The sequence below is a fragment of the Sorex fumeus genome, unplaced genomic scaffold (genome assembly GCF_029834395.1).
Source record: "Sorex fumeus unplaced genomic scaffold, SorFum_2.1 ptg000008l, whole genome shotgun sequence".
Lineage (NCBI taxonomy): Eukaryota > Metazoa > Chordata > Mammalia > Eulipotyphla > Soricidae > Sorex > Sorex fumeus.
In genome coordinates, this window is record NW_026606065.1 from 73,935,444 (window position 1) to 74,057,339 (window position 121,896).

Here is a 121,896-nt window from a genome sequence, read left to right on the forward strand (position 1 = left end):
GGGTAGGACACTTACCTTGCAGCAGCTAGCCCAGATCCTATCTCTGGCAACCTATATGATCCCCAAAACATCATCATGAGTGACACCTGAGCACAGAGCCAGAAGTAAGTCCTGAGCATTGTCAAGTGTGACCCCCCCGAAAAAAATTTTTAATAAAATAAAATAAGACAAATTCCACCCACTTAATCCTGGGGGATCCAGAAAATTCTGTCTGGTTTGATGTTGGTGTTTAAATGAATTCTCATAGCCATGACCATTGAGCTCCCTAGCCCAATGGTGACCCATTGAGAAAAAGTTGGCACCTGGGTCTTCCCAGACCACCTCACCTTTTAACATTTTCAAGAACAATTTGAAGAACTGTACTCTGTCCTTGCTTCAAGAGTTCCACTCTTGAGGCTGGATCGATAGCACATCAGGTAGGGCATTTACCTTGCATGCGGCCAACCTGGGTTTGTCTCCCAGCATCCCATATGGTCCCCTGAGCACCACAAGGAGTAATTTCCGAGATGAAAGCCTGGAGTAACTCCTGTACGTTGCTGGGCGTGACCCAAAAAGCAAAAAAAAAAAAAAGAGTTCCTGCTTTTGACAATTCCAGGCCCTGACCTGGGCCCTCTCTAGGGTGGGTGTGGAGAACATTGTTTTTTGAAGCCACCAACCAATAATTTTAATATTTAATACTTAGAAAATTATTAGAATTTTGTAAATCACCTGTAGATTGAATAAAATAAATGGAAACATTGAGCAAAGTATAGAAATCATTATAAAAATGGATAATACTCAGGGTGAGAAGACAGTGACATGGAGGGAAATGGATGCTACCCAAATGAAGAGACTTGAAAGCCTGAGGCCAGTGAAGCCTTGGTTCAATCCCAGCACAGTCCGGGTGCCCTGTGCCCACAGGCACAATGGCAATCCACAATTGCTCTATTTGAGATCCTGGTTCCATAACAGAGTGTAAGATCTCTAGTGCACACATATCGTGTGTCATCACAGAAACACCAATGGGAAATCAAAGGTGGAAAAACAATTAAATGTGACCGTAACTTCCAGACATTCCACTTGAATATTTCAAGTTAACTAAAACTGTTAAATTTCTGGGGCTGGAATATAGTATAGTAAGGCACTAGTCTTGCATGCAGCCAACCCCGGTTTGAATCCCAGCCCCACGTATGATCCCCTACGTACCACGAGGAATAATCCCTGAGTACAGAGCAAAAAGTAAGCTCTGAGCACTGTGGCTATGACCAAAAAATACTCTAAAAATTGTTGAATTTCTGGTACTGGAGAAATAGTACAGCAAGTAAGGTATTTGTCTTGCACATGGTTGACCGGAATTTAATCGCCAGCACTCCATATGGTCCTTGAGCTCACCAGGAGTGACCCATGAAAACAGAGCGAGGCATCGAGGCATAGCTTTGAGTATGACCAGGTGTCCCCCACCCCCACAAAAAGATTGTTAAACTTCTAAGATATTTTATCGTTTTATAGTATCCATTTCATTTTGAGTGAAATGGAATAAACAGGCCTGCCATTAATCTCCCCATGTTACAAAGAAGGAAATTGTATTAGGTTGAGAGATGAGTCCACAGCGCTGGAGCGACAGCACAGCAGGGAGGGCACTTGCCTTGCACACGGCCAACCCGGGTTTGATTCCCAGCATCCCCTATGGTCCACTGAGTACCACCAGGAGTAATTCCTGAGTGCAAAGCCAGGAGTAACCCCTGTGCATTGCCGGGTGTGACCCAAAAAGAAAAAAAAAGAGTCCACAACCTCACAATGAGTAAGAATAATAACTAAATTAGTATCACACATTACATGACACAAGCACTTTTATAGATATCAATTCCCAAGGAACTCCTAATAGGCCTGGGACTATTAGTAAACTGAGACTCTGAGAGATGAGAAGATGTTAGGCCACAAGACTCACGTCCCAGATTCTAAACCTTACCCTCTTTGGGCTTAAATTAGAATGCAGGTTTACTAATCACAAGTCCACTGTTCTTTTCATGACACCATTTGATAAGAAGCAGATGGAGAAATGAACCATCTTTATCCTTAAGAATTATAGATCCAGATTCTTCCAATGTTGACCCTTGGTACTGGAGCAGGCATTGTGGCAACTGCTTACCCAACAGCTAATTTAAGCAGGTTTAAGAAGATGCCTTAGAGGAAGCAGGAAGATAGTACACCTTCCTCCACTCACAGCACCCATGTGGCCTCCCAAGCATCCCCAGGACCTGAGCATTACAGTGTTCCTCTAGCCCCCAGCACCTCTCAGGTGGCCCTGGTGGTTCCAGGCACCACAGGAACTGAGCAACATTTCAACTTTGGAGACTAGCTCTGAACCACCAACTGGGCTGTCCTCGTATCACTCCCTGGACTTTCCAGGGCACCACTTAGGAGCTCCCTAAAAGAGAATGTCTCAGAGATTGTAGAAGTCTTAACATACCCATGTACAAATTAATATTTATATCCAAACAAAAAGACTTATGTTTTTCACTGAGCCCTGAGTAACATACTGTGCAAACTTGTCAACAAAGTGGCATCAGACATGATATTCAAGTGGCAGTCTGAAAAATATCCAGTGTATTTCAAATACCCCCTGCATAGGACCTTGTACCAGAGTCCAACATAAAAATAAAAGTGATTCGTCTGGGACTGAGGCAATATCTTAAAGGTACAGATGCTACGTGCACAGGGCACCCCGGTTCAATCCCCAACACTACATGGTCCCCTGAGCACTGCCAAGAGTGACCTCAGTCCTCGGCATTGTGTCAGGTGAGATACCCCCAAAGAGAGAACTATTTAGAGAGTACATCTTCTAGCAAAGTCCAAAATTATTAGTCTGAATTTGGAGGTCTGTCACTATTTTTGTTTTTTCATTCCAAGTTAACCTTATTTTGGCATTGATTTCAGTGTCTGATATCATTTCATATCTCAAGCAAAATTTAAAAACTGTCATTTCCACACACTTGCACCCAATGAGAAACAGCTTTGGTGAGACCTTCTTTTATTAAAGTTCTTCATGACCAAACAATAGCGCTTCATTCATCTGAATTGAATGACAAGATTGTCAGAAAATCTGTAGGCTGTTTCCACACAAATTCCCCAGTGCTCTGAATAGTGCCTCTGTCTAACGCCTTTTTACAGAGCTGGCTGCTGCACAAAACTTGGCTCGGTAGGTTTCCTAAAACCAATCTTCAGATGTCATAAATGCCCGGTGGATTTTGTGTTGATTCTGAAAATACCGCAGAACTGCATATTCTCTTTACACACGACCTGCTCTTGAGTTTGGTTTTCACATTCCCTAAATATTAGAAGTTTTTTGCGTGTTCTGGGTGCGCTTTTGAGAAATCACAGTGGCTTATTGCTTTTCCAATGGTGTACAAAATGATAAATACTACATTTCCTTTTCAATGTTTTTAACTTTCCTAAGCAGAGTGAAAGCAGAGGCAAGAACAGGAAAACATAATATTGGATTGCAAATGTGAAAGTTCTCCTGTTTTAGTCAATGCAATTCTTGTGTAACTCTCAAGAGTCTTTGAATTAATACTGAATCACAATGTCACTGGAAATCTCAGTCCCAAGAGAATGACTGAGGAGTTAAAACAGAAAAGTGTTCACTTTATATATAAGACTGCCATGAATCTAAGCAGCCCCCTGATTAGGGAAGCTTCCTTTAGAAATGCAGCCTGCAAGGCTGATCTAGTTGTCACAGAGGGGTGATGACTTAGAGGTGGTAATGCAGGTGCCCATGGTGCTTCTCAGGTGATGCATTTGATTTATTTTTGCAATTAAATTAAAAGCTAGGAACCTCTTGACTGCTCACGTTTGTTTTTGCTGCAGCTGCTCCCAGGAGAAACCGTATTTTTGCCATCTGTAAATTGGCAGTAACTCCCATATTTTCTTTATGTTGCAACATATGTTAGCAACAGTTTTCTGTTTCTCCTACACTTGATATGCTCCTTTATATCCCTAGTTAAAACACTCTTTTTCTGGCCTTCCTTTAAGTTCTTAAGCCCCCAGCTTGCTTCAGTGTGTCACTCCTATGGGACTCCATTTGTCTCCTGGTGTCTCACTCCAGTTTAGCTCAACCCTTACTACATGCTTGTTCATTTCCATACTCTCAATCAGCATCAGTCATAGACCTTGATGATCCCATTTTACACTGAGGTTCAGAGAGATCAAAATAGGACTTGAGGGATAGGACAGGGGGTTGAGGTATACTTCACCTCCACGCAACTGACCCATTTGACTTCCAGCACCACATGGTTCTCCAGTTTCCTCTAAGCACCAAACCAGACTAGCCTTCAAGCACTACAAAGTGTGGCTTTAGCCCCCATCCACCACCCCACCACCCTGCCCCCCAAGGAAACACCCAAAAACCAACAAAGTAACTGGTTCACAATGACAAAATCTGTCAGTGGGAGAGCTGGTATTTGATCCCAAGGCAGGGATCAAATAACAGGCTCGAGGACAGAGCCTGCTCCTGGTTGTCATTGTGTTTACCCACATGATGTGTCACAGCTGCCTGGTCCAGGACAGGGGCTGTGAACAACTAAGACTCTTGACCGTTTGTATAAACAGATATGAACCAGGAGTGAGACTCAGACTGACAAGATCTTTCATGGGACCAGAGTGATAGTAGCAAGAGCAGGACATTTACATTGCATATGTCCAACCCGAGTTAGATCCCTGGCATCTCATATGATCCCCCCAAACCCACCAGGAATGATCCCTGAGCACAGAGTCAAGAATAAGCCTTGAACACTGTCAAGTGTGCCCCCTCGCACTCCTCCCACCCCCCCCAAAAAAAGAGAAAAAGAAAAAAAGAGGTCTTCAAGATCATCAAGTTTAGGGACCAGAGAGTACAGTTATTAGGTCACTTGGTTTACACGCAGCCAACCCTGGTCCAGTCCCCAGCACCACATATGCTCCCCTGAGTATAACTCTGATTCCTAAGTCCTGAGTCAGGAGTCAGGAGTAAGTCCTGAGCAACTGTTGGATGTGCCTGCCACACCTCCCCAAAAAAAGACTTTCATGTTCAAACTTATGTCCCCAGTCAGTAACAGTCCAGATAAGTAGTTTCATATCCAGCCTGTGCTTGAGTTATTTTTAAAATAAAAAATAAATAAGGTGATTGTCTGTGGACAGGATACATTTACACAGAAATATCCATCCAGTGGTTGGGTTTCTGCAGCAACGTACTATTTGGGAACAATTGTGCAAACAGCCGGTCTCGGGTTGGATCGGAGTATTCCCACCTGCAGAGCAGGTCCCCAGGAGAGCCCCAGCAGTGAAGAATAATCAGGAGCCGCAGTCCTTGTTGCTGTTGATAAGCCTTCCTGGGACCGACAATCTTGAAAGTGGTCCCCATAAGGGTTGAACAGCATCCTTTTGAAAATGCACAAACAACATGAAAAATATAGCACGATTCAAGATGAAGAGCAATGCCTTGCAATCATATAAGCCAAACTAATCATCTGTTTTCATTCTTCTTGCTTCCTGCTAGTCCTTACCCACATGTAAACATGATTTTTAGACTTGTAATCAAGTATACGTGTAATTTGCTATTCCGCTTTGCATGCTTAACATTATATCATAAGCATTTATGTTGCTACACAGTCTGCATAATTATAATTTTTAGTGACTGTATAAGTCCATCAAATTGACACAGCGTAATTTAGTTAACTACTCACTCTTAAGTTGTTTCTAGTTTTTCTTTATTACAAGTGACTCCACAATGATCATCTTCATTTTTATTGATTTTCCCTTCCTTTGGATTATTTCCTTGGAGTGAAAAATTTGTATATTCTTTTAAAAAGCATAAAGTCAGCTTTGAGTGTGGTGACATAAGGACCAGGAATATGGCTCAGCAGGAGAGTACTTGCTTTGCCTATGAAAGGCCCCGAGTCACTACCAGGCACTGCAAAAACAGAGAAGAATTTTGCTACATACCAAAGATTCAAGTCCTTGATCTCATTAAATGAATTCAATTAAGACACAACTTCAAGGAATCAATGAAACGAACACTTGGATTTGGATCACAGAACATGGGTTGTCTGAAGGGGAGGTTGTAGGTGGCAGAAAGGAAGGATGGAGTCCAATGGATGCGGGAGGTGGTACTTTAGTGGGGGCTGTGAGTATCAACTTACTTTAGAAGAGGTGTGACAGGGTTAGTACAGAGGGTAGGACGTTTGCCTTGTATGAGACTGACCCGGGTTCTATCCCTGGCACCCCACATGGTCCCCTGAGCCCTCCAGGAGTGATTTTTGAGCACAGAGCCAGGAGTAAGCCCTGAGCACCACTATGTGTGCCACCACCAAAAATTAAAGAGTGAAAAAACACCCCAGAGACATACATAAGATGTAAACAATATTACCTCAATGAAAAAAATGTAAAGATCCAAGTCCTTATATATTCAAGTTACACTTGAATAATAGTAATGGTAAGTGATATGAGTTCTTACATTGTTATATATCAATTATACCTGAAGAAGGATAATTAAGATCCAAGTCCTCCAGAGAGTTCACATCAGATGTGGTATTCTTTCCCATATTACTTAGTCTTGAGGTATCTAACAACTTTGCTTTCATAGAAAAAATCCTGAGTTTTCTCAATAAAGTAAAAATAAAAGTGAAAAAATAAATAAAATAAAAGTCAACACCCCTCCGTCCCATCCCCAACTAAAAAAATGCTTTTATTTTTGTTAACTTTAAGTCTGTGACATTTGCCTCCTTAACTCTTCAAACACAGGAATTGTGTGTGTGTCTGTATCTGTGTGTATGAGTGTCTGTGTGTGTGTGTTTGGGGACAACACTCAGATATGTCCAGGGGCTAGTCCTGGCTCTGTACTCAGAGGAACTTTTAGGGCACCAGAGTGAATCTAGATGGGCCACCTTGCCCAAAGGCAGAATTTTAAGCAGGAGATTGGGACAAGCAGCTCACTTCGCACCATCAGAGGCAATCAGACAGGGTGGATGTTGAAAGAGGCCTGCAGAGTCCCAGGCAGGATCACAGGGGAGGCACTGAGGCATTTGGAACTGGAGCAGGAAACCCACAAGTGGCCAATGCAGGTACTGTCACCTGAATATTAAGGACTCAAAACAGGTATGTGCATCAGACCAATGCCCTTGCTTGCCAGACCTTTGGAGATTTTCAGCAAAATGATATGGCGGCTCCATGTCTAGGTGTAGGAAAGAGAGATGCGGTCAACTCAGAGTCATTTGAGTGAACTGCAAAATCTCTGAGATCACCAGACCAAAGTGCCTCCATTGAAGAGTCATTCAATTCATTTAAGTTGACCTCAGCCCAAAGGCACATAGTGATCTTCTCACAATTGGGAAAGAGAAGGGACCTTATGACAAGAGAGAACATAGGCTCCCCCAGAGTATACAGCCCAGTGTTAAAGTATGAGAGTTTGTGTGCATACATCTCAAGAGGGTGATTCAGGTGACACATGTGCCTAGGAATCACATGTGTTCTGCAGCAACGTATGTGCTCAGGCAACATTTGCAAGAACTTCCTTGTTCCAAACTGGCTTTTAGAAAGTTTTTTCCCAAGTTGCCCCTCATGGGGCTTTCTACCTCGGTAACAATCCATTGTTAGGATGGTTGCCAATGCGTAGAGTTGGGAATAGTTGATGCTCTTCTTTCTTGGCCTTTATTGCTACTGGAGCTTCTTTCCAAGTGGGATCCAGCCTTCTCTGGGTCTTCTCTGGCACCATTTAAAGGTTTTATCAGACCTTAGTTCCTGTGTCCACAAAGTGGTCCTGGTGACCACAGAGTTAGTTGGTTTTATTACTCCCAAGAAGTCATTTCCATGAAGGAGCCCTTTCCCTATCTGTCTGCCTGCCTGCTTCACTTTTTGAAGTCTTTGTCAACTCTCCTGGTGGAGACGAGGATGGTTCCAGAAGACATCCTTTCATCAGATGTTTCTGGTGGTAGAAAGAAGAGTCTGAAAATTTTGAGGCCCATGATTAGTCTCCTTGGGCTGCTACAGTAAAATAACAGGGACTGATGATTTAAACCATAGACAACTATGTCTCATAGTTCTGAAGGCTGAGAAGTCCAAGAAGTGCTGGCAAGGGACAGGGAAATGTCTCAAAGGACTGGAGGATATCTCAAAGGGCTGCATTGAGAATCCTGAATTCAATCCTGGGCCCACACGGTCCCCTGAGCATGAACTTGGACTAGCTCCCAAGCATCACAGAAGAAACAAGTGCTGGAAATTCTCATTCCTAGCAAGGATCCTCTTCCTGCCACATGGCAGCCTCCTTTTTTGCTCTGTTCTCAGATGAGGAAGAAAGAGAAAGAGCACTGATGTCTTTTCTTCTTGTAAAGACACTGATCTCAGCATGGGGTCACTCTTATAACCTCATTCAAATCATGTTACTTCCCAATGGTCCCACCTTCAAATACTATCACATCGGGTGCTGAGGCTCAACATAAAACTGGGGTTGGGGAGAGGGGGAAGAGCTATTGTAAACAGGTAGGGCACTTGCCTCAAACATGGCCAATCTGGATTCAATCCCCAGCATCCCTTATGGTCTCCCAAGCCTGCCAGGAGCTATTCCTGAGCATAGTTTGGTGTGGCCCCAAAACAAAGAAATTGTGAAGGGTTTCTAAGGAAGGTGGTCATGACATCTGGTCCATAACAGAAGTGAGGACAAGACTTAAGCAAGAAAAGATATAGTTTGAAGATGGCTGGGAGCACCTGGATCAAGAACAGGCCTGAGGACAGGGACCAAAGGCACAAATTCAGTTTCTGTCACTTTCCAGAGCTACCCAGCTTAGGATATCTCAATGAAACTAATGGTTCATTCATTCACCAAATATTTTATTAAAAGTCACTGTGTGCCAGGTACTATTCTGAACTGTAGGGAGAAGTTCCTGCCCCCATGAAGCGAGTATCTGTCCAGGAAGGAGACAGCAGTGTCCCGTGGATCACTCTGATGGTATCATCTCCATGGCACAGTGACTGTGGATAGTAAGTTGCTGTGGATTTGTCGACAGCCATGATCATCTGTTTCACTGTTTTTCCTAATGCTGGTCCTCTTAAGATACTATATGGATGGAACAGATGAATAGAAATCAGGAGCATTAACCCAGAGGTCTATTCATACATCACATCTGTTTGTATTTGCTGCTGTGGATGGAACTTCAGGGTCACCCCCACTCTGCTCATTTTGCAGGGAAGCCAAGCTCAGTGCTGTTTAACCATTCTCTGGGCTCCTTCCCCAACGAGTCCATAAGGGCATTGCTTATTTAGGAAATGACATGTTCCGAGTTATTAATACATTCCAAATATTAAAATTTCAGCCGAAGCACTGGGAAAATCATGGCAGGATCATAATTTAGGGAGGCCAGGTGGCTAATGAATGCTTGGTGCCCAGGAATATCTTGATTCCTCTGCCCCTCTCTCCCAATTAACAAAAGCGCTGATGATCTCAGGGCTGTTTTGGGCCAGCTGGGATAAATCAGCCCTCTGGCAGCTGCCCAAATGATGTATTTTAAGGGCACAGGCCATGTGGCTCTCTATTGCAAAGCGATTGGGGTCACTGTGTTTGCATATGGATTAACTTGCTGTGCAGAGATCCTATCCACTTACTTCGCCCACTGTGGGTTGGCGCGCTATAGCTATTCAGCAATGATAAAGAGGAGGCAGACCTAACGACCCTTCAGAATGCCCCCATCTTCATTTTTTTCCCATGCTCAGTTTTATTACTTTCAGCAAAGAGAATTCAACTGGTTAGTCCTGTCTATTTTTATAGTCCCTTGTTCTTCTTCGAAGGAATTTCCCACAACCAGCAGAAAGAACATACCTAAGTACAGATGGAGAAAAACACAAGTAACCAGAAAGATGGGACTGGGAAATTATTAGCTTTGCCCACTCACCTTAGTGATTCTAAGGCAAGGTGTATTACAGTTATATCCTTTTGAATAGACTGTTAATTGGATAAGCTATTCCTGAGGGAAACTTGGGGCAAATCCCAGTGAATGGGCTCAGGTGGTAATTGCTCTGAACAGTGTCTCGAAGTTCCTGAGTATTCTGTCTCCTTTCCCCTGAGCAATCATGTGCAACACAGAGGAGATGACTAACTTAGTCCCTATTCAGTCATTCAATAAACATTTACCAATGACTTACAGTGTTTGGTACTTCAAACTAAAGACAGGAAGGGTTCAAAGAGGTACAAGGTAGTCCTCAGCAAAAAGTTGCTGTCTTATTAAATATATTAGGAAATTAGTGGCTGGAGAAAAAGTACAAGGGCTAAGGTACTTTCCTTGCATGAGGGAAGCCCTGCTTCGATTCCCAGAATGACAAATAGTTCCACAGCACCACCAGGAGTGACTCCTAAGCACAGAGTCAGAAGTAGCCCCTGAACATTGCCAGGAGTCACCCAACAACAACCTCCCCCCAAAAAAGGTATTATGGACACATAAAAGAACTATAGCATAAGGTGATGATAGATGCCAGCTGTGTTTGTGGTCTCCATTATACATACTGGAGTTTCTGGCTAGTTCTAATTATTTCCTACACCATTGTCCCCACACAAGTATCCAGAAAGATGGGACTGGGAAATTATTAGCTTTGCCCACTCGCCTTAGTGATTCTAAGGCAAGGTGTATTACAGTTATAGTCCCCATAAATCACAGAACTCCAATAGTCGGAACCCAAACTCCATTCTTTATTGGATTACCTTTACTATCTGCAAGGAAGGCAAAAATCCTCTGTCAAGTTGTGAGTTCTGCATTGGTTTTTGATTTTTTTGTTGTTGTTCTAGTTTGAGAGTCACACAGTTGTGTTCATTACTTCCTCCTGGATCTGTGCTCAGGGATCACTCCTAGTGGTGCTCAGGGGACCATGTGTGGTGCCAGTGGCTGTAACAGGCTCCACTGCATGCAAGGCAAATGCCTCACTCACTGTACTAACTCTGTGGCCCTGAAACTGAGTTTACTAACAATGATGGTCCCTGAGAAGCTCCTACCACCAGGTGATCTGTTACCCACAGTGACAGTTGCTTAATGAGAATGAGCCTCTTAGGCAAAGTTTCTTGCATTTGAGGAAGTTTTTCAATGGTTCTTGCATAGCTTTTGTTTTTTATTTAGTGATGAATTATGCATCTACTCCCTGGATGACAGGGAATAAGGCACAGCACTGATAGACAGGAACTTACTGGACAATCTGGTACGAAAAGCAAAGAACTAAATAAAGAGGCAGTTGAGGAAGCAGTCAGAGCCTCCTATATACTTTGAAGGAGTTTGACCTGGATTTCTACTGAGTAAGCGTTTGCCTTGACTCTTGACTCTACTGAGAGTCTCTGCAGGGCCCTCTGTAGAGGCGGAAGAGCATGAATTGCACCTTTGTGAAGTTGATCTTGCTACAGTGCAGGATAGGAAAGCAAGGCTGCAGGGATGCAAGCAGAGTTCTAGTGTTCTCCTGTCAACCTAGGAATCCTGCCACATACAGCTCCACAGAGAGGAATTTCCATTCTTAAGAGGGGAAAGGGCTAGCTGAAGTCAGCAACAAATCAAGACATATTCACCTGCAAGGATGGGAAGCGTCATCACACCAATGTTCTCTTTTGCTCTGCTCTTTGTACCTTTCATATAACTGGCATTCGGAGAAAGAAAAGGAGCAGCATGCAGATAGAGAAGGGAACACCAAGTAAAGGGTATTGGGAGGATCCGCCCAAGAATGGGAGATGCATGCTGAAAGTAGACTATAGACCAAACATGATTGCCACTCAGTACCTCTATTGCAACCCACAACACCCAAAAGGAGAGAGAGAACAAAGGGGAATGCCCTGACACAGAGGCGGGGGAGGGGGGCGATGGGGGATGAAGGAGTGGTGGGAGGGATACTGGGATCATTGGTGGTGGAGAATGGGCACTGGTGGAGGGATGGGTACTCGATCATTGTATAATTGAAACCCAAGCACAAAAATTTGTAAGTCTACCAAAACCAAACCTAAAGCAAGGCCTAAAGGGGCTACTATAAGACAAGACAAACCCTACAACCACAACACACCCTACAGAAAATGACACAAAACCTCATAACCATACTCTCTCTCAATGTCAATGGTCTAAATTCACCATTTAAGAGACACAGAGTGGCAAAATGGATACAGAGACAGAACCCAACATTCTGCTGCCTACAAGAAACTCATCTCAACAGCCAGAACAAACACAGACTCAAAGTCAAAGAATGGAAAACAATCCTGCAAGCAAACAGCTCCTTCAAAAAAGCTGGGGTGGCCATACTAGTATCCGACAACATTAATTTCACATTGAAAAAGATTAGAAGGGACAGTGAAGGCTATTTTCTCTACATCAAGGGATACATACAGCAGGAAGAAATCACACTCTTAAATGTATACGCACCTAATGAGGGAACAGCTAAATATCTAAAACAACTGCTAACAGATTTTAAGGAGGACATCTCTACCAACACAATAGTACTTGGAGACTTCAACATCGCCTTATCAACTCTGGATAGATCAACAAGAACAAAACCCAGCAAGGAATTATTGGCTTTGAAAGAAGAAATAGAAGAGAAAGGGCTTATATATAGGGCTTTACACCCCCAAAAGAAAGAATACACATTCTTCTCCAGTGCGTACGGAACATTTTCCAAAATAGACCATGTCCTAGGACACAAAACATACCTCAACAGAATCAGGAAGATAGAAATAGTATCAGCCATCTTTTCAGACCATGATGCACTAAGGATAGAAGTGAATCACACACTGACACGGAGAACAAAATCAAACACCTGGAAATTAAACAACTCGATGCTGAACAATGAGTGGGTCAAGAACGAAGTCAAGGACGAAATCAAAAGATACCTGGAAACAAATGAGAATGAAGACACAAACTACCAGAACTTATGGGATGCAGCGAAAGCTGTATTAAGGGGAAAATTTATAGCTCTGCAAGCATATCTTAGGACTGTAGAAACGATGCACATAAACAACTTGACCTCACAGCTCAAGACCTTAGAAAAGGATCAACAGAAAGAGCCTAAATCAGGCAGAAGGAAAGAGATCATAAAACTTAGAGCAGAAATCAACGACATGAAAAACAAAGAAACAATCCGAAAGATCAATAAAACCAAGAGCTGGTTCTTCGAGAAAATAAATAAGATAGATAAACCACTAGCAACACTCACAAAGAAACAGAGAGAGAGAGCCTTAATAAATCGAATCAGAAATAAGAATGGGGATATCACAACAGAAACTAAAGAAATTCAAGAGATCATCAGAGACTACTTTGAAAGTCTGTATGCCACGAAACAAGAGAACCTAGAAGAAATGGATAAATTACTGGATTCCTATCATCTCCCAAAGCTGAAGCAAGAAGATATAGAGTGCCTGAATAGACCTATTCACATCAAGGAAATTGAAACTGTAATCAAAAGTCTTCCCAAAAACAAAAGCCCAGGTCCAGATGGATTTACTAGCGAATTTTTCCAAACATTTAAAGAGGACCTATTGCCAGTTCTTCTCAAGCTTTTCCAGGAAATTGAAAAAAACGGAAACTCTCCCAAACAGTTTCTATGAAGCCCATATCTCTCTAATACCAAAAGGAAACAAAGACACCACAAGAAAAGAAAACTACAGGCCGATATCCCTGATGAACACGGATGTGAAGATTCTCAACAAAATACTAGCCAATAGAATTCAACAACTCATCAAAAAGATCATACATCATGACCAAGTAGGATTCATCCCAGGGATGCAAGGATGGTTCAACATTCGGAAATCAATCAACATAATCCATCATATCAACAAAAGAAAAGATAAAAATCATATGATCATATCAATAGATGCAGAGAAAGCATTTGACAAGATCCAGCACCCATTCATGATGAAAACCCTTGCCAAAATGGGGATAGAGGGGACTTTCCTCAATATAGTTAAAGCCGTCTACCACAAACCTACAGCAAACATCATCCTCAATGGGGAAAAACTGAGAGCCTTCCCCCTAAGGTCAGGGACGAGACAAGGATGCCCACTCTCTCCACTGCTGCTCAATATAGTACTGGAAGTACTTGCAATAGCGATTAGGCAAGAAAAAGATATTAAGGGCATCCAGATAGGGAAAGAAGAAATTAAGCTCTCACTATTCGCAGATGACATGATACTATACTTAGAGAACCCTAAAACCTCTACCAAGAAACTCCTAGAAACAATAGGCTTGTATAGTAAAGTGGCAGGCTATAAAATCAATACCCAAAAATCCATGGCATTCCTATACGCAAATAGTGAAAGAGAAGCAAGTGACATCAAGAAAACAATCCCATTCACAATTGTGCCCCAGAAAATCAAGTATCTAGGAATCAGCTTAACTAAGGAAGTAAAGGACCTGTACAAAGAAAACTACAAAACGCTACTTCAGGAAATAAAAGAGGACACGAGGAAATGGAAAAATATCCCCTGTTCATGGATGGGGAGAATCAACATCATCAAAATGGCAATACTTCCCAAAGCACTGTACAAATTCAATGCAATCCCTATAAGGATACCCATGACATTCTTCAAAGAAATGGAGCAAACACTCCTGAAATTTATATGGAACAATAAGCCCCCACGAATAGCTAAAGCAATTCTTGGGAAAAAGAAAATGGGAGGAATCAACCTCCCTAACTTCAAACTCTACTACAAGGCAGTAATAATTAAAACAGCATGGTACTGGAACAAAAGCAGAGCTGCAGACCAATGGAACAGAGTTGAATATACTGACATTTCCTCCCAAACATATAGTCATCTAATTTTTGGTAAGGGGGCAAGAAAAGTGAAATGGAGCAGGGAAAGCCTCTTCAACAAACTGTGCTGGCAAAATTGGACAGCTACATGCAAAAAAGTGGGCTCAGATCTCTGCCTAACGCCATGCACAAAAGTAAGATCAAAATGGATTTATGACCTCAACATCAGACCAGAATCCATAATGTTTATTGAAGACAAAGTCGGCAAAACTCTCCGTGATATTGAAGCTAATGGTATCTTCAAAGATGTCACGCCACTGGCCGAGCAAGTGAAAACAGAGATAGACAAATGGCACTATCTTAAACTAAGAAGCTTCTGCACCTCAAAAGAAACATTGACCAAAATACAAAGACAGCCTACAGAATGGGAAAGGATATTCACCAAGTACACATCCGACAAGGGGTTGATATCAAGGATATACAAGGTACTGGTTAAACTCCACAAGAAGAAATCACCCAACCCCATCAAAAAATGGGGTGAGGAAATGAACAGAAACTTTTGCAAAGAAGAAATTCGAATGGCAAAAAGGCACATGAGAAAATGCTCTACATCACTAATCATCAGAGAGATGCAGATCAAAACCACAATGAGATATCATTTCACACCACAGAGACTGGCCCACATCCACAAGAACAAAAGCAACAGGTGCTGGCGCGGATGTGGCGAGAAAGGGACCCTCCTTCACTGCTGGTGGGAATGCCGGCTGGTCCAACCCTTTTGGAAAACAGTATGGACGACTCTCAAAAAATTAGAATTTGATCTGCCGTTTGACCCAGCTATAGCACTCCTGGGAATATATCCCAGAGAGGCAAAAAGGTATAGTCGAAGTGACATCCGCAATTGTTTGTTCATTGCAGCACTCTTTACAATAGCCAGAATCTGGAAAAAACCTGAGTGCCCGAGAACAGATGACTGGTTAAAGAAACTTTGGTACATTTACACAATGGAGTACTATGTAGCTGTTAGAAAAGATGAAGTTATGAAATTTACATACAAGTGGTACTACATGGAAAGTATCATGTTAAGCGAAATGAGTCAGAAAGAGCGGGATAGACACAGAAAGATTGCATTCATCTGGGGAACATAAAGCAACAAAAAGGGAGAGTAACACCCAGGAATGGCTGAGATTAGTACCAGGAATTTTGCTCCATGACTTGAAGGCCAGCCACAGGCTCTAGGTGAAAAGGAAGCTCAGATAGAGAAGAGAGTACCAAATGAAGGGTGTTGTGAGGGTCCTCCCAGGGTGGGAGAAGCATGCTAAAAGTAGTCGATAGACCAAACATGATTGCCACTCAAAGCCTCTCTTGCAAAACACAGTACCCAAAAGAAGAGAGAGAGAACAAGGGGGAATACCCAGCCACAGAGGCAGGATGGGACGGGGGGGGGGGGGGGGATGGGAGGGGGATGCTGGGACCCATGGGGATGGATGACGGGCACCGGTGGAGGGATGGACACTTGATCATTGTATAACTGAAACCCAAGCACAAAATTTGTAAGCCTATAACTGTACCTCATGGTTTTTCACTAATAAAAAAAGAAAAAAGAAAAAAAAAAGAAACTCCTAGAAAGAATAGGCTTGTATAGTAAAGTGGCAGGCTATAAAATCAATACCCAAAAATCCATGGCATTCCTATATGCAAATAGTGAAAGAGAAGAAAGTGACATGAAGAAAACAATTCCATTCACAATTGTGCCCCAGAAAATCAAGAACCTAGGAATCGCCTTAACTAAGGAAGTAAAGGATCTGTATAAAGAAAACTACAAAACGCTACTTCGGGAAATAAAAGAGGACACGAGGAAATGGAAAAATATCCCCTGTTCATGGATGGGGAGAATCAACATTGTCAAAATGGCAATACTTCCCAAGGCACTGTACAAATTCAATGCAATCCCTATAAGGATACCCACGACATTCTTCAAAGAAATGGAGCAAACACTCCTGAAATTTATATGGAACAATAAGCCCCCACGAATACCTAAAGCAATTCTTGGGAAAAAGAAAATGGGAGGAATCAACCTACCTAACTTCAAGCTCTACTACAAAGCAGTAATAATCAAAACAGCATGGTACTGGAACAAAGGCAGAGTTGCAGACCAATGGAACAGAGTTGAATATACTGACATCTCCTCCCAAACATATAATCATCTAATCTTCGATAAGGGGGCAAGAAAAGTGAAATGGAGCAGGGAAAGCCTCTTTAATAAATTGTGCTGGCAAAACTGGACGGCTACATGCAAAAAAGTGGGCTCAGATCTCTGCCTAACGCCGTGCACAAAAGTAAGATCGAAATGGATTTATGACCTCAACATCAGACCGGAATCCATAATGTTTATTGAAGACAAAGTTGGCAAAACTCTCCACGATATTGAAGTTAGTGGTATCTTCAAAGATGTCACGCCACTGGCCGAGCAAGTGAAAACAGAGATAGACAAATGGCACTATCTTAAACTAAAAAGCTTCTGCACCTCAAAAGAAACAGTGACCAAAATATAAAGACAGCCTACAGAATGGGAAAGAATATTCACCAAATACACATCCGACAAGGGGTTGATATCAAGGATATACAAGGTACTGGTTAAACTACACAAGAAGAAATCACCCAACCCCATCAAAAAATGGGGCGAGGAAATGAACAGAAACTTTCGCAAAGAAGAAATCCGAATGGCAAAAAGGCACATGAGAAAATGCTCTACATCACTAATCATCAGAGAGATGCAGATCAAAACCACAATGAGATATCATTTCACACCACAGAGACTGGCCCACATCCACAAGAACAAAAGCAACAGGTGCTGGCGCGGATGTGGCGAGAAAGGGACCCTCCTTCACTGCTGGTGGGAATGCCGGCTGGTCCAACCCTTTTGGAAAACAGTATGGACGACTCTCAAAAAATTAGAATTTGATCTGCCATTTGACCCAGCTATAGCACTCCTGGGAATATATCCCAGAGAGGCAAAAAGGTATAGTCGAAGTGACATCCGCAATTGTTTGTTCATTGCAGCACTCTTTACAATAGCCAGAATCTGGAAAAAACCTGAGTGCCCGAGAACAGATGACTGGTTAAAGAAACTTTGGTACATTTACACAATGGAGTACTATGTAGCTGTTAGAAAAGATGAAGTTATGAAATTTACATACAAGTGGTACTACATGGAAAGTATCATGTTAAGCGAAATGAGTCAGAAAGAGCGGGATAGACACAGAAAGATTGCATTCATCTGGGGAACATAAAGCAACAAAAAGGGAGAGTAACACCCAGGAATGGCTGAGATTAGTACCAGGAATTTTGCTCCATGACTTGAAGGCCAGCCACATGTGCTAGGTGAAAAGTAAGCTCAGATAGAGAAGAGAGCACAAATAAAGGGTGTTGTGAGGGTCCTCCCAGGGTGGGAGAGACATGCTAAAAGTAGTCTATAGACCAAACATGATTGCCACTCAATGCCTCTCTGGCAAAACACAGTACCCAATAGAAGAGAGAGAGAACAAGGGGGAATGCCCTGCCACAGCGACAGGGTGGGACGGGGTGGGGGGGGGGGAATGGGAGGGGAGGGATGCTAGGACCCGTGGTGGGGGAGGATGGGCACTGGTGAAGGGATGGGTACTTTATCACTGTATAACTGAAACCCAAGCACAAAAATTTATAAGTCTATAAATGTACTTCATGGTGTTTCACTAATAAAAAAAATGATTAAATAAAAAAAAAAATTTGTAAGTCTACAACTGTACCTCATGGTGTTTCACTAATAAAAACTAATTAATTCATTTATTAATTAATTTTTAAATAGATAACCAAGTTTGAGAACTATTATTTAAAAAATAAATAAAATCTTTTATAAACAAAAAAAAAGAAAAGAAAAGGAGCAGCGTGTGGGGCTGGAGTGAGAATATACTTGACTTGCACATTGCCAAACCCGGGTTTGATCGCCAGCATCACATGTGGTCCCCTGAGCCACAACAGATGTGAATCCTGAGTACAGAGACAGTAGTAAGCACTGAGCATTGCCTGGTGTACATCCCTCCCCCCCCCCCAAAAAAAAGAAGAAAAGAAAAGAAGGAAAGGCAAAAAGGAAGGAAAGAGAATAAAATTAAATAAAAAAGAAAAGAAAAGGTAGAAAAAAGAAAAGAAAGAAGAAATCTAGGGACAAGAGGCTATAAAACCCAGATCCCAGAAGAGAACAGCACAGAGTCTCCTGCCCCTGCACCTGTCCTCACTGGGGCCCCTTGGAGGAGAGCGGGTCGAGTTTCCCTCCCAGCTCCGACCGAAGACCTCCAGAACCAGCCACCACCATGCTGAGACCACTCTCCACACGCATGAAGGTACCAGCAGAGGAACAAAGGCATGCGGGCCCCGGGGCTGAGATCTCCAAGCCTGCTCGGATTGGGGCTGAGCATCCTCCACCCAGATCCTCCATATTCCAGTAGGCAGGGGTCACACCGACCAACTGGCCCCCTGGTGCCATGTAATCCCATCAACAGCCAAGACCCAGAGACTATAAAACCCAGCTCCCGGAAGCGCGCAGCTGCATTTGTGGCCACGCGACATCTAATTATCTCATTCTTACTTTGGACAAACTGGCAGGCTACTGAATGTAACCTGCCCACACAGCAGTGTCTGGCAAACTCCCTGTGGTGTACCCAATATACAAAATACCAGTAACAATGATGGGTCTCATTCTCCTAACCCTGAAAGAGCCTTGAATATGGCACTTTTTAAAAAAAATCTCAGGGCTAGGATGAAGGAGACATTACTGGGGCCTGCTCAAGGCAATCAATGAACAACAGGATTGTCGTGATTGTTGTGATCATGATTTTAGGGGCTGGAGCAGTAGTATAGCTAGTAGGGCCTTGCACACGGCTGGCCTGGGTTCAATCCCTGGCACCACCTAGGGTACCCTGAGTACCATACATTTAAATTGTCAAAACTGGCTAATCTAAAGAGAACTCCTCATCTGATCATCCACAAAGGCAGAGAATAAACCTATCTCTGGTCTTTAATATTGACATCTAACTTTATTTTTTGGAGTGCATCCTCCATCAATGCAATGTTTTTCATTCAGCTAATAGAAAATTATGCCTCGCCCCACTCCAAACAGGCTGGACAGCAAGAAGTGGGAAAGGAAAAGCAAATCAAACCCATGAGCAGAGACTGAAATAATGCCTTCATTACCTGTGACAGCCTCACAGTGAGGCCCCCTTGTTCCCTGAGGCTGTTGACATCACTGTCGCCTTCAGAAAATTCTAGAGAGGCTTGAGCTGCGTGTGTGTGTGTGTGTGTGTGTGTGTGTGTGTGTGTCTGTAACACTGTGAAATCCCCTCCTTTTCCCCTTTATTCCCTTGTCCTTAAATTGCCTCTTTCTACATGCCAGAGTGTACAGAAAGTAGCGGGGGTAAGAAAGGGGGAGGGGGAAAGAGTAGCTCCACCAGCAGCCCTGATCCTTACAGCTGGTGCTGGCTGCATCTCCTGAAAGAGGGAGACTTGGTACAGAGTCTTCTCCGAGACCAGAAGCTGTTTCTGCTTCCCCTCGGTCTATCCCAGGACTTCGTCTCACCACCTCGAAAGCTTTCCTTTCCTTAAAAGAAAAAAAGGGGGGGAGGGAGTGGAGAGAGCATGACAAGCTAAGCACTTACTTCACGCAGGAGGCCTGGCTTCCCATGGTTCCCTGAGCTCTGCCAGAAGCAACCCTCAAGCACTGAGTCAAAAGCAGCCTCTGAGCTTCAGAGGATGTGGCCAGAAAAACTGATTAAAAAAATTTCTTTGAAGGGAGCCAGAGATAATAATACAGTGGGTATGGCACTTGCCTTGCACGCAGCCCACCCAGGTTTGATTCCTAGCACCCCATATGGTCCCCCGAGCATGCCAGCGGTAATCTCTAAGTACAGAGCTAGGCATAAGCCCTGAGCATCACCGGGCATGGCCCCCAAACCAAATAATAATAAAATTTCTTTTGGGTTCATGGGTCACACCCAGTGATGCTGAGCGCTCGAGCTACTCAATCTTGGCTAGGTGCTTTCGAGGACAATGCTGTTCTGAGAATTGAACTCGTCGTTGTCACATGCAAAGCATGCACTCCAGCCATTTGAGTATCTCCCTGACCCTCTTTTAAGTTTTTTTTTTTACTGAGGGGCCAGAAAGATCATATAGCAGGTAAGGTGCTTACCTGGCACGTACCCAACCAGAGTTTGATCCCTGGCACCCTGTATGGTCCCCAGAGCCCCATCAGGAGTGATCCCTAAGTGAGTGCAAAACCCGAAGTAAGCCTTGAGGACTGCCAAACAATATTGTTTGGTTTTGAAAACCAAACAATAAAAATGAAATGAAACAAAATTACATTTTTTTTTATTGAGGACTAACAATGTAGCTTAGCAGCAATGCAAATGCCTTACATGTGGTGTTCTCAGTTTGATCCCTGTCACTGTAAACAGACAAAAACTATTGAGGCATTTTTGGTTTACAACATTATATAGATGTCTGATGTACTGTGTTATATAGCTCAATCTCTTTATATGCTACACTGAGTTGAGTTTCCTAAAGTTTTCTTTTTTTCAGTGCTAGAAATTGAATTCAGGGCCTTACTCCCTGTATTCAATTCCTATAACTTCCTAGGACTCCAGAAGCTCTCTCCCACTGAGTCACATCCCACCTTTACAAAACACTCTTTTCTGAAGTTCATGCACTCATTCCTACCCCCCTTTTCACTCCATTGCCTCTGCTCAGAGGCTTCTCTAACAATACCCAGGACTGCTTCACATCTTTGCTCCCAGAACCATTGTAACTTCAAAATCCACAGTGATTCTGACACTCTGACCTCAATATCCTCAACTCCTGGAAAGTCATCATCACCAATCGCCTCTGTAATAAGTTCACTCTTTACACTACAGTTCTACAAAGATTCCATCTACCTCTCTGTCCTTAAATCTGATTTCTTTTTCTCTAATTACAACCTCTGGTACCGTTTCCTCTCTCCTGCCCACCAGACCACTGTATCACACGGATCCTCCCCTACTCTACAAATCCGTTCTCACTCCATTTCATTCTTTATACTCAGTTTTCTCTTCTGTTGAATGTCAAACTTTTTTATCACCTCCTGCCCCACAGGCTATTCCTCCACTTTGCCACAGACCTACAAAACCATCCCTACCTGGAAACGCTTGTTTGGGCTGGAGAGAGAGCACCGAGCTAAGGCACAGCTTACCTGCAGCCCAACTCTGGTTCTGTTCCAAGCATCGCACAAATACAGAGCTAGGAATAATCCATCAGCACAGGAATGACCAGAAACCTAAAGAATTTGAACTAATATCACTTCCCTGGGTGCCATCCCTCTCCCCCACATAGTGGAAACTGGATGTTACATTATCTTCAGGTTTCTTGCATTTTTCCCCCTCATCCTGTTTATCAGATGCAGTGACACCATTATTTTGTGATTACCTGCTTTCCCTACCTCTTCCAAGTGCAATTCAAGAGCAGGGACCATGTCTCATTTGCCCATTGCTGTGTCCCCAAGCCTGGCATAGTGCCTGGCCCAAGGACACAGTGACCAAATGACACATGATTTCAAAATGAGTTCTAAGCCCCAGGGAGGGAGCCTTTGGGTTGGGTCCAGCAGGAGGCTGGGTGCAGGGAGCCAGGCTAATGCAGCCACTGGGATCCCCTTTATCATGGGCTTTGCTCTTTGTTGCTGCCTTGGTGACTTTTCGCCAGCCTTGACCATTGTCATGTAACTATATTTGGGAGGGGGCATCTGGGCTACACCAAGCAGGTGTAGGGATGATGTTCAGGGATGATGCCTGGCTCTGCACTCAGGGATAATTCTTGGAAATGCTTGGGGAACCATATGTGGTGCCAGGTATTGAAGGGGGATGGACCATGTGTAAGGCAAGTGATTGAACCCCTGTACTATCTCACTGGTGACTGCTTTTAAATTGATGGGGAGATGCCATATGCAGGAGAATATATGAGAGGGTGCTTTGATTCTGCCCGCCCCTCACTCCAAGCCCTCCTTCCCACAACTGAGGCTCTTTCTGATATTCCTCAAGCATGTGGCTTGCTAACCATATGAATAAGCCTGTCTGTGTTTGTGACTCTCTCTGTCACAGGTACACATATGAATGCACACACACACACACACACACACACACACACACACACACACACACACATACCACTCTCCAAATCTCCCCGGTGTCTCTCTCTTCAGGATCCACACATCCCTAAACACCCCTGTCATAGCTTGCCCCTCCATTCCCTGCCTCCTGCTCAAGAAGAGCCCTGCCTGCTTCGGATCCATCCTCTCCTTCTCTATTATCTACACTGTTTTCCCTTTGGACTGGAGCAATAGCACAGCAGGTAGGGTGTTTGCCTTGCATGAAGCGACCCGGGCTCGATTCCTTCATCCCTCTCGGAGAGCCCAGCAAGCTACTGAGATTATTCTGCCCATATGGCAGAGCCTGGCAAGCTCCCCATGGAGTATTTGATATGCCAAAAACAGTAACAACAAGTCTCACAATGGAGATGTTACTGGTGCCTGCTCGAACAACAGGAAGACAGTGCTACAGTGCACTGTAGTGCTTTCCCTTTGGCTAAAGAACTTCCCTTTAGTTTTTCTTATCCCAGGAGTTTGGGGGTACTTCTCTTCTCTAATTGGGGCCACCCCGATGGAACCATGGGAGCTGACGCCAGGCCCTGCCACGTCTATCCAGTGGTGTGAACCTACAATACAGTGCTTTTTGGGGGCCAGCAGAGTTTCCCCACCTTGTGATGCCTTACCACCACCTGAGCCTTCTCCCTGTTCCTAATCCTTTAACCCTCCTGAACCATTCTCCTAACTCTTTTCCTCCTCTTAAAGTCAATGTTATTTGCTTTTTTTTTTTTTTGAGGGGGAAAGGGTGACATACCCAGCGATGTTCAGGGGTTACTTCTGGCTCTACACTCAGGAATTACTCTTGATAATGCACATTTGGGGAACGGACCAGGGCTGGCTGCACGCAAGACAAATGCCCTACCTGTTTTACTATCACTCCAGCTCCCTGCCGCCAACATTCCTGAAATAGTTTTTCTCCCATTGCAGCATTCACTTCCTCCCCACCTGTTCATTGTTACTGTTTTGTGCACCTGTCTTTTTAATAGTCAATACGTATTCGCAGTACAGTGTTCAAAGCATTCCAAAAAGTACATTATGAGCCATCTTCCTCCTATTGCTGTGCCCAAGCTACACCGGTCTCCTCAGGGGCACGGCCACTACCAGCTTTGTCAGCTAAACCTTTCCAGAAAGCTCTGTGTGCATTTCTTCTCCTTTGTACTTTTTATACAAATGAAGGCACCAATGTATATTTGCTACTTTGGGCTTTTTTTACCTTAAACATCTTGAATGTGGGCTGGAGTTCAATGGGTTGAGCACATGCAAAGCAACATTTACTACGTGGGAGAAGCTAGGTTCATGACTGCATAGTCCCCTGAGCTCTGCCAAGAGTGACCCTTAAGCACCGAGCAAGGAGTAGCTCCTGAGTACTGCTCTGTGTGGCTCCACGCTCCCCCACCCCAAAAGAAAAATCTGAGTGGGGTTGGAGAAATAGTACCACAGGAAGGGCACTTGCCTTACATGCAGATGACCCAGGTTCGATCCCTGGCACCACATACAGTTCTTCAAGCCCTGCTCAGGAAGTCATCCCTGAGTGTGGAGTCAGGAGTCAGCCCTAAGTACCACTGAGTGTAGTCCAAGAAAATTTTCTGTTCTTTAGTTTTCTGCATGAGTATTTTCAAAGCTTTTTCATACCTTTTAATAACTGTCAAGGTCCCTCTGTGAAGATGGACCATGATTTCTGTGTTGTGGACAGTGAAGAGCTTTTGAGTCCTTTGTTCTAACAAACATGTGCATTCAGTATCTTTGCACATAAAGAATTTTCCTTCTTTATGTGCTCATATGTGGGATAAGCCAAGAAACTTTTGCGTGCCGGAATTAAATTGCTCTCCATAAAAGTCGCACTCATTCACCTGGCCCTAGCAACGCATGGGAGGACTTCATTTTCCTCATTCTCCCCCAGAGGCTTTCCCAACAAGCGTTTTTATATTTGTCAGTCGGATAGGTGATACGAGATCATTTCAATTTGCACTTATTTTTATGAATGTGTCAAGCAGTCTCCAACAGTCTCCTGCTGAAGAACCTTTTGGATTTCTGCTTCTGTGAACTGTCCTGTCCTTTGCCCATGTTCCTAGTATATTATTGGTCTTTAAAGATCCCTTAGAACTCTCTATACAAGAAAACTGGTTTTTCGTCTGCGCTGCAAGTCACAATATTTTTAGTTTCTCTCTAACCCTTTGCAATCTGTCTTCTGTGCCCAATAAAGCAAATGGAACTGCTGTCTTATGGTTCCCAGAGCCTCATCATCGCGACATCCAAGACCTCTCTATGCATGTGTGGTTCCACACATTCAACAGGAGAAACCCCTCCTTCTGGAACACTCCCTTTTTCTTACATGCCTGCTTTTTCTTGGGCCATCTCCCTCTTCTCTGTGCAATATTTTTCTCCTCTTTGTTGTTGTTTTGCTTTTTTTTTCCTCCCTTGCTTTTTTTTGCATTGCGCTGAGTCAAACCCAGGACCTTACATATGAGCAGCACTGAGTGCCAGCCCCTCCCTTCATTGTTGTCATTGTTGTGATGGTGTTTTGATGTTATTGTTATTGTTCTTGAAGTGGTTGGGTCACAGGCACCTAATGGTGATGCTCGCGCACTTCGGCTGTGGTGCTTGCTGGGATTGCAGTTCTATTTTGTTTTTCAGTGGTGGTGTCACAGCTGGGATCTAGTGTTCTGCAGGGATGGCACACTTGGTTGTGGCTCTGGGGGATTCCAAACCACCAGGAGCACCCTTGCCTTGGAGGGGGAGGAGTGACCTATTCCAACCCCCAGCCACATGCGTACTACCCAGGCTCTACTGGGGCCACTGCTTAAATCTCTCCCACAGGTACACAGACTTCTGCAGTCTGTGGCTCTCCTGTTCCTCGTGAAACTCCCTTACAGGTGTCTATGGCGTCCTAGGGTGCCCTGGGACCAGCCCTAGCTGCAGTCCTTGAAAGCAGCTCCCCAACTTTCCTTCTCAATCCACAACATCAAACGCCACCCATGGTCAATCAGCGTGGCCACATGGGTGCCATCAAGCTTGCTCCTCTCAGCTTCCCTCTCTCTGCCAGACTCCTCCCTCTCACCCAGTCCTTCCAGGCCTGAACCCCACCACCCCACATCCACAGATGCTGCTCCATAGAACCTAGGTGAGCTGCAAGCCCATAGGAATGTGGGAGTTGTGAAAGCTCTTTAACATGTGTTCTAAAATTAATTTCTTTGCGATTTATTATCAGCAGATGTTTTGCTGTATTTATCTATTTTATATACTTGTATACCCGGGATCACATAAAAATTTCTCCAGTATGGGGGATGGAAGATAGTACAGCAGGTAAGGTGTTTACCTTGAATGTGGCCAACTTGAGTTCATTCCCCAGCATCCTCTATGGTCCCCAAACCCAGTCAGGAAAGATTCCTGAGTATAGGAGTAAGTCCAGAATACTGCTGGGTATAGAAAAAAAAAAGAAAAGAAAAGAAAAGAAAAGAATCTTCAGTGAGAAGTTGGAGAGTACAATAGGTAGGGAGCTTGCCTTGCATCCAGCAAAACCAAGACTCAATCTGCAGCTTCTCACATGGCTCCCTGAGCCCTGCCAGAAGTGATCCCTGAGCTCAGAGCCAGAAGCAAATCCTAGGTACCGTCAAACGTGGCCCCCAAATATCAAAACAACAAAAAATCTTTTTTTCTCTCCAGAAAAAAAAAGGGTTTGGAAGTAGAAAAAAAAAAATGTTTGAAGCCCTTCAGAACATTTCAGCCTTCCTGAAACCTCACCAGCATCAGGCTGTGGGCACACCTCACCATCCAACAACTGCTACACTGCAGCCCTGACCAGCCAACCTCCCTCCACTCAGAACCAGGCTTCCTCTATGCACCCACACACAAACACACCTATCTTCATCAGGGTACTCTGCACAAAGCCAGAAGCCATTGTGAAGGAATGAAGCCTGGATCCCAGCGAGGTGCTGTCTGGCAGATGCTTCTCCTAACGGGAAAAAGTCTCCACATGGAAAGCTAAGCAGAGGAGAGGATTTTATGTTTTGCTTTCACTCAGGGAAATGCCATCTGCCAGGTCGCGGGTGACACACACCTCGCTGGGATCCGGGCTTCATTAACTTTTGCTTTGCTTGGCCAGTCAACCTGCACCTTTTTCAGGTCTCCCCACCCTCTCCCTCTGCTGGATTTAGTGCAGTGGCTTGTGCCTCCCCCTGTCCCCTCTCCATCTTCCCCTCTCTACCTGGAGACACTAGAAACAAAGACAGTGTGATCTATCTAGTCCAGACCCCATCCCGCAAGCCAGATCGGTCACCCCATGCACCAGCCCCAGTTGTACACACACACACACACACACACACACACACACACACACACACACACACACACTCCACAGTGCAGCCAGTAAAATTATACTGCAGGAAACGGGCCTCAGACCCGGGTGAGCGGAGTCCTTAGCCCGGCTCCGAGATCCTAGAACCGTGCAAGGGAGCCTGGCATAGCAGCGCTGCTTGGAGTCGCGGGACTCAGCATTCAGAACCCACCTATACCCGCATCCTCACCACGACACCGTCAGGTTTACCGAGTTGTCTGGGGGACCCCAAGGTGGAGAGGGAGGGGGGAGGGGCGACCGGGATTGCAAGGGAAAGGGAGGGGGGCTCCCGGGGGCTGCTCGGGAGGAAAGGGAGGAGAAAATTGAGGCGCTGGGCGGGGTGGAAGCGGTGGGACTGGCGCGGGCACCACCGACGGGGGTGCGTGCCTCTGTGTGTGTGTGTGTGTGTGTGTGTGTGTGTGTGTACACGCGCGCGTGCGCGCGCTGCGTTGAAAGGTCCTGCACGTCGGGGGGCGGCTGGGACAGAGCCCAGGGCGCGCGCCGAGTCAACCCCGGGTTCCCTCCTGCAGCCGCTGCCATGACCGAGGGCTCCGACAAAGTTCCCATCGCCCTGGTGGGGCCTGAAGACGTCGAGTTTTGCAGCCCCCCGGTGAGTACCTATCGGGGTGCCCCTCCATCTCTGCCAGATTGGTCCCTGGGGGGCTCCGATCCACCGTGCCCGGCACGGTGCGGCCGAGATGGGAGGTGGGTGCCCAGAAGCCCCTACCCCGCGTGTGCATGGGTTCACAGTGAGTGTGAAGGGGTGCGTAGAACCGGGACCAGGAGGGTCGTCGCAGGCACTCGCCGGGCCCCAGGGTCCGGGCCCTCCCAGCGAAGTTTGGCCGCGTGCACTTTCCGGCTCGGGTCCCAGGGATGCCCCTGAGGGAGGGCACATCGCGGAAGGGGGTCCCCCAAGGAGCACAAAGCAACGGTTTCCCAACCCCCCCCCCCCCCCCGCCGGCTCCCCGCGAGTGCAGGCGACGCCGGCCTGACCCGTCCCTCTCCGCTGCCTCCCGCAGGCGTACGCCACGGTGACGGTGAAGCCCTCCAGCCCCACGCGGCTGCTCAAGGTTGGAGCGGTGGTGCTGATTTCTGGGGCGGTGCTGCTGCTTTTTGGGGCCATCGGGGCCTTCTACTTCTGGAAGGGGAGCGACAATCACGTAAGTCCCTAGGACAGCCCGCACGGTGCAGACCCGGGTCGGGATCCTCTGGGCCTGGAGGTGAGCTGGGCAGCGAGGCGCGCTCCGTGTGTCGGGGTCCTCGCTGTCACGCGCTTGTTCCCCGCTAGGCGGAGCCAGAGCTCTGATTTTTTTTTTTTCTTTTCCTCCCCCAAAGGGGGCGGTTTGCAGCCGGTTCCCCGGGTGCTCGGGGGCTCCTTCTCCTGTCTTCCATCCAACCCTGCAGCTTTCTGCTCATAGGCAACATTGTATTTAAAAATTAAAAAGTTCCTAGATTTCCGGGATAATATTAAAGCACAGTGTTGCTGGAAAAGGCGGCGGACGATTCAAGGAAAGCCCTTTCGGTAGACTTCAGCCGAATGCTTCCAGTTTGCAGCACCGCTGTGTTCCTGGGCAAAGCATCTCACTCCTCTGAACTCAGTCACTCATCCCTGGGCGAATGCAGGACTGGTGCGGGCGAGGGTGGAACTCAGTGATGGCTCTCCCAGCTGGGAAAGGCTGCGAATTTAAGAATCTAGGAAAAAAGAGGGAGAATACTTAGATCCAGTAATTGGGGACACATTCGGACTTTCAGAAGTTGTTTCTGGTTTTGTTTTGCGTGTTTCTTCCTCTCAAGAGAGGAGAGGGAAGGTTTTCCTGTCACCTTCTTTAAAGGTAACATGTCTTTTCAAATCAATTCTGGCCTAGTCACCTGTAATTGAACGGTAAATATTTCACTAACGGTTGCCCTACTTTCTTTGTATGCAATTATTTATTCTGAAGCTTCAGAGGCTCTGAAGGAGTGTTAAAAAGTGCTTTTAACTTGACTGGGCAGCATTCCAGATGTTCTCTAAATACTCTAAATTTCGTTCACCTGTGTAAAGGAGGGCGTTTTTATCTTGATGATCGTTGCCAGGCCTGGTATAAACTTATTTCAGCTAATGGAAAAGAATTCCATCTCCAGGCTGCACACAAAGGTCTGTTTCTTAATCACCACCCTCAGAGGATCTGAGCCTGCTATCCTGCACCCCCCACCCCCATGAAATTCAAAGCATGAACAAGTTCCAATACTTAGAGAAAATGGTGCTGAAAGCAATTCAGCCATTTTACACATCACATCTTCTGCAGTCACTGCATAATTTGTGTTTTTAACTCAAATGCCTAATGTAGATAAGCACGCCATTTAGCACGGAGTCTGTTTTAGAGACTATATCACATTTACCAGCACCGATTTGTAAGATCAGAATTGCACAGTATTTTGTGTATATATGAAAAGTGCCTTAATGTATTTGTTTTTTACATGTAGAAGCTGGGCCAGATGCTCATATTTGAAAGTAGCAAGTTTGAACATGAGAATATTTCAATATCTACATCTCCATTAATCTAAGCCAGGCTTAGGTGGTCATCCTATGGGAAATTGTATAATGTTTGAATGTGAATGCAGTCTTTTAGATGACAACACCATCATGGCATAGGTCATTTGGGATTAAAAAAAATAGCTTTGATTTATGGGTGGGGAATAAAGATTTTTAGTCGTGATAGACATTAAAATGTATGTCTTTTGGTATTTAGTTATTCAAGGCAAGCCGCAAACTGGCAGGCATGTAAAAAGAGAGAGTACATGATCATATTGAATTAGCATGACTTTTTAAAAATATTTTTTACTTTGCCACAAGATGGTTGACTGGTTCAAGAAAACAGTATTAAATCCTAAGAATACAGAGAAATACTGAATCACATTTTATTGTCAGCAATCAAAGTTATTGCTATTTCCTATACAGACAGGAGAATGAAGAAAATCATGGCAGCTTTTTTTCCTCCCAAAATATTCTATACTGATCCAAAGTCTGGCAAACAAATTACAAAATACTAAATTGAATACACTTAGCACCCCTTGTGAGTAGCATGTACACATATCTGCCTTCCCTAAATGCAAATCTAAATTGCAGAAACAAAACACAATCACAAAAAGTAAGTCTCAATCAAGAAAAAGATCTGCTCAGGACCAGAGTAATAGTACAATGGGTAGGGCATCTTTTTTGCACACGCCCGACTCAGGTTCTATCTCTGGCATCCCATAGGGTGCCCTGAGCACCGCCAGGAATAGTTTTTGAGTACAGAGTCAGAAGTAACCCCTGAACACTGCTGGGTGTGACCCAAAATAAAAAAAAAAAAGACCTGCTCAGTCAATACACTGGGGCATTATCTGTCCCTCTGCACCTCAGTAGTGGCTTTTAGAGAAGAACCACTGTAATTTAACTCCTATACCTTCAAATGGATCAAACACCCACCGCCCCCCCAACATTCACTCCCAATGGGTCAAACCCCCATCCCCCAACACCCACCCCCATCCCCAAAGAAAGGCTGGACTCTGAAGAAAAAAGAATCCGCATTGCAATCATAGAGAAACAAGTGACCAGGCTCAAATATTGAGGCCATGTTTCACCCACATTATTGTAAATGGAACAAGGCATTGAAATATGGGAACTTCCTACAAATATGAGATGAGTGACAAGTTTCCCCTGTGAGATGAGGAGATGAGAATATTGCTGGGGACCTTTCGTCTCAGGCTAGTTTCATCTGGGCATTGTCCCAAACGTGAATGAGTCTTAGAGAACCCAGGCTTTATTAGAAACTCATTAGCAAATAGCCTTGGCTGTGAACGGCACCATATTGAGCAAAATGCTGGCAAATAATAAACTCCATTGGACCTGGGAAGAATTAGCCTGAGGTGCCAACCGCTCCACGGACTCAGAGAAGATAATGTGATTACTGCTCCGCCAGCCCAGCCTCCTTCTGAGCTCAGGGCCCAGAACTTAGGAAATAACTTTGGCCTGTTTATCCCCCGCCCCCCCCATCACTTCAGGCTGCAGACTGCTCACTGCTGTCCACTGCCAACAGTTTACTGCTTAAGAGAGATTTTTATCAGAAGGTCTGTGGTGAGGGTCTGTGGTATGAAAGAACACATGAATCAGACCTTGAGCCTCTATCCTGGCGTTGTGGTCTTGTCTCTTCAAGACCTGCTAAGAATTTGGACATGGGCTAGAGAGATAGTACAGCAGGAAAGGTGTTTGGCTTGCACGCGGCCAACCCAGGTTTCACCCCTGGCACCATATATGGTCCCCTGAGCCCATCAAGAGTGATCCCAGAGCACAGAGCCAGGAGTAAGTAAGACCTGAGCACTGCTAGGTGTGGCACAAAGAAAGAAAGAAAGAAAGAAAGAAAGAAAGAAAGAAAGAAAGAAAGAAAGAAAGAATTTGGAGACAGTGATTTTTTTTTTTTTTTTGCTTTTTTGGGTCATGCTCAGCAATGTTCAGGGATTATTCCTAGCTTTGCACTCAGGAATTACTCCTGGCAGTGCTTGAGGGACCATATGGGATGCCGGAGATTGAACCCAGGTCGGCCGCATGCAAGGGAAAAGCCCTACTCACTGTACTATCGCTCCAGTCCTGACAGTGACATTTCTGAAGTTTCTCATTGCTTTACTATTAAAAGATGTATATGTAAAGCTTCCAAAAGGAAGGAAAAAAATTCTTCTTGTGATATGAGTGAGGGATGCATGTGCCAGCAGGAACTCGCACGCGTGTCACCACCATGCTGTCTTTTGGCAGTTACACTTACCCATGTGAATGGTGGCAGTTCCAGGAGCACGGGGACAGAAGAAAGCCTGTTTGCTGAGCCTGCAGAAAGCCCCAGCTCAGCCAAAGCAAACAGGTTTCCCAAACTGGGCTGGTGGTCAAGACCACCTGAGGTACAAAGAGAAAACAGATTGGTGGGCTCTGCTCCAACTCGCCTGTACTGGAACCACCCCGAGCAGCCCCTGCGAGCAGGCAAGCCCGGGAACCGGCTGCTGCAGAATGCACACTTGTTGGGGGTGGGGGGTGGGGGGGAAAGAAGCACTGAGAGATGCAACAGGATGATAGGATTCTATGTTCTGCTGAATGAAAGCTGAGGCCAAAGCAGGTGCTGACTAGCAAAGCCATTTCTCTATTTCCGTGGAAAAAAGAAAAGAATGTTTTGTGGTCCTTGTGATCATGAGTGCTTTACAGCAGATACTAGTTCCAATGTTTGCCTGTTCTCCTCAGTGTGGAGAAAACCTAAACCTGAACTCAATCGGAACCCACTGCCCTGATACCAGCTAGCAGGTATCATCAGTTCTTGTTTTTTCCCCCTGAAAGATTTTCAATAGGGCTAGAGATGTGACTCAGTGATAGAACACTTGCCTTGCATGTGTGAAGTCCTGGGTTTGATCCCCAGCATCACTAAATAAATACTGTGTGTGTATGTCTGTGTGTGTGTGTGTGTGTGTGTGTGTGTGTGTGTGTGTGGTGTACACACACCAATCCATCTACCTCTTTTTTTTTTTTTTCAAAATTTGTACTTGTTGGGGCTGGAGTGATAGCACAGCAGGTAGAGCATTTGCCTTGCACGGGGCTGACCCGGGTTTGATTTCCAGCATCCCATATGGTCCCCCAAGCACCGCCAGGAGGAATGCCTGAGTGCATGAGGCAGAAGTAACCCCTGTGCATAGCTGGGTGTGACCCAAAAAGCAAAAAAAAAAAAAAAATTGTACTTGTTTACTTAAGCAACAGTCCAGGATGCTGAAGAACAACACACAAGCAGGTGGGGACTCAAGCACCAGCACCAAGCACACAGCATCCAACCATCCGAGAAGGGAACTGCCTCTCTCTCAGGTGTGCAGAGACTCCCCCAAGTGTGGGGGGCCCTGGCTTGCACCTCTACTTGGGATCAATCAGTTTGTGGCAACACCAAAGTCATTAAAATTTTTTTTTCCGTGTGGCAGCAGCAGCTTTGCTCACCAGCCAGCCAAGGAAGGATCTGGCTTGTTTTTAAGGTTCCAAAAAAGAAGGCAGTTTCTTTGCTTTTCAGGCAGCAAGGCGAGCCGCAGGCCTCTGTGGATCCATGTGGCACAGGACACCTCCCTCTTAAGTAAGAAAGCACTTTAGCACTGTCCTTCTGTTGTTCATTGATTTGCTCGAGTGGGCACTAGTAACATCTCCATCGTGAGACTTGTTGTTACTGTTTTTGGCATATCGAATATGTCACGGGGAGCTTGCCAGGCTTTGCCATGCAGGCAGGATACTCTTGGTAGCTTGCTGGGCTCTCTGAGAGGGATGGAGGAATCGAACCCGGGAAGGCCGTGTGCAAGGCAAATGCCCTAGCCGCTGTGCTATTGCTCCAATCCTAAGTAAGAAAAGGAAAGAGAAAAAGAAACCTCCTACCTTACAACCAGAGAAGGTTCTAGCAGAGCAATGCAACACAGGAACATGGTGTGAATTCTTAAACTAGATGCTAATTGTCTATGCTAAGAGAGTCCTCTGTCCTAGTAGTAAACATTTTAAAACTAATGAAACTTGTGGGTGTTGGTGTGTGTTATTTGAGGGGCATATCTGGCTATGTTCAGGGCTTACTCCTGGCTCTGTGCTCAGGGATCACTCCTGGGAGACTCAGGGACCCATATGTGGTGCTGGGGATCAAACCTGGGTCAACTGCATGCAAGACAAGCTTTGAACCTCTGTACTATCTCGGAGCCACTAATTTGTGACAATTTTCCCCAGCAAAATTTTCCTTAGAAGTCCAGCATAAAAATAGTATGAGGCAGAGCTGCTCCTGTTGAACTAGAGGAGGTTGAGTATTGGGACGACAGGAGCCCCTCAGTCTTAGCTGATCTCCAACCCTGGAGCACAGTTGCGATGCCTTGGGGGCTCTATGGACATCAGTGAGCCCTACATTTTACCCTGGCAGCAATTCCCAAGAGCCAGGGAGAAGCAGTGTGGCCACCTGCTTCTCTGAGCACTGTGCCGAGGCTCGTCAATGCTGCAAGTCTCCCTCCCCCCTCCCCCAGGTCCTGACAAAGTGCCCTACAACACCATATGCCTGTCAAGTCATTAGCATGAGAAGCTTCCAGCCCCAGCACAAACAGATGTGCACGCTGACCTTGCTCTCTGCAAACGCGACTCAACAGGAGGCAAAGCCCAGACCTCTGCAGTCCCGCCCATGCACGGGGCCAAACCATGCCCAACAGATGAGAAACCTTTCAGATCGAGGTGTCACCATAGACTTGTTAAGTCAGCAGCCCCGTTAGCCCGCTGCCTCCTTGATTTCCATTTATTCATTTATTCCATTTCCATTTATTCATCAGTGGATTGCGACCACAGTCTCATCATAGAATTGTCCTTTGGGTTTTTGTTTGTTTGTTTGTTTGTTTTTGGTTATTTTTGCTTTTTGGGTCACACGCAGCAATGCACAGGGATTACTCCTGGCTCATGCACTCAGGAGTTACTCCTGGCAGTGCTTGGGGGACCATACGAGATGCTGAGAATCGAACCCGGGTCAGCCTTGTGCAAGGCAAACGCCCTACCCGCTATACTATCGCTCCAGCCCTGGTTTTTGTTTTGTTTTAATGATCTATGCCCATTCCCACCGGTTTTCCTACTCCAGGCAGGATAGAGTTTCTACCCCGATGCTTCTGCATGCTTTGAGGATTGCAAATCACTGGGCTAATTAAATTAGTGTTAGGGACTTCACCTGTAAGGATTTTTCCAAAAGAAAGCATTGTATTAGGTGACTGGTACATAGGTAAAGTTCCCACCTATAAATTATGGCAGTTGAGGATGTTTCAGTGTGTCTGTGACAAATATGAAAGCTGCTGGTCTAAAGATAAGGCCCGGATTGCTCTAAAGGGAAAGCATCACTAACTCTTCCATTTCCTTCCAGATTTACAATGTCCATTATACCATGAGTATCAACGGGAAATTACAAGATGGGTCAATGGAAATAGATGCCGGAAACAACGTGGAGACCTTTAAAATGGGAAGTGGAGCTGAAGAAGCAGTTGAAGTTAATGATTTCCAGAATGTAAGTATAGTCCATGCATTTAGAGAGTTGAAGCAGGGCAAGCCTGGAAGACTTTTCTAATTCTGGGAGAAGCAACATCTTTTAAACACATCCAAACATGCGGATTTTATGGCCATCCCACGCCACTGAGCTGCATACACTGGTAATAGCATTTTTTTCTCTGGTAATAGCATGTTCCTTATATTTTAAAAATAAAGAAAATAGGGGCCAGAGAGATAATAAAGTAGGCAAGACACTTGCCTTGTATACTACCTACCTGGGTTTGATCCCCGGTACCACATAAAGGGCCCCAGAGCTTCACCAGAAGTGATCTCTGAGCACAGAGCCAGGAGTGATCCCTGAGCACAGGTTGTGCCTCCAAAAAAAAAATGGAAGGAAAGAAAACAAAATTTTACAAAACAAATTGAAAACACCTTGAAAAGAAGAAGATCCTAAAATTATACTACATCTTGGCAACTATAGTTGAAAGAGCTACTTCATTGCCCCTGTGGCTATTGACGGGCCATACACAGCAGTGCTCAGAGACCAGGGCCTACACCTGGCCATGCTCCACAGCATTGTTGCTTTCAAAAGTCCGACTGCAACACAGTGACTAAAATGCTCAGACTATTCTAGAATGTTACAAGGTCTGAAGTTTGAATTTACAGAAGGTAGGGAAGTCTTACTGACATAATGGACAACAGTTGGGATCTTTACATACCTAAGTATTTACATGGGAAAGGTTATATATTTTCCTGGTTTGTATTTCCCGTTTATCCTAGAAAACCAGGCCAGAGAAATTCCCTTATAATAGCATCTGCTTTTTGATCACCCCCTATTAGAGACAGAGCATGGCTGTCTCCTTTGAAAAGGGCAAACATATTTGCTTTCAGAAATCCAACTTACAGGCTATTTTGAAATCTTTAAGCTCAGTACATCTGCAACCCACAATATCACTTCGGGCCTGCCTTCCTGTTGGCCAATATAAATATCTTATTCCCTTTCATATTCCACGATGAGGACGAGGCATGCCTGTTTGTGTTCTTTATATCTGCCGACAGAGTAGGTGAGACTTCATAATGAAAAAAGGCTCTTGAAAGTAATGTCTCTTCTGGTAGTTTATTGGCCTACAAACATCTCATCGACCTGTCTTTCTCTGATGGATGAGAAGATGTTTTTTATTTGAATGAAAGAACTCTTGTTGATAGAGAAACATACTTCGCACATCCCTTTGAATGCCAAGCAGATGCTAACATCCGTGCAGGGGGGTGTTACATTGCTCTGACACGACAAGGCCCAGCTGTGTGCGGTGTGGACCCCAGCCCGGACCTGGTTCTGCCACCTGTGCGTGTCCAGCTGTTCATGATGCAGCCACAACTCTGCAAGGAGTTCTGGTCAGTGCACAGTGATAATGTCTCTGTGCCCGTGAAAGGCTTTTCCCGAAAGTGCCAGGACAAGGTGAAAACATCCCCCCCCCTTGTACAGCTCCATATACAATGAAGAAATGTGACTCCCATATGCACATCATTCAAAGCAGAACAACATGGAATACCATAGTGTCCCACTGTATCGAGACTTGCCAAGGCAGCTACACAGATGACTGATAAAAACGCCCTCTCTCTCACAATGAGTATGCATTAGGACTAGGGGCTTAAAATATTTTAATCCCACACCTATATTTCTATTTTATAATCCTTTGGTTCTAATACTGGTATCGATTGTATTTTGCTCTCATAGGCCAACAGGGCCACAAATATTTTAGAAACTGATCAATTCCCTTTGATAGCTTCCACATTTCTCTAAGTCAGAACTGGTGAATAGAACATTTTTGTGATGGATAGAACCTGTTATGGGTTTAAGCAAGCCTGGACTTTTGAAAATACATCAATCAAATTATTCCGGTACCTGTGCTAGTACTTTCTCCCACATTTTAAACCACCAGTCAAGCCTTGCATGTGGCCAACCTGGGTTTGATCCCTGGTACCCCACATGGCCCCACCAAGCCTAGCCAGGAGTGATTCCCTAAGGATAGCCAGGTGTGGCCCAAAAAGAAAGAAGATAGAAAGAGATTTTTTTTAGGCAGCAAAAAAATAGGAACAGAGCTTTCCAAGCCTGGAAAGAAAACCTGTACACAAACTCACCACGGGCTCTGGAGTTCTCAGTAGTGCACTGTGGTTCACGTGGGCACGGGGATGTGTGGGAACATACGTGAGTCAGATTCGGTAGGGTTCTAGTTTGCACCTCAATAAGAGGCTTCCCTGCCAATGCAGGAGTCCACCAAGAATTTAGTTGAGAAAAAAGAAGTTTTGGGGGGATGGGCCTCACCCTTCCTGGGAGCTTCTGGGTTAAGCCATAGCAACAATGGGGTGCCCTAGAAAGAAAAAAATAGTGTCACTAAAATTAGATTATTAGAGTCGATGAAAGCATGTTATATCTTCGGACTTTTCACTCACTCTCTTTGTGAACAAATTTCCTCATTATCACCAGCTTCTGAGGCCTTGTTTGCTTGCAAAACCAAGTTGCTTGGCTGTTTCATAAGCTTTCATTGCCTCTTTCATCTCTTTAATATATTCTGCTGCTTGATGTGGATCTGGAGCGTACGTACACGCTGCCCACAGGACCATGCCTCTGAGGTCTCACCTCTGTCGGGTGACCGTCAGAACTCACTCAGTCTAGATCCACACCCTGGGCTGTGAAGCCTTCAATCGAATTTGCTTTCTTCTTGTGGAATATGGAAACATTCTGCAGTGGTCATAGCAATGGTGATAGGGTTGGTTCTGTGGTGGTTATCCTGTATCATGCAGAGGATACAGGGATTGAGGCTAAGAGTCTCAATCCACAGAGGGGCAAGCTGATGAGGGAGGACCCCCAGTCTCCTTCCTCTGCCTTGTCTTTTTCCAAACTGCAAGTCCTAGATTTATTGGGAGGAAGAAGTAGGTTAGGCACAGAGTTTCTCTAAGTGCGTTCCTGAGGCCACTGCAGCGGCCTTTCCCAGGAGTTTGTTAAAAGTACAGAGTGGGTATCTCATGGTGATTAAAAAACAATAATAATAATTTTAAAAAATAATAATAGGGCTGGCGCAATAGCACAGCGGGTAGGGCGTTTGCCTTGCACACCGCCGATCCGGGTTCAATTCCCAGCATCCCATATGGTCCCCTGAGCACCGCCAGGAGTAATTCCTGTGTACAGAGCCAGGAGTAACCCCTGTGCATCGCCGGGTGTGACCCAAAAAGAAAATAATAATAATAATAATAATAAATAAAATAGAATTAACATTCTGAATTTAAAAAAAGTAATGTGGTGTTCGGGCTGGAGCGATAGCACAGCGGGTAGGGCATTCGCCTTACAAGCGGCCAACATGGCCGACCCGAGTTCGATTCCTCCGCCCCTCTCGGAGAGCCCGGCAAGCTACCGAGAGTATTTGATATGCCAGACACAGTAACAACAAAGTCTCCAATGGAGACGTTACTGGGCCCGCTCGAGCAAATCGACGATCAACGGGGGGGCCTTTACCTTTACCAATGTGGTGTTCATGCCCATTCAGTCAGCTTAATTGATGGCTGAATAAATAGCAGTATTCCTACATTAAAAAAAAAAAGTAGCAAGTGGTTCTGCACTCCCCACTTGCTGAATCTGGAGCTCTGGGAGTGGGGTGCAACCCTTTGTGCTGTATCTAACAAGTCCCCTGAATGATTCTGAAGAAGGTGTGTGAACTTTGGTCAAAGAGACTTGCCCCAGGGCTGTGCCTCAGGCCTCATCAGTGGCAATAACACATCAGCACAGACTGGATTGACCTAAAGACTTGAGTCTGTGGCTCAGTCTGGGAAATGGAGCTCCAGGCTCAAGGCACTGCTCTCAGTCTGGGAAATGGTGCCCCAGGTCCAAGGCATCTTCCCACTGTGTCCTCACCTAGCAGAAGGGGCAAGGTAAGGCACCGGTTACACCCCTGAGGGGGTCTCAAGGCCTAATCACTTTCCACAGGCTTCAACTGCTCAGATCATCACCTCAGGGGTTATGTTCCAACCCATTAACAGCAGGGAGCACAAAAATAGCCTGTTTCAATTGGAACTTTTTTAAAAATCTCAGGGCTAGGACGAAAACAGACATTACTGGGGCCTGCTCGAGGCAATCGACGAATAACAGGATGGTTGTGATCGTTGACAGGTAAAGAGATAATACAAGGCTTAAGACTTGCCTTCCACGCAGCTGGCCTGGGTTCAGTCCCCAGCACCACTGTGGTCCCCAGAGCTCGGCCAGGAGTGATCCCTGAGCACAGAGCCAGGAGTAAGTCCTGAGCACTGCCAGGTGTGGCCCCCAAACAGCAACAGCAAAGCCCATCTGGCTCTGAGATGCTGATGCAGTCTCTGTGCCTGTGAGCATGCTCAGTATGTCGGACTCTCTTCTTTATTTATGAGGGCTGAATTCTGAGGTGGTACCCTGATGTAATTTTTTTTAAATGACTGAGGTTCTTTAATTTACAACACTCTTTCTTGTTTTGTTTTGGGGCCACACCCAGCCGTGCTTAGGGCTTACCCCTGGCTCTATACTTAGGGATCACTTTCGGTGGGGCTCCAGGAACCACATGGGGTGCCAGGGATCAAACCTGGGTCAATCACAAGCAAGGCAAATGCCCTACCTGCTGAACTATCACTCTAGCCCCATCCTTGGTTTTCTAAATGCTTTCTACCCCTATTTCTTCACATTTCTGCTACAAGTTCTGGATCTTAGAGGAGTAATAAGCAGCAAAATTCTGCAATGTCTCCACTATTATGGCATACCACTTGTGAGCTCTTCAGTGCTGCCTTTTTTTCCCCGTTGGTCACTCACTAGTCCAGAAATTAATCAGCAGGGGAAGTAAGCGCTCTGGGGACGAAGCATGCTGTTAGCCCTGCTGTCCTCAGCGTGGAGAGTTAGTGCTGAGCTGTGAGCCAAGGCTGGTGCCTTGTGGCTGAACCTTCCCTTGAGGTGGGTCCCTTGGCAGATGAGGAGAAACTGTTTACACCTCACAAGGGACAAAACAGAACGTTTGAGTCCTTGGTAAGCTTAGGAGCAAACTTTAGCTGTGACCATTGATTGTATAAAAGCTTGACTCTGGGCTCAGTTGCGTAGGAAAAACTGAACTCATGAAATTAAGTGGATAAAACATCTTTTAAATATCTTTGTGGAGTTTCTCCCCTTCCAAAAAAATTTTTAGGAAGTCAGAGCAATAGTACAGAGGGTCGGGCATTTGTCTTGCGCACAGCTGACCCAGGTTTGAGCTCTGGTATCTCTTATGGTTCCCCAAGCAAAGACAGGAATAATTCCTGAGTGCAGAGCCAGAAGTAACCTTTGAACAACACTGGATGTAACCCGAAAACAAATTATTTTTTTAATTTTGAAATTTAGATGCCAGGGCCATGGAGACAGTACAAGGGCTAAGTCCCTAGCCTTGCATGTGGCCAGCTGGGCTTCAATCCCTAGCACTGCATGGTCTTTTGAATACTCTCAGAAGTAACACGCCCTCCCTCCCAGCTCTCTGAGCTCCCAGCCAGGTGCAGCCTTCCAGGTACAACTGAGTGTGATCCTAATCCCCTGCCCCAAATGTAGATACCAATCTTAGGGAGCTTATAATTGAGAAGGGACTGGTATTCCCACGGAGCTGCCGCACAGGCCCTGTGAAGTATATGCTGGATGAGGAACAAGACAGGAGGGCTTATTGGGAGTGAGCATGAGAAGAACCTGCTTAGCCCTAGGTGGTCAAAGAAAGCTGCAATAAAAACAAGGTATTTCGTTTACATGTGAGTGGTTCAACATGGAGAGTGCCATACTAAGTGAAATGAGAGGGACAGGCATAGAATGACTGCACTCATCTGTGGAAAATAAAGTAACAGAATGGGAGACTAATGTCCAAGGATAATAGAGATAAGGGCCAGGAGGATTGCTCCACACATGGAAGCTGGCCTCATGTGCTGGGGGAAAAGGCAGCTGGGATAGAGAAGGAACCACGAAGCTTGGAGGACTCGCTGGGGATGAGAAATGTGTGCTGAAAGTAGACTATAGGCCAAACATCCACTTACTACCTATATTGCAAACCATAACACCCAAAAGGAGAGAGAGAGTAAAAGGGAATATGCCTGCCACAGAGGTCGGGGGAGGGGGTTGGTGGGAGAGATACTGAGAACATTGGTGGTGGAGAATGGGCTCTGATGGAGGGATGGGAACTCAAACACTGTATGAAATATAAACTGAAATGTAAACATGAAAGTGAACAGTCCCCAGCACTTCAGGGTCCCCTGAACACCTCTAGAAATGACCCCAAGCACAGAGTTGGGAGGAGCCACTGAGCACTGCTAAGTTTATCCATCTGCCCCAATCAAAAAAATACAGCACTTCACCAGGGCTTGTGGGTGTGAAGAAATAGTTTGTGCACTCCATCTGGCTCAGATGCCACCACACCCCAGCCCGTTGGGTCAGAGAGAAAGCTCAGCAGACTGGGGTGCTTGAGTCTGAGTTCGATCCTGGCACCTCATGTTCCTCTGAGCAATCCAGCGGGGACGGCAAGCACCAAACTGGAACGAGGCCCTGAGCATTATTGAGGATGGCCAAGAAAACAAAACCAAAATGGCACCCCTACTTGTCTCTCGTGACCAGGTGGTCTGAAGTACCGACTCCTGACATGCCTTTCCTCTGGTGGTATTGTCATGGTGTTCAGGGGATACTCTTGAATTATTTTCTGGAAATCACTCCCAGCTGTGCTGGGGGCACCCGGCCGGAGTTAGGCAAGGAATTCACGCCTGTCAGAGGCACAGCCTGTGCTCCAACCATTGAGCTCTCTCCAGCCATCCCACTATTTTCTCCTAACACATACCTACCTGCCCTTTCCTTGTTAGTGAAAGAGCTAAAAGTCTCCACTTCTGGGAGTGGAGACTCCAGCTCTTTTGTTCTCCCCCAGACACCAACCCAGAACTGTGCCTACTCAATGTGTTGCATATGTGAATAAGTAAATGAGGAGCTGGATGGATAACATTTTTATTTTCTAGGGCATCACGGGAATCCGTTTTGCTGGCGGAGAGAAGTGCTACATCAAAGCTCAGGTGAAGGCTCGAGTTCCTGAAGTGGGCACCGTGGCCAAACAGAGCATCTCCTCTGAGCTGGTGGGTACCACACGCAGGAGAGGGGTGCAGGCATCGAAGGCTCAGATCTTTCCATCTCTGGCTTCTGTGCAGGCTCACAACCACACATCAGCTCTCTTTCTGCCAAGTGTATTTAGACTCTTTTGATCATACGGGTTGGTTTTCCGTGACCATTCTTACGTGGTGTAGCATACTTAAGGGTTGGGAGGAGACACATTTAAAGTGTGTGCTTTGCATGTAGGAGGTCTGGGTTTGATCCCCATCACTGCATGGTCCCCCAAGTGCAACCAGGAGTGACCTCTGAGTATTGCTGGGTGTGGCCCCCAAACCAAATAAATAAATCATTAAAAAATAATGTGTGTAGCGGGGCTTTAATGTCACTGCTTGATGTCCATAAACTATCTGATTAGTGATGAAGGTGACCTAACTCATTTCCTACGACAGAAGCTTTGTCAAAGGTTCTCTGTAGCCTTCGATCCGAGTTGCTACTTCAGCTGCACTCAGTGTGGGACTCCTGCTAATATCCCCTCCGGAGCCAGGGCTGGTCACCCTCTGTGCGTGTCAGGCTACCTCACAGGGTTGGTTCTACTGCTGCCCAACAACTGAGCTGAGATGACTCCCCCAAGATTTCTTCACTGGTTCAAGGTCAGGCCAATGGCGCTTCCCAGCATATATCCAATTCCCTTTCTCTCTGTCAAACTTGTGAGTAGGATCTTTAAATACCATTCTTCTGTTATTAATAGCTTACCTTTGAACTTGACCTTTTCATTTTATTTTTGGTTTGCGGGCCATTCAGCTGTGTCGGGGCTTACTCCTGGCCTTGCGCCCAGGAATCACCCCTGATGGGGTTCAAGGAACAGAAGCCATGCCGGGGATTCAAACTGGGATCAAGGGTGCGCAAGACAAGTACCTTTGTCCCTGTACTATCTCTCTGGTCCAAGCTTAATTTTCTTAAATTACATTAAGGATTATACAAGTTTCGAAGACAAGTCTGGAAGAAATACTCAGCATTTATTTGATACCGGCTGGTCACATTCATCTTGTTTGAAATGGGGGCAAGTTATGGAGGAAATAAATGGACATTGCAGTCATTTGTGCTGGGCTCAAATCTCAGCCCGGACATTTGCTATGTGTTGAAGTGGCTTTCGAGCGTCAGTTTTGTCATCTACCAACTGAGGGTAGACATCTCATCCCCATGCCCTAGAACCTGCCAGGTGAAAATGAATAAATGGTTGCTGCCACAGTGATTAATTTTATTATGATCACCTTTGAGCCTCTCAAGGTCCCTTGAGAGGCAAGTGAGGCAAATCTCAGCTCCCTCCAGGCCAAAGAGGAAAAATAAGGGTAAGCAAAGGTGCCTAGAAACTGCCCAAGCATCTGCCCTCCCAGGAGCAGCCACTGGAGGTGACTCAAAACAAAAGCTAAAAACAATTTTTTTTTTTTTTTTAGAATCTGGAACTTTTTTTCAAGCTAGCTAGCCAGCCTGCCTGCAGTTTACCTGGCTTGATATGGGCTTGTTTCCTCTTGTCCATTCCCAGTCTCCCCACGCGTCCGTCCAGTCCGAGGTTCTTCCGGAGCCTGTGGCCCCAGTTCTAGTGTTTCTGCCACTTTACATCTTGCAGGACAGATGACCTGGCACAGAGAAGGAGAGTTGACAGGAAACCCCCACCCCACCCCCCACCCCCCCAAAGCCCTGGCCCCAGCCTCTTCTTTTGCAGTGCTGTGTTGCTGTCCAGTCACGGGATTACTTTGTAGTCTGGCAGGACTGGCGACCCTTGGTTTTCCCCTAAGTGAGCCTAGAGTGAGCGAGCCTTCATCTCTCTCTCCAGGCCAGCTTTCTCCAGCCACTGCTGGCCCAGACAGAATTCTCCATTTGTGCTTTTCCTGGTCTGCATTTAAAAAAATTTTTTTTTCTATTTTTGAAAGAAAAGGGTTTTTTTTTTTTTTTGTCATCATAGGAAATTTGAGTGATACATAAAAGAACAGGGAAGAAAATCAACCCTAACTGCATAATCCACAGAGAGCTACTGTTAGGTTGTGGTGAATTTGCTTCCTCTGCAGGGAAGGTGTGTGAGTCTGTCCATAATAGAGATTATACTGTTGCACACTCATTATTTTTTTAACCTTAGGCCTTTTAATACATAGATTAGGAGGGGCTGGAGTAATAGTACAGCAGGTAGGGTGCTTGCCTTGCACATGGACAACCGGGGCTCAATCCCTAGCATCCCATATGGTCCCCTGAGCCCCGCCAAGAATAGTCCATGAGCACTGCCAGGTATGACCCCCATAGCTCCCCCGCAAAAGCATTGATGAGGACCAGAGAGATGGCTCAATGGGCTTCAGCACACACTTTGCAAGCAGGAGACTGGGGTTCATGCCCCAGCTCAATGGGGGCCCCCAAGCACCAGCAGGAGCAAACCCAAACAGAGCCGGGAGTAGCTTCTAGCACTGCCAACAAAAAACAATAAACATAAAATAAGTGTTGATTATTTGGACACATTTTGATTATAATTTTGGGAACCTTTTGTCTTTGAATATTTCACAAAGCTTCCCCATTTCACCATCAAATATCAATCATTAAAAATCATTTCTAGATTCACGATGATGAATAGTGATCTAAATCTTAGTTGTTTGGGGTTTTTGTTTGTTTGGGTGCTTGTTTTGTTTTTTTGTTTGTCTGCCATCCGGTGGTGCTCTGGGGTCCCTCCAGGGTGCTAGCAGAACATGCAGCACTGGAAATCCAGCCCGGCTTCCTGCCCGAGAGCATGCCCTGGTGCCATCTCTGGGCCCCTGTTTAAATCCTTTGCATTAGATTCTTCCTCCATCGAGGTAGATTATTTTTCCTGTGTTTCAGTTGTTTATACTGTGCATGATGGATCCTCTGGTGAACAAAACCAAATTCAGACAATGTTTGTATGAATTAGAAATGTGTTTGCCTGTCAGTAGGAGAAAATGACATTTCAAAATGCCTTAAGCAAACAGGGATGTTTTCCTCTACAGTAAGCAGGGGGTAGGTGGCAGCAGGCCTGAGCTCAGTAACCAGTACCCCAGATTACCGAGGGCAGCAGGGGAGAGGTGAGTAAGTGAGACACAGGCAGGGAGGGGGGGTCTTGCTCCAGCTCCAAACATTAACCATATATTCGAGTAAGGGAAGTCGGGAAAGGTTGAACGGTGCCAACTGTGTCTTCCTTTTCACCAGAAATGCAGGCTTCTCCGCGCCCCCAACTTCAGCACAGATCTCATCAGCTAGGATGGGTGCCTGGCACTTGAGGAAGCTGAGAAAGCAAGTCTGCCTTGTGGGAAGAGCAGCGCGGTTGCCTCAAGCAAAAGCTGCGTTGTATTGCAAGGGAAGGGAGGAAGGAGACTGGGAGGGTGGATGAGGCGCCCCTCCGTAATTCCCTCCCACTCCTCATGGGCAGGAGGCGGGGGAGTGCCCATCCTCCTCTCTCTTACCCCCCCCACCCCCACCCACTCAGTGCTTTAGATGACGATGGGGTCGATTTATGCACCACTTGCTCTCATAAAATTTTCATCAGTTTTGTATAACTTCTAAAAGCTACTATGCCCAGAGAGTATTCATTTCCTGGATGGAGCCATTTAATTTAAGGTAAATAACTGGATTACCTGAATGTTAGCTGCCTCCAATAACTTTTAAGTTGTTTTAATGCAGCCATAAGCCTGGGGGAGAAAGCATAAATGAAATGCTGCTTTTAGCTAAAAATAAGAAGAAAACATTTTAATTTCTCCAACCTATTGCAAACTAATAAATACATGAGAAGAACAACCTGGCAAAATAAATTTGTCTCCTGGGTTATCAAACCATTCTCAGCATCTTGCTGTAGGAGTAAATCCAGGGTTTAGCTTTGAAATCTCAGTGGTGTGCTTGATGCAAGGAACATCTGAAATATGTTTTGTGAGAGCTGGGAAATGTAGAAATGGTTTATGTTAAATAATACTTTGAACTGAAGACATTAAAGAACCAATCACTTGTTTTTCCATTGTTGTTCGGAAGCTGCAGATCAAAACCCCGAAGGATTTTCACTTCAAATGAAAGGTTCCTCCATCCTTTAGAGGAGTCCAGGGTCCATTCAATTGCTTTTCCTCAAAAAACATCTTTGATCAAAAACATCAGATTAACCTAAACTCAAAGTTGGTATCAAGTAATTTTCACTTCTACTCAGGACACTCATATTCACATCGCAGCTATCAAAAGGCAGAACGGGGGCGGGGGGTGGTAGATGGGTGGGTGGGTGGGGACAGGACAGGCTATTTGGAAGGAAGGAGCTACAAAGAAGAGATGAGAAAGTTAGAGTGGGGGTGGGGGCATGTACATGGGCAAAGGCACTAAGGACATATTTCAAGATGTTACTTTAGGCACGGGCTGGAGCGATAGCGCAGTGGGTAGGGCGTTTGCCTTGCATGCGGCTGACCCGGGTTCGGTTCCTACGTCCCTCTGGGAGAGCCCAGCAAGCTACCGAGAGTATATCGCCTGCACGGCAGAGCCTGGCAAGCTAGTGACATATTCAATATGCCAAAAACAATAGCAACAAGTCTCACAGTTTGTTGTGAGACGTTACTGGTGCCCGCTCGAGCACAACGATGAACAATGGGAGGACAGTGCCACTTCAGGCACCAGTGATTTACCCTACTGTTAATGATAGAGATTTGTGTTGCTGCACTGCACACTCCAGTGTCCACTTCTTTCCACCCTTGTTGTGCCCAGTGTCCCCCACCAGCTCCTGTCCCCCACCCGTTCCCTTCCTTGGCGCTTAAGCTTCCTACTGAAGACCAGTCCTCAGTGTCCGTTGCCTTTGGGCATCTATTATATCCCTACGATGTTTATTTATTTCACACTTAGGCGAGATGCCCATTACTCATCTGATAAAGAGTAAATAGCCAAGATTTTTAAAGCACTGACTGTACTGTACAAGAAAAAAAAATCCCATCCAAAAAAAATGGAAGGAAGAAACAAAGTCGTGATATTTTAATAGGATATAATTGTCTGTGGCAGGGCGGGGGGTGGGTGGGGGGAGGAGATGGCTCCATCAGCCGAGTGCATGCTTTGCATGTGGGAGCCTAATTTGATCCCTGGCTCCGCACTGCTGGGGATGACCTCTAAGCACCCAACTGGGAATTGCCCCTGAGCACTGTCAGGTGTGGCCCCCAAACAAATGAACAACACCATTTTCATACCACATCGCTCATTATGATTTTGGTTTGGAGACCATACCCAGCTACACTTACTCAGGGCTTACTCTTGGCTCTACACTCAGGGGTCTCTCCTGAAGGGACTTAGGGGATATTCTGTGGGGCTGGGGATTAAAACCAAGTGAGTCAATGCAAAGCAAACGCCCTCCCCGCTGTGCTCTCTCTCCAGCCCACACGTGGATCACAGTTCAGCAGGTTTCTCCATGTCCTCCTAACTTTATGTGCATTTCCTTTGTGCTTCCTCCAGGAAGGGAAGATCATGCCAGTTAAATATGAAGAAAATGCTCTGATCTGGGTGGCCGTAGACCAGCCTGTGAAGGACAGCAGCTTCCTGAGCGCTAAGGTCTTGGAGCTCTGTGGCGACCTGCCTATTTTCTGGCTTAGGCCCACATATCCGAAAGGTAACGTCTGCATTCTCTTTCTCTGCGGGGGATTCTCCGTGTCCCTGTGTGGCTCCTGTGAGTCCTTCCACAGACCGGGCAGCCTGTGACAGTGTCACCATGTCTGGGGGACCGGCATGAGGGCTCAGAGAGGAATGTGACAGCGAGGAGAGCAGAGGGAAGAGCTGGATCAGCGGGCTGGCCAGACACGGGGCAGGTGACAAGAGCACCCAGACATCCCCAGATGTTTTTATTTATGAGTCTTTTACTCCCTTCTGCTCTAGCCCTTCATCTCACTTTGCTCTTTCCAATGTTACTTTTCTTTCTTTCTTTTTTTTTTTTTTTAAGATCCTAAGGTGTAGAGCCAAGGGACTAAGAGGTTGTCATGCTGCTGAATCTTTATTATGCTCAAACCTAGAATTATGGGACAGCTGGAAGAGGCTGTGGGCAGAGGTAATGATTCTGCAAGTTTCAGGCTTCTGAACCTCAGCTTCTAAGCACAGTGAAAAATAAATGAGGGGTCCCTGGGGCTCAGCACTTGGCTGTGCACACCTCTGAGCTATTTCTAGGATGATCCCTGAGCACAGAGCCAGGAGTAAAGCCCTGAGCACTGCCAGGTGTAGCCCCCAAACCAAAATAAATAAGGTCCAAGTGGGGGGTGCTGAAAGGTCTGAAGCACAGGACTCACATGTGTGAGTATCGCTCAGGATCTCCCCACCCTATCCCAGCACTATACTGAACGTGGCCCCCAAACCAAACAAGCAAAAACATGAAGATGGTAAATTTTGTGCATATTTTCCCACCAGCTTAGAAAGTCAGGCTTCTAAGTCTGCCAGAACGAAGAGGTTTGTACAGGGAAGCCTTGCTCTGTTCTTAAAGGAGATGGTCACTTCCTTATCTAAGCCAGGCAAAGAGGTGCAAGTGATAAGCCCCTCCCCCCGCAGTGGCTGACTGGAAGGGGGCCAAGGGACCCCAGCAGACATGTAGGACCCATGGGAAAGAAGTGCAAAAGGGCTGGAGAGGCACCAACCCTTGCTCCACTTTGCCATCCTTCTTTTTGCCTAATGGTAGGTAAAGAGGAAGCACAAGAATCCATGCTCTCCAGGTATTTACGCTGTAGCAAGGGAAGATGATAAATGAGCACTGATGCGAGGTATTAGAGGGAAGTGAGGAGCAAGGCAAAGGCACTGGCATGGAAAGACAGTGCAATTGGCAGTGCCGGGAGCCCTGGTGGGGGCCCTCTCCCCGGGGAAAGAGCTGGCTCCCATGTCCAACATGGAGCGAGGCCCCACAAAGCCCAAGAGTATAACCCCCCCCACACACACACACACTCTTTTTCTCATTTCTTTTTCGGGGGTACATCTAAAACGTTTAATCACTGCAACATCCATGCAAATGATAATGTAGAGCAGAAAAGTGAAACCACGCAAAGCACCCTGAAGTTCCTTTGGCATTGATGAGCACAGATGGAACATCATAGAGGTTAAAACTGAAGTACCACCCCACCGCCCTGCAATATGTAGCCCTGGGGTCCTCTCATAAATGCAGCCATGTTTTACAGCAAAACTCAGGAAGATAAAATCCCTGAGGATGCCTGGTTCCCCACTACCTAATTAATTGCTCCCTCCCCTGTCCCTTCCCTCTATTGATGTTGCTGCTCAGATGACCAAGGTATGTAGTCTCTCACATGAACACACACACACACCCTCATACACACATACCCTCATACACACACATACATACACACACAAAACTGTCATGGCGTCATTGTGGTTCCCATGTGGTTGTCCTCCTTGTTCTCCTGAAGGCCACTCTCTTGCTGTGTCTGCACATGGCTGCAGGAAGTATGTGTGTGTGGTGCCAGGTTGTGTTATCTCACACAAATTGGGGGCGCGGCACCCACACGGCGGCGGCTCTATCTCTCCTGCCACCCGCGTTCGGTAGTCTCACCCTTCTACCACCCCGGTGAGGTCGATGGCGATGGTCAGGCGGAGGAAGGAACGAGGGCCAGGCTGGTTGGTATTAGTCATAGTTTATTCTGATTCTCTCCTCTCCTCCTCTGTCTCTCTATCTCTCTCTGCTCCCATCTCTCTCTGTTTCTCCTCGTCTCTCCTGTCTCTGCTCCCATGCTACTTCATTCTCCTTCTCCATCCCCCTTCATCCTCCTCTTCCTTCTGATCCTCTCTGAACTTCTGCTTCTTCCTCCTGCCCCAGCCCGCTCCTACAGGATAGTTAAATTCTCTCTCCATGAGGAATTGGGGAAACAATTACACATAGGTGTGGTCACAATCAATAGGGGTGGAGATCAACAGGGGTAGAAATCTTAGCCTCAGGGAAGACCGCTCCTAGGACAGATCCTTCCTCAACAGGAGGACCCACCCTAGAGCAGAATCCCATGGGCGTGCCTCTCCTCTCCTTGTCCGACAAGCATATAAAAATATAATATAAATCATTTTGTATGGATACAGTAAGAAATATCTTAAACTTATAGAATTGTTCTCCTAGGGCCATCTCGATCTCAGACTACGGTGCTCAGGCCAGATAGTCTTTCCCACCCCTAGCAGGATCCTAGTCTTGTCGTTACCTTGGCTCATGACAGCATTTGTCCATGATCAAACTCTTAACTTATAGTTAAGAATCGTGGCACTTTGGCCTGGCCCATTTCGCTGCCAGGGTAGCTCACTGCTTGCCCTGGGTCCATTCAGTCCCTCGTCGGGACCCTGCTTTTGGGGTGTTAGGAACTAAGGGCAACTGAGGCTTAAGTTGAGAAAGATGCCCGGGAGTGAATAATATTCAAGGCCAATCAAATCCTAAATTACAAAGCATAATGTTAACGGTCTTCCTGTATCTATACAAAAAGGATATTACTTTAAGGTAAATTATTCATAAGGCATAGGGAGGAGAAAGGCAATATTTCACTCTAAATATAAAATCATAGATTTCTGGGAAACTGATCTTACAAATTAACAAAGTCTGATTAAGGGGAAAGCTGATTAACTGGGTGGGAAGGAGAGCATAGGAAAGACTGTTTACATGTTTACATGTAAACACAATGGAAGTGGAAGTGCCTCTGGAGCACTGTGGTGGGTGTAACCAGATTGATGGGTGTAACCAGATTAATGGGTGTAACCAGATAAAACCTAAGCTTCTTGAAGGACAAAGCAATGTTACCCAACACCAGGTAACACCCAGCAGAGTTCCCAGGCACAACCAGCACCTTTGCCAGCATCCCACTTCACTCAAGCGACACATGTGCTAACACTGAGGATCAAACTCAGGGCCTCACACTTGGAAGGTAGGCATTTCAGTCATGACATATCATCCCCCCCCCCCCACCTCCCTCATTCTGATAGAAGTCCCCTTGGATCTTTAAGCTGGCAGGGTCACAGAGCAGTACTGTCAAGGACAGGGAATGTTGGCCGGACAAAGTCAGGTGAGCGAGAGCCTAGCTCTGTCTATGGTTCAGGCTCTGTGCTAGAACTTTGTATTCTTACCAACAACTGTCCAGGTAACTTTTTCTTTTGGTGCTCGGGGAACTGTGTGGTACCGAATATTGAAACTAAGCCTCCTGCATGTAGGGCCCATTGAGTTCTCCAGCTCTCCGAGCAGGCCTCAGCAGCAGCAGCAAGTGACATATGGATCTGGAGACCTTTTACTTGTTTTGCACCCTGATAAGCACAAAATGCCCTTGAAAATTCAGCAAAGGAACTAATTTAGCAATTTTGGGGGGCAGGGATCCGGAGAGAAAGAAGAGAATTGGTAAGAAAAATTGTTACAACTGCCACAAGAAGACCAGCCGGTGGACCAAGGGGCAATCCAGGCTCTGGTAGAGCAAATAATGAGACCAGACCCAACATTCAAGAGGATTCGGAGCCCTTCAACCCAGATAATCCTTACCACGTGCGTACAAGCTGATTTTCAGGCTCTGCTCTGACCAATGCATTAACCCTAACAACATCTGGCAATATTTTCTACTTCAAATTTGCATCTAGAATTTCTATTTTATATATTTGTTTTAAATACATTTTACATATTGCATGTTTTTATATCTTATATATTTTGAGAATAGTGTTCTATATCGCATAAGAATTTGGCATATAAAGATTTGATTATATAATAAATTATATTGCAATTTTACATCTTGATTTCTTGCAGTTTATAAAAAGGTACAAACCTAATCACTGTAGGGCGAAATTCTGATTGATTTAATCATATTCAAAGGTGTTTCTTGGACTAAGAGCGTAGCAAAAAGGTGCTTTTCTTGCATGTGGCCAACCGGGGTTTGATCCCTGGCACCCCATATGGTTCCCTGAGCCTGCCAGGCATGATCCCTGAGCACACACCCAGGAGTAAGCCCTAAGCACAGCTGGGAGTGACCCGAAAACCAAGTAAATTAAAAAAAAAAAATCAAAGGTATTCCCTGTTTTTGAGTCACAGAAAAAACTCATAGAAAAAAAATTTCACATGAAGAATTTGATTATCAACTAATGTTTTCAAGAGTGCCCTGGAGGTAGCAGAAAGAAAGGATTCCCTTCTTCCTTCAGAGCCATTTTATTCATGCCGTCAGCAGGCATGTGTCAGGAACCCATCCTTTCCCAGGCCTTCAATGCAAAAACTCTGCCCCCAGGCTCTCAGTGCAGTTGGGAGACAGACTAATGCTGAGACCATGTTTGCAAGGATGTTCACATGCTTTATGTTCTCAGATATCCCATATTTATCATTATACTTTGCATAGAGTGAAAAGAGGGTACTAATGTCTTATTTGAAAAAGTAATACATACCTATATACACATTTATGTATATATATATATACACACATATATACGTACATATATTTTTGTACAAAAATTATATACGTTTCTTGGGGGCAGAAAAACACTCGGTTTCTCTGCTTTCCAGGTCAGTTTCGCTTTGAGGGGTCTTTCGCTTTGCAGTCTGCTTTGCAGGTGTTAAGACACTCGCTTTGCACAATAGCTGACCCCAGTTCAGTCACCAGTGCTGCATATGGCTCCCTGAGCACCACCAGGAATGATCCCTGAGCACAGAGCCAGAGCCCTGAGCATTGCCAGGTATAACCCAAATACTACCCCCCCCCACATATGTATGTATGTGTGTGTCTCCAAGTTGCAGGCAAAGTGTGTTTGTGTGTATACACATATATATGTATACATATTTCTGCACTTAGGATTATTTCACAAAGGAATATACAAAACTTTTTTTTAACAAAAGTATCTTATTGGGGTCAGATAGGTAGTACAGTGGCAAGGTGCTTGCCTTGCATGGCCAACCAGGTTCCTATTGCACCATATATGTTCCTGAGCCCCACCAGTAGCGATCTCTGAACACAGACACAGAAATAAGTCTTAAGCATTGCTGGATGTAGCCCCAAATCCAAAACATCAAACATGCTTGCTTTGTAGTTAAAAGCCATCATATCGCATTGGGTGAAGATATACAACTATTTAATTACTTCTGCTTTGGTGGACTTGAAACTATTTCCCTATCCTTTGCTGAGATACTAATAGTTTCTCTCTGGTGCTGGGGATGAAACCCAGGGCCTTACACAGCCTCAGCCTGGTTACAAATCATTTGATCTTGGAAAGGGGAGAGGGGTCTCTTGAACAGTTAGGGGACCTGGGGGCCACTCCCTGTAGTTATCAGCCAGCGGGTCCTGACTGTTCACTGTGAGAGCTGAGCATGTGGTGCTGGGGACACCAGGGCCACCTTGGTGGTCGTGAGGGATCTCTAGGGCCACACCCCACAGTGCTGAGTCGGGCCATGCTGAACTGGGAATTGAACGGGGCCAGGAACACATGCTCTTCTAACCCTGTATTCCCAGCCCCACGAGGAATTTAATTTACACAACTTTGTAGAGTGCATGCATCACGGGGTTAGGATACGTTACAGGTCATGCAGGGAATGCGCTATAGCACGGGATTTTGATTGATGTATACTTGTGTTAATCAGTGCTATTCAGTTTTCTACCTCTTGCACACCTGTGAAAGAGTAGTGCATTTTCACACAAGTACTGATGCATCGGTCTCTCAGGCCAAAGGAAACTGTATTTTATGTTTTAGTGGATACCAAACTGTCATCCAAGGAGTTACATACACCACTGTGACTCCAAATGGTAATCAAGACTCTTGTTATCAAAATGTAAAATATTTCCAGTCTTTTAGGTATAACATTTTATCTTCCTAGTAGTTTGTTGAGCCTGTAACTCTATAACAGATGTCATTTGTATATTTTTCCCTATATAGCCTGTTTAGTTCTATACTTTCATGTGCTGCAAATATATTTTCTAGTTCATCATTTTAGACCAGTATGTTTTAGAATTATTTAGAGGAAAAGTATTTTTAAATAACCCAAGGCTTATCAGAAAATTCAGGACACCACAGTACTTCATTCCCTAAAGCTTGAAGAATGAAAATGAAATGTGGAAAAAAAATCTGAATAAGCAAACAGAAAATTTAATATCATTTACTCCCTGGGCAGCTGGACTAGCTGAATCTAGTTCAAAGGAAGAGGGCATCAGGTTCTTTAGAGGCCGGGATTGAGTCTGCTGGCTTTCTTTCAGATGTGAGCGATTCTATTCTTCAACAAACTCCCACTATGTCATTTTGGGGGTAGGAGTAGCCACATCTGGTGGTGCTCAGTGGCGGGCTCCTTGCTCGGGGGACCATATGTGATGCTGGGATTCAAATGGGCCTCCACATGCAAAGCAAGTGCTCAAGCCCACTGAGCTCTCCCCCTTCCGTGGTCCACTTTTTATTGTTTTTTGAGCCACACCTGGGGCTCAGGGATTCCTCCTGGCTCTGAACTTTTGGCGGTGTTTGGGGGAGTATATGGTGGGGCGGGGGATTAAGCCCGGATCAGCTGCATGCAAGGAACACGCCTAACCTGCTGTTGCATCTTGCTATCCTGCCAGCCCCTAGTCCACTTTATAAAGCGTGGAGCGTTAAGCACCAGCACCTGCCATGATCTAGTTCAGGGGTTCCAAACCTTAGCTGGCCTATCGCACTTTCAGAAACTAACAAACAAAACCCACAAAGCACCCTCCTTGGAAAATCTACCTTCTTTAAGCAAAAACAAAGTGCCTTCGGATTACACCTTAGATTACTACTGCCCCCTCCGGATTATTCCAGCACCCCTCTCGGCCCTGCCACCTCCCCCGCCCCCAACTCTTTTTTTTATTATTTTTAAAAATTTTTATTAGTGAAACACCATGAGGTACAGTTGTAGACTTACAAATTTTTGTGTTTGGGTTTCAGTTATACAGTGATCGAGTACCCATCCCTCCACCAGTGCCCATTTTCCCCCACCACGGGTTCCAGTCTCCCTCCCACCCCCCCATCCCCCCACCCCGCCCTTCCTCTGTGGCAGGGCATTCCCTTTTGTTCTCTCTCTCCTTTTGCCACCCCCAACTCTTATCCGGTCCTTTACGTAGTCCTTAGAGGAACTATATTAGGGCAACAACCTGAAATTTCCTCCCTGTATCTTCATCCTAGCAAAGCTTTCTTGTAGCATTAGGGGGAAATGTGCCTCAGTCTCTAGGTGTGTGATACCACCCGCCCACCCCCAATCCTCGTCCCATGTCTGCCACCATGATGAGGTGGTTTTCTTTCTGCTAGCCCAGATCAACCTATCCTGAACGATCAGGGAAAAAATAAAGCCCGAGAAAATTTTTATACAAAGGCACTAGCGAAAAAGCAGTATTTTAATGACAGAACTTGATCAAATGGTGTTAGGAATTTTATTAGGTGTGGTGATGGCAGCGTGGTTGTGTGGAGGTATATTAACATAGTGTAATACTGTGGAGGTAAAAAAAGGTAAAGGCCCTCCCGTTGATCGTCGATTTGCTCGAGCGGGCCCAGTAACGTCTCCATTGGAGACTTTGTTGTTACTGTGTTTGGCATATCGAATATTCTCGGCAGCTTGCCGGGCTCTCCGAGAGGGGCAGAGGAATCGAACTCAGGTCGGCCATGTTGGCCGCTTGTAAGGCGAACGCCCTACCACTGTGCTATCGCTCCAGACATATTCATGCCACAATGCTTTCAATTATTTTACTTTACAATTTAAAAGACGTTACTGGTGCCTGCTCGAGCAAATCGATGAACAATGAGAGGACAGTGCCACAGTGCTACAATTTGAAAAAATACCTCAGCAAAAATGTCAAGCATTTGGACTGGAGTACCATGGGTAAAGCACAAGGCCAATCCACTGTGTTTGAGCCCTGGCGATGTATATGGTCCTTTTTAACACTGTAAGGAATAAGCCCTGAGCACCACCAGGTGTGGCTCAAAATCCCAAAAACAACAAAATCCAAGGTTTGATGCAAGGTAACACTGTCAAATCTAAATGTTAATTATACACACTTATCTACTTCCCAGTTTGAAATTTTTCCTTAGAAAATTTTCACCCTTCCCCCAAAATTATGTATCTTGCATATGAAAAGGCAAGAGGGTTTGCTTAAGTTCAGTTTGCTCAAGCATAACCTATGTTTAATGCTGCTTCTTCCAAAATTCAGCTACCTCCAGCAGAGGTTTAAATTCAATCAAGAGTTTGCATTAATGATAGGGGCCTCTTGGCAACGTGATGCAATAGCACATTCAAGAAGATACAGAATCTACACTTCAAAACCATAAAAGGGAAAGCCAGACATTTGCGCTGTGGGCCAAGTTTCTCCCAGTTCTGTGATCTCTCCAGTAGTAACAAAATGAGAGATTTTTGTGATTTTCACCTTAATGTTTTCAGGGCCACCTGGCTGTGATCAGGAGAACCAGGTGATGCCAACATTGAACCTGGGTCTCCTGCATGCAAAGGCCCTTGAGTTTGTTCTTGGCTCTATTAATATAATTCTGTAACTAAAATGCGGCATCTAGAAACTAGTGACAGTAGAGCAGGTAAGGTGCTTGCCTTGCACATGGCCAACCTGGGTTCAGTCCTCAGCATCTCACCCACGAGCCTGCCAGGAGTGATCCCTGAGCCCAGAGTCAGGATTAAGTCCTGAGCATAGCCAACTGTGGTCTTAACCAAAAAAGATACTAGCAGTTTACTAGGGAAGTTTTGTCTTTAATTTTTGTGTATTTTATGGTGACTTTTCTTAAGAGTTTAATGTCAAAATGGAGGCAGAAGCTAAGCAAGTGTTTCCAACCAGTGCGACTAGTATAGCAATTGTATTTTAGCCTAGATCCGTTATTTCAAAACAGTGTTGCTCCCAAGAGTCCTGGAATCCTTTACTACAAGAAGGCACCTGTGTGCAACTAAGTTAAAATTAGCAGTGGTAGAAATGCTGTTGAATCTGCTTCCTTTTTGAAACAAGTCATTACTCAGTGGTAATGGTTCATTAGAACCATGAAGAGACTTTAATAGATTAGGGAGCTTGAAATTCTTACATGCTAGGGTTGGGGGAGTCATACCAGCCATGCTTGGAGCTCCTACACTCACCATGGGTCGCTCCTGTTGGTGATCAGGGGACCAGGTGATGCCCGGAATCAAAACCAGATCTCCCAACATGCAAATACATGCTCCCCACTCCCTGAATTCCTTTAAGTTAAAAGGAATTCTGATTTAAAAAGGTTGCAAGGGCTGAGGACATGGCTCAGTGGCAAAGTGCATGGGGAAAAATCAAGTATAGATTTAAAAACTTATAGAAAGTGATTTCTGGGGCTGGGAGGCACAGCTCTGTAGCAGAGCCAGCAATCCTGCAGGCATGAGGCTGCAAGTTCAGTTCCAGATTTTTCACACTTGCTGAATGCGGTTCTCACTGGGCATGGAGTCTGGTGCATTGCAACCAAGCATGGTGCAATTTCCAGTCATCTCAACAACAAAGGAAGGAAGACATAGAACTGGAAATGACACCTAAGCACAACTGAAAAAAAAATTCCTATAGTAGTGAAATATATTCAGGATATGATCTGCAAACAGTGTGTACGTGTTATAAAATCACTCCGGAGAAAACCCAAATAATTTTCTTTTGTTTCACAGCAGCAGGAAGGGGAAGGAATGACGTTCGACCCGAGACTGGATCATGAAGGAATCTGCTGCATAGAATGTAGGAGGAGCTACACCCACTGTCAGAAGATCTGTGAACCCCTGGGGGGCTACTACCCATGGCCCTATAATTACCAAGGCTGCAGGTCCGCCTGCAGAATTGTCATGCCGTGCAGCTGGTGGGTGGCCCGCATCTTGGGCATGGTATGAAATCACTTCATCTACCAGGTGCTACAGAGTAGAAATTAACTGAAAGACAAAGTAGCAGGAGGCATCTCGATACCAAAGTATTTTATACTCAATCTGTTCGATGCTATTTGAGAAACCGTTAAAAGAATTTCTCAATTGCTTCACAGATTTTTTTCCAGGCTGTGCAAACATCCTGAAAGAGTAGCTTTAAATTCAAAAATGTCATAATAATCCTATTATTGCTATTATTTGCTTTGCTTTGCCAGTAAGGCCTACTTAGAAGACTACTAAGGTAGTCTGAAATAAATGTGGAAAGAAAATTACTTAGAATTATTTTTTAAAGAGCTCAACTGTTTCCTTTTAACTCACTGACTGCAACAATTACTTGTACAGAATTCCTCAATGATTCTTAACCTTCATTGTTCCTCACAGTCCTGCACATAAGTGTGTCATCCCCACCACCCCATTTCCAGATATAAAAGACAAGCAGACATAATCTGAGCAAACGCTGAGGGTCCCAGAATGGGGGGCCCTGGGAAATTCCCCTGGGATGCGCCTGCATGTGACTGACAGTCACTGTACTGAGTCAAGAGACACTTCCAGGAGAAGAGCATTAGAATAAAGAGGGGAATTGTACTGAAGATGAATCAGGCAGGCAAGAGGGACTTTCATTGACATTCTCAAAGGCAGGCCTTTGCAGCCTTTTCAATCTCCCGGTAAGTGGTCTGGGTACGCAGAAGGGCGAGGATCTCTACCTTCCTAGTAGTAATCAGCCAGCTGCTGTAGTCCAATTATCACGAAGCTTCTTTGGCAGTAACAGGGCTGACAGTGCTGCTTAGTAGTTAGTGCTGGGTAGGGATTTATTTGTAAATAGATTAAGATAGGGCTGGAGCAATAGCACAGCAGGTAGGGCATTTGCCTTGCAGGCGGCCGACCCAGGTTCTATTCCCAGCATCCTGTATGGTCCCCAGAGCACCACCAGGAGTAATTCCTGAGTGCAGAGCCAGGAGTAATCCCTGTGCATCGCCGGGTGTGACCCCTCCCCCCAAAAAAGAGAGAGATGAGATCTCCCAAGGACATGTACTGTCTTTACAAAGTATTAGACCAAGAGGATAACTGATGTTTCATAGTTTTTGCCATTCATTTGTTATTTAAGCTCTGGATACCAGTTTGAGAAATAAAGAACGTTCTTTTTTATTTTTTAAGAAAAACAAGTTTTCCGTAACAAAAGGGTTCAGAGATGCCAGACTGGTCTTGACATCTTGATCTCACTAGAGTTCCATATTCTACCTTCACTTGATCACCATCCATCTAGTTGCCATCCTAAGTTTGTAAAAGATTAACAGAATTTTTAAATTGTTATCGAATGAACCTCGTTACCAAATGAACATCAATAGGCTGCGTTTAATAAAACAGAACAACAAACTTATGTCACAGGAGGAAAAAGGAATGAGGGAAAGACATGGGATTAATTATATGCAACAGTTTACACTGTCCTCAGCAGCTACAGCCTGCAAGATATGGATTTTACATTTAGTCATTAATGGTATCACTTATTTTTTGTTTTTGTATCACTCCTGGCAGTGCTCAGAGCACCATATGGGATGCCGGGGATTGAACCCGGGTTGGCTTCATGCAAGACAAATAAATGCCCTACCAGCTACACTATGGTTCCAGCCCAAACAGTTGTCACTTTTTAATGCAATTAATGTGCCAAAGGTCCTGCCTACTCACTAACATCACTGCCCAGCAACCTGTATATGAGAGAGAGAGAGAGAGAGAGAGAGAGAGAGAGAGAGAGGGAGGGAGGGAGAAGGGAGGGGGGAGGGAGCGAGAGCTCAGGTGCACACCAGGACTCAGTGCCAAAGGCCTTGTTAAAGACAGGGGCTGGAGGAAGGAATCGTGTGAAATCAGAGGAAGAGCTGGCCAGGCAGAGGGAGTAGTTCCAGTCAGTAAAACCACAGATGTGGATCTGCATGGTACAGTTAGACAGGTGCTCAGGGCTTACTCCCAGTTCTGTGCTCTGGGATCATTCATGGTTGGGCTGGTGATTGGAGCATATGATCCCAGTATGTGAAGTAAATAACTTGAGTTTATTTATTTAAGAAAAGTAAAACTAAAGTAGCTTTTTCATAACAAAAGGATTCAGAGATGATGAGGTACCCAGCAGTGCTCAGTGACCCTGTGTGATACCAGGGTTAGAACATGTCCAGACTGCAGCTGCACACGAGATAGAAATGACCTTTTTTGCCCTAACCTCATACTTGCTGTCTACTGCAATCAACAGACAGAAGAATGTATTCCAGATAACCAGCGACTCCCTTTGAGCCTCAGCCTGTAGTTCTCAGGTGCTGTTTCCAGGAGTGCTCAGGAAATCATGCGGTGCCAGGACTGAACCCAGGCGCCTGCATGCCAAGCAAATGTTCCTGCCCTCTGAGCCAACTTCCTGGGCCTCAAAAAGAAATACAAGCTATATTCTTATAAAATAAATGCCAAATGTGAGTAAATTCTGCTTTGGTGTAAGTTCAATATGCTGATTTGTCTTAGGAAGTTTTCTAGGAATGACAGGGTTTAAGTGAACCAATTTGCTGAGGTGGGTGTAGACCAAATTCTATGGAGTAATGTGGTCTCCATTGCAGTATCATTTGAGTCGGTGTAACCCTTAGCAGAAACATTTACAAGCAAAACTGAGTTCTGGTCTTTCTGAAATACAGGTGGATACTCCTTTCGATTTGGTCTAAATTTTGCATTTTGGACTACACCCAGCAGTAGTTCAAAACTACACTCAGGGGCTATTCCCAGCTTCATGCTTGGGGTATCTCCTGATGATATTCAGGGGACCCATCTACCATAATCTACACACATACAGTGGCCACCTGAATGCAAAGCAGGCACACAGTATGTTGAGCTACGTCTCTGGTCCAAACTGAATTTCTTTTAATGGGCTTTTGTACATACAGGCATGCTCATTCTCCATGCACATACACGTTTCACTTTGGTGAAGCCTAATATAGAATCAATTTACAAAATAGGCTTAGTAGTATAGACTTTTAAGAAGAAAAGGATTCATCAGGCTGAAGAGATTGTTCAAAGGGCTGGGGCACAAGAGTTGCATTAGTGAGGCCTGGGTTTGATCTCTTGGCCCACAGGGACCCCAGAGCATTTCACTAGTATTAGCCCACCCCTACCTCCCCTAAAGAACTCATCTAAGTTTACTAACTTACATTCAGAAGTAATTCTTTTTTGGGGGGACGTGGGGGGGTGCTTACTAAAAGTGCATCTACATGTAAATTTACACATGTATATTAACGTAAACCTAGCAAATAGTTGATGTTATTACCTTAGGTGTTTGGCTTACTGAACCTTTTCCATTTTAATGGATTTTAAATCCTATAGAGTCATTCTTTATTAGTTTCAATGTTATCACCAGAGTGATAAAAATCAGTAATAGGCTGGGGAAGATAGCTCAAAGGGCCAGCGTGCATGCTTTGCATGCAAAAGCCCAGGTTGTATCACTGGTACCACAAGGTCCCCAGAGATAAGCTGGGACTAGTCCCAGAGCACCTTGAGGTGCTGTGCAAAACAAATATCAGTATATGTTTCAAGGCTATTAAGTCCCTAAGTTAAAGTAATAAATTATTGGAGCCAGATAGCACAGAAGGTGCATGCTTTGCATGCATCCAATCCTTGTTTGCGTCCCCAGCACTACATATGGTCCCCCAAGAGACACCAGGAATGATCCCCGAGCACAGCTGTGGCACAACATCCCCACAAATTAACAAAAAAAGAAAAAATTTAAAAGCAAATTATTAAAAACCATACCTCACTAAATGTCACCTGTGTTTAGTAATTACATTCACAATGTTATCATATTCCCAATCTCTGTGCCTGCTCCATCATGAAAATTCTCTTCACACCAAATTCATGTAACTGAATCAGAACCCCAGAAACCTCAGAAAATTCAACCCTTTTCCTCACCTGTAACCTGACTACAAAAATCTTTAATAAGTAACGAAATAGCTTGGAAGATAGAACCTGCACATTTAAAAATAGCACTGTTTACAAATTCACTTGCAATTACCGCTTTAAAGGACCTCATTTCTACAGCTTCCTGTCCTTCAGCCTTGCAGTGTGGATTACTTAATTGCTGAAGTTTATTTTCAATCGCCCATATTCCATTAACCTAGACCATTACCCATATTTTTGTAATTAATTTGTTTTATGCTGACATAGTCAAAGACCTGGAATAAACTAGTCAACCATGAACTTTCTCGTAGAAGGCATGATGCACTTATAGGCAGTCGTTTCGATTAAAAATCATACTCCTTGTTACAGAACTATATTAACTAAGTGGTTAAAAAAAAAAAAGTCTTCCCTTTCCTCCCGGTCCCAATGAGACCCCGAGTCGCCGCCCACAAATGGCCTCTATGGCTCCTGATCAAGCTGCTTAACAGCCATGATCCCAGACACTCAGAAACAAATCTTGAAACCCAGCGGCTTTTGGCAGAAATGTGTCCGAACCCTGTAGTAGGTTACTATCGCCGGGCCACCCCAGGGGGGGAAAGGGTACTGTCACTGTCCCTCCACCTACTCCCCCTTGGCAGCTCGATGGCTGCCATCCGCCAGAGGCCACTGAACAGTCAGGTTTGGGCCCGCAGTGACAAGACACGCAGGGAGGGCCTCATGGGATGGGGGTAGAGCCGGCCCTTTCCTCCGGAGTCACCACCCACGAACGGCCTGTCTCCTGATCAAGCTGTTTAATAGCCATGATCCCAGAGACTAAGAAACAAATCTTGAAATCCAGGGGCTTTTGGCAGAAATGCGTCCAGTCCCTGCAGTAGGTTACCGGTGCTGGGCAAACCCAGGTGGGAATAGGTTTCGTGCCTTGGCCTGTTCCCCTGGTGGCCCAGTGGCCGCCATCCTCCAGAGGCCACTGGACAATCAGGTTTGGACTCGCAGTGATGAGAAATGCAGGGCCTCACGGGATGGGGATGGACCCGGTCCTTCCCTCCCAACCCCAAGAACCCGAGTCGTTGCCCACGAACGGCCTTTCTGGCTCCTGATCAAGCTGCTTAACAGCCATGATCCCAGAGACTCAGCAACAAATCTCGGAACCCAGCAGGTTTTGGCAGAAATCCCTCCAGATTTAAGTGTTAAAATTTCGGAATTTCAAAATCTCACAGCTACTACTGCAGCCATGCAACATCATTTGTTATTCTTAACCAGCAATAGAAAACAAATTGTCTACTGTTGCCTTTCAAGCAGATCTGAGTGTTGGGTAAAATCCCAAATAATAATGGTGGGTCTTGTGTCAAAATATTGAATGTGATCAAAGTAGAGAGTAATGTGGAAATCATCTGCCTCACAGGTAAGGGGTGTGGGATGGGGATATATTGGGATCTTTGGTGGTGGAGAATGGGCACTGGTGAAGGTACGGGTGTTTCATTGTATGACCAAGACTTAAACCCGAAAGCTTTGTAACTGCTCTCACGGTGATTCAATAAATAAAATTATAAAATTTTTTTAAAAAAGTAAGGTGGAATTCATGCCCAATTCAATCAGCTAATCAGTGGCTGAATAACAAACAGCAGTACTCCTACATAAAAAAAAAATTTAGGGGGCTGGAGCAATAGCACAGTGGGTACGCCGTTTGCCTTGCATGCGACCAACCTGGGTTCAATTCCCAGCATCCCCTATGGTCCCCTGAGCACCGCAGGGGTAATTCTTAAGTGCAGAGCCAGGAGTAACCCCTGTGCATCACCGGTTGTGACCCAGAAAGCAATAAAATAAATTTTAAAAAGTCTTCATAGGAAATACCCTTTACACACTTTCTAATCAATCTACTCAATCAGTACTATAAAATTTAGTAATCACTAAGTCACCTACTTAGCCAACTTCTGAGAATATTCTAGTTGCTGAAAAAGAAAGTAAATCATACAGTACTAAGCCATGAGGTGTCCAGAAGGCAGGTTAGTCCAGTATTCTCTGCTCAGTGTTTAGCAATAGCTCAAGCAGTGCTGAGTGATAAACAAGCATATCATCCAAATCCTCTCAAATTACTTTCATTCTTTACAGTAGCAGAGTTATATGGAATCACAATCACGATCATCCTGTTGTTCGTCGATTGCCTCGGGCAGGCACCAGTAACGTCTCCTTCGCCCTAGCCCTGAGATTTTAAAAAGTGCCATATTCAAGGCTCTTCCAGGGTTAGGAGAATGAGACTCATCGTTGTTACTGGTATTTGGCATATTGGGTGCACCACGGGGAGTTTGCCAGACTCTGCCATGTGGGCAGGTTATATTCAGTAGCCTGCCAGGTTGTCCAAAGTAAGAATGAGATAATAAGATAATAACAGTGCTGCATATTATCTCGTATTATCTCAGGGAAAAGCATAACAGCATTTTAAAAAGCTTTAAGAAATTCTGTCCAACTTTGTTTAGTCTATCATTCTTTGAACTTACTTTGACCATACGTAATGTATAATTTACATTAATTATCTTTCAGAACACTTGTTCAGCGATTTGAATATACATATCTGGAACACTCTCGTAGTTTATAAGCCATGCCCCACCCTTGCCCCCTGAAATGCTACCTGTTTCTTAAAGGAAATAGAAATTTTTCAAAATCCAATGGCATTATGTACTTTGGAACTAAAAGCTCTTTACTGGAGAATTGTATGATTAGAAATAAATATTTTTTCAACAAATAGGATTGCTAGGAAGGAAGAAGCAAACATCTGGATGAAGTTAATTATTAAAAGAAGAGGGGAAAATATGAAAGCGATTGTGATAGGCTAATAGTGTCAGCATTACGACATTAATTTCTAAATTAAGATGTCTTTTAAGATGCTGTGGCTAAGCTATTAGTCTGGGGAAGGAAAGAAGGATGGGAGGGAGGGAGGGAGGGAGGGAGAATGTTACAATATACAAGTAAAAATTTTCTCAGTTTCTGGTATCAAACCCAGGTCCTTACCCATGCAAGACAGGTGCTCTACCACTGAATTACACCCCCTGCATAATTTGGCAGGTGGGTGTTGGGGACACCTCGTTGGAGAGACATTCAGCAGTTCTCAGGGTTTACTCCTGGCTTTGCCACACAGTGGTGGGCTTGGGGGACTATACGGGCTGCCAGGGACCAAATTTGGGTAGACTGTGTGCAAGAAAAACATCCTGCTGTACTATCACTCTGGACCTATATGGAATCAATGATTTAATATTTTTGGTCCACCTAGCAAAGCTCAGGGGTCATCCCAGGTAGTATCAGGGATCTAACTTGAGCTATGCTCCAGCTGTTGAGCAATCTTGCAACCCTATGAACTTAATGGCCTTATTATTTTGCTTTTGGGCCACATCTGAAGATGCTCAGGGGTTCCTCCTGGTTCTGCACTCCTGGCAGTGCTCAGGTGACCATATGGGATGTGGGGGATCAAACTCACGTGAGCCATGTATAGGGCAAGCGGCAAGTACCCTGCCTGCTGACTAACTCAATGGTCCCAAGATCTTAGTGGCTATAATTACTTATAATAAGGTTTAGTGACAGAGGAACAAAAATAATAGAGGAACAAAAATAATCAGAGTATTTCTCAAAATTTTGCATATATGTAAGGGTGAAAATATCTAAAGGAAAACCTTGAAACAATCTGAGTGCTTATACAATGAATACTTGTGATGAGGTAAAATTTGTGATGTAGTAGGAACAAGTAGTCTTCAAACAATGGAATGAATTGTATGGGTATCATGTTTCTCCGAACTATCTGGACCTTCAACATAAAACAATACTATATATATATATATATATATATATATATATAGTACCTTCCATGACAATTAAGAGGTTTGTGTTACTCATAAGCTTTCCTACTTACGAACCTGACAACCGCTTGACTTTTAGAAACAAACTTTTTTAGTCTAAGTATAAGATCAAACCATTTAACTTACACTTTCTCTGACACTGTCAATCATTTATTAATGAAAGTCATTCATTCTAACCCAATTCACTCATCTGAATAGTCATTGTTAAAAGCTTTGGTACTATAATCTGACGTGAATTCAAATCTTAGCTCTGTAGAGTGAATGAGTGAAAAAACTGTGGTCTTTCTGCTAATCTGTAACAAGAGGATGTGGTCAGTATTTTGCAAGACCACTGGAAGACGTTAATGTACATAGAGCATTTAGTCATACATCAGAGCAACAGAGGGCAAGTATGTGGCAGAGGACACGCCTTGCATGTGTGGGGTCCTAAGTACGGAGTTCCATCCCTGCTTCCTACATGAATGTTTTTGTTTCTTTTTAATTACTCATGTAGAATACTACCACTGTTCAGGCCCTAATCGATCAGGAAATATATATGATTTTGGTTGATTTGCGGGCGACAAGTTTACTGAGCTGTGATGAGATCTTCAAAGAATTTCAGCACAAGATGGTCCCAGTTAATAGCTGTGAGTGAATTAGTGTCTAGAATTTGCCCACAACTTTCCAGATATTTCCAAAATAAAATCTCTTGGTGTGTATAAAGCGATATTACAACATAAGATGCACAGTTGGAAACCAAAGAAATGAAGTGTTGACAATTCTTAAAACTATATGACTTATAGACACCATTATTTTGTCCTCTTTCAGGATTTTTATTTTCTTCTCCTCGCCTCATCCAGAGATAAATAAAAACCAAATTCATAGGTGGCTATAATAGCAGGTATGAACATAAAAGTAGACTTCGGGGCAAATTATGAAAAGTAACTCTAGTAAGCAAAAACACACAACACCTGGAAACTTTCCATCTATTTTTGAGAATATCAGTAATAGCCACAAAAGAAATAATCTGAATAAGAAGTATTCCAACAGAATTTAAAAACAGTAGGGACTGATAATAGGCGGCAGTTAGACTCTGGGTCATCAATATATCTTAAGGGATCAATAACCTAATCTGATACAGCTATAATTAGCGAAAATAAAACAGATAAAAAGGAAAGTAACAAAGCTAGATAAGCACTGAGCTAAATTCAAATTTAACTGTTTACAAAATGACAACACACCACTTAAAATGTTTATTTGCAATATACCTGGAAATCTTATATAAAATAGGTCCAACTACTTTTTAGCATACAAGAAAATAGTTTTGGGGCTGGGGCAACAGCACAGCAAGGAGGGCGTCTGCCTTGCATGAGGCTGACCCAGGTTCGACTCCCAGCATCGCACATGGTCCCCTGAGCACCGTCAGGAGTAATTCCTGAGTACATGAACCAGGAGTAACCGCTGTGCATCACCAGGTGTGACCCAAAAAAGTGAAAATTAAAAAAAAAGTTTCCCAGCCTCTCTAGAGGCAATGAGAATGATTCAATGTTCTGTAGGTAACTGATTCTTACAAATCTAAGGAAAGAGTTTTTTCAAAATCAGCCACCAATGACTCTCATCCTTTCTCAGGACAAGAGTATGGCTCAAAGGGCAGTGATGTGCTTGGCACGCAGGAACCCAGGGCTCAATCCCCAGGACATCAGTGGCTGTGTCCTCTCCAAAAATCAAAAAGACCCATTCTTTCTCCTCAGTCCACCAAAGAGAAGAATTTTATTTTGTTGCAGTTCCAGAGATTCACACACTCAGTGCTTCAGGTATGTAAGAATATGTGGTAGGGTCAATTCTCTTTGGAGAAGCTGTCAAGTTCACTTTTGTTGTTGTTGTTTGCTTTTTGGTCACACCTGGTGGTGCTCAGGAATTACTCCTGGAAGTGTGTAGGGGACCATATGCCCTACTTGCTGTACTATCTGGGCCCTCAAGTTCATTTTAATTGACTTTTCTTTCCTTTTACTTTGGTTTTGTTTTTAGGCCATACCCTGCAGTGCTCAGAGTGGCTTGCACTCAGGAATCACTACTGGTGATGCTCAGGGGACCTTATAAGGATCCAGGGGTCACACCTGTATCATCTGGGTGCAAGACAAGTGCCTACCCACTGAACTATCTCTCAGCCCCTACCTTAACCTTCTTTTAAAATAACCATTCATATTTAAGTCTTTCCCAAAAAATGAGTCCCAGGTCATTATTGTCAGTGCTCAGGGTACCACACCCCAGACAAGCCCCCGATCTTATGCATGTGAGGCCTGTGGTTTGAGTTATCTGCCAGCTCCCCCTCCTCCAGTTTTAAGTGACTAGTAGTAAATGCCAATTTTGAAGAATGAACTTGTTTACAACCAATTCTCAATAAGTATTAGGCACAAGAAAAAAAAAGTTACTAAAATTGGCCCTAGTGTTTCAAAGTATAGTATAGTCACCTACAGTGATTATGAAGTAGCAGAGTTCAAGAACCAGATAATCATTAGAAGATTCTTTGAAGACAGTGAGAGAATTCTAGAAGTCATCAAGGTTAAAAAAAAGAACAGATAAATAAAATTTTTTTAAAAAAGTATTCAGTACTAAATCTTAGAAAGGATGAACTTCAAGAGGGAGTTAACTCGAAGCGTTGGAGCACATGCCTTGCATGTCCCAAGCCCCGAGCTGGCACTACCATATTCCCCCACACCCCAACCCAGCACTGCATGCCTGAGCACCAAACCATCAGTTTCACCAGGAAGGGTAACTGGACCCCCAGCACTGCTGGAAAGATAAACAGAGGCTGGGGAAGATAGGTGTTATGAAGATACAAAGTTTAACTAGAGCATGAAGACAAATATTTGAGAAATGAAAAAAAAAAAGACGACTAAAAAGAAAAAGAGAGCTGGGGAAGAGAGCTCCAAGGGAAGTATGTGCTTTCCATGATGGAAGACAGGGTAGAATCCTTGGCACCACATGGTCCCCAGTACCACAGGATCAACAGCTGAGCAACCCACCAGGAGGAGGTTCTAAGCAAGGTTATCAGTGACCCCACTCCCCAAAAAACCCAGACAGACCACATGAAAAGACCAACTAAAGTAGAAGGGGAAAAAGTGTTAAGAGGCTCTTCATTAGAATAAAGTTGCTTTTCTTTTGAGGGGGAGGCTGGGGGCACACACAGCTGTGCTTAAGGCTTCCTCCTGGCTCTGCACTCAAGGATCACTCATGGCAAGACTCCGGGGCCACAGGAGATGCTGGAGATGAAACCTGGTCAAGCGTGTGCCAGGAAAGCACCCTGGTTGCTGGGTTGCTTCAATGGCCCAATTTCTTTTGTTTTGGTTTTGGGGCCACACCCAGCAGTGCTCAAGGCTCACTCCTGGCTCTGGGCTCAGGAATCATTCCTGGTGAGTTCAGGGGACCATATGGGTGACAGAGAGCAAACCCATGTGCAAGTCAAGCGCCCTACCCCACTGTGCTGCCGCATGACCCTGCTTTTAACAGGGTCCAGGAGAGCCACACTGAAGAGCTGCAAGACGGTGGCATTTTGGTGACAGTGATTGAACTCAGGGCCAGGAACAAGGCCTACCACTTCAGCTATCTCTCCATGAAGTTTTGTTACTGTGTTTGGGGCCACACCTGGCAGTGCTCAAGCCCTCCTCTGGGCCTCAGCCAGAGTAGGTGGTGGTGCCCGGAAAGAAACTGAGGCCTCCTGCATGCAAGGCACGTGGCCAAGCCCTCACTTGGACCCCGATGGTCAAAGAGATATTACAGCTAGACTTTCGGGCAGTCTAACTTCTTGAAATTCCCTCTCTACCGATAAATTGTACTTACACCAGATTCATTTTATAAAACTATACCAGGAACTCCATTTGGCTCAGCAAAATCCTGCATTTCACAGCATTAAGAAAATTACCTAAACCATGCTTATCTAGCAGTAGATGTTAGATAATGTAGCCTCTAAAAGAGAGTGCTAGATTTTTTTAAAAAAACAAAACTCCCCAAACATATGGGGGCCAGAGCAATAAGACACCATGCAAGCGGCCGGCCTGGGTTCAATCCCATGTACCCCATATGGCCCTGAAGCCCCACCAGGAATGATTCCCTGAGCACAGAGCCAGAAGGATGTCCCAAGCAGCACTGGGTATGAATCCAAACTTGCCAGGTATGGAACAAAGTATTTTAAAAAATGTACAGGGGTCCCTTTGATTCCCAGTACTGCACGGTCCTCTTGAGTACTGCAGGAAGTGACCCCAGCACAGAGCCAGGAGACTCTGAGCACTGTCTGATGTGGCCCCAACTGCACAACCACCTTCTTTCCTCTGCTATAGAGTTGCATGCAGAGCCCTGACTCAGCAGCTCTGTGGCAGCAGGCTCCCAAATTCCTGGTTGTAACTGTGCTGAGTAAATTTAATATACCAAATACAAACAAGTCACTTGTGCCCCTAAGGAGAAATTTCAACAGTCCACACCAGCAAGAACTTAACTTTGCCTTTTCCTTTGGTTGCTTGAGAACCAAAGACAGCCGTGAGCATGGTCAGACGTAATCCTGGTGATTTCTGAAATGTTGGTGGCAGTGGCTCCCCTCATCGCCCAAGACAAAATTATCCAAGAAGTAACTTTGCGTAAAGGGTGTTGGGAGGATCCTCTCAGGATGGGAGAAGCATGCAGAAAGTAGACTATAGACCAAACATGACTGCCACTCAATGCCTCTTTTGCAAACCACAACACCCAAAAGGAGAGAGAGAACAAAAGGGAATGACCTGCCACAGAGGCAGGGTGGGATGGGGGGATGGGGGTGGGAGGGATACTGGGACCCGTGGTGGTGGAAAATGGGAACTGGTGGAGGGATGGGTGTTTGACCATTGTACAATTAAAACCCAAGCACAAAAAATTTGTAAATCTACAACTGTACCTCATGGTGTTTCACTAACAAAAATTTAAAAAAAAATGTAAATGATGGAGAATGGGCACTGGTGGAGGGATGGGTACTGGATCACTGTATAACTGAAACCCAAGCACAAAAATTTGTAAGTCTACAACTGTACCTCATGGTGTTCCACTAATAAAAATTATTTAAAAAAAAAGAAAAAAAGAAGTAGCTTTGCGGGGACCAATGTAACCCTCCTGTCATCTCCCCTTTCCCCTCTACCCCCCCAGTTTAAACAAGTTTTAACAACAGATGTGGCTGTGATCTGGTAGCATCCCATCACCATTTTCCTGACGAAACTCCTTCTACAAATGACTAGATGGGTTTGGATTCTTGCTCTCGGGGGGCTGGGGTGGTGACCCATTTGACTGACACTGAGAGTGTCCTCAACTAGGAGGGCAGAGTGGAGAGCCTTGTCCCAAAACCTGAGGCCTAATGACTCGAGCGAGTGTGTAAGAGCAGCACTTCTCTACCTTTCCCCACGACCGACCTCTCCCGACCTTGCTTCCTTCCCGTGTCCCCCACCCCCACCTCCCACTTCCCCTAGGAATACCCCGGGAGCCCATAGGGGACCAGATGGCTGCTCCAGGGCATTGTGATTCAACAATTATGGTCAGAAAATTTTAAGTCAGAATTACAGGTCATCCATGGCCTATGCTTTATAATAAAGAGACAGAAAAGAATTTTAACCAGGTAAGACCTTTTCCTTCGGTTTTAAAACAGGAAACAAGTTCGGCATTTAACCATTGCATAATTCCTCTGTGGATATTGACTTTCTCTGCCTGTGAATAAGCTCTTTGAAGCTAATGCTCAAGCCTTTTAGTTTTTATATCCCATGGTATCTATTATAGATACTAAATATATACATGTTTACTCTTTCAGCAGCACACTTCAAAGGAAACTGAAGCAATCATGAGTGAGGAAAGATTTTCTAATGATGAGAAAAAAAATCCAAGAAAATGAAAACCAAACCAAATCAAACTAGTGCAATTTTTTTGTTTGTTTAAAAAACCCTGGCTAGGATAAAAAGTCCAAAAAGTGAACTTGAAATTTCCGAACCTACTCTGGCCCAATTTCTCAGATTAACCTTCAAAAGGATTTGTGGCACGTGAAACTCGTGTGTTCTATAGAGGAATCTGGAGTTAGGGATCTAAATCTCAGGGCAAATACAAATATTTCTTATAAAAAGAACCAAATGAGAATTTTGTGATAATTTCTCAAAGTTTTCCATAAAACTTAAGGAAATGATAAATAAAACGTCTTCATTGAAAAATTGTATTTACAACTCCATTCAAAATCAGTTTGAAAAAGCAAATGCTGAAGCTGAAAAAAAATCTGATATTCACCCAAAGTTGCCAAGTCTAAAAAATTATTAACAGAATACTGCACCAAAAATAAGGCAATAACCCCGAGATTCTGATTTAATGATACCTCTTCTCCCACAACTAGGTAGAACTAATCTATCTAGTAGCTAATATTTCTTCATAACATTTCAGCATGTCTGTAACCCTTATGGACAAAGTGATAAAATAAGATCTTCTTTCTTCATTTAGGCTCTTAATTAAAACACTTGAAGGAAAATAATTTCTAAAGCACAAAGAGGTAAAGAGAAATATAATCTTTCAAAAAGATACTCAGTGTTCAAAATCCAAGAATGCGATATTAATACACAATGGGCATTAGGTGAATGTATGCAATACAGTGATATCAAATTAATTTATTTAGTACTTTTTCCATTCCATATCATCAGGAGGATTAATTTCAACTTTCCTTTTACCTACATCAGACCAGTTGGTACTCAAAACTGTACCACCAGACTCCATCTGCAATAAAAAATAAAAATAGGTTAACTCTTCAACTATACAATCAAAATTAAGTATTTTTCTAAAAAATATTCCAAGTACCAAGTTCCAAATTAAGCTAACATTGACCCAATATAAAACTTTTCTGGTTTCGTTTTGCTTTGGGGCTGCACCTGGGGATGCTCAAGATTTACTCCTGGCCCTGCACTCAGGGGTCATTCCTGGTGGGGCTGAGAGGACCACACAGAGTGCCAGGGACCAAAGCAAGGCAAATAAATGCCCTATGCACTGTACGCTCCCCAGCCCCAGAGTTGATATAAATTCAAGTCAATTTTATTTAAATGTATGCTTCCTAGAAAGAAGCTTCTATGTTCTGTACCATCTGAAAAGGAAATTCTAGAGGGAACTTAGGAGCAGCATGTTCATATACACTTTCATATAATGCTTAGCTTCTTAAAATCTGTTGGATATCATCTCATGCAAGCGACCCGATGTCAGGGGCCTGAAATGTGGGGAGGTTAGGAAAACTGGGGCATAATAAAAGGTTTCTTAATGAGCAATGACCAAAAACTAATTCACAACTGCGCAATGAATTCAGTATGTTTCTGGCAACGCTTGCTTTTACTTTCGGGGGTGGGGGGAATCTCCCAAGTAGCTGTCAGGAGGCTTGGAGACCTTCCTGGTGATTCTGACAATCAGATGGGTGGTGTGATGTAAGAATCTGAGGATACGGTATTTCTCGGGTGCTGGGGACAGTCTGAGCCACCTGGCAGATGCTCAGAGACCATGTGGTGCTAGGGATCAAACCAGGCCGGCTGCAGGTAAAGACATGAGCGTTTAACTCCTACACTCTCTCCAACCTTGTTACATATCCTAGTCCCTCCAGCACTGACAGATAAACCCCAAGCAGAGTCAGGAATAACCCCTGAGCACCACTGTGTGGTCAAAAGCAGAAAAACCAGCAAACAACAAAACAACCTGCTTAAAGACAACACCAATTCTCCATTATTTCATCTAAAAATTAGAAGAGCATCAAACACTTTCCCAATTCATTATGCAAACTAGTTCTACCCTAACACCAAAGCAGCATTAAAAAAAATACTACAAATTAGTATCTCTTATGAATACACAAAAATCCTTAAAGTATCTAAAAATAGAATTAAGCAATATGTATTTTTTAATTATATACCACGATCAAATGGAATTTATTCGGAGATGCAAACTTAATAATTAAAAAGTCATATTAATCAATGATGGAGCTGAAGAGACAGTACAGTCGGTAGGACACTTGTCTAGTACTGAACAGATCCGTGTTCAGTCCCTTCATACCATCTGGTCCCCCAACCAGTGCCAGGAGTAATTCCTGAGTGCAGAGCCGGGGGTAACCCCGTAACCCCTGGGCACTGCTAGGTATGACAAAAAAAAAAGTGTGTGTGTGTGTATACGTATACATATACATATATATATATATATATATATATATCGATGCAGAAAAAAAGCATTTACTAAGTCAATAGCCACTAATGCCAAACATCTTAGATAGTACTAGAATTTAACTTGATGATGCATCTACCAAAAAACCCACAGCAAATATAGTCAAATACTGACTAGTTTTCCTGAAGATGGGAATAAAGTCCATTATTACCACTCTTAAGCCACAAAGAGCTAGATGTCCTCAGAAGGGAAACTGAGCAAGAAAAGCAGATTATAGGTGTGAAAGGGCATAAATAAAACTGTTCCTATTGAAACAGTGTAACTGCAGAAAATATCACATGGAATCTACCAAAAATTCTCCTAGAACTTGATACTCCACACAGTCATATCAAATAAAACAAGATCCTATCATATTAAACAAATTTTCTATAAAAAAAAAAATCGGACTGGAACGATAGCACAGTGGGTAGGGCATTTGCCTTGCAAGCGGCCAACCCGGGTTTGATTCCCAGCATCCCATATGGTCCCCCAAGCACCACCAGGAGTAATTCCTGAATGCAGAGCCAGGAGTAACCCCTGAGCACTGCCAGGTGTGACTCAAAAAGCAAAAAAAAAAAAAAAGAAAAAAAAAATCAGGCAACACCAAAACTAAAACTAAATGTATAGTACTCATTTATGACACTTTAAAAGTTCAGGTGCCAGAGTACAGTTGATAGGGCACTCGCCTTGCAAATAACCGACTTGGGCTTGATCACCCGAAAACCTCACCCGGAAACCTTACCAAAAGTGATCCCCAAGTACAGAGCCAGGAGTAAGAACTGAGCACAGCTGGTGTGGCCCAAAAAGACAACATAAAACAAAGTTCAGGGGATCAAGAGACAGCTCAAGAGACTGGCACACTTGCTTCACTCCAAGGTGGGGCGTGGGGTGGATCCCTGGCACCACCTGTTCTCTCAGGTACTGCCAAGAACAGCACCCAAACACAGAGCCCAGAGCAGCCTCGGGGTCGCACCGGTCAAAGCCCTCAAACCAGAAGAAAGAAAAAAGAGGATGATTCCAATATTTGAGTGTATTCAGCAAAACATACAAAATGTATGTGCTTGAAAACTGTAAACTGCTATAAAAAGAAATCAAAATGATCCAAATAAATGGAAAAAATTCATTTAAAAAGTATTATTTGAAGAGAAAGAACACATGGAGAGTGCGGGATCCCGGAGGAAAAAAAAAAAAGAAAAAACAGGTTCCAAAAAGAGCCAAGTTCACCCGCAAGTTCCAGATGGAGTAGGCGCCGCATCTCGCCTCCCCCAGATGGAACCCCGGTGACCAGAAGCCTCTACAAACACAGCTCGAGTATGCGGGAACGAGGACTTTTTCTCAAAACCGCGCGGCCGCTTATGCGGCCGCGCGACATCTCTCTATATACAAAGTGATCAATGAGAAGTAAACCACCCAATCTTTCTCCCTGAAAGTCAGAGTTAAGTTTGGAGCACGGCCACAGCCCCAGAAACACAAGGACTTAATGCAGAACCCAGCAGCTTAGAGCAGAAAAGTGAAAGGACTATGCGTTAATCCAGGCCATCAAGTCTGCCGGAGGGGAAAGGGTGTTGCCCCATTCGCCCTCTCTTCTCTGGAAAGAAGGATGGCGGCCGCATGGGAGCCTTGTGGACAGCAGGTATGAGCCGGGGGTGTGGGGGCGACTAAAACCTCATGGGAAGGGGGGCGTTCCGGTCCGTCCTTCACGCCCTACCGAGGTCACCAGTTGCCCCCCACGAGCGGCTCTCCAGCACGGCCACAGCCCCAGAAGCACAAGGGCTTAATGCAGAACCCAGCAGCTTGGAGCAGAAAAGTGAAAGGACTATGCGTTAATCCAGGCAATCATTTCTGCCCAGAGGGGAAAGGGTGTTGCTCCCTTCCGCCCTCCTCCCTCTGGAAAGAAAGATGGCGGCCACATGGGAGCCTTGTGGACAGCAGGTATGAGCCGGGGGTGTGGGGGCGACTAAAACCTCATGGGAAGGGGGGCGTTCCGGTCCGTCCTTCACGCCCTACCGAGGTCACCAGTCGCCCCCCACGAGCGGCTCTCCAGCACAGCCACGGCCCCAGAAGCACAAGGACTTAATGCAGAACCCAGCAGCTTGGAGCAGAAAAGTGAACGGACTATGCATTGACCCAGGCCATCAAGTCTGCCGGAGGGGAAAGGGTGTTGCCCCATTCGCCCTCTCCTCTCTGGAAAGAAAGATGGCGGCCACATGGGAGCCTTGTGGACAGCAGGTATGAGCCGGGGGTGTGGGGGCGACTAAAACCTCATGGGAAGGGGGGCGTTCCGGTCCGTCCTTCACGCCCTACCGAGGTCACCAGTTGCCCCCCACGAGCGGCTCTCCAGCACGGCCACAGCCCCAGAAGCACAAGGGCTTAATGCAGAACCCAGCAGCTTGGAGCAGAAAAGTGAAAGGACTATGCGTTAATCCAGGCAATCATTTCTGCCCAGAGGGGAAAGGGTGTTGCTCCCTTCCGCCTTCCTCCCTCTGGAAAGAAAGACGGCGGCCACATGGGAGCCTTGTGGACAGCAGGTATGAGCCGGGGGTGTGGGGGCGACTAAAACTTCATGGGAAGGGGGGCGTTCCGGTCCGTCCTTCACGCCCTACCGAGGTCACCAGTCGCCCCCCACGAGCGGCTCTCCAGCACAGCCACGGCCCCAGAAGCACAAGGACTTAATGCAGAACCCAGCAGCTTGGAGCAGAAAAGTGAACGGACTATGCATTGATCCAGGCCATCAAGTCTGCCGGAGGGGAAAGGGTGTTGCCCCATTCGCCCTCTCCTCTCTGGAAAGAAAGATGGCAGCCACATGGGAGCCTTGTGGACAGCAGGTATGAGCCGGGGGAGTGGGGGCGACTAAAACCTCATGGGTTGGGGGGCGTTCCGGTCCGTCCTTCACGCCCTACCGAGGTCACCAGTTGCCCCCCACGAGCGGCTCTCCAGCACGGCCATGGCCCCAGAAGCACAAGGACTTAATGCAGAACCCAGCAGCTTGGAGCAGAAAAGTGAATGGACTATGCGTTGATCCAGCCCATCAAGTCTGCCGGAGGGGAAAGGGTGTTGCCCCATTCGCCCTCTCCTCTCTGGAAAGAAAGATGGCGGCCACATGGGAGCCTTGTGGACAGCAGGTACGAGCCGGGAGTGTGGGGGCAACTAAAACCTCATGGGAAGGGGGGCGTTTCGCTCCGCCCTTCACGCCCTACCGAGGCCACCAGTTGCCCCCCACGAGCGGCTCTCCAGCACGGCCACGACTCCAGAACACAGAAACCAATTTCTTAACTATCTGACTTTCAGTAGAAATACTTCCAGGGTCAATAAGTAAAATAGCAGAAATCCAAAACCAACATTTAATTCTTGAACCCAGCTGGAGAAAGCAAATCACTTCACAATGCTTTTTCAGCATGTCTGATTTGGGGGGGGGGGGGGTAAACTCTAAATAATAGTGGTGAATCTTTTATTGAAACAATCTAATCAAAGCGGATAGAGTGTTAACTAGAATTCATCTGCCTCACAGGGACGGGGAGGGGTGGGGGGTGGGGTTTTATTGGGGTTCTTCATGGGAAAAAATAAGTATTGGTAAAGGGAAATGTGTTTGATATTTGCATGACTGAGACATAAACCTGAAAGCTTTGTAACCTTTCCCACAGTGATTCAATAAAAAAAAAAAAAAAAAAAAAAGTATTATTTTCCCCAAACAGATAAAATTCAGCACAATTCTAACACCTTTTGTAAATACAGACAAAATACCCTATTTTCCTTATATGGAATGACTATGAAACCAGGATGAAACAATTTTGAAATGAAGAAATTTAGGAGGAATGATTCTACCCAATTTCAAGACTTATCCAGCTACCAAGCTAGCAGAAACTGTTGGTAGTAATGAAAGTAACAGACTCACAAGATGTGCTCAAATAACATTTGAGAAAGGTGAAAAGCAATTCAATGTGGGAAAGATAACTCAATAAACGATATATCCAAAGCATCTGGATATACATAAACAAAAATGTTAAAAAAATTTGAAAAATGGATCATGAGCTTGCCCTTTGAGCCTGTGACCTCCGCTGAATATGTATCTTGCTTACTAGTCTGCTTCTTTGCTTACTATTTCTACTCTGGAGAAGGCTGTGTTCTCTCAAACACATTTCTTCTTTTTTTCTCACCTCTTTCTAAGCAAGTTTCATTTAATAAAAAAATACTGTTCCACACACACAAAATCATGAATTTAAATACTTAAATGTAGAAAGCCAACACAAGAGAAATTTGGTGACATATGGTATCAGACCAAGAGTTAACACTTGACACCTAAAGCAGGACTATAAAAATTGAAATGAAATCCTTTGGCTCTGCAAAAAACTATATTTGGGTTCAATCCCAGCACTGCATGGTCCCTGAGCACCGCAGAGTGATCCCAAGCACTGTCAGGTATAGTCCCCAAATTAGAAAAAATTATGAAGGTAAATGGTCACGATCCTCCCGTTGTTCATCGATTTGCTCGAGCGGGCCCAGTAATGTCTCCATCGTGAGACTTGTTACTGTGTTTGGCATATCGAATACATCACGGGTGGCTTGCCGAGCGGGCGAGATACTCTCGGTAGCTTGCCGGGCTCTCCGAGAGGGGCGGAGGAATTGAACTCGGGTCGGCCATGTTGGCTGCGTGCAAGGCAAACGCCCTACCGCTGTGCTATCGCTCCAGACCTATGAAGGTAAACAGGGTCAAGTACATGGTTCAGTGCAGCATACTTCACAGTGAAGATCCCCAGCACTGAATTTAAAAAGGGGAAAAGAGAAACTGCAAGCTGAAAGAAAATACTTGCAAACCACGTATCTAACCAACACTTGCCAGATGGAAAGAAAGTAGGTATAGCAATAAAATTACAACAGCAAGGGATTCCTGTGGTGTTCGTCCCAACCACGAGGGACTCCATCCCAGAAACAGAAATGTTCTGTATCTTAGCTGTCAATATTATGGTAGTGATATTACACTATAGTTTTTCAAAATGTTTCCACAGGGGAATGTGATGCTATAAAGGGTCTCTCCGCATCATTTCTTACAACTTCATGTAAACCTGCAATAATCTCAAAGTAAGTTTAATTTTTTTTTTTATTTCTAGGGGCCAGTGATATAAGCAAGATCCTGACTTGCGCTGACCCCCAGCACCCCCAGACTGGCCCTGCTGGCCATATGTTACTACTGGGTCCAGTCTCACATCCAAAAACTTTTATTTTCCTTTAGTAGTAAAAGGCACAATTACAACCAGTTACTATTGTGCAACTTCTGTGGAAACTTGAGTCTCAAGACATTCACAATTACTTTAATGACTATTAGTTTGGGGTTTTGGTTAATACCCTAGCAGTGCTCAGGGCTACTCCCAACTCTGTGTCCGGAAATCATGTGCTCCCAGGACGGAACTAAGGCCTCCTACACACAAAGCATGAGCTTTGGCCTGCGGAAATCTCACCCCAAATCTAATCACAGAATATTGTTTTAAATATCTATAAATAAGAATGCCTTAAAATGAACATGAACTTTTAATGGTCAAAGTGAAACTATCCTATCTTTATGCAAAATAAATCTATAAAAAGTTCTTAACATTTGTTATTAAAAGTTCATAATTTAAGGGGCTGGAGTGATAGCACAGTGGAAAGGGAGTTTGCCTCACATGTGGCCAACCTGGATTCGATTTCCAGCATCCCATATGGTCCCCAGCACCACCAGGAGTGATTCCTGAGTGCAGAGCCAGGAGTAACTCCTATGCATTGCCAGGTGCGACCCAAAAGAGGGAAAAAAAAAAAAAAAAAAAAAGCTCGTAATTTAAGGCCCGAGAAAAAGAAACAGATAAGGCGTTTGCCATGTATACAGCCAACCTGGGTTTGACCCCCACTACTCCCACGAGATTCTCTGAGACTGCCATTAGTGATCTCCGAATACAGTCAGGAGTAAACTCTAAAACCAACTGGGTGTGGCCAAAAGTAAAAAAATAAAGTTCGTGGCTGGAGTGATAGCACAGCGGGTAGGGTGTTTGCCTTACAAGTGGCCAACCCGGGTTCGATTCCCAGCATCCCACACGGTCCCCTGAGCACCGCCAGGAGTGATTCCTGAGTGCAGAGCCAGGAGTAACCCCTGAGCATCACCGGGCGTGACCCAAAAAGCAAAATTAATTAATTAAAATAAAAAATAAAAAGCTCATAATTTGAGGTAAACCTATCCTAGGGAAGTCTAAAATTTCTTAATTAAAAAAAAATTAAGAACAAACAAAATAAGACTGGAGAGAGTGTATAAAGCGTTTGCCCTGCATATGGCTGCCAAAGGCTCAATCCCTGGCCACCAAAAATGGTACCCCGAGTACAACCCAAATGATCCCTAAGCACAGAGCTAAGAGAAAGCCCTGAGAAAAGCCAGGTGTGACCCCCCCCAAAACACATACCAGTGAATAATTAACATATACCTTCAACCTGCTCTATTTAAGTTTCCCTTACATTCTGCATCTCTGTAGTCCGAAAAAGCACCTGCTTTGCCTGTAGCCTACCCTAGCCTAATCAATCTCTGGCACCACACGGTGATGGCTGTGTCCCCCAGGTAACCCCCCCTCCCTACCCAAGGACCACGAGGGCTGAGCCCTAAGCACAGAGCCAGTACCATGGGCTATGGCCCCTAGTCCCCAAAAATAAGTCACATTTTTATCTCTAACAATGAGACTGTGTAATTCTAGAAAGCAAACAATGGAAGTCTTTCCCCCTACTCTGACATTTGCATAATTCTCTATTATCCACTGTAATCTTGGTATTTCTGAGATCTTACAAGCTCCAGCTCAATCATAAAAAACAAACAAACAGAAAAACAAACAAAAAAACCCATTCATTTGTAACATATGACTTGTCTCTTGGACCAGAGATAGTACACAAGAGTTTGAGCCCCAGCACAGTATAAGGTCCCCTGAGCATAGCCAGGGCACTCGTAAGCATAGAACTAGGAATATCACCCAAGCACCACTGGGGAAGCCCTAAAGCCCCCAAAATAAAAATAAACTACCTATTTCTTTTCTCAAGTTTCCACTTACTCTACACTGAAGAAGAAATTTTAAGACAAAACCCTATTGCAAAAGGTCTCCCAACTACTGTGTGATATTTTTTGTTATTAATTTACCAAATCTTTTTTATTTCTGAAATTTACTATCACAGTATTTAGTTTTAAAGTTTAATGTTCTTACAAATGATTTGTTCATGGCACGTTTCACTTCATCAGAACCATCTGAATAGATTTGCTGAAATAATTTGTTTAGAGCGGCGTCCCCCTCCAATTTCTCATTTTTTTCTTCTTCTTTAATCTCACCAACCAATTTATCCCAATTTCTTGTATAATGAGATGATGATGGATACTGGTTCTTTACATCTATGGAGTGAAAGAGAGAGAAGTGATTAATCAAGCTGTGTCAAGATTATGCACACACTATAGTCATATTGTGTAAGAACATCTTAGCAAATAATTCAGATCACTGAATTTTATATTTACAATAAATGTCTTTCTGGTATATACATCAGTAATTTGATTTTTACTTCAAAAACTGAATCAGTCTGCATAATGTAAAATCTGGGAATGTCCTCAGAGCAAAATAACTCAAAGTATAAACCTTTGGTACATTATACAAAATTGTATTAAAAACAGATTATCATTTTAATAAAAGGGAAAACTGAATCAAAACACAAAAAGTAACTTTAATTTATGGGAAAGTTGCAAACATAGTCTAATCAATTCTAAAAACTGAAGGGTATTTAAAAAAGATACTTCCTCAAATTTTTCTCTTATAAATTCTAGGTTTATCTATTTATTTTTGGATTCTGCACCACACCTAGTGGTACTCAGAGTTCTCTTCAAGCTTTGCTCAGGGATCATTCCTGGCGGGGTTTGGAGGATCACCTGGGGATGAATCCAGGTTGGCTGTGTTCAAGACAAAACCCCTACCCATTGTACTAGCTCTTCAGCCCCATAAACTCAAGGTTTTATATAACATATTTAAAACATTTTTTTCTGGGAGGGCTGGAGCAATAGCACAGCGGGTAGGGCGCTTGCCTTGCACGCGGCCCACCAGGGTTCGATTCCCAGCATCCCATATGGTCCCATGAGCACCACCAGGGATAATTACTGAGTGCAGAGCCAGGAGTAACCCCTGTGCATCGCCAGGTATGACCCCCCCCAAAAAATTTTTTTTCCTGAAGTACTTATGTATCTTAAAGATAAAATAAATTTGTAACTACTTATGCCATGATTGTAAATCAAAACTTCATTCACTCCTACACTAAAAATCGACTAGGGCAGAAAGAAAGGACAGGTTAGGTCAGCCATTCTGATTCCTGGCACCACAGATGGTCCCCTGAAGGGGACCTGAGCACAGAGCCTATGAGAAATGCTAGTTGTAGCCTAAAGTCAAAGGAAAAAAGAAAAAAATATATAATAAAAAAGCCAATTACTCCGAACAGAAATTGCAGGGCAAGAGACAGCTAAGAAGGGCTGAGTGATACTCTTGCATGTGAGCTGCCTGGGTTCAATCACCAACATCACACAGTTCCTATAGCACAGTCAGGAGCAGTCCCAGAGTACCACAAGAACTATCCCCCCAAAACAAAACAAAAAAGGCACTTGGAGGAAAAAAAAAAGTCTGAATATTCAAACATTCCACATGTCATGATCTAGAGTTCAATACCCATGTCACACTGAAATAGAAAACAGTGTCTGAAGGTCCCACTGGGGGCAACTAGAGCACTGATCAGAAAGATCACAGCTGACTGAAAACGCCTAAGCACAGTCAAGGCTGCCCCAAAGACCAAGGAAATCAAAATCGTATTCATACACTAATAATTAAAAAGGAGCTGAGAGGAAACAAACAAACAAATAAATAAAAGGGCCGGAGAAATAAAATAGGAGTTAAGGCTCTTGTCTTGCATGTGGCTAATCCTGGTTCAGTCCCTGGCACTAGAGATGGTCTCTCAAGCGCTATGAGGAGTGACCCCAAAACCGAGCCAGCTGCAGCCCAGAAACCTAGATAACAACAAAAATAACCTAAAAGCTGTAACAGCAATTCACTTTCCAAAGGAAATATAATACAAGGTGCAAATATGAACCGCATTTAAAAAAAAAAATTTGAACAGCCATTTATTAAAGGCAAACAGGTGAAATGCAGTTTAATAATAGATTTTACTTCGGGGTGGGGTAAGGAGTGAATGGGTCAAAAGGCTTAGAGTGCACACTTTCCAAGAAGGAGCCCCAGGCTTGAGCTTAGCGCCGCATAGTCCCCTGAGCACTATCAGGTATGGCCCCAAGAAATAAATAAAAAATTATTTCACCGAATATATCCAGTGAACACATGTCAACCTAGCAATATCAATTATGTTTCAATGTTCATCAAGTGCATGTGGCAAGCAGCTACTATGTTAGGCAGTGTTAACTCAAAGAGTTTAATGAAATACAATTCAAATGTTCTCCGTTAAGGCAATCAGATTCTAAATACCCCTCTTCCATTATTGCCTCTCTATAAGCCTACAGCTGAGAAACTACTTATTTTGCTTTGACCCTTTCTCTTCACCATAAATTAAAACTTTCTCCCATCCATGCCCGCCCTCTCCCCAAGCCTCCTAAACGAGCAAACAAAAAATGCCACACTCCATACAGCTTTATGCAGGGCACCATACTGCTTTCCAAATTCCTTCTATCCAACCTCGGCCAGCAACAAGCACTTTCTCTTGTTTTCTCTAGTAGCCAAAGGAGGGGGGCGGAATGGGAAAGAACTAAAGACAGGACAGCAGACAGTGTGGTGGTCAGGGCACACACAGCCTAGCATATGCCTCCCAGGTTGGGTTCCTGGTACAAGCATCCCAAGCATCACCAAGCGTGGACCTGCAGGCTCCCAGAAGCGCCGGGGAGGGTATTCCCAGCACCACAGGGCCCAAGTTGTATCACCTCCTTGGGGTGTTGCACTGAAGTGACAGCTCTGTCGGCAGAGAATTCCAAGTGGACTCACCCGCCCCCGCCCGGGGCCTCCTGAGCACCGCTTGAGAGCCTCTCCCAGCAACGCTAAAAAACTGCATGCTACGGTAAATGAAGAACCTAGGAAATATGGGTTTAATTAATCCTGATGCTGACTCCCCAGAAGGATGAGGATACAGATTCTCATCTCCAATTTACAGATAAGAGAAGTGGCCCAGAGAGTTTAAGCTACTTGCCCTTATCTGCAAGTTTCCAGCTTGCAGTACAAAGGAATCTGACACGCATAATAACTAAAGCAGAAGAGGAACAGCATGTTTAATATCCACGGCACCGAGTTTTAAAAGTTTGACACTACCACACTAAATAATGTTCATCCCAGAAAACTAGTACCTGCAGATGACAGAACTACTTAAAGATGGGCAGCTTCACTGTTTCTCACTGTTAAGACTAACCACAGACACTCATGGCAGCAGACTTTCTACCGAAAATACAACAGTACAGTATCCACATGGAGTTAACAGAAGAATAAGAACAACTCCTAAGAAATCTGGATTTAGTTCCATACAATAAAAACCGCAGAATTACCTTGAGCAAGCTATTTTAACCTATCTGAGCCTATAAAACAGAAAAAATACAGAGCTATTATATAGTGCTATTATGATAGCACTGTATTATATAGCACTGTTGTTAGAATTGTCATAATACATTTAAAGTGTATTTTTTTTAATTCTGTGGTGTGTGTATACCTAGCCCCAAATTTCTGTGAGTTAGCCCCCCAATACCACATAACATCTTTGCTATCCCTGTCAAGGATGACGGGAATATGTAACAGCTTTAAAATCAACTCAAATATTTCTTTTTTCTTTTTTTTTAAATATTTTATTTCTTTATTGAATCACTGTGGGAAAAGTTACAGAGCTTTCGGGTTTAGGTCTCAGTCATGTAAGTGTCAAACACATTTCCCTTTACCAATACTTATTTTTAACCGTGAACCCCAATAGAACCCCACCTCCCACCCCTCCCAATTCCTGTGAGGCAGATGCAACTCAAATATTTCAATCAATAAAACTACCTATTACTTTAAGTTTCCTAGTTTTTCTAATAAGAAACTATATAACAGTTATGCTATCATATAAACAAGTTGGGTGAAGGGCACAAGAGAACTCCTATTTCCAAATTCTTAGAGAATCTAAAATTATTTCAAAATAAGAAACAAGAATGAATAATCTGCTGACCAATTTTCAGAGTTTACTAAAAAACTCACAAGATTTCATAAATTTTTTGTTACCAAAAAAAGCAATGCAATAAAAACAGCCAAAACATAGTATCTCATTTCAGTGATGGGAACATTAACTGCAGTAAGACAGAACTCTTGGGGCTGGAGTGATAGCACAGCAGGTAGGGCATTTGCCTTTTACGCGGCCAACCTGAGTTTGATTCCCAGCATCCCATATGGTCCCCCTGAGCACCGCCAGGAGTAATTCCTGAGTGCATGAGCCAGGAGTAACCCTTGTGTATCACCGGGTATGACCCAAAAAGAAGAAGAAAAAAAAAACCCTCTCTTCATTCACAAATGAGGTCCTTGCTATAAAAGTCTTACGCTGCAGTTCTAAAACTGCTCAGCAGATTAATATGGCAAAATAAAATTTACAGTGATTCAATAAAATAAGTAGATAAATAAAATGACCTGCCTTAGGGCTAAAGTGGTAGTACAGTGGGTACAGCACTTGCCTTGCAAGTGGCGACCAGGTTCAAGGTTCAGCACCACAGATGGCCCCACTGAACTCCTCCAAGAGTGATCCCGAGCACAGAGACAAGTGTAAACCCTGACCACTGACCAAAAACCAAACAAAAAAAATCAACTGCCTAAACCAAAGAGATAGTACTGGGGTTAAGGTTCCTGCCTTCCAAGCAGCTGAATTCAGCTGGGCCTCTAGCACCAAACACGGTGCCCAGCAGTGACATCCCTCTGCTCACCCCTTACCAAGGTCAGGTGTGACCAAGCAATCTGCCTATTTCATATACTAGAATTGGCCCCAAGGAAGTGGTACGTCCCCTAAACGGTTAAACGATCAATCCGATTTTCTACTCCATTTTTGCTAGGTTCTCATTATCTATTTGTGTCCACTTCTAAATAAACAACCTAGCTAGAAATTTTACTCTGTGAAGCTCTGAAATTCCAGAAAATTACAGATGACATTATCAGTAAGAAAAACAAAAGACAGGAGAGAGAAGGGAACGAAACGAGTCAGTCAGAACCTGCAGCAAACCCTAAAAGGAGCAGTTAAGACCAACACACAAAAACTGTTCAACAAATGCCAAAAACCTACAAAGCAAGAATAAATCCTAAATATGGGGTTTTTATTGCCATTCATTTCTATTCCTTTTTTTTTTCTTCTGAGGAGTATAGTGGGGGTTTGGGCCACATCCAGCAGTGCTCAGGAAACACTTCTGGTGGGGCTTGGGGGACCAGCTGGGGTACTGGGAATCGAACTTGGATCAGCTGTGTGCAAGACAAGCACCTTACCTGCTGTACTTTCTCTCCAGCCCCTCATTCCTATTCTGAAGAGTTTAAATGGCCAGGGGTAAGGCTCAGTGGTGAAGCACATGCCTCCTATTTGTGAGGTTGTGAGGCCAGGGTTCCTTCCCCAGCAAAACACACACACACACACACACACACACACACCAAGTTAGAAATGTTATAAGGCTATTTTGTGTTCATCACAAACTTACTATAGTCATCGTCTGATCATCTCCTGGGAACATAAATAATGAAAGCAGATGCTCTGTTCTGTTTAATTTTAAATACATAAAAACAACATGAAATTTAAAACTCATCAATGCCAGGAAACAAACCTGCTGTGAACTGTTTTGGCTTAGGCACATCATCTCCTTGCCCCTCTAGCTTTTCCCATCTCACAGCCTCTGGCTTTTTCATTTTAATTTCAATCTAGAGGAAACACCAAACAAAATCCATTATTCAATGTAAAATACATAGTGACAATTTGCAAGTTTTCTGTAAGCCAAAATTCTATCAGAATTAAGTGTCCCTAAAGACAGTTTCCTTAATTGGACAAGATTAAATATGAAGAGCTTTGGAACATTTATACTTAAACGCTATCATTCAAAGCATATATATACCAGTGTTTTCCCAACCACCGCTTGGGCACTAAAACAATTTAAGAGGGTGGTAGTAACCTCTGGGGCAACTGGGTTACTTTCTGTTAATTTACTAAAGAGGGCAGGTTTCTAGCGGGGTCACTCAGTGAATTTTGGGGTAAAGAAAAGCAAGGTTTGGACCACACCCAGTGGTGCTCAAGGACTATTCCTAGCTCTGTGCTCAGGAGCTGATTGTACTGTTTTCGGGCCACACTGGGTGGTGCGCAGGGCTTACTCCTGGCTCTACTTAAGGATCACTCATGTTGTACCTGGGAGACCATATACAGAGACAGGGATTTAACTGCCTTAACCCCTCTTCTACCTCCTGGCATCAAAAAAAATTCCATGAAATTTATATGCCTAAATTCTGCCCTAACTAGAATGTATACATTAGGGGCAAGTGGCACTTGCAATGCGGCCGACCCGGGTTCAATTCCCGGCACCCAATATGGTCCCCGGAGCACCATCACCATCGGGAGTGATCCCTGAGGGCAGAGTCAGAAGTAAGCTTTGAGCACAGCTGAGTGTAATGCCTAAAATACAAAACACCTCGAAATAAGAACAAATGTTTTTTTAGAACCTCTAGTATTTTCCAAAGTAAGCTACTGACAGTTTTATAAATTAAAACAGTATTTTCTCAAACACAGTAAGTGACAATACTCTGGTTAAGTCATCACTATTCAAAAACAGTTATTAAAGGAAGAGAGATATCCTGGAACTGACAATGACAGCATTAGAAAAAGGTTATTAATAACACCCCGATACTGTTATGTGCTCCTTTAATTCTAACTCATTTGGAAAAGAAAACCTAACAAGCCATGTGTATATACACTGTTCTTGATTAACATCAGACACAGGCACCCTGTGTGCATACCTCATGTCCCAATGCTGAAGCGGCTATAAAGACCTGCCTGTTTCACCTGAAGAGCAGCACCGTGGCATGGCACATACATCTCCTGGAAACCACTAAACCCTGAAGAACTGTGAAATACACACACAGAGGCCTTTTCATAAGCCAAAGTCCAAGTTCTTGGAAACAGCCTATTTCATCTGAATCACTCTAACCTGAACTTGAAATTACACTTAATATATTCATTAAAATAGCTGCAAATAAGCCATTCATAGCAGCTTATTTTCTGAAAGGGAAAGGCTAATTAATTTTCTATGCATTCCTTTTGCCTATTTCACTTTCAACGCTTGTGCAAATTTTTAAAAGAGAAGTTTTAAAGTTTTAATTCTGGCCAGTCTTTTCTAGAATAAACACCAGTCCAATTTCAGATAATTTCACTGCAACCAATAATGCTATTCTATTATTTCAAGCAAAAAATAATTCAGAGACCAAGGTTAAACTTTGGCAGATCACTTAAATGCTGCTCAGAAGCATGAGGAAAGGCTTTCAATGAACTGCAATAGTCTACAGTGGTATTCACAGGTTACTAAGAAGATTCTGTACTGTGCTATAAGTCTGCAATATCTTTCTATATGACACCATCTCATAGTTTATTATCACAGTTCTGTTTTTCTACAATGAGAGGAATTAAAAATTTAAAGATAAGCCACGGGAGCAAGCTATCCAGGCAACACCTTGCTAATTAGTGGGTAAGTTACAGATCCACTTACAGGTACAGGCTGACAGTGAAGAGATCTTTTCCCAAGACTTGAAAGTTAACAATAGTTCAATGAATTCTGTTAGTTATTTAAAAGGGAAAAAACGATTCACTATCAGGTTCCAGGAAATGGCTCAATGGATTAGAACACTTGCCTGACAAGCACAACCAAGGCTTTTAGTTCAAGCCCTGGTGCTGTTCTCAGGAACTGCAATGGCCCTGAAGTACAGAATGGTTCAATGGCTCAGAAGATGCCCAAAGGGCAGGAGTGAGGCCATGAGCTTAATCTGAGATGGTACACGACACCAAGCTGGTACTGAGCACCCAAAAGTATGATATCTCCAAACAAAAACAAAAACAAAACAAAACAAAACAAAACACAGGGGAATGGGTGGTCTAGAAGTAAGAAATAAAGTTTCTTTACTGGGGGGAGGGTATCTGTCACAGGAACAGGCTGGAAAAGCAGGAACACTATTAATGGGAAAGACTATCCAATATAGTTTTGTATTTTGTGGGAGCTCCTAAATCCTCGTCATTAGGTGACCATTAATATTTCATGTTTTGGATTTTTTGAATCATAACCAACACTGCTAGGGAGATACTCCAGGCTCCAAGCTCAGGGGCTGCTTGCTTGCAGAGATCTGTAACAGACCATGAGGTGCTGGGGAACCAACCCAGACTCCCTGCACACCAAGCATACACTTCAACCTGCTGAGCTATTTCTCCAACCCAAGACTTTATTTATAAAGGAAATATACATTTTACTAAGTTCAGGAATAATTTAGATGAGCCCTGTGCTCAAGCTGAAGGTGATGGCATGCCAATGGTATTGTTTTGTTTCTAACGTGCATTCCTTAATGGCTCCAGCCAACAATCCTCACACACTTTCCTCTAAGGAAACTTCTTTGGATCATTTTTAGTGAATTATTCATAATAAGCAATACAAAATAAATTATTTAGGACCGGCTTTGGGGGCCAGCTCAGGTGGTAGTGGGAAATTTGAAATAATGGTGGTGGGAAGGTATAATGGGGGTGGGAATGGTGTTGGAGTATTGAATGTAATCAATTATTGTGAACAACTTTACAAAGATTAAAAAATAAAGTGCATTCTTTGTTTTCCTCAGCAATTCCTTTATAATCATTTTCCTTTCTTGCTTCCCTCCTATCTCAAGAATGGGGGTGGGGACCGAGGGACTTGATAGTAAGTACAGGGGTTAAGACACTTACTATCTGGGGTTGGTTATTTGCAGCCAATCCCAGTCCAGCTCAATGCTGGACACCACATGGTTAGCCAAAGCAATGCCAGGAGCAACCCCCCATCATAGATCCCTGAGTAGTCGAGCATCAGAGGATCACAGGTACTGGCCAGATCCTCTGGTCCTGCCCCAGTGTTGGGGAAACTGGGAAAATCTTTCTTCTTACCCCTTAACCACCTTTTTAGATCTGTCTCAGTTTCAATCAAGCTAAGTTCAAGTGAATACTTTGTGAAATATATGTTATCAATGATTATGCGAAAGGGAGAAAAAAGAAGACATCTTTTTTCATTTGATTTCTCATTTACTTAAGGGTCCTACTCTAATTTTTGTTACAAATTATATTTCACTTGCATTAATAAGACTTAAGCAATGATCACATACAAAGTTACAACACTGATTTAATCGAAGGTGGAAAACATGGAATTCTCAAAAGCAAAAAACCCTTTCAAGCCCTCTGTTTTACCTCCAATTTTAAGCAGGTTATTCAGAGCAAAAACCATCCTTCACTTAATTTATGAAAGTATTCCTGCTTAATATGTATCAAAAGCAACTTATTTTTCTGCTTCCTCCTCATGTAACTCTCAGATTTTATTTTCATTATTTTAGCACTGTCTCCCCCTACTGTATGAAAAGGATTAAAAACTTTCAGATATAATCAAGTAAAATTTTTTCTCATAAAATACAGCTTAAAAGTTGGTTGTCTAACATACATGTATTTCTTTGGGTTAGGACAAGAAAAAAAGCATCCTTCTTCTGAACACATCCTTTGAAGATAAATTCTTTAACCCAAAATTAGAAAAATCAAAAAAGCACTCACTTTATTGAAATCAAAGTATTTCCCCCGAGGCTGGCTTAACAAATTAGAAATTTGGGGAAAGCATTTTTTCAGTCTGCAAGTCTCAGTTTCTTTTCAAAAGTAAAACTAAGTATATAAGTATGTTCTCAGCCAACTATATTGGAGCTAACATCAAATTCAAATTATTCACTGAACAATTACTGATCATCCATTGTGTGTGACGTAGAGTGTTTCCCAATTTAGCAAGTGGATTCTACTTATACTAAAACTTGTTTTTAACTAGGTAAGAACACTTTTATCTGGCAACCCTATGTTTAAGTACAAAGACACAAACATGACACGCTTCTTGATCTCAAAAAAACTAAAAGTAGGACTGGAAATAAAGTACAGGGATTAACGCCCCCCCCCCCCCCCCCTGTTTTTTTGCTTGGGATAGATCTGTGTTTGATCCCCAGCGCTGCACATGGTCTCCTGAACACTGTTGGGAGTGACCCCTGCACCACTGAGTGTGGCCCCACTTCAAAGGACTAAAACCAAAGGAAATTAAAATGTGCATATTGACCACTGTGCAAGAAAGAAAAGTACTATGTGATATGTAAAGGCGGAAAGGGGGTATCAGGAACCAAGGGGCACTGGGAAATGATAATTAACCAGTATTCACAAGATTTAAAGGAAAACAAACAATTAGGGATGAAAGTACATAGGTAGACCCTAAATTCTAGGCCTATGAATTTATCACACATTATTCCTAGTTTTGGGGCTTCACTCGGAAAGCTGAGAGTGGGGGTATGCAGTAGTGAGCATCAAACCTAGGGTCCCCATGCGTAAAGTATGCATTCCAAACTTGTGAGTCATCTCCCAATCCACAGCACTATTCTTAGTTAAGTATCAGGGATGGCTCAGTAATACAAACCATTTACAATCTATTCACACAGATCAGTTCATGTTCATTACTTCCAGAGTATATACACTAACAAATTCTTGACAGACATGTGAACAAAATGCAAAACATAATTTTCTGATCTGGTTCCCTCCCAAATCTACCTATACTTCTTTGCCTTATCACTCAATCAACAATTCCACATTAAATAAATTCTACATTACCTCAATGAAAGAGGAAACTGTTTTCAAAAGTTATCATCATGAGCCAGGGAGATAGGCTCAAAGGGCTGTCATGCATGCTTCACAGTCAGGAAGCCTGGGTTTGATTCCTGGCACTGCATGACTCCCCACGTACTGCCCGGTGCCACCACAGATCACCTACCTCTACAGTTCTGGAAGCAGCCCTGAGCACCACCAGGTATATCCCAAAAACACCAGTGAAAGAAGTTATCATGTTTATTTGTTCCCTCAAATCAAAAGAACCCGTGCTCAAAAGGTTACTTGTTTAGAACCACATGGGTAAAGTGAGCAATATTCCTAAATTCTGAAAATATTACTGAGGGTTAGAGATAGTATTAGGGTTGAGGTGCTGCCTTGCATACAGCCAACCCCAGGTCAATCCCCCAGCACTAAAAAGGATCCCTGAGCACTGGCAGGAGTGATCCCTGAGCACAGAGCAATGAGTAAGCCCTGAAAGTCCTGAGCACCACTATGTATGGTTCAAAACACCCCTCCCCAGATATATGTGTAACAGATATGCATATATAACAGATATATATAACAGATAACAGATAACAGATATAAGGGATATACGTATATATCACTGACAACCCAAATACCTTACCTTTGTTGAAAGTACTCTAAATGTGCTGTGTTCTGGAACTATAGAATGAAGCAACATGAGTTTCAAATTGTAATCCTCTCCAGAAGGAAGTTTCACCAAGGCAGACAACTAGTGAACACACAAACACACACACACAAAAAAATCAGCAGCACATTTTATAAATTTATATGAGGAAATACTCAAAGCTAAAAATAACTATGGAACGTCAATATTGCTGCAAATTACTTAAAACAGTTCATATGATGCATGTAAGAATGTTAAAATAATCCTTTTTCATTTAAAAGCCTTCATATACACTCTTATACATAACGGCAGAAAATAGTATGTTTCAGAATATATATTTAAGGTCTAAATCACTGGTCTTTAACTATCGGTTCATGGACCAGTGCCAGTCCATGGGCATAAAAAGGATAAAAACCACTGGTTTATTGCCTTGGTTGTAAACTGTGACTTGTACGTGAGTAGGCAGTACAAGTGTTGGTCTGTAGATAGAAAATGTTGAGGAATGTTGGTCTAATCTCAAGGTAACTCAATGTAAAAGAGCAAAAGACACCGTCTACAGTGAAAAATATTCATATGCAAAACATCTAGTTCTGCCAATACTCTTAAAAATCTTTCATAACATTTTCTGAGACCAGAGAGATAGTACAGCAAGTAGGGCGTTTCCATTGCAAATGGCTGACCCAGGTTCAATTCCTGGCATCCCATATGGCTCCCCAAGCACTGCCACGAGTGATTCCTGAGTACATAGTCAGGAGTAACCCCTGAGCATCTCTGAGTGTGACCCTCCACCACAAAAAACAGAAAAAGAAAAATCTTTCATAAGGTTTTCTGCCATATAACAAATTATTTAACGTCCCAGTCACTTAACATTAGTAAATTCTAAATGTATAAACCACAGAACAGACTTTTTTCATTAAGTAGAGAATATAAATATAACCTAATTACCTATTACTTATGTCTACTCTATCAATCAAGTGTGTTTGTTTGCTCATGGCCTACTCCTGGCTCTATACTCAGGGATCACTCCTGGTGGGCTAAAGGGAACATATGGAGGGCTAAAGGGAACATATGGAGTGCCAGGTCAGCCACATGCAAAGCATGTGGCCCTACTCACTATCCGATCACTCTGGCACCAAGGGTTATTTTTGGTTTTTTTGGTGTTTTTTTTTTTTGGTGGGGGGAATCTCCCAAGCAGTGCTCAAAATCCCTCCTGGTGATTCTCAATCTGCAGTTTTTGAGAGTCTGAGGCTGCAGTGCTACCGGGCCCTGCAAAGCCAGGGATTACCAAAGTCACTGGAGGTGATCAACAAGGGGAGAGTCCCGCCCCCCATGCTCAGGTAGTTCCCCTCAATTTGAGGTGACACACACAAGGTGTGTGCCTTAACCCTTATAGACTTCTCCAGCCCTGCAAGTTCCAGTCTTAATTGAAATGTAATTCAAAATCTGAAGCACATATCCAGCTATACTACAGTGAATTTCTCTAAATTTTAGTAGCATCTGCCACATTATCACATGACATGAATCTGACAATCTGACAATCTGCCAAAAGAAGCAGGGTCCAGAGAGAGTACAAGGGTTGCCGTGCACCTAATCCCACCTGGTTAAATCCCTGGCAGCAGGTCCCCCAAGCACTGCATGTGGTCTGCCAGGTACAACGTGAGTGATCTCTAAATAAAGCCAGGAGTAAACCCTGAGCACCTCCCAGTGTGGCCCAAGAACAAAGAGAAAAATCAGCTCCTGAGTGCAGAGCCAGGAGTTACCCCTGCGCACCACTGGGTGTGGCCCAACTCCACCGCCCCAAAGATTATTGTACGATATACTATATTTGCAAATAAAATCATTTAATCCACATAAAATCGTTTAAAGATTATATAATGACCTCTTTTTCTGAAAATTCCACATTTACATCATTCTTCTGAACATTCTTGATCATAAGTGTAATGATTACTTGAGAATCTGTTTGATACCAATCATACCTATTAAAAAGAGAAAAGAAATGTAAGGTTTTGTTAAAGATATTGCTGCTTTGTTTTGTTGAAATTAAAATTAAAAGATAAACCACAAGAGCTCCACCTTGAGGAGCAACACAGCAAAGCAGCTGTTGATCAGCAGATACAAGTTTATGTTAATTCCATCAATTATCTATCTGTGCTGTGCAAGAGTACTGTAAGGTAGATGAGGTAGATGAATACACAAATACATCTTGTGCCCATAAATACTTAGACAGTAACTAGTCTGGGTTCTGATTTCTATCTCTAAGAATGTTGTACTTCAGCTGATGTTGAAAGATAAAATTTGCTCTGAACAGTTTAAATTGATAAGATAGTATCAATAGCTTAGACTCATTTTCATCTAATAGTTTTTATACTCCCATTTCAAAATTTCTAACCCTATTTTACAGATGAAAAAACCCTAAAACTCTGAAGGTGAAGCAATGAATGGGCAGGCATAATACTGGATTCAGGCCAGCCTAAATTTGAACCCAAGTTACTCCAAGATCTCTTTTGTTAATGAATCTCTAGGTTTTGGGGCCTCCCAAGGTGGTGTGCAGGGGCTACTCCTGGCTTGGGTGTTTGGCAGGGACCATGTGGTTCCAGGGACCGAATCCAGGTCTCCAGCATGCAAAGCAGTTAAGTGGCCCTTTGAGTTATCCCCTCAATCCACTAACTCCAAAATCTAACTTGAACTGAGTACAAACATCCCTAGCACATGGAACAAAGCACTGCACTGCACTGTAGCACTGTCCTCCCGTTGCTCATCGATTTGCTCGAGCGAGCCCAGTAACATCTGCATTGTGAGACATATTGTTACTGTGTTTGGCAGGTCGAATACGTCACGGGGAGCTTGCCTGGCTTTGCCGTGCAGGCGAGATACTCTTGGTAGCTAGCCGGGCTCTCTGAGAGGGGCAGAGGAATCAAACCTGGCTCGGACGGGCCGGCTGCGCGCAAGGCAAACGCCCTACCACTGTGCTATTGCTCCAGTCCATGGAACAAAGCAACTGAGGCAAAATTAGAGCAATTTGAACTCAAACACAGTATTAATCTTTCCAAAGTCTCAAGGTACATGGAAAAAACTTATACCTAGAGATTCTAATCATATGTATCTTTCCCACTGAAAACTTAAAATATAGGAACTCACATGCCTTCAAATAAGATTACAGGGGGCTGGAGCAATAGCACAGCGGGTAGGGCCTTGCATGTGGTGACCTGGGTTCGATTCCCAGCATCAATATGGTCCCCTATACACCACCAGGAGTAATTCCTGAGTACATGAGCCAGGAGTAACCCCTGAGCATTGCCAGGTGTGACACAAAAAAATAAATAAAAATTTAAAAAATAAGATTACAAACTCTCAGCTATTTATCTATTGTGCTGTTACTGCTTTTCTGAGACTAAGCACAGTGTCCCATACAACATATTTATTAAACTACTATTGTTTTATTTCATGTTCCAAACATTATTATTATTTGATGTTTATTTGTCCTGCCTCTCCTCTGGTGATGTCAACCATGCTAATCAAAGGTCCTTGTCTACAAAGTACCTGCCAGAGTTATTCTGTGTATCTACAGAAAGAACAAAAAGATATTTCAGTATTCCTAAGCTACTGTAGGTAATCATGTCGAAAAGTACCTTCAGTAAAGAAATGAACTTAAAAACCTCAGTTTTCCTTTGAAATTCAGTGAGGATAAAAGCTATATACAAATGTGTTTCTTCCTCTTATCAAGAATACTAAGAATACAAGTCGTACATATTGCTAATGAATAATTTAAAATTCAAATACTTGCTGAATGTTTCTTCATTATTATAATTGCTGCCTTCAGCAACTGTTATTTCCAACTCATGCAAAATTATCCTATGAAGCATTTACTCCAGAGTTAGAGTGCAAGCTCAACAGGCAAAGTACATGCTTTGCGTGCAAAAGAACTAGGGTCCGTCCCCAAAGATACGGTCCCCCAAGCACCGCCTGGAAGTGGCCATTGGCAGAGCTAGGGAAGACTCACAAACCAAAATAAAAGTCAGGTAAAGTTGCAATATTTTCAAGCTTACTAGTAATTAACGGGGACAATAATAATCTAAAAAGGCTCTCCTTAATAGGTGGAAAGGTGACGTATATCTGAATGGGGCTAGTTTAAGTTGAGAAGTTATTTAAATTCAACGGTACATGCTAGTAAAATGAAATAATAATAATAATAAAGCAAGCAATAATACAAGTAAGCAGCCTTACAATTAATTTTTCAAGGTGACAACACAACTGTTTTCAAATGACTATTAAACAAGGTCCCACATCTCCCCAACATCTCTTAATCATGCAGACACACATAAATAGTTTGAGAAAAACAAATACTTACTTGATTTTTGACTGGTGAGTCTGCTGGGATGCAGACTGATTTCAACAAATTGAAGGAGAAAGAAATTTACACATTAGTTTAGCGGCCATGTATTAAAATTAAAATGAATCTATCATTTACTTAATGCTAGTTTCTTTTCTATGAAATATTAAATGAAAACTTCCTTAAAAGACAAAGCATGGTCTAAGTATTAAATAGCCAATCTTCACAAAAAAATAAAGTCATCTTTATAATTAGTTTCAATTTTATACACTTTCTTAAGTAACAGTATTAAAAAACAGAACATTTTCTAAAACGTCAATGGAAAACTTTACATATGAAAACATCCAGTTCTTCCAGAGTGACAGTCCAGCGGACAGGGTGCCTGCCTTCCACTTGGCTGATTCGGATTCAATTCCTGGTATCCCATGTGGTCCCCTGAACACCACCAGAAATAATTTCTGAGTGCAGAGTCAGGAATAACCCCTGAGAATCACTGGTTGTGGGCCCCTCCCAAATTTTTTTAATTAAAAACAAAAAATGTAAAAACAAAACCATTAACACCCAGTTCTGTGAGACTGATAACATTATAAAAAAAAAAAAACTGGGGGCGGGGGGGGGAGTGGACATTTTCCACTCTGGAAAAGCCTTTGTTCATCTTGAACACAAATTCCTCTCTCTTCTCACTGTGGCACTGTCCTCGCCCAGCTCTCCAAGAGGAATGGAGGAATCAAACCGGGGTCAGCCATGTGCAAGGCAAACACCCTACCCAGTCAAATCTCTTTTTTTTATTGAACCACTGTTAAGACCACGTGGTACTACCAGGTATTGAACTAGGGTTCCTGCATACAAAGCGTGTGCACTCTAGCACTTTCAACCATCTTCCCAGCCCTGAAAAAAAAACATCGTTGCAACACAGTATAGCCTTCAGGCTTAACCATGGCAACTGCACACCCTAAGCCATGTGTGGACCAGTTTAGGAACAGATAAGCACATACTTGCTCTAGCTTGGGGGTGATATCTCAATTGACCCTAAATGAGAAGATAGGAGGATTCCAGGAAGAAAACAAGTAAATCTACTCTATAGGAGTAAGTCCTGAGCACCACAGTATGGCCCAAGAAAACAACTTTAGACTTACCACCTCAGATTGTGATCCTATAAAAACATGAAAAGAAAGCATTATCAGTACAACCATAGGCAAAAGTGCATTATTATGTCAATAAGTATAAAGAACAAACCAATATACAGAATAATAAATATACAGAAAAAACAAATGATACAGCAGAAAAAAGGAAAGTGATTTGCATTCCTGGAGTAACTTTCGACTCCTTTGTAATTTCTTTCCAGTAACACTATTTCAAAACAAATCTGTCCAAATCCCCGTTTAAATTAGACAAAAATCAAAATACTTTTGGAATCATGGTCCCTTACTAAAAATTGGAAAAAGAAAATCAGGAAATTTGGGGAAATTCCTACCTCAAACAACCTGTGCTTCTTAAATGATAAATTACAACCAATAGACATATTTTTTAAACCAAAGCAGTGTGACACATTCAGTTCTTAAACTGAAAGATGGCATGAAAAAGACAGCCTTACCATTCTGAGCTTCCTGACACCTTTTAATCCAGACAATAAAATCAGCATCTGCACCTAGAGAACAAAACGATTATAACCACTGCACAAAAGAACATATCCATGTAAAAAGTACTTAATGAACATTTACTGTGTTTCAAACTCTTCTTTTAGGTACTGGAGATTCAGTAGTGAATCAGACAGATAAAAATACTGTCTAACAATTAGTTATAGTTATCTTAATTTTATTGCTATAAATGTGCCAGTAGCTTTAACCATTAATCTAAAGAATTATGATTTATAAAAAATGAAAAAAAACCCAACTATTAGGGATGAGAAGTAGTCCAGGGGTTAGGATGCGAGCTCATTTGATCCCTTGCCTCACATGCCGCCCACTCCCCAACCCCCAAGCACTGCAGAGTGCAGCCATGGAGATCTCCCCGCCCCCTCAAAGACGTTTTAACCACTTCCAAGCTTACAGTTCCCGAATACAGATATTCTACATTTCTTATTCTTCTTCCACATCAAAATCAGGCCTGCCTCAAGATTCCCAGCACATCGTTAGCATGGGGCAGACGCCCTAAGACTGGAAGTTTGGTCCGTAAGTCTCTCCTCCAGTCCATAAATCTGTCCTAACCCCAATGTCCGTAAGTTGTTCTACACCCAATTTGCTCTCCACAGCAGCTATCTCCCCATTCTACTAAGCCCTCAGGGGCTTTACCTGTGAACATACTTTCCCTAGTATCATCAAGAAGCATCTCCACACTTCTAAACTTGTCCTAGCTATCTTCGAGTCCTGTGTATTATAGAGAATTGGACACTAACAGGTACCAATGTAAAGGCACATATTAGCAACTTATCCACTTTCAAGACTCAGAAGATAGTATCTAAAGAATCACAAGATCTAATAAATACAATGCTGAGAAAATTTATTAAGAGAGCTCTGAGGGGGTTTAAAGACAGCCTGGTGGCAAAGCACTGTGAAATCATAATGCCAGGAATGCAAACCCTAGCTGGTGGCTGCCACCCCCACAGGCTGCATGTGATCTCAGCAGCTCCACTGACTTGTGTTTGGTACTGGAGATTTAGCAGTGAACTAAACAGATAAAAATACTGTGCTAACAAAACCAGTTATAATCATCTTAATTTTATCGCTATAAATGTGCCGTAGGTTTAACCATAAACCTAAATTATTTTGATTTAAGAAAAAAAAACTGTTAGAGATGAGAGGTAGTACAGGGGTTTAAAGCTGCTACACAACTCCCCACACTGCAGTGGCATCAGGCTGGCTAGCACCCCGCACCCCGCAGCCATGTGTGCACGAGCACTGCTCCGGCAGAGTGTGAAGAGTGTGGGCACAGGATGAGAACCGCAACTGAAAGTATGCAACGCACGAGTCGGGACGACCACAGCGAGTCGTGACGACCAGAGCGGCAGAAGAGGGAGGAAGGGTAGGAGCACAAAGACAGAATGGGGCGGAGAGACAGTACAGCAGGTAAGGCACCTGCCTTAACTTGAGCAACCGTGGTTTGATCCTCTGCAGCCCAAACTGTCCCCCAAACCTGCCAGGAGTGATCCCTGAGTGCAGAGTACCACCAAGTGTGGCCCAAAGACAATAATAATTTTTTTAAAAAAGAAAGAAAAAAGAAGAGAGAGAGAAAAGGCTGGAGTATGTGCCCAACACACAAGGTTAGTTCCAGATCTGATCTCCAGCACCACCATACGGCCTCCTGAGGTCCTTCAAAACAACAATGAAAGAAATCCGTAAATCTGAACTAGAATTTCTAATAGTGCAGATACACTGATATGCTAATTAGCCATGTTATACTGCTGCCACAATTTGAAGTAGTTCCGATAATTTAAATCTCCTTTCCTAATTTCTCAGTTCCTTTCGCAAAGCTGGGCCTTTCTCAGGTAGGTAAGAGCAGAAAAACAATATCCTAAGCAAGACAGTCAAAGATTCTTTGTTTGGGGGCCACACTGTCTATGCTCAGGGCTACTCCTGGCTTGGAGCTTGGGTTCAAATGCAGAACTACACATGCAAGGCAGGTGCTCCATTACTGAATCACACACACATCAGCCCTAAAAATTTATTTGGGCTTTTACTTTTCCCCGGGGGGAGGGGGGGAGGATCTCACTTGGTGGTGCTTGGGTTGGCTACTCCCAACCCAGTGCTCCGGGGAGTATAAGATGCCAGAGACTAAACTTAAGCTGCAGCATGAAAAGTCTGTGCTCGGCCCAGAGTTTCTCTTGACTCGAGAATAAATTTTGTAAAATATAATTAAGGTAGCACTTCTCAGCTTGAGGCTGTATAACCCCTGCTGTGGATCCCTGTGAATCCCCATAATCTGCCAAGGGTTCCACAGGTGAAAATTATGTAATGGGGAGCCACAGCGTGAGACTAGACAGCCAACAGGCAGGATGAGAGGAAGGGGTGTAGGGGGAGGCCACAGGGAGGAAACAAAAGTGGAAACGGGCCACAGTTAGAAGAGGGTTAGGAAATGTTGCTCTAGGTCCTAGCTTCTCCATCTCCAGCATGACTGACATTCTTAACGAGAGCGCTCTGTTAGGGGCCTGACCTGAGCATTCCAGATGCTCATCAGCATCCTGGCCTCTGCTCACTACAAGTCAATAGCACACTCCCCACCCACGAGTGATGGTCATCAATAAACTCTTCAGACACTGCCAAATGTCCCACAGCGAGTACAATCATTCCCCAGTTAGGAACCGCTGCTGTACAGAACTGTGATACTCAATTATCAAAGATAACACAGTACACAGAGCTCAGTGGCTTAGCACCTGCCCTGCAAGCGTAAGGCTAGGATTCTATTCTGGGATAGAACTGTGTCTGGCAGCTTGTAGTCTGCAGTCCTTGGCACTCCAAGTGACTTTCTGCTGCCCAAATCCAGGTATGTACAAGAACTACAAACTCCAGGGAGTACCACACCCTAAAAGAACATGAGAGTTGCCAGTGAGCAAGTATGTTCGCTCACAGCACTAACAAACAATGGGCAAGCACCATAACCATAAAGAACTATAAACCTGGTAAGCACTATGGCGAAGCACACAAGCACCACAAGCTGATGGCAAGCACAGCTGAGAGGTCCACAGCCAGGACTGTGAGTGAGCCTTGTCATCAGAGGAGAGCCGAAAAATCCGTAACACAGAATTATCTGAGACAGATTATAATCTCATCCGGTATTTTGCAGATTTTAAAATTCTTGATTCTTCCACTTTCTAGATTATGTATGAATCTGCGTAACCACACTGCTGTGATACTTTTCTTATTTGCCTCCCAAAAAGATGACATCTAAAGTGAAATACTGGAGCCGGAGAAAAAGTGCAGCCAGTAGGGCGTTTGCCTTGTACGTGCCTGACCTAGATCTGATCTCTGGCATCCCATATGGTCCCCCAAGCAACACCAGGAGTAACCCTGTGCATCACTGTGTCTGGTCCCAAAACCAGAGGAAAAAAAAAAAAGAGGTACTCTCATGGTGTAGTAGTGTTTTTGCTTCGCATGCAGCTGAACCGGAATCAATTCCCAGCATTTATATATGGTCCCCCAGGCCCCACCCGAAGTGATCTCAGAGCACAGAGCCAGGAGCAAGCCCTTAGTACTGCCAGGTGGGCCCCCAAACAAATCATTCAGTACTACAACGTTCCACGCTTCTTCTGTAGTTCTTCACCTATTTAGAGCTTATTCAGACTCACATTTTACTTTGATAAAATGCTTTCAATAACCTATCTCATGGAGTTAAAGGAGTAAGCCCCGAGCACCACTGTGTGTGGCCCCCAGCCCTCAAAACACATTTCTTTTTTCAGCAATTTGAATAAAAACTCTTAAAACATGAGGAAAAATTATACTTAGATTTCCACGAGAAAATAAGTCACACTAAAGGGAGCACACTGAGTGTTTATACTTTTGGTGGGGGGGGGGGGGGTGAAGCAAAAAAAGATTTTATTGAAACTTAGCAAGATGTGAAGGGAGAGAAAGGCAGAAGCACATATTTGAGAGAGAAACAGGCTTTTCCAGAGTGAAAATAGGTAAGCAATGAAACACAGAGAAAAGCAAGCAAGATGTCGTCAAGGGAGAACACGGGCTTGAAAAACAAGCTGAGTGTTTATACTTTTATCTTCTAATGGCAAAGTTTATCTGTGACTTGAATGCTAAAGGCCAATTTAATCACTTAACTAAATTCACATTTTGCAATCAACACGAAATGTCATTAAGGGTAGAAAAAAAGGTTTCTATAATTAGATTGCATGTAAAAAAATTAGTTATGCATCGAGACACATAGAAATAAGAGATTATTATTACCAAAGTTCTAATACTTACTATCTAATTTCTGTCCTTCTGTGAAACTTTCTAGAGCAGCAGCATAGTTTTTTTCATGGTATTCACAAATCCTGCATAAGCATATTGAAAACAAATACCACATACATAAGGTGATGATACAAAGCCTTTCTAAATAAAAATTCCTACTTATCTGTTAAAAATATAAAACTAATGATAAGCCAAGAAACCCCAGAACAGGCTCCTACCAAAAATAGTGCAATCTGGGCCAGCAAAATGATTCAATGGCTGAGTGCATGCTATGTATGCAGCAGACCAAAATTCAATCCTTGGCATCACACAATCTCCCAACCTCAACCAGGAGTGACCCCTGAGTACCGAGCTGGGGAGCACCTGAGCATAGCTGGGTATAGCTTCAAAACCAAAAAATTAGTGGACAACCGGCATAATCCCACTAAAGTGTAACTTTGGAACTCACTGCTGAAGCAATCTGTTGCATATACTTGTTTGTGCCAAAATTCTAAGGAGTTAAACACATTTTTCAAATTTCTCATTTAAATAATCAAGTCACACTTATCAGAAACAAACTGAAATATAAAGTACATCCAGTTTCCATAGCAATTAAATGTAGCCTATCCAACTGGTTGTATCCTATCCTCATGAAAAGGATACTTTTTAAATACAGTAAATTCCAAATAATGCACTGAACAGCAATTTCAAATCCATCTGTGTCATCTCTATCTCGCAGTTAGTTCAATCATTACTATTTTAAAACACAAACAGATCTCTCATCACAACAGAACATAAATTGCATTTTAAATTAAATCCCATCTTAGATATAAAATGCACAAACACAAAATTTCCTATTTACATAAAGCCTACAATGAATTCATTTAACAAATCCAACCCTCTACAGTCCAGATCCAACAAGAAGAGTAGTTATTCATACCCTTTTCTCAGCATAGCAGAGGCATTATTTGGATTAAGTTCAAGAGATTTCTTTGCATCAACAATAGCATCTGTGTATGAAAAAAATAGCATTTTTAGTCAGTTACTTATTATTCCTAACAAATATTACAAATTTCAGATTCACTTATATTTTAAATACTTCAAGCTGAAAAAAAAAATGAACAAATTGCTTATATCAGGAAATGCTAACCTAAGATAAAATTCAAATAAACGCTACCCTCATACTTTCCCATTGTCTTAATATTTAGTTTTTGTCTTAAATCTCTGAGCCAATCCAGTACTGTATCACAAAGTTTATCTCATCATCTCATTGGTCACTTACATATTCTGACTCCATGTATGAATTTTTCCCTACCTAGACTCATTTTAACCAGACTAGTTACAAAAGTAATACTGGGAAATAAAAATGTGGGGAGACTTTGAGGCTACACCTGGTGGTCAGGGGGTGCTCCCAGCTAGATGAGATGGCAGGCAACCACGCTGGGCCCTCTCATATGCAAAATATGTGCTCCAGTATCCTTCACACAATCTCCACGCCCAAAATCAATTTGTATCATTAAAGAGAATCTCCTATTTGATTCACCTTCTCTTGAGCAAAAGGTGTAGTTAACATATAAAGAAAAAAAGATATACTTTGTAAGAAAAGTTACCACAGTAATTCCCAAGAAGAATGTGACAATAAGCTCTTTGACAGTAATATTGGGCATCATCTGATTTCTGTTCCAAAGCCTTAGTCAGCTCCTGTAAAAATAAACATATTGAGTGTCAGCAAATGCCCATCAAGCTACTGAATTTTAATTAAATGTGGTTTTTAATCAAATAATCTTTTATCGTATCCTATCTAGAGATAAAAACAAAAGGAGAGTAAGCCAGGAACTTATATTGCAAGAGGATCAGTATTTCCTTTTCTACTCTGTTCTTCCCACAAAAGTAAAAATCTATTATATTATTTGTGTAAAGCATTTGGTTACTGATCTATCATAGGGCCTCAATAAATGGTCATTATTGTCATCCCATTTACTCCAAAGAGTGTAGCTGGTATACACAGACCATCATAGATTTTCTACTTCTAATTAAAAGAAGACCCTGTGTAGAATTTGACATGCCAAGAAAACCTAAGGCTGTCCAATAGGAAAAACAAAAACCTGGAAATTAAATCTAAGGTCAAAGAGGTTAACAGAATTCATAAATACACAACCTGACTTAACTGGCCCTTTCCTATCAATAGCAGAGAACCCTAAAACCTTAACAGCAGTCTATAGAAAGCCCAGCTCATAGGAGCACTACTACCAACAGATCCAGTTCACATTACATAGATTGAAACTTTTGCTACCTTGGGTAGTAACAATAAATAAATAGTAACAACAAACAGTGAACAAAGGGTAACAACAAAGACTCAAGAGAGCAGGACCGGTGAGGCGGCAGAGCAGAAACACTTTATCATTACCTCTGAATTTATTTTGTGGTTTGTGTACAATAGTTCAACAGTCACAGGTGTCATTCAATTTCCTTATCCTGATAATGTGACTCTCACAAAGCAAATGCATTCACTACATCAAACTTGATAATCACTTATCTAAAACACAATATATCTAACATACAACCTGCTTTTTACTATCTTCATTCCTATCACCTATTGGAAAATCAAATCATGTCTCTGCATAAAACTTCCCCCAAGGTCTTTCCTCACTCTGACTGGACTTGGGCAAAAACCCAGGACCTCCCAAGACCTACCTTCCTTTTGCCGGCAAGAGAGCCTACCACATCTCTGCTCTCATCTTTGTTTCTCCTGTCCCGGTCACCAATTCTAGCCACAGAGGTGTCCCCCATTCAGTCTTACACACACTTCAGGACTTTGTATCCTACTGCTTTCTCACTAGAATCCGCTTCTCCCTAGATGTGCATCAAAAAGCCATTCCCTCACTTCCTAGTTACTTAGTGACAAAACTGTGCCAAAGACAGGATTCATACTCACATCTGATTCCAAATTAGCTTTGGAGGGTGAGGGGGAGGGGGGTACCAGAGATCAAATCCAGAATTTGCAAAGCCTATATTTCTATCCTAAGCTATAGACATCCCCAGCTTCCCAAAACTGAATTTTAACTACTAACCACAAACCAAGTTTCTTGGTAATTCTTTTATTTTTTCTTTTTGGGTCACACCTGGAGATGCACAGGGATCACTCCTGGCTCTGCACTCGGGAATTATCCCTGGTGGTGCTCAGGGGGCCATATGGGATGCTGGGAATCGAACCTGGGTTGGCTGCGTAAAAGGCAAATGCCCTATCCACTGTGCTATCGCTCCAGTTCCTCTATTGGTAATTCTTAATAAGTTTCTTTCACACATCATTTGATGTTCTTTATTTTTTTCTAGACTTTGAAATTCCTAGGCTGCATACCATCTTGTGCTAAATTTTCAATTTTGAGAACACCTGATACCTCTCTACTCAGATATATCTTTTAACTAAATTAGTAGCCTTTACTCAGCGAGAAAGTGGTATATTATGGACATAAAAGGCTGTTACAATTCAGTACCTGGATCACCCATTTACAAGTATTTAAGATACACTTTAAGCATAGGCAATAAACTGGTATGGTATAATAAATCAAATGATATTCTTTTTAAAGAGTCATAAAAAAATCACTCACTTAAAATTTTTTTACTTATTTTTATATTTTTGGACATACCCAGCCAAGCTTGGGGGGGGAAGGGTGCGGTATCCTAGGTCTACTCTCAGAGATCAATACTGGCAGTGCTCAGGGGCCCACAGAGGCAAGTGCCTGATTCTTGTACTAGCTTTCTGGCCCTAAAAACTTCTGAATTACAACCAACCAAGTTAAAATGACCTTTAAAAACAATGCAACATCATATGTTATTCATAACCAGCAATAGAAAACAAATTGTCCACTATTGCCTTTTTCAGCAGATCTGAGTGTTGGGGTAAAATCTCAAATAATAATGGTGGGTCTGGTGTCAAAGTATTGAACGTGATCAAAGTAGAGAGAGAAAGTAATGCGGAAATCATCTGCCCCACGGGTAGGGGGAGGGTGTGGGATGGGGGTATACTGGGGTTGTTGGGGGTGGAGAACGGGCACTGGTGAAGGTACAGGTGTTTCATTGTATGACCGAGACTTAAACCCGAAAGCTTTGTAACTGCTCTCATGGTGATTCAATAAATAAAATTATAAAAAATGAAAAAAAAAGTAAGGTGGAGTTCATGCACAATTCAATCAGCTAATCAGTGGCTGAATAAATAGCAGTACTCCTACATAAAAAAATTGTTTTTTTAAAAAAAGGGGCCAGCAGGTATAGGACGTAAGGCCCTTAGCCTGCATGCCGCTGATCCTGGTTAGAGCCCCCTCAGAATCCTCAGCACCACCAAGGGACATTCCTGATCACCACTGAGTGATGCCCAGACAACAACCCCCCACAAGGCAGGACCTGTTATGGTGATTAAATAAACTAAGCGAGTAACTTCTTTGGCTGCTTAAAAATTTACCAAAACAAGCCAAACACAAACTGAACATCTGACACACAAACTGAGAAGTCACTACAGAGTTTATTCTGAATAAGCAATATAAAAGAATAGGAAAAGTGAAGCAAAAACCATACTTTGTGACTGTGGCACTTTTTCAGCATTCTGTTTCTGTAACAACAGTTGCTGGTTATTCAAGTAACGGGAGGTATCCCAAACGCTAAGAATTCAGTAGCAAAGGCTATTATTGAGCGTAGACCTACACAAAAATGTAAACATGTCCAACAATTACATTCACATAAAAAAAATCCTTTATGTTAAAGTAAAACAATTTAAAATTCTTGACAGTAATCTGGTGAACTATAAAATACAAGCACAAAAAAATTTTTTTTTTATCATTTTGGTATGAGAAGTACTGATAACTCAAATAATCAAAAGAAAAACTTTTTAAGTATTAATTTTTCTTAAGTATTAGGAAAATACTTAAGAATTTTTCAAGAATTCTGGTAGGCATCTACTGGTAGGCATCTGGTATCTACTGCATCCTGGGCTACCACACTGAATACACAGCAGTAAGATGCACAAGACCCCTGTTCTCCTTAAACTTATACACACTGGTCTAACTTGGGGTGCTCAGAGAGAACACAGCTTCTGAGGTAACATTTCAGCTAAAATTTAAGGCGATGAGACTCTCCATACAAGAACCAGGTCAGAGAAAATATACTTCAGAAAGAAAAAAAAACCCTAAAGTTCCAAAGGCCCTCCACCAGGGTTGGGATTAACACATTCAAGTCAACGGCAACAAAAAACTGAAGTGGAAGTAATGTTACAGCAGGTATGCTTGATCCCTTGAGCACCACTAGGACTGACCTCTGAGCAGAGCCAGGTGTGAACCCTGAGCAAGTGACAGGTGTGCCCCTCCGACCGCCCAAAGAAAAAGAAGGTGTAGCTAGAACTCACAAAGCAAAAAAAGTCATCTATACCTCCAAAGGTATGGAGCGATAGCACAGCGGTAGGGCATTTGGAGGGCATTAGGGCATTTGGGGCTGGAGCGATAGCACAGCAGTAGGGCGTTTGCCTTGCACGCAGCCAACATGGTCGACCCGAATTCGATTCCTCCACCCCTCTTGGAGAGCTCGGCAAACTACGGAGAGTATCTCGCCTGCATGGCAAAGCCTGGCAAGCTCCCCAGGACGTATTCAATATGCCAAACACAGTAACAACAAAGTCTCCAATGGAGACGTTACTGGGCCTGCTCGAGCAAATCAATGAACAACGGGAGGGCCTTTACCTTTATACCTCCAAAGACCTCGCCATGGAAATTACTTTTCATTTAAAAAAATTACTATAGGTCCTATTTAATTCCATTTCCTTGTTGGAAAATATGATTCAGGGTACAACAGAAAATTTTCTGAGATTATAATTATGAAACTAGGATTTAGAGCCAATCGGTGTGACTCCAGAGCCCACAATCTTCACAACTCTCCATAGCGGGCCCCCTCAAGAGCCTCAGATTCCACGTATTTTATAAATTTTATTTTATCTTAGGTACCATGATTTACAAAACTGCTATGCCCGGCATCAGTCTCCGGCGTGACCCTTCCCACCCGCCTCCCCACCCTGAGGCTTCCTACTGGAAATGAGCATGCTCAGTTTCCAGGCCTTTGGGCAGGTTACTCCCTACTGTGCTTACTTATTTCCCACATATGACAGAGGTCATTCCATGTCTGTCTGTCTTTTCACTGAATCCTTCTATCTTTTTTCCCTACTGAACTGAAACTTCCTGACTGTTCCAGTCTCCGCCAAGCTCAGCATCTTTACACACACCTTCACTGGAGGACTTTTGGGGCCACGCGTGGCTATCCTTGATCACTCCTGGTGGGTGCCAAGAGGACACTGGCACGTGTAGGGACCGAACCCTAGTCTCCCACATGCAAAGCCTGCACTCGGCCCCTTGAGTTCTCTCCAGCGCAAGGATACTTAAATCTTAAAGATCCGCTGATGTGTCCTTTCTATCTTTTAGACTGTGAACTCCCTCACTGCAGTCTTAAGTGTCTTTATATCCTGGTTCTCAATACAACGTATATAAAACTCTGGTTTTCTTTTACTTTTGCCTACATCTTTTAATGAATTTATCATTGATTTACCAATGTCTAAGTTTTAGTACATAGTTTCCCGAACCCTTAAAAAATATGAATCAGCTTAAGAATATTTCCCTTTTATTACTTACATTACTTATTGGATCATATTTTCTTTTTCAGGGGGAGGGAGGGTTTTCAGGCCATACCCAATGATGCTCAGGGATTACTTGACCAAATGGGGTGCTGGGGGCAAAACCCAAGTTGGCCTTGTGCAAACCCAGCACCCTACCCACTGTACTATTGCTCCGGCTCCATATGGTATTTTTCAGTGTGTGTGTGTGTGGGGGGGGGGGGGTGGAGTAGGGGGTAGGGGCTCCCAATGTTCAGGAGGCCAAGAGCCATTCTGGGTGATACTTAGCCACCAAGTCCAGATGGTTTAATGCTAGAGCCTAGCGATGTGATGGTGCTTGAGTCTCCAAGGGCCATGCACAGTGGTGCTAGTTAGGAGAGATGCTGGGATCAAAGTCGGAGCCTTACACATGCACACTCACCCTGGACCCACCCCTGAGCAATCTCCCAATCACTGATATTCTTTCATAAAACTCTAACATTTGGGGGCCTGGGCAATTGTACAGAGGGTAGGGTGTTTGCCTTGCACGTTGTTCACCTGATTTCTCTCTCTGGCATCCCTTATAGCCCCTTGAGCCCCACCAATAGTGCTCCCTGAACTCAGAGGGAGAAGTAAGTACAGAGCACCGCCTAGGTGTGGACCCAAACCACAACAATGATTCTGGGAACAGGAATGTAGCACATTAGCTTTGTAAGTATGAGCCCCTACATTCCCCAGTGGCCCCCCCCCCATGTAAAAAGTGATGTAAATGCCCAGGAGAGAGCAAGAGAGAGCATGCGTGCATGAGAAACAGAGACAGAGAGACAGAGAGAAAGAGAAAGAGAAAGAGAAAGAGAAAGAGAGAGAGAGAGAGAGAGAGAGAGAGAGAAAGAGAGAAAGAGAAAGAGAAGCAGGGTGGGGGAGGATTTGGTGGGGAGGGGCAGAGAAACTGGGGACATTGGTGGTGGGAAACGTACAAAGGTGGAGGGATGGGTGTTGGACCACTGAATGACTGAAACCCTATCACAAATAGCTTTATAAGGAGATATCTCACAGGTGATTTCATTTAAAAAAAATTTTTTAAAAAGTGATGTGAATTTCAAAAACTAGCCTCGGGGGAAAATCCAAGGGGATACACTTTCAGTTCTCAACAACATTCCTGATCAACTTATTATAAATTCTTTAGAAATTAACATTTAACCAATCATCTTGGTAAGATTATCTACACTTTCATCTACAAATAAAAAACTTCCCCTAGGGCCAAAGACAGTACAGGGGTTAAGACACAAGCCCAGGGGCTGGAGCAATAGAACAGCAGGTAGGTCGTTGGCCTTGCACGTGGCCAACCCGGATTCGATTCCCAGCATCCCATATGGTTCCCCGAAAACCGCCAAAAGTAATTCTTGAGTGCGTGAGCCAGGAGCGATCCCTGTGCAATGCCGGGTGTGACCCCAAAAAGAAGAAAAACAGAAAAAAGGGCACAAGCCCAGGGCAGCTTACTGAGCACAGCACAGACCCCAGAGCACTACCAGGATTCCTGGACAGAGCAAGGAGAGCCAAATACCGACTGGTGTGGCGCCTCAATAAATCCTCCCCACTCCAGTTTCTGATTCATCTATTTTAGGTTATAATGATTTAAATTTCTAAAGTTCCAGGTGAACATGTTTGAAAACATAATCAGTTTCATCAAATACCAACTGCTGTGGCGCCTCAATAAATCCTCCCCACTCCAGTTTCTGATTCATCTATTGTAGGTTATAATGATTTAAATTTCTAAAGTTCCAGGTGAACATGTTCGAAAACATAATCAGTTTCATAACACACCAGAGAAAGGTGTCCTGAGACCCCTTTATGAGTGATCATTTTGACCTGAGTCTCAGTTCTCTGTTTTCTTGTATAAAATGGAAGGGTAAGAAGTACTAAGTGTCTGTAAGGATTTCTGTAAACCTGGTTTGTGCATATGCGGGGGTAGGGGGGAGTCATCTAAGAATCTACATTTATAATGAATTCCCAGGTGATGCGAAGTACAAAAGTTAACTACCTACTCTCGAAATTCATTCCTAGGTATATACCATAGAAAGGAGTGCATGTGTTCACAAAAATACATGAACAAGTTTCCAGTGGCTTTATTCACACTGGCTAATAACTAAAAATAATCCAAACGTCCACCGCTGAAATAAATTAGGCTAGACTTCTATAATGGAATACTACACAGCAAGGAACCTCTTCACACAACAATATGGATGTGCCCAAAGCAGGAAGAATACATACAGTGAGCTGGGTATCTGGTGATGATTATGCAAGAATAAACAAAATGATAGAGATAAGTAAGAGAGAGTAAAGGAGTTACCTGACAAGAAAAATATTGAGAGGAAAGAGCAGGTTAGGAGACTTGCTAAAGACATGTTCTAGAAATCCTGATCTGTGAAAATCTTTGTGTAGGTTCAAGAGCTCTACTATTTCTATACAAAAAAAAAAAAATTAGCAAAACAAGACATAGAGGGGCCAGAGCTATAGTCGGCAGGGTCCTTGCCTTGTACGTGGTCAACCCAGGTTTCGTCCCTGGCACTCTCTATGTTCCCTAAGTCCTGTCACAAGTGACCCCAGAGCACAGAAACATGAAACTGCTCTGAGCACTGCAGGTATGTCCCCAAAACAAAAACAAAAACAAACAAACAAAAAAACCCAACAAGATGTTGATTGACAGAGAAACACATTACACCAGTATACTGTGAAAGTTTTAGTGGCTGGAGATCAATAGGCTGATTGCATGCTTTAGACTCCAGTGACCCTGAGCACTAAGCTGCAAATAATCCCTAAACACCCAGTGTTCTACCCCGGATCCCAAAGAAAGGAACGTCCAAGATTGGGCTTTTGATTTGAGCATGCTGGAGTTCCAGGTTTGATCTTTGGCACCACATAGTCACTAAAGTGCCACCAGGTGTAGCCCAAAGTAAAGATAAAAGGAAATTCTATATAGATCAATTTTAAAAGTAGGAATTGGGCTTAACTAAGTGAACCAGAATACAGATTCTGGAAAATGCACATCTAGTCAACTGTGGGGGAAAATTCTCAGTGCCTCCTCTGACATTCTAATTCTCACTGAGACACCACGTAGCCCACCTGTGCTTTCCTCTTTCCCCTTATCTTGACCCCACTGCATTGCCAGAGCTAGAAATCAAATCTAGGGCTTCATACAGGCATGGCAGGTTTGCGAGACATCCCCAACCCCTTTCACTCATCTTTGATCCACTCTGGTCAAAAACGTCCTTTTTGCTGTTCCTTCAGGATCTCAGCACTGGCTCTTCTTTATGCCTTAGATGCTCGTTTCCGCGGTTTCTGGAGTCATTCCTTCCTTTCTCTACTCAAAGAAATCATCTCCCTAAGCCCACCTCGTTTTGATTCCCAGTACCTTATATGGTCACAGGGGCACAGCTCTGAACACAAAACCCTAAGTACTGCAGGTGTGGTGCCCAAACAAAACACCAACAAAGATTTCCACCCACATTGCAAATCCTTCTCAGAAACCATAGCTGAAGGGGAAAGGTTCTCTTTCTCTCGTGCAAGAAACGAACAGAATTACCTTTTCTGTGCGGTAAAGCAAGATCACAAGTTTTGTGATCTGAAGCATCCTTAACTTGGGCTCTCTTGATTTCAGTTACTTCTCTACTGCTCTATGATCTTCCCCTTAGAGCGTTAGTCTCTCCCTGCACGCCAACACAAGCTGCTTTATACGGGTAGCTTATGTAGTAAACCTGAATCCGCAGCAAACAGTGGCTTGCACCCCAATTCCAAAAGGGGGGAAAAATGTTTTGGTGAACGAACAAGTGAGAAAAACAACCAATAGCTGAAGACCCCTGCAACATTTTAAGAACACACGGGAAAAAAAAAGTTTTTACCCCAGTTCCTCCAAGCACTTAAGCACAACGCCAAGGTACAGAAGAATGGCAAGAGTAATTGTCAAATGAAAAGCACCTGGCCTAGCTTCGCTCTTTCTCGGGGTCAGAAATGTCATGAAATACACACGCGCGCGCACACACACACACACCACGCACCCACACGCCCACTGTGTCTAAGGGAACCCGGCGGATGCTGGAAAAGTCTAGGACGGAGAACGAAGAGACAGAGGGTAGGTTGGGGACGGGAGGTCCATAACCGGGAGGAGACAACGTGGAAACAGCAGCCCTGGTCCCTGCAAGCCGGCCCGGCCGCTTCCGATGAGCCGGAGGCTGAGCCGATCTCTCTCACCTCTAACGCCGCCCGGGGGTCCTCGTCGATCAGAGCATCTGAGAAGCTCGGGAAGAGCCTGCCAGGAAAACAAGGACTTCAGCAGGGGTCACTCGCCAAGGGAAGAGGAGTGGGGGAGTGGTGGTGGCAGTGTGGGGAGCAAACACAGAAGAGCGAGGACGGGGACACGCACCTCGGGGCTGTTGCAGGTCCTGCTGCAGCTGCCGCCATCCCTCACCCGCACAGTTGCCCGAAGGGAACCCGCTGCTGCTGCTGCTGCCGCTGCTGCTCCCGAGCACCGCCGCCGCCCTAGGGGGGGGGAAACTTCTAGAGAAACACCAACCGAGCTTCCGTCCGAAGTAGCCAACGAGCAGGCACGCAGCGTGCGGCGCGGGGCGGGGAGGCGGGCGGCGAGCGCGGGGCCGGCTGGGACGGTGGAGGACCGGCGAGAGGGACGCGCGGCGCGGCCCCGTGGCCGGCCGGTCCCGCCCCTGCGCGCCGCCGCCGCCGCCCGCGCGTGCGCGCGGAGCCCGGCGGGACGGGGGTGGGGACGGGGAAATGTCCCGGGGGGTGGGGGGCGTGGGGGTGGGCTGCGCGTGCGTGTCCATGTCCCCGGCCACCCGGCACTCCGGGCGGGCGCCCCCCGGTTCGCACCTTGGCTCCAGGGGGGGCGGGGGAGCCTTTTGCGATCCGTGACGTCCTTCCCGGCCCGGCGTTCTTTTTCCGGGAGCGCGGTTTCCGGAGGGTGGGATAGGGGCGCTGGGAAGCCGGGATGGGGTGCCGGGAACACCCCACCCCACCCCACCCCGTGGCACCCGCGCTGGCCGGAAGTCCTGCTGCCCTGCAGACTCTTAGGAGGGAGCGATTGTGGTTCGGAACGGGCTGTGAGGTCCTAGTCCCCCCGCGCCCCGCATCCCCGCTGGCCCAGCTTCTTCCTGTTTGACTTAACTCGCCAAGAAAAACCTGTTACACCCGAAGCGGCGAAGTGAGGGCGGTGTCCTGAATGCTGGTTTAATATATTTATTTATTTTATTTTTTTCTTTTCAGCCTCCTCCCGGAGCGCCTTTTGGAGCCGGTTGCAGGTCGATTGCAACTTCCAGCGTGTTTCACAAGGGAAATAAGGGGAGGGTGGAGTGGCTCAGTCCTGAGCCGAGGAAGTCAAGGGTGTAGTTAACGCTTAAATCCAGGGAGTTGAGTAACTGAACAGCAATTTAGCTAACCGTGAGATCCAAAGATGTGAATGTCCTCAAGAATCTGGGGAGTGGGGGGACCCGGACTTGATATCGGTGGACCCCATGGGTGGCTCCACATGAGTCTAGAGGAAAAGACAGTCACTTTCTGCCACCCGGGACCCAGGGTTACTGGGTTCTTGTCTTCCCTTGAAGAAAAGAATTTCAGGAGTAGACAAGCAATGAAGTAAATCAGATTTTATCTGCAGGGTTTCTGAAGGGAAGGAGGAAGCGAAAGTGGGAGAGAGTGGAAAGTAAGAGAGACAGTAAAGCGCTCAAGAGAGAACTGGGGCTTCTCAGCAAGGGTGGAGAGAGCCTCTCTACCTCTCTCCACACACCCCAGCATTAGAAAGGAAAGCGGAAAAGTCTACATCTCAAGAGGGAAGATGCGGCGTCATGTGCTCAGGCACTGCATGTACTCGGTCACGTGGGCACAAGCAGCACACCGGCCAGGGCAGCATATGAAGGCCCTTCCTTTGTTCAGGATGGCTTTTGTAGGCTCTTGCGGATTGTCTTGATCTACAAATTCTGGAGTCTTCTCCAGGCTGAATTACTGAAGTTAATCGGATTGAAGGAGGGGCCCAAGAATTTTCAAGGGGAGGAAATTCATGGGGAGGAGTCCAATCTCCTCAGGGTCTGCCGATGGTCTTTATTGGGTCTTTGTTTTCTGTATCCACAAGGTGGATCAGTCTTAAAATTTTCCTTCTCAGGAGCTTTGTTGACCTAAGTTTCTTTGCCAAGGGCCTTTCCCTGTCTACCTGACTATATCAGAGTGATACAGTACAGAAGATAGGATTTTTGCCTTGCATGTTGTCGACCTGAGTTTGATTCCCGGGTCTACTATATCCCCCCCACCTCAATCCCCCAGTTTGCCAGGAGTGATTCCTGAGCCTGGAGCTAGAATTAACCTCTGAGCACTGCCTTGTGTGGCCCAAAAACTGAAAAAGGAAAAAATAACCTTAGATCCGACAGATGTGACTCCCGTGGTGGAGTGCCTGACTTCCATGCATAAGGTCCTGGGTTGGATCTCTGGCACTGCAAAACAACAGCAAAAAAAAAAAAAAAAAAAAAAAACTTATGCCTCTTCATCAAGGTGAAATGAGGGAAGGGGAACTATGAGCCATGAGAGGTGTAATAGTACCCGCACCCCCACCCCTCAGACAAAGAAAAAAGAGCACTGAGCTGAATAAAGGAGTGAATTCCTCAAAGTTGTAATACCTGAGCCTCGGTTCTGAAACTTGAACAAGAGGCATGTCAGACAGAATCGGGAGTGTGCTAGAAAATAATGTGGGATGCCAGAGTGAATGCAGTGGTTAGGGCGCTGGTGTTCCAGCCAGTTAGCCCCAGATGGATTCTCTCCTGGTAGTACTCTGGGGACCAGAGATGAAGCATTAACCTCACTCCTAGAATGTTCTTTGTTTGCAGTGTTTGGACCGTGTCTGGCTGTACTGAGGGCTTAGCTTAGTTCTGGCTCTGAGCCAGGGATCAGAAACGTGTTGGCTGTGTGCAAGACAAGCTTCTTATAGCTGTACTCTCTCCCCTGTCTTGCCAAGAATGTTTTAACAATTGGTGTGGTAGTCAGCATATGGGCGGGAGCAATAGCACAGCAGGTAGGGCATTTGCCTTGCAAGAGACCAACATGGCTGACCCAAGTTCAATTCCGCCGCCCTTCCCGGAGAGCCCGGCAAGCTACTGAGAGTATCTTGCCCACACGGAAAAGCCTAGCAAGCTACCCATGCCAAACACAGTAACAATTGTATTCGATATGCCAAACACAGTAACAATAGTCACAATGGAGACGTTACTGGGTCTGCTCAAGCAAATCGATGAATAGGACAGTGACAGTGATAGTCAGTAAATGATCAGAATTTAACATTGTTAAGATGTTCTTCCTATAATGATCCATAAACATAATCCCTCTGAGCAACCATTTGAAGCTGGAGAGTTAGCTCAATGCGCTTGAGTGTATGTTTTGCGTGCCAGAGGTCAGAGTTCAGTCCCCTGAACACTGCCAGAGTCACCCACAGCACTGAGTCACCCACAGGTCCTAAGCACTGCTGGATGTGGCCCAAAAACAAAAACCAAGAAAAATAAAACTATTAGAATATGAATAAATGAAGGGCTAGGGAGAATTCAGCAGGCTAAGCATATGCCCAGGTTTGATCCCTGGCACCACATAGTCCAATCAGCACTGCCAGGTGTGGCCCCAAAACTATGCACATACATACACTTAAACAATAGAATACACACACAATAGAATATCAAATAGAATTCTTAAATCAACCTACTTATTTTCAACAAAACAATTTATTTTCAACGCAGATAAGTGATGGCTTAAACTAGGGTAAAATCAAGTAGATGAAAAGAGACAAATGAAGACTTTATTTGGGGGCCATACTTGATAGTAAACTTGGAGTAACGTGGTGCTCCTGACAAAACATGTGCTCCTGGGGCCAGAGCGATAGTACAGCAGGTAGGGCATTAGCTCTGCCCACTCAGGTTCAATTCCTGGCATCCCATCTGGTCCCCCAAACACCACTGAGTGAAGAACCAAGAGTAACCCCTGAGCATCGCCAGGTGTGACCCAAAAAGAAAAACAAAAAGCATGTGCTCCACTTCTTAGAATGATCTTCCCAACCCCAAAAGAACTTTTTAGGAGGAAAATTACTAAATTGCATGATTCATTGGATATGAATGTCAGATGTGATTAAGCCACAGAGGTGGATAAAATTATCAAGAGTGGGGGCCAGGGAAATAGCTCAAAGGGGCAGTGAGCATGCTTTGCTCTTAGATACCCAGAACCACATAGCTGGGGTCACCAGCTCCAAACACAGAACCCCGAGAGGTCGGAGTAGCCCTTGAGGACCAGAGTGTCAACCCAAATAAAAAAAAGAGAGATTATCAGAGAAACAGGTGCCATACAAAAAGAAAATCTAGGACAAATTTTCTTAAAATACCAGAATGTAAGGCACAGCTCCCTGAATCAAATACCATGAATGGGTTGTAGTTGTATCCAAAACAATAATTCCTAGGGGGTACGGTGCCACCCAGCAGGTCAACCTATACCTGCAGGACGAGTGCATCAGCAGCCTTATGGTGCCTTCAGGCTTCCTGATACTCCAAAATTGCCACTGTGCGTCTGGCTGGACCCTAACAACTTGGGACCAAGTTTCTCGAAAAATTAAATGGCCAAAAGTTAGGTATGTGGGAGTCACGCCCACAAACCACCTCTGGCTCAGCTATACAAGCTCATTTATTGGCCTTGCTTCAGAGACCCATAAATAAATCTCAAAAGAGATTAAAAGCAGGTCATTTAAGGGCATTAATGGACATGATTAAAGACTCACAGATGAATCTCAGAGAGCAGCACACTGGAGATGTCTCCCCACCCCATGCCAAGCTGATTTCACCAGGGTAACTTGGAGGGGGGCAGGTGTGTCCCTCCACCTGCCCCAAATGAACTCTGGCAGCTGCAAACCTCCAGAACCCAATCGTGGCCACTCTCACAGCCAAGCTTCACAGGCTCTTCCCAAATCCTCCATGCACGAGAATGAAACCATTGAAAAACCCAGGTGTTGGTCCCTGAAGTCTCTGGACTTACTAGGGGAGAAGCCTCTGCCCTGGCCCTCTGGGCACCACGGGATTCCTGGGTTCCTGCCCTGCTGGCTGACTGTCACGGTCACTGTCGCTGCCACCAAGAGAAAAAAACCACGAAGGTGGGGGGTGGGGTGGGGGGAGTCTGGTGGTCAAGCAGTTCTCCATTTATTGGCCCCTACCCAGGGGTTCTTATAGTACACTGGGGGGGGGGGCAATCCCACACTCAGGGAGGGGGCTAGTCCCACGTACAGCTTGTTTCTCAGGTAGGGGTCGGACAGATGTCTGTTAATGATTTACATATCCTGCTCTTAGGGTCAGTTTACAATATGGGTGGGGTGGGCACAGTCATGTCCCACCAGAGTGCCTGCGTGAGGGGAGGGCTGGAGCGGGCCCCCTGGGTCTTTGTAAACAGGGTGGGCTCTTGCTTCCAGGGAGCAGGGGATTTGGCCAAAGTCTCAGCTAGCTGATGAGACCCCAACATCCAGGTATGCGGGACCAGCGACTGAAAACTCCAGACTTCATGGAATCGGGGATGGGCAACCTCCCCCCATTCTCCTGCCCTTCCCGTTTTCCTGGCAGTCATACCCAAGAACTGCCTCTTGGCGCCATTTAAGCACGTTAACAGCCATGATTCAGAAACTCACAAATGGATCTCAGAAGAGAGCTGCACGCCACAGATATGCCTCTGGACCCCAAATATTTAAAAACTTAAGAATTCCAGGAGCTTGCGGCCAAGTGGACTCACAACACTTCATAGTATTCATGGCAACCAATTCAAAATAAATTATTTAGCATCTGTCTAAGGGGTAGGCTGAGGTGGTGGTGGGAAGATTCAAAGCAATAGTGGCGGGAAGGTGCAATGGTGGTGGGATTGGTGTTGAAATATTGAATGTAAACAATTATTATGAAAAACTTTATGAAAATGTTTTGAAAGTTCAAAAAAGTAAAAAACAAAACAGCAATCCCACTGGTTCTCACAGATGACCAGAGCTAACTCATCACCTACAATAGTTAGCAGTCTCTTGGGTACCTTGAGGTTAGATACTAATTTCAAAACTTCTGTAAGGCCATAGTTATATCCCACCCAATAATTTCTTCTTGTGACTGAATTCAGAGCAGCATTGAGAGATAAGGTCCAAGGGGTTGTTTAAAGGGGCAATTAACTAGATCAGAGATTGTGAAACTTGCCCAGTGTACATTAAAATTATCTAGGAGTTCTTAACCTTTAGTTTGAATGTGAATCTGATTTTAGGTCTGGAATCAGATCTGAGTTGCTGCATTTCTACAAAGTTCACATAAATCTGCAGCTGCTGCTCTGAGATTAGTTTGAATTAATAAGAACCTCACAGTACTGGTTTAAAAAATGTAAATTATACGGGCTGGAGAGATAGCACAGCAGGTAGGGCATTTGCCTTGCACGCGGCTGACCCGGGTTCAATTCCCAGCATCCCATATGGTCCCCTGAGCACTGCCAGGGGTAACTCCTGAGTGCAGAGCCAGGAGTAACCTTTGTGCACCACCGGGTGTGACCCAAAAAGCAAAATAAATAAATAATAATGCAAACTATAGACATTTTGCCATAAAATAAAAATTCTGGAGGTAAAGAGTGGGGCCAAAAAAATTTGTTTCTGTGTTGATTCAGGGCCACACCTGTGGTGCTCAGGTCTTACACCTGTTTCTGCGTTCAGGGATCACTCCTGGCAGTGCTCAAGGGACCCAGATGAGGTGTTGGAGATCAAATCTGGGTCAGTCACATGGAAGGCAAGCACCTTACACACTGTACTATCACTCTGGCTCCAGAAATTTGTGTTTTAAGCTTAACATTCAATCTGGGCGTAGAAAGTTATCTCTAAGAGCTGAGAGCATGTTTTGCATGGTGAGGCCTGGTTTCAACCCCAGCATCATATGGTCCCCAAGCACCGCTAGGTGAGGGCTCCAAAACAAAATCCAAAACCAAACCCAGTTTACTCCTGGCTCTGTGTTCAAGGATCACTCAGGGGACCACCTGGGTGCTAAAGTTCAAAACCAGGTCAGCTGCATGCAAGGAAAGTACCCTACTCACTGTAACATCGCTCAGCACAAAGGTTGGAACTTTTATCTGTCTGTTCACTATGACCCAGAAACAGGGCTTAATAGTGCAGATACTCAATTTTTTATTAAATGAATTGTATCAGCAAAGCAAGAGTCAGGGATGTGGCTCAAAGGAAAAGCACTTGACTTGCATGTATGATATCTGGGTTCAAAATCCTGGCACCATAAAGACAGAAGAAAAAAAAAAACTCACCCAAACATAGAAAAAAGTATAATGAAAATTAAAACTACAGCAATACAAAAGTTAGTAAAAATAAGGCCAGAGGTCTTAGTAACTGGTGCTTAGTTTTAATCAAAATATTTCATTGTATTAAGCTTTGAAAGCCTTATTAAAAATATCAAATAAAATATTTAGGCTTGTTCTAGCTTACGCCAGTGTCATATACAATTACCATAACACTTTAGTTAACTAAAGGAAGCTAGTTAAAATAACACTTTAGTTAACTAAATTGTTATGGTAATTATATATGACACTCCAGAAATATTGAATAATGGAATCTCTAAAAATTCTGTGCAGGGCCAGAGAGCCAGTACAGCAGGTAGGGTGCGTGCTTTGCACATGGCCAGCCTGGGTTCAATTCCCAGCATCCCATATGGTTCCCCAAGCACCAACAGGAGTAATTCCTGAGTACAGAGCTAGGAGCAGTCACTGAGCATTGCTTAGTGTAGCCCAAAAATCCCCCAAAAAATTAAAATTAAAAAAATTTAAATAAAAATATTTAAAGTGCTCAAGGAGTATAACTTCTCAAGTAAAAAGACGACAAGACATTGCTCAGTGGTAGCCTTGCAGATGCGAGGCTCTGTGAGTGGTAGCCTTGCAGATGCGAGGCTCTGTGTTCGATCCCCAGCACCAGACACACAAGGATATACGTTCATTTATGTTTGTGTAGTAACTTGTCCAACCAAAAGCGCTTTAACTAGATTATGGTATAATAGTATTATTACATGACCTTTAAAATTTGGGTGCTTGCTTAGCAGCATATATGCTAAAATTGGAACAACTCGAAGATTAGCATGGCTCCTACACAGACATATCATGAAAATTCAAGAAGTGTTCCATGTTAAAAAATACTTAGTATTTTGAAAGAAGATTAACTTACATGAGAAAACTAATTAAGTTATTACTGGTATATGAGTTTTGGATTAAGGAACCAGAGAGGTAGCTCAACAGTCCCAGAGCATGCCTTGCACACAGGAGCCTGGGGTTGGATCCCCTCCACTGCCTGGCTCCCTCAGCAGTACTGGGAAAGCTCCCAAGCACAGACAA

The 121,896-nt window shown here is 44.0% G+C and overlaps 2 protein-coding genes and 1 non-coding gene across 5 annotated transcripts; 2 read left to right on the forward strand and 1 right to left on the reverse strand.

The window, feature by feature from the left end:
* The first annotated feature begins 27,701 nt into the window (after window positions 1-27,701).
* Window positions 27,702-58,342, forward strand: CNMD (chondromodulin). Of its 3 annotated transcripts, XR_008791748.1 has the most exons (8): window positions 27,702-27,849; window positions 28,259-28,399; window positions 35,135-35,275; window positions 42,274-42,387; window positions 47,822-47,975; window positions 51,688-51,854; window positions 52,929-53,023; window positions 57,942-58,023. XR_008791748.1 is itself a non-coding variant. In XM_056109915.1 (7 exons), the coding sequence occupies exons 1-7, from the start codon at window positions 27,778-27,780 to the stop codon at window positions 58,155-58,157; spliced, it is 1,005 nt and encodes a 334-aa protein (XP_055965890.1). In that variant the 5' UTR covers window positions 27,702-27,777; the 3' UTR covers window positions 58,158-58,342. The 3 variants fall into 3 exon arrangements, 2 of the variants coding, with proteins under 2 accessions (XP_055965890.1, XP_055965891.1); XM_056109915.1 differs by lacking the exon at window positions 52,929-53,023 and having other exon boundaries at window positions 57,942-58,342; XM_056109916.1 differs by lacking the exon at window positions 52,929-53,023 and having other exon boundaries at window positions 57,945-58,342.
* Window positions 58,343-72,257: 13,915 nt separating this feature from the next.
* SUGT1 (SGT1 homolog, MIS12 kinetochore complex assembly cochaperone) lies at window positions 72,258-114,026 on the reverse strand. The gene is made up of 13 exons (XM_056109767.1): window positions 113,906-114,026; window positions 113,734-113,791; window positions 104,471-104,561; window positions 103,801-103,870; window positions 102,894-102,964; window positions 98,582-98,635; window positions 98,124-98,140; window positions 97,006-97,040; window positions 94,537-94,633; window positions 92,655-92,762; window positions 86,967-87,060; window positions 81,340-81,521; window positions 72,258-72,685 (listed from the first exon to the last, which is right to left on the reverse strand). The coding sequence occupies exons 1-13, from the start codon at window positions 113,941-113,943 to the stop codon at window positions 72,584-72,586; spliced, it is 1,017 nt and encodes a 338-aa protein (XP_055965742.1). The 5' UTR covers window positions 113,944-114,026; the 3' UTR covers window positions 72,258-72,583.
* A 7,566-nt stretch (window positions 114,027-121,592) lies between these two features.
* LOC130019494 (U6 spliceosomal RNA) lies at window positions 121,593-121,695 on the forward strand. The gene has a single exon (XR_008791819.1). It is a non-coding gene; the product is annotated as a U6 spliceosomal RNA (small nuclear RNA).
* The last annotated feature ends 201 nt before the right edge of the window (window positions 121,696-121,896 follow it).

Bases quoted from the DNA above. Each gene is read 5' to 3' on its own strand.
- CNMD (XM_056109915.1), top strand. From the start codon at position 27,778: ATGACCGAGGGCTCCGACAAAGTTCCCATCGCCCTGGTGGGGCCTGAA. The intron at 27,850-28,258 runs GTGAGTACCTAT...TGCCTCCCGCAG, and splicing joins TCGAGTTTTGCAGCCCCCCG to GCGTACGCCACGGTGACGGT. The intron at 51,855-57,941 runs GTGCGTACAAGC...TTTGTTTCACAG, and splicing joins ACCCAGATAATCCTTACCAC to CAGCAGGAAGGGGAAGGAAT.
- SUGT1 (XM_056109767.1), bottom strand. From the start codon at position 113,943: ATGGCGGCAGCTGCAGCAGGACCTGCAACAGCCCCGAG. The intron at 94,634-97,005 runs GTAAGTATTTGT...TCTTTTTAATAG, and splicing joins ACTCACCAGTCAAAAATCAA to GTATGATTGGTATCAAACAG. The intron at 87,061-92,654 runs GTAAGGTATTTG...TGTTTCCTCTAG, and splicing joins TTAGAGTACTTTCAACAAAG to ATTGAAATTAAAATGAAAAA.